At 38.4% G+C, this 144179-nt stretch overlaps 1 protein-coding gene and 1 non-coding gene across 2 annotated transcripts; both read right to left on the bottom strand.

The window, feature by feature from the left end:
- Positions 1–11762: 11762 nt before the first annotated feature.
- scn2b (sodium channel, voltage-gated, type II, beta) lies at positions 11763–91079 on the bottom strand. The gene is made up of 5 exons (XM_053320150.1): positions 90983–91079; positions 14486–14559; positions 12932–13111; positions 12632–12848; positions 11763–11959 (listed from the first exon to the last, which is right to left on the bottom strand). The coding sequence occupies exons 1-5, from the start codon at positions 91077–91079 to the stop codon at positions 11763–11765; spliced, it is 765 nt and encodes a 254-aa protein (XP_053176125.1).
- On the bottom strand, positions 21418–21491 carry trnat-agu (transfer RNA threonine (anticodon AGU)). The gene has a single exon. It is a non-coding gene; the product is annotated as a tRNA-Thr (tRNA).
- Positions 91080–144179: the final 53100 nt, after the last annotated feature.

Here is a 144179-nt window from a genome sequence, read left to right on the forward strand (position 1 = left end):
TTTCTAGGACGGCCAAGGTAGTGAAATGCTGCAGTGAAGCCACACAGCTGAGCCGGTCCGAACACAGCTACTGAAAGAAACTGAGCTCGTAACCCATTCCATCTCTCTCCATACCTTCCATCTTCTCCCACCCACTACTTTCACCTCCCAGTCTGATTAACCTTCCTCTCACCCCACACTCCGACCTGCTCTACACTCCCCCCCCCCCCTCCCCCTTCCCCCACCCAACCTCCTCTCCTTCCCTTCCTCCCTCTCCCTCCTCTCTCTCCCTCTCTCTCTCTCTTTGCACCAGCCGGTGAGTGAGCAGATTTCAGAAAGCATCCTGAGTGGAGGAGTACAAGTGGGGTGGGCCTCTCTCTACCTTTTCTTTTCATCTGTCCTTTCTTTTTTATTTCATTTGAGCAGGTCAATCTGTCTTTAATTGTATCTCTTTCACCATTCTTTTTTTTAACCTTCTTTTTGGTGCTTTTTAAGTGTTGTGCGCTTATGACTTTGTTTCTACATCTGTTCTTGTCTTTGTGCCCCTTCTTCTTTTTGTTCCTTTCTCTTTTGTCCTGCGGTTTGTGCTCCTGTTGTTTTTATGTCTGTCCGTCCATCCGTCTGTCAGTGGGGAACAGGGATCATCACAAGGTGAGTTCTGTCTAAAGTTAAGAGTCGTCTGCGGTACATGCGCATTCACACACACACAGCTTCTTTGGAAGTAAGAGTCACTTCAGCACTGATATGTAATGAAACCGGTGTAAAACATGCAGCTGGATTCTTGGTGGAAATTTTGTGTGTTGTGCAGCCTCAGGGTATAAAAGTTTAGAGGGCATTTTGAAACTGGCATGATGTTGGCTTGGTGTGGAAAAGGTTTAATTAGGAAAATATTACTGCAAGGTCTGTGGGCTGTCTGTGTAGCGGAACTGCAACAAGAATGTTAAAATAAACTTGTTTGCTCTCTTAAGTCTTCATCTTTCACCATTGCAATGGCCTAAGACACACACAAGAAAGTTGCACATAATCATAGATATATTATATAGTAAATTTAAATTATAGTCAATGTATATAATATACAGTATAGTATACTGTACACATTAAGAGTGCATATATATAATGTATTTTGAATTGTGTCTTACTAATGCATATCAGGGCTATTTTTGACCTTACCCTTTGCAGTGGATACTTGTAATGATTGATTGATCATTTTCTCACCCTGTACCATAACCTGACCTTGTGTACACCTATGTGGTGTGAGACATACTGTTAGAAATCTGGCACGTTTCTTAGTCATTGTTAAAAACCCACATTAATCCTGTTTGGCTGCAAAACCTGCTGAAAATAAATACGCTACATCAACAAAGTCACCTCTGAATGATTCTCAGTAGAGCAACTCCAGGTTGTCTTCCCTGATGAGATCTTTTTTGGATTGAAACTGTTCATATGCAGTACATTAACTGTCTTAACATGAAAAACAAAATGCATGCTGTTTTTTTTCTTCCAGAAATGAACGAAGGCAGACTTTTTATGCATTGGTATGTGGGTATGAAATGCAAATTGTTCTTGCATAAGTTGGGTACTCTAGCTGTAGAGAATCAGCAATTGGGCTTGAGGTAGATATTTAATGCATAAGGGTGAGCCATAATACATCAGAGGACATTTTGTTAAACTTTTTGTTTAAGTTTATTATAATGAGACATTGTGGGATGCCATAGACATGAAGAGGTTATTAAAATAGGGGAGCACTATGGTACCACCTTGGCTTGAGCCTTTATGTGTGGAATTGGCATGTATATGTCTGTGTAGGTTTCCTGAGGACTGTAATTGCTCATACTTGTGAATAGTTATCTATCTATATGTGTCAGCTCTTGAATCTGAACAAGATAAGGTGGTACACATGATGGCTTGATTGATATAATAAAGTACAAAATACTTTGATATTTTCCTAAATCACCTTTATTTAAAATACATAAGGTAATGCTGGCTGCTTGTGCATATGCAGCACAATGCACACACTGATTTGGTGTTCACTAACATTTAAAGTGATACAAGAGCAACTGTTGAGGGCAAATTCATAGCTAGAAGTGGCAAACACATTGATGCACAATGATAAATCTGTCTGTTAGAAGATATGGCTGTTATTATTTGTTTGCTTGTTTCTGACTGAGAAATATATATATACAACATATAGAGTAGTGTATATGATGTAATGTTGCCTACAAACTTTCCTGTTTAAAATTGGACAACATTTGCACATGTTAACCCTGCAACTTCAACATGCATGATCACACACAGACAGCATGTGTCTCAGGACATGTGACAAGATTATGGCTTTCCCCAACCAAAACAACAATACAACGGCATTTTGTCAACAATTTTAATGTATTAATAAATCACCACTTTATGTTTATGACACTGTTGTTAAATGAGTGTGTTAAATTACCATTTTAGCTTTATTCACCACAGAACAACACACAATCATAAGTATATTATTGTGATGTAAAACATGTGCTTGTAATATGTCAGGAAATCCCACAATACATCACCTAAAATGTTGGCAAACAAACTATAAAAATCAAAAATGATAAAAAGTGATTAAGAACCAAATTATTGAAAAAAAATAACACAAACCTTTACATTTTTTTTAACAACCACCAGATCTGGCAAACTAACGACAATCTAGTTGCTAGATGACACAGTTAACCAGCTAGAGACATTACAGGCATCTTAGAGACATCACTTTGTGACACAGCTGGCTTGTCATCACAACAGTTAAATTATAATTGGATATTCAGAAATGAACAAAGCTCACATGCTATTACATGTAAAATGGACAATTAATAGTGATCAAGTTATTTATTAGGAAAATTCCTTTTAACATTCAAGGTGCTCAAACCTAATAGATGCACAATTGATGCCTTTTCCATTTAACCATACAATCACCATGCCATGTTTCTATTACAACAGCCCCACATTCCAATATACCACCTTGTTAACTTGTGAACTTTATATCATTTCCTCATTCCCATTATATGCATATTCTCCCCACTATGATTTTATTAGAATATGCTTGTCAATGTGTTAATGTGCAAAACAATACCTAACAATTGAGGTCAAGGCATTACTTTGGAGACAGAGAAAGGATATACATGTTAAATCTTTAAACCTTGTATTTATCAGTACACACTAAAAAGGTGTTTGTATTGAGGTGCAATGGCTCCAGGTCTTTTTAAAATCTCTATAAAAACAGGGTTCCAGTTGGAAACACAATTAAAAGATATAGATTACAAGAGTCTGTACGGAAGCTTTTTTTTTTAAGAATATGAAATATTTAAAGTTTAAATTGTTAAAGTTATTTCTTGATATTTTACAGGAGAGAGTTGAGACTCAAGTGCAACCAAATACCCCTGACACTTAAATGTGCAAGCAAAAATATATATATCCATGTCTTAAGATAAATCTAAACAAAATACAGGTACCATAATATATGACAAATGGTGCCAGTTGCTACATAGAGTGAAAGCTTAAACATGCTCTGACTGACTCACATCGCTGTGGTTTTTGTTCTTCACGGAACAGAATTAAGTTTCTTACTTAATTAAATAACATTTAACTTTTTGATATGCACTTTTTAACATGCATTCAGGGTAGTATGTATGGAACACTGTACATGCTTAAATTTCCAAAATAACAAATTCTACCCGTTTTGGTGGAGAATTAAAATCTGTAGTTAGACACTAACCACACCATATATTTGTCAGGAAGCTCTTCTTTGTCAGTGATGGATATAAACATCACATACTGTAATTTGGATCATTTGGTATTATCTTCTATATTACTGAGTTTAAGTGTGACTCTGTGTCTTGTAGTTTTTCATTTAATTTCTGCAAATATTCTCTGAGTATTAATAAAGGTTTTCAGCTATAGAACTCATGTGATTGTGGGTGCAGTATTCAAAACAATATTACACTGTAATGCAGTTGCAAATATTTCAAATGCTGTGTGGTCTAAAACCAAGACAAATTTTGACTCTAACAATACCAGAAGCTGAAATCAAATCTGTGCCTCTGTATTCATGCACACAAACATGCCATTTCTCAAGCAGCAAAATAGGATTGGACGGTATAACCAGTAATGGCATACAGTACAAATGTATTAATGTTGCTATGCTGTCCGATTTAGTGAAGAATAAAATTTGGTTGCAGAATCATACAAAGTGCTCTGAGAGCAACAGGACAACTCACTGCATGGTAACCAGTGCTGCTATTAACTTTACCAATGTCACTGACGGGTTAATAAAGATATTAATGTACCATTTCCCTTTAAAACTATAAACACTTTTTCATAAGACAAAAACTGGACAATGATATGGAGATATGGAGGATATGGAGCCAGAAAACAGTTGCAGGACTAAAGGGCAAAGAGATTGATGAGAAACAAGTTCCTTCACCTGGACTTTGAGCACAGGGCACATAGACTACTGTATGTAGGACAATAGTTTTGGCAAAAAACCGCCACAGGCATAAGAAATATTTGAGTTTCCTAAGACACAAGTACACATATTTGAAAGATGCAGACATAATTCAGTTAAGTCAATGGGCCAGATGCAAGAAACACTCGTACGCACAGATTTGTTCGTAAATCATGCATACGAGTGATTTATGAGGATTTGCCGCATTCACCAATTTTCTTGTATGTAGGATTTTCTCTTAGGTATGAACAAAATTTACGAGTACAACAACATGTACAACCAACCTGCCGACCAAAGCAATAAAACTTGACTTGTAGCTGTCTAACTGTAACCCCCATCTCCAGCTTCTTCTGCCGGCTCGTCCTGCGTTGTCATCCCGGGTGATAGCAGGTCTGTGCTGACAGCAGTCCTGGCAGCAGATGTAACATCAGTGGTTGTCACTAATATTTGCGGCAGAAGACACCACTGGCTTTGGTCCAAAAAATTTTACAAATCAGGGTAGTTCATGTCTTATTCAGGGGAGCCAAGCTCACAGGCTGCCCTGTAGTTCACATCCTGACTAATGAATTATGTCCCGTTCCCGCTGTAATATATAAATTGCACTTCTGAATCCATCCATCCAATCCATCATGATGACATTACTCTGTTTGCAAAAGTATTAGGCTACTTTAGTATCAATGTAGTAGGCTATTCAACAACTTAGCCAGATATATCAGTCATTTAAATTGGCAGTTGAAACTATAATATAATGCAAGTTTACAATATAAATATTAGTGGCTGAAACTGGTCCACATTACAAACTGACTATTTTTAATTACTTTTATTAATTTAATTGAAATATTGGTGATCGAGGTAATAGTTTGGCTCCCTGAACCCCCTAGCGAGATGTTTTTGGCATCAATTCATGTCAAATCATTTATTTTTATTTCTGTGACAGTGTGAGCAAACAGTCATTTTTTCTCATTACTTAGTTTGGACCTTTAATTCCACCACTTACACACTAAATAATAATATGTGTTTCTGTTGATCTAATTCTGAGAGTAGGACCCCTGAGAGCTTGTAAAGTTCTTCTTTAGTCTTGAGTTCTATTTTCATGAATGGAGCTTCTCTATAACCTGCCGAATGCCTGACTTAATATGGCATTTTGATGACATCATTCATGTTAATTTACTATTCTCAGGAACGCGTGTGGTGGTGGGATTCATAATGTTTACGCAGCTCATTTACAACCGTTTCCAGGTGATATGAGTATTTGGTGAATCCAACGTGGCACACTTATAAAGGTCCATCTCATGAAAAAAGAAAAATTTAAGAAAAAAATACGTATTCTTGCATCTGGCCCAATGTCTTTACAATAACAAAGTCTTACCTTGCGAGGCAGCTGGATTTGTGAAATCATGCAACAATCCATCTTCGCTGGCTTCAAGTTTTGTACTTGTGTGTGAACCACCAGTGGTTCGGACCAAACAGTGTCCTATGAGGATTTCGTGTGATCGCTAAAATCCTGCTGTCTTGCAAGGTAAGACGGTGATAGATGGTGATAGACAGGCACATAAGTTAATTGATAATAGCTTTAACTTCAGGCAATGAATAGTTTTTGTACTGCATTTAAAATAACATTCTATTGAAAACATGAGAACAACCATTAGATACTCTAATGCTGTGATATTGATACCATTCCATATTCAAAATATATTGTAGTAAACATTTTAGGTCATACCGCCCAGCCCTAGCCTGTTGTACAGTGTGCTACGGAAATAGTGTTCCTTATCATGAGAAATACTTTAAATGCAATTAATATTTACTTGTAGCTATGAACAAAGTAATATGTGTTTAGTGGTTAAGTTGCAGATGTGTTCCCTGGCTTATTTCAAGGAGAAAAAAACATGTCTCACACAGACCTATAGAAATACACAAGCACACACAGACACATTCAGTACACACACACATAAAAGCACACTTGTGTCCACTGACACGCACACATACACATGCAGAAGGGGATGGATAGAATCAGTGGATGTTGGGTCAAGCAGTGGTTACTATAGATCTTCAGGTAGGGGGGATCACATGTCTGAAAGAAAAGAGAGAAGAAAATGACCATTTTGACCTAAACTAGTAATATGCTTGGTAGATGCCCCAGTAAATAAACCTCCCTTGAGATAAAGCCTGCAGGTAGAGAGATCTGGGACACAACACATACAAAGAAATGTACACGACACTAAGTTGGATTTCATATTTTGCTGTATAATGTACATATAAAATTAAACTCTCTAGTAGACATGATGTTTATGGCGGAGGACGACAACAATTCAGGCTGGCTGACATAAACATGAATTTACCAGAGGGGGTGTTGGGGTTGAAAGCTCCACAGGCCACTGGTTCAATTTGATGACCCAGCTATGGCTGTCTGTAAATTAAAGAGAGGAGATGCCAAAAACAGGTTAGCTGTCTGGTTGTCAAAATGCCAAGATACTTCACCCCAAATTGCTTCTGATGTCTGGGCCAGTAGCGTGTGAATGGTTAGTTTCTCCTTAGGCACCCTGCATGGCAGCCTCTGCCATCACTGTGTGTGTGTGTGTGTGAATGGGTGAATGTGACATGTAGTGTAAATGCATATTGAGTGGTTGGATGACTAAAAAGTGCAGTCCATTTAGGGAAGCTGTTGTGACCTTAGACAAAACCAATGCCATGACCCTGTACTATACACTACACCATATTTCAGGGTTAGTATTAGGAATCTGTGCGTTTTCATTACACTGAAACCTGTGTGCAACGATGATGGGAAAATGAGTAGATGTTAATTTGACGAGGTCTGTACATAAAGATACTATTGGCTAGACCATACAGAAGATATAACAATACAAAATGAAGCCCTGTGACTCTTGGTCTGAGCTATAGAATGTAGGATTTAAGGACTGAGGAATGTGGTTGGAAATGTGTTCTTAAGTTTAATTAGTGCTACTAATCATAGTCCTATTCACCAGTAAAACACAGAGAGAGGTTGGATATGTATATGATTATAGGTATGTAAAGGGCCGTCCACAATAAGAACGATACAAAAACTATAACTTTAAACATGATGTGAGCGTCCACACTCATGAACCATAACGTGTCATAAACAGTAGTGTCAAGCACATGCTGCTTGCTCCAGCTGTTGCGGCAGCTAATGAAAATATAGATCGACAATTGATGACCTGTAATGCTGTATGCTCTATGGAAAAAATTATTGTGTGTTGATCAGAAGTATTTCAGACACTAGTTGCTGTGATGTTTCAGTATTTACAGACGACACTGGTTTTGAAGCGTGTTGTGCAAAAGTGCAACTTGGGTACAGTAGTCTATTTGCGCATATTGACAGCTGTGATGAAGACTTTTTGGGACTTGAGTAAGCACACAGATACACATTATATTAAATATGTAAAGTTACCTTGTTCTTTTAAAAGGTTTAATTGAAACTCAGCCTAACCCGAACCCAGTTTGAGTTAATATACTGGTCCAGTTCAGTTAAGCAAATCATTACCGGACCATTAACCATTAACCCGACACACTGTTTCAGATGTGTGTAATATGTGTGTTTTGAATGTGTTTCAAATGAGAGTAAATTGAGAAAGTTTTGGTGTATAAATGAATAACTACTGCATTTAAATAGTGTTTTTCTTAGCATGAAACCCCCCCACACCAGTGCGACTTATAGACTGGTTTTTATGGTACCACTACCATATACAAATTATTTCTGCCATACTCCAATGCTGACTCTTGGTAGGCAGCTGCTGTCAGTGTCAGTTGTCACCATGATGCTCATACCACTGGGATATGTACAGCAAGCATAGCAACCTTAGTTCTGAATTATACCGTATGATACATGTAATTGTTATTGATTATCTCACAGGAAAAAGGTGTCTGCATATGGCGAAGTATGACTGGACGAGACATGTACGTGACCGATGAATCACTTGTGTTAATGGTTCTGTTAAGTGCAGGCTGAATGTATAAAGTGTTGGTGTGAGTTGTTCAGTCTGCCTCTCTTGCTGCAGAGCTCAGGAAGCCTGTATGTCTTCGCCTCAGTGATTCATTAAAGGCAGCTTAACTGCAGAATACAGTGTCTCTGGTATTTAATGGCCTTTCTCACCTAACTAGATAAGCTGATATTTCAGCTGTAACGACAAAATACAATTGTTATTTTTGAATTTTACATTTGATTATATTTACAATTGATAGTTGGCAAGTAGTAGTAACTAGCAGCTGTGTTAAATGTGAGACATGCTACTAATTTGACGCCAAATGAACACTAGCTAGATTAAGTTAAACCACATTAGTATACTGTAGTGTTATGGCGGTAAGATATATCGCATTAACAGACAGCATACTATAGCTGTATGACTACACTTAAATTTTGCACCATTAAGAATTGGGGCACCACCTTCAACTGAAGGAAAATGAATAAACCAGATTAACTAATCCCATTATGAGTTATGAATTCTCCACTCTCTACTGATCTTTAGTCTCTGCTTTGAAGAATATAAACAGACAACACTAGCTGATAAATGAGGAAATTTATTTAGAATTAAATTTCCATCCACTGAATAAAGACGTTTTGATAATAATAATGGCAGATCAGTCTCAAACATACATGAGATGGATCTTTTAAATGGCAAAATAAAACTGATCAGTTGGTTTAGCGATAAGGAAAAGGGAGTATGTGAATTCAGGGTTATATACCAATAAATGCTAGGGAATTAATCACAGTTCTCAAATGCATACATTTAAGAATTTAGAGCACTTTCCAACACCAACTCTTATCACAGCATGACATGGAAAATTTGCCCACCTTTGTGGCATTGTAGCAGAGCTGAAAGTCTTCCAGTTGAACCTGAAACTGTTGTTTCAATGCTGGCTGTACTCAGAGTTTTCCAGTGATGTAAAGCTCACTTGAGGCAGAAGCACTGAGTGGGTCAGAATGAGAGGGTCAGACAGTAGTGGGGTTTCTAAACTGATCCTTGGCAACTCACTGCCATAGGGATAAAGAGGATCTTGTGGCAGATACCATCATGGTTGTTCTTGAAAGAAGACCAATGTTGGTCATCAATACAGTCTCTGCTGAGTCTTGATATGTTGTAGTTGAATGTCAAATAGACCGCTTTCACTTTACCTAACTACTTGTGTGAAATGATCTTGAAAATAATTTCACTGGCTGATTGACAAAACTTTTTTTCCACCAAATCGTGTTAGGCCACTTAATTAATATTAATTTCTTTGTCTTTGGTGAAATGTGGGTCTCCCTATTCTTTAGGGAATTAATGAATTGAGATTATACGCGCAAAAATCACAACAGAAATTTAAGAATATAATTTTCAATAGGAAAAGTTTAAACAACATCTAGTTTTATCACAATATAATAAAATGCAGTCTTACACAAACCATAATTGTATACTTTGGGATGAATTTACAAAAGGATTGTGTGGGTAAACTTGTGCAGATGAGAAAAAGATTGTATAATTCACAAAGTATCTGCAAAGGCTGAAATACAGGCACTGAGAATGATGAAGGGCTGTCTTGGCAGGCGTGCCTCCTCAATATTGCATGGAGGTCACTACCTATGGACAGGCAGACCGGGATGGTGGTTCCCATTTTCAAAAAAGGGGACTGGAGGATGTGCTCCAACTACTGGGGGATCACACTACTCACCCTCCCAGGAAAACCTTAGAAAAAATATTCAGATTCAGGGGGAACAATACAGATTCCATCTTGGCTGTGGAAAAGTGGAACATCTCTTAACCTCATAACCCTTGCAAGGATACCTGAAGGGTCATGGGGGTTTACACATCCAGTCTACATGTGATTTGTGGACTTGGAGAGGGCTTATGATCGTGTCCCTCAGGGCAACTTGTGGATAGTGCTACAGGAGTATGGGGTACTCGTTCTCAGTGGGTGTTGGGCTCCTAGGGCTGTCTCTTGTCACCAATTATGTTTGTGATTTTCATGTACAGAATCTCAAGACACAGCTTGGGGAAGGAGAGTTTTGGAATCTAAGGATTGCTTCTCTGCTTTTTACAGATGTTGTGGTTCTGTTGGCTTCAACAAACCATGACTTACAGCAGGCACTAGGACAGTTTGCAGCTGAATGTGAAGCAGCCAAGATGAAGGTCAGCACCTTCAAATCTGAGGCCATGGTCCTCTGCTAAAAAAAGGTGGACTTGCTGCCCCAAATGAAGGAGTTCAAGTATTTTGGGATCTTGTGAAGGTAAGATGGAGCTTGAGGTTGACAGGCAGATTGGTGCAGCCTCAGCAGTAATGCAGGCATTGTACCAGACAGTTGTGGTGGCTGTTGTGGTTTGGGTAGTGACTGAAAGAATTAGATTTTGGACAAAAGTGGCTGAAATTAGTTTTCTCCAAGGAGTATCTGGATCAGCAGAGGTGGTTTGGGCATCTGGGTAGGATGACATGTATTCAGTCTCAAATAAAGCATCCGTCTCTTTTTCATGGGAAAGTAATCTTTTTAGCTTGTTTGGTTCAGACCCTTCTCCCATCATCCACATCCAAATGACTACTTCAAATGGGGTAGAGAGCAGAGGTGCATTGTCAGGCCAGTGTCAATTTTGACACCTTTACTATTGAGAGGTGCAAAGCCAGTTTACAGATCTGGAGGGGTCTGCAATCCACCCCGTTTTAATTAAAGGAACAATGGTAAAAGAGTCCTCACAGCAATACAATCATTACCAATGGCATATGCCAGTAAGAATCAGAATCAGTATATTATTGAAGGCAATGGTATCTGCCAGAACATGGGTGACTGTGAAAAGGTTTCTTCTCTCCCTTCTCACGTAGTCCTGGTTCCCAACATCACTGGTGTTTTTGTGTTGGATAACTAATTTCAGTCTGTTTCTGTTCATTTCAGTCATATTGCATAAATGTAATACAGGTTTCAGTAGAATATTTTATGTTTCCAAGTGTTATGTTTTGTTTTGTTGAAGGGCTTTAGTCTTACTAAATCAGTGGTACTGGCAACATGTGTGCATCATTAGCTGCACTCAGTAGTGAGTCACTGCACTGTCAAGTTGAGGTAGGAAGGATAAAATTGTTGCGCAGTAAATTACATTCTGTATAATTTGGTGCATTCGCAGCTGTATGTTCCATAGTAAATTGTGATTGTCAGCAGTAACAGTGCCCAAATACCATCCTCTCCCCTTTATGTGGGGTGGTTGCACTACAGTGACATATTTGTTTATATGTGCCAGTAAAACTTGTTTAAATTTTAAATATGGTGCTGCTGGGAGTTTCTGATTGAGAATTAAAAGTGTTACGGTGAAATTTCTTACTTTGTTCCCTCCTCTGCAACACCTTCAGCCTCCAGTTTTCCCTCCTCCTCCATCTTCTCCTCTGAAATCAGTTCCTGTTTCCGGTGTCGACGGAGGCATTTAACTATCACCATGGAAAGAATCAGTAGAGCTAATGCTCCGCCCACTGATGCCCCAATGGCAACTGCAATGGTTGAGTCCCTTGGAGGGGGAACTGAGGAGAAGACAGGAGAGGACAGGGTTAAGTATTTTGTAGACAAAGGATGCAGACAAGTGCAATACTGGCTAAAATCTTTACTGGGCTGATTAAACAGAGTGGAAAGAACTAAAGTGCTGCTGAGTTAGCCTGTGTTGTGTATGTGCATAAGTGTGAGTGTGAGAGAGATGCTGAGGGACAGTTTCAACGTCTTACTGGTCATCAATGATTTAAAAGCTGACTCATCACCAGTAGGTTTTCATGCTCTAGGTCTAGGAAACTCACACACAGTATGTTATACACAATTATTGTATGGCATTTATTCTTAAGATAAGGTGACTGAGAGAGTGCACTGCAAAATAAGGAAATGAGACTAAATACATTTCGTTCATTTCCTGCTTGTGCAATTATCCACAGCAGCATAAACAGCTAACTGTGCAAACCAACAAATGGAGCGTTTTTAGCCATATTTTTTTGCCGCCAACTACAAACTACCAACACAAGAACATGCACCCTTATGAATACACTTCCTGATTTTAGTTTAGCACTTGATAGCAGTTAGAAGAGCAAGCAAGAAATTTAGGGGTTGCAGGGATGCTATTGTGAGATATCAGGGAGTGTATTTTAAAGGCAAAGGTTGGAATGTATAGACAGTTGCAATTTTGTATTTTCAAAGGTGGAGTATCTTACGTTCAGTAACCACGTTGAACTTTATGACACCGTGTCCCTGGATGCGATCTGGAGGGTTTCTCACATAACAGTTGTAAATCCCCTCATCCTCCAGCTGAACATCTGATAGGGTGATTGACATGTCATTCTTATCCAGGTTCCCAACAAATGTGACCCTGTCTCCAAACTGCTCTGTACGCTGAGATACCATTCCTTTTTTCCTTTGGTAAGTCATAAACTAGGGGAAAGAGAGAAAACTGGACATCAATAACATAGCCCCCCTTAGTATTGTGTGTTCAGTATATGAACTAGCCATCTTACCATCTCCTCTGTATCATTGAGTGATTCTTGGTAGGTCCAATTCATGGCAAACTTGGTGACATCCATCTTATAGCAGGAGGTGAATGTGCAGCCGATTTTAACAGTTGTTCCATTCAGTGCATTTATTTTACTTGCCACAATAACATCCATGCTTGAACAACCTGTAAATAAAAACAACAACTGTATAAATATTGAAATATTTAAAATATAATATATAAATTGTAATAATTTAAAGAGTTATAGCATGTGTCAACTATAATTGATTCATTTTTCATCATCAAATGTACTAAATTATATATACTGACAGCATTACATCAATACATTGTGAGTACAAAGTCCTTTCTGTTCTTTTCCAATTGTGTCTAAAAATATCAGATTTCTGACTCAGGTTTGAGTCTAATCCAAGTCATGTAAATCGAGACAGAGTATGTGCTCATTTGACTGTGAGCAACTAAAAGAGTGTTATTCCATTCTTCAGCAGTTTCGCCTAGCCAATATGCTGTATAGTGAGGATGTGTTTTTTCCATGAAACTGCTGACTCTTTGCACTCCATCTGTAGTATGCTGTTTTTCAAGCTGACAGGTATTTGATGTGAATCCCTCCCTGTGTTTAACTAACAGAAAAGATTTCTAGATGTGGGGAACTTCCATAAAGTGATTGTAGATCAAGCAATATGACGTACTGTATGTACTTAAACAATTCCAATGAAGTCTATTTTAAAATAGATAACAAACAGAAGTGCAGAATGTTTGTATTTTAGTCCATCTAAGTCTACAACATAAGTCTGCAATATCACACCTTTATAATTTGATTTGCATTTTTTAAAGCACTGACTGGGCTCAGTCCTTTGAGGAAAAAATTATATTTTGATTGCAAAATTGTAATGCATGTATCACTTTATGTGTATTTGTGATGGGTTGTCAGATATGACTGGTCACATTTGGATTGAACTTGTGGATGAAACATTTTGGCACCAAGCTCTGTCATTTACAAATCTATCTTAATGGAAACAATGGAATGAAGTGAAATGAGTCAATCATACTTATGTGCTGTGGACATCTGGTTCTAAAATGTCCTTCATTAATTATGTAAAGTGTGTTTAAAGTAATTACAATCTTTCCACTTGATTAAGTTAGCAGGGCAGCATCTTCTCTAATTTGGCCATAAATTCTGAGTAAGAAAAAAAACCTTTAAAATAAGAACAATTTAAACAAAAACAAAACAAAAAACAACAAAATAAAATTGAATAATCATAGTTTTTGTCTACAAAAGCCCCCTCTACAGGAAACTATGTTTGATACGTATATACACTGTTTAACTTTAGGAGGTATCTTAGATTTAACATCCTAAAATTGAAGTCAAAATGGCACATAATGTTACTTGAAATTAAATGAAAGTAAGTATCATTTAGTTTCCTCACATTTCCTCCTCTCTTCTAACATTAATGTCACAGCATGGGCTTCCACTCCCCAGACAGAATCTGTGCTCTCTCTCAGTGTATGTGTGCGTGTGTGTGTGTGTGTGTGTGTGTGTGTGTGTGATGGGACTCTGCACCATTCTCTCCTCTGCAGTCGGGTGTTTCTGGCTCCCTTCCCACTGCTGCTGCACCACTCCACAGGCCTGCCTCTCTGCACCACACAAACACACCCATGCACTTTCTACATCTCCACCCACCGTCGATATGTATAATTTACACCCACACACACACAGACACATACACACGCAATTTTCTATGCACACCATCCACCAGAGTCAGGTGTTTTGTGTTTTGCAGTGCAGAACATGCTTCTTGCTCTCTCTCTCCACACAAATGCACACACTCCATCACAAAAGGTGTGCATTGTCAGCAATGAGCTAAGCATGCTAGCTGTGCTCTGTCAATGTCATCCCTGTATACTGGTCTGTCTGGATACACAGCCAACCCCAACACATTCAAATATGCACTGCTGTCACTCTCTCTCTCTCTCTCTCACACACACACACACACACACACACACACACACACACACATATGGTCAGCACTGTATAAAGATGTCCCATTGCTACAATAAGTCATACACCGATATACATTTAGAGAATCAGTGCGATACAGGCTCCTGCTGACTCAGCAGTACTGTGGATGGTGAAAAAGAGAGGCAGATGCAGAAAGGGAGAGAGACACAGACATGCTAACAAATGAAATACTGCAGTAAAGTGGGCCTCATGTGACTCCTCCCTCTCTCTGCCCCTCCCTCTTTCCTCTCCCATCTTTGTCCACCTCATTTTACCTCCTGTCACGCCTCTTTAGAAGCCCCTGTTCGCACCAACTCCTCTCCTACCCTCAAATTTGCACTTTCTCTGTCTGCACCATATCTTCCCTTCCCAAAACTCGCAGACATTTCTCTCTCTTACTGCCTTCCGTTTTCCTCCATTGTTCCCTGTGCTTGCAAGGTCAATGCAGAAAAAAAGAGGTAAACCGAAGGTAGTGTTGTTATGTCATCTTTCCGTTGCAGTCACCATCTCTCTTATCCCACTCTATGTGTTTTTCATCAGGTTTTATGTATGCATAGGTTTGTGCTTGCATAGGTGGCAATATCAGTTTGTATTTAATGTCTCTAATTAAGGGGTACAATAATGCAAGGACACAAAGGCATGGAATAAAGAAAGAGACTGCAGTAAGAACAGTATGAAAAAGAGAAAATGTATGATTGACTTTGAACAATGAATAATAATGTGATCGTCCAACTAGTTTCATAAGAGTTCACTAACCGGCTGGCATTTTGAAAAACATGACACATGGAACTGCCATTTGTAATTGTAGAGTTCATTGCAACCATTCAGTGTTCTTAATTAAAGACAAACAAGTGATGAAAACACTGACAGCTGAGTCTTATTTCATATTTATCACATCATTGTCAAGCAGCATTATTGATCAGGTGCATCTTTCCATGGCTGGAGAGGAAAGTTTCAATAAGTATGTCAGTGAATAAAAGTTTTTATAGTAGCATGGCTCCCCCTCTGCCAGATCCAATTACACATCATGGCATTCAAACTATTCAAAGTAAGGACCCTGTGAAAACCAACTTGACTGTGTGGACAGCATCCTTTGAAGGCTTCTTCTGAATTTAAAGCTGCTTTCAGGGTTGAACAGGATACAGCCAAGTATTCACATGATGATCTGAAATATTTACACTCCAGGTTCTTTTTTGATGATGATGATCATTTAGTAGTACTGTGTGATACAAATCCTTATATCATCTGCTCTCAAGGGGCTGGCCTTGGATGGTTTATTGGAGAGGATGCTGGTGTTGAGTTGGTTGACGTTTCACTGGGGTATCAAATGTGCACCCTCCTTCTTTTTAGGGGCCAATTATCTGAACTACTGAAGAAGGAAAACTACATTATGTCCCAGATTTTGTTTTTAGTTAAAGCTATTGGTTGCCACTTTAACAGCTTAATAGAGAAACATCATGTCTTTTTTGGGGGTCTGGGCTTTGACTCCCACCTCCTCCGAGCATGGCCATTGAGTTCACCATAAATTCTCTACAACACACTTCAACTGGAAGCACTTGTTAATAACATATATGTCCCCTGGGCAATATTAGCTTAATGGTGATGCATCACAAGTAGCTAGACGACAACACCAGATCTGAGGCCTGTACTACGAAGCTGGATTAACATACCCTGGATATCTCTCTGTTACCTGGGTTGATTTACCCAGATATTTGCAATCATGATAAATGGTACTACGAAGCTGGTTATCAACTTAGTAATTGAACCCAGGGTTTTCCAATCTTGATCACTGTGCGCTCACATAAAGGGGAGGTGTTTGCAGCGTCTGACCAATCACAAACATGGAGAAACTCTGCAGAGCAGCCTACTTTACCATGGAGGAGCAGACAATTATTCTTCAAAAAAATTAAGAATTCAAACGTCATCAGGCCAAAAGCAACACTGTTGCAGCAGCAAAAGCCAGGAAGGAATGCTGGTAGAAAATTGCTGACACTGTTAATGTGTAAATTCATGAGATCATTACAATATTAATTAATCGGACAATTTTAACGGACAGCACTCTGATCATTCAATGTCACTTTATTACAGCACAGACGTTTGGGCCAGATCGCTTCCTCAGTGCCCTTCCTTTCATAAGAGACATTAACTTAGTTTAATATTCAACATTCAAAATACAAACCTATTATGCGCTTCAACCATTTGAGTGAATGATGTCAAACCAGCTGTATTACAGACTAATATTCCTCGTGTGCCACAAGGCTTACTTTACAAATATATCTTTTTGTCATTTTTTTTACAATTACAATAAATACATAAAGTTATTATGCTCTCTGACCCTTTGATCTCAGGATGTCAAACCAACTGTATACCATACAGAATAATATCCCAGAATATATCATGTGCCTCAAGGATTTTTTTTAAAATATATATTTTGGTCAATTAAAAAATTGCATCTACCCCTAAAAACTCTTTCTCTCCAAAGCGCTCCTCTCACGATCCCTGCACCAATGTTCTTCTAAGAATGGGCAGGTCATTTTCCACTGATTGGTCAGGAGGTGGTGCTTTTATACTCGTTGATCTCTTATCCAGAACATAACCTGCTCCGGAGCAGGTTAGCCATTCAGCATAAGTTACCATGGTGATTTACCCCGGTAAGAAGTGAACCAGCGTCGTAGGACGGAAAACCCAGGGTTAACCCTGAAGTTACCTCGATAAGAGAAAATCCAGCTTCGTAGTACAGGCCTCAGGACTCTGATTGTTTGCTGCAATCATGAGCTGATTGTTTGTTCCTCTATGCAAAACATGTTGTGCATTGGAGTCTTGTTAGTTTAGGGTGGGACAGTACATTATTAGTCATTTGCTTGACTCCCACCTACAGTATATTACTGCTTGGCATTTTAACACTTGATTGTGCCACCAAGTCTATCTTCCTTGTGCTAGACAAGTGCTGTTACGGGAGGGTAATGTATACATGTGTGCTGACAAAATGGCATTAAGGGTTTTTGAAGCATTTGAGTTCATTTGGTAGTTTGGTCCTGTTGCTTTTTCTTTTGGTGAAAAGGTGAATCATGAGTTATTTGTGCAGCTACACCAAGCAAAGCCTGTAAAACATACAAGCATTTAGTGTATGATATGTTGACCCAGCATGCTGCCTTTACATATTTATAAACTGTGATTCAGCTCAGTTCTATACTGTGGGCTCTATAGCCCTTTGTTTGGGAGAATTCCATACTTGATGCTGCAACACTCAGGTGCTATTGTAGATGTGGGGGCAGTCAGCAGTCAATACAGCTCACTGCAGAAATATGACTTGTCAGAAATTTGTGGAGGAGTTGAAAGAATCCTGTGGGGAGGAAATTATGTCATGACTAGACTGGGATACTAAACAGTCTCAGAAACTTATAAAGTAATACAGTACTGTGTGATAATATGAAAATGTTGCTGCACTGCATTAACCGACACAACATGTAGATATGATAGATATGTATCTGTAATATTATCACAAGTTGAACATCACTACCCATGGGAAACACAGTAGCACAGACAGGGTCACATTAGCCTTTGTATCGACCTTTTACTGCATTGTATTCAGGCATAATCATTGCACAAGCCCATACTCATTTTAGATCTCATTTATGATCACTATTGAATACCAAACAACATGGAAAGTGTTGACTAATGGATTGAGCAAGAGTTGAAAGGTACTTTCCATCCCTTGTCCTTGTCACCCTTCCACTCTTTCACAGTTATGCAAGCTATGCATTATTAAAAGTCATGTCTACTTCTAGTAGAGTCACAACTTTCAGAACACATTTACAGGGTTTGAGTGGAACCTACAGCTACTATATACATGTATATTCAGATAAAAACAAAAACAAACAAACAAAAAGAGAACATATCACATGATCATATTTCTAGTAAAACCACTTTTTTCTTCTGTTTTTCCTTTTTTTAAAACAATATGTATTGCCAGTGGCTCCACTGCTGCAGAGGATGAACATTTTACTACCTAATGTTTAATAGTAGACTAGGATTAATCTGACTTTTGATAACAAACTAATCACACTTAAACTGATGTTGTGATCAATGAGTTTGCTGAACTGCTGTCAGTTATCTGCACTGACTATTACTTTTTTATCATAACAGGGGATTTTTACATTCACGTAGACAATTACATGGACAGTAATGCCAAAGAAATCTCTGCTCTACTTGACGCTTTTGGCCTCTTGCAACATGTGAAAGGGTGTGGGCCCTTTCACATGTTGCAAGAGGCCACTTGAGGCCACACTCTGGATCATGTCAAAGGTGTTGACATTTCTTCTGTTGATGTTAAGGACTTGGCTCTTTCTGATCATTTCTGTGTGTTCTTTGACCTACAGATCATTCCAAATGTTCAGTTAACCTCTGTGTCTGTTAGGAGAAGGTACATAAATGAGGATACCAGTGCAAAGTTTATGGAGGCGTGCGGGGGAAGGCCAGTGCCAACCCCCCCACCCTCCCTCCACCCCAGTATGTGGTGGACAAAAACACTGGCAGTGGGTGTGGGGGTTCTTCCCCAGAAAGTTTTGGTTTTGTTAGATATGATTTCCTGCATTCTGGTGGATTTTGAGGTGGCCTTTTGGAGATGGCCAATACCTAAATTAATTCAGATTCATAGCCTACATCTGGCATTGGCCTTCACAAGTAAACCTTGGCTAAGTGACCAATCATCATTCAAGTTTCAGTTTTAAGGTCCCCCAAACCATAAACTAGGCTAAAGTAGGGCATAAATAATAACTTTCTATGTCCCTATAAGACGTATTTTTGGATTTAAAATGAAGTTCATGGTTACAAATATTTGATTATTATCCAACTCTAAAAGTGAATAAAACTTAATAGCAGAGTAGCAGAGCCCCTATGTATTTGGGGGCCCCAAGGCGATTGGCAACCTATGCCTGTTGCCCATGTTGACGCTCATCAGCTGATGAAACACACAACATGCGCAGGTTAGGCGGTGCGTTGTCAAATCAGAGCCCACAGCCTACAGGGCTGTCAGAGCAGCAGTGAAAACGCCAGTCAAAGCACGCGCTGGCCTGACGAAAAGAGTTTAGGGGAGTGGAGAAATTATTTACAATGTATCCCAATACATACTGTGCGCCACGGCGGCAATAATAAAGCAGTGGCGGGCCACCTTGACAAAATGTATAGTGGAAACCATGAGGCTATAGCTATGTCACCAACTATGAGTGCAGAGTCAGTTGATGAACTCCTGGATAAATTTAACTGGAAAATGTCATGGATGCTGTTGCACCTATTAAAACTAAGATGACCTTGAGCAGAAAGAAAACACCATGGAGGAACACTATGATGATAAAGGCTTTAAAAACAGAATGCAGGAAAGCAGAGCGTAAGTGGAGAAAAAGTAAACTTCAAATTCACCTTGACCTCTACAAACAAAGTCTTTGTAATTTTAACTATGAGTTACTCAAAGCTAGACAGCAACACTTTTTTTGAAATTATTAAAAAAAAACCCATCAACAACACTCGTACTCTGTTTGCTACGGTTGATAAGCTTACAACCCCCCTAAACAGATCGCTCCAGAACTCCTTCCCACAGAAAAAGGCAAATTTGCTTTTTCAGTGAAAAAATCCAGTCCATAAGGTTAAATATCAATACAAATCAACAAAACAATAAAATGATACATAACCACCCAGGAATAACTCGAAAGGCAGTTCTGAGATCTACTGACTCAGGTCAGATAGTTGAGCCCAGAGCTCTGAGATCTACTGACTCAGGTCAGATAGTTGAGCCCAGAGTTCAAACTAAACATGGTGAAGCAGCTTTTAGCTGTTATGCTGCACACAACTGGAACAAACTACCAGCAGAACTGACATCAGCCCCAACTGTGAACACTTTTAAATCCAGGTTAAAACACTTCTCTTCTCCTGTGCTTATGATTGAGCTCTTTTAACACACTTTAAATGGTAATGTTTCATTTGCACTGGATGTCCTTTTAATGATTTTAATGTAAATCATTATTTTATGCTGCACTCTCATATTTTATGCTCTATTTTAGTCTAGATTTTTATTTTCTTTCTCTCTTTCTATTTTTCTGTACTTTGTTTGAATTGGGTTCTTTTTTATTGCTTGTTTTTTTTATCATTCTTGCTGTCAAATGTTTGTTTTTATATAAAGCACATTGAGTTGCCCTTGGGTATGAAATGCACTTTTGTAAATAAAGCTGCCTTGCCTTGCTTTGAAACATTGCCATACAATGCCTCCTGTATGTTGATAGGTTTCATACAAAAATAGTATTCAACACCAAAACAAAGATACAAGTAATCTTTAGCAAAAACACATTTTATGTAGATTATGTCAGAAACATAATGATTATACTACAAGCACTGCATGAGTGGGCACAGTAACATTTTGCAATACATTTCTATACTAAGTACTGATGAACAAAGTCTTCAATATTTTATTTCCTGCTTTAAAAAAATAAAAAATAAAGAAAAGGTACTGCTGGGATTTGAACCCAGGATCTCCTGTTTACTAGACAGGCACTTTAACCAACTAAGCCACAGCGCCTAGGGCTACTCTCACCCATTACAGAAATACGTTGCTACTGGCTGGTGTGTGGCATACAAGTATACTGCATCTAGACTACTGTTACATTAGAATTTTGACTGAACATGTTGCCATGTGATTGTTCTTTGCTTACTAATGTCAGACATGGGTTATACATTGGCCTGTACATTTCCATGCCAGTACATTTGCAGTATACAAATTCTCTTCATGGTGTGCTGCTGCCCTCTAGTGCCTCTGAGTGGTAACTGCGCTTTTTAAGCTGCTGTGAAAAAGTTAAAACTCTGATGGGCATAGAAAAATAATCAATGGGAAATTATAGCAGTAATTAAAGTCCAAAGAAATACTATGTTGACAAACTTTTTATTGGAATATTCTACAGTTGCTGTATTTCCAAAATAATATAAAACAGTTTTTCAGCAAACTGCATTCTGAGTGCTTTTGCAGCTGACAAATTAACACTTATGAAAGAGTTGCAGTATGTGTTTATGGGGCTGGAGTCAACATAATGTTACCTGATCAATTGCTTTTATAATGCATGCAGCAGTAGCTTTTGTGACTTTATTTGTTTTCATGAGCCAGCTCAGGGTGTGGCACCACATCTGTAATTCAGGCATGAGGCATGTATTACTGTGTTATATGTCTAAATTAAGGATAATATAAATATCTGTACATTTAAAGTTCTCTCAGTGATATACTTAAGGTGTGTTTTTATATATAACCGATATACCACGCACACTATGTATGATTAAAGATTGAATAGCAATGCTGCAATCTTTCAGTTGTCTTTACCAAAGGCTACATCCTGTTGATAGAAAAAGAAGGAAGCATCTATATCTTAGCATCTCCATGCAACAAGCTCCCCAGCAACAGTAAACTTTTGGGTATCTGTTTTCAGTTGGCATACAGTAGGTGCGACAGCAACACTAACTAAAAATACACTGGCATGAGTTCCCATATGTAATTTCCCAATCACTATTAGGCTACATTTGATGACACAAGAAGACAACGCCATTGTCCTTCTTGGCTCACATAGTGTCAAACTAGGCAAAATGTCTCACTCAAACTACAGTTTAGCTTGTCACAGTAGTTTTAAAGTGACTATGAATTGGGATTGAAAATGGGCTTTTTCTTTTTATTGATTTCTTTTTTTTAATAGGTAGTTATGCATTTTTTTCTCTATTGCTTTCACTCTCTGGGAAACATAATTTTCTGTGTCTCATTATCTATATTTAACCAATAAAATTACAAACTATTTATGAAATGATCACATCCAAAACACTGCCTTCTTTCCCTGACATCTTATTGATTTACAACATCTTGTTTCCTGCTTGGGCTGGATGCAAAGGCCCAGTGATTAGGGCCGGGCAATATATCGATTATATTGATATTGTGATATGAGACTAGATATCGTCTTAGATTTAGGATATCGTAATATCGTGATATGTCATCAGTGCTGTCTTTTCCTGCGTTTAAATGTTACATTGCTGTAAAAATGTGTAATTTTCTGAACTTACCAGACTGTTCTAGCTGTTCTGTTATTTACCTTTTACCTACTTTGTCATTATATCCATATTACCGATGATTATTTATCAAACATTCCATTGTGTAAATATTTTGTGAAAGCATCAAGAGTCATCTCTACATTGTTGTTGCAATATCGATATGGAGGTATTTGGTCAAATATATTGTGATACTTGATTTTGTTCATATCGCCCAGCCCTAGATGAGGGCCAAAGACCACAAAACAAGAACATGCTCCACATAGATACCAATAATGTAGTTTAATTCTGTTTTTGCTCTTTCAAAATGTATAGTAATAAAATAAAAATCAATGATGAGAGCTACACATCAAAACCATGATCATTTATGGATTTCCTTTATTAAATTGATACCTAATCTAATGTCAGAACAAGGAAGATTTCACTTGGTGAAGTGTTACTAGTACAGTAACCTACATGTTGCATTTTGTCACTAATGAGAAGTGGCTTTATTAGGGACCGAAAGGCAAGGCAAGAGGGCAAAGACTCCAGAGGAGTCCTGCTGTTGCCTGGAGGCAAGGACCCATTGTTATTTTGGCATTAAAATGACATCTAAGCAGCAGCAGCAGTTTGTCATGCTAACTCAGTGATATGCTTCACCACAATGCTGGATTGCATAAAACAGGATTTTTTTGTTAATCATCTTAACAGCACTGGAAATTTAGTCAAGCACCTAAAGATCAATTTGAATCTCAATTTAAATAATGATCAGATGTGGGCGATATTGTGTAACAGTGTGTTTTGATCAGATGGCTCTCACAAGGCAGATAAGAGTTGAGGTAGGATATCATCCTGTTGACATTTGCTCTATATGCATTCATGTGCCAATGGATTAATAAACCATCCATCCATCTCATACCCCTAATATTATGTTATACAACTGCAACTGACCTATAAATATCAATAACACACTGTTAGCACCTGGTTATAGGCCTATTTCTATCTAGCACTCACAGCAGCACTGAGTCACAGGGACCTGCTGTAGCTACACTATCATTTTGCAGACTAAGCCAATATTTATTTTTACAGAGTGCATCATAATCCTACTTAAAGGTTGTGATACACCCGGCCACTGATTTAACCGTCACCAGGGGGTATATAGAGACGTAGAAGGCAATAAGCCCTCACGCAAAACTAACACGGCTGATCAGAAACCAGTCAAAGTGTGCGGAGAAAAGCCAAGAAAATATTGATATATTCGATGACCTAATCAAATTGGTAAAATGCAGGAATAACAATTAAACGAGATTATCACACAGTACACCCTTCATCACACACACACACACTCCCTCTCCTCCTCCTCTGTGTCACACACTGACACACACACACGCACAGCCAGATATGAGGGAAAAGGCCGAAAGATGGAGCCGTTTGCAGGAGCTATCATTGTATCGAACTGTCGATCCGCGTATCAATGTATCAAAGCATTGATCGGTTTGGCTGTTTTTGTTTCTTACCGGAGAGCGAGAGCAGCAGCAGCACTGCGCTCACCAGCTGGACGACAGACCTGCTTTCCTGCGCGCGGGAAGACATTTTCTCTCCTTTTTTATAAAAAAAGAAAAGAAAAAAAACAAAAAAACGACCTTTTAAATTTTAGAAAAATTTCATGAATAGAAAACGAGCAGCAAGTCTGCTCTTAGTATATGCGTTAAAATGCTTTTAAAAAATCCCAGTATATGCTATTTTTTAGAGGCAGGACATGGCTGGCAGTGTCTGTAGCCTTATGATGGTTGATCTCATGGTTGTCGGTTTGTTTGCGGTGGAGGCGAGAGGGCGGGAAGAGAGGAAGCACAGTATAATTAATTCATCGTCATATCTCTCAGGTTTTACAGTAATTATTTATAACACGAAGAATAAAGCAAAAAAAGACAAATAATACATAAATAGGAGGAAAAAATTAAACATGCTGAGATGTGTGACAATGAGAAAACCAGAATTGGCATATGCATCCATATAAGACACAAAAAGTCCCTGAAATCATAATATACGTAATTATAATATGATAGATATAGCCATCACTGAATCCTTACCTAATTGAACGTCTATGTGAGGTTGCTTAGCAACCACCATCATCAAAACACAAAATGAGGAAATATAATGTGTCATCCACTCATCAATGCTATCAAGAATTGAAGCTTTCTTAGAAGCTTGTGGTGGCCCAACTAAATCACTTTGTTAATTTGTTTTCATTAATCTATATGTACATGAATATTAAAAAAAAATGTTTGTATCATTTTACAATCAGGTGTTGTGTATTGGATTTTTATTAAAGCAAAACTGTAAATGTTTGCCATCTCAGATTAACACATTAACGATGACAAAATTCAGCATAGTTTTACCACAGTTGTGTTCAACTAAATAATGTTTACATGGGGTCAGAAGGATGAGGATGCCGTGCAGACAAACGAAAAAATAATCAGAGACCATCCCAACCTCCCTCCTTCCCTCTTTAAATCCATTCTCCTATCCATCTTTCCAAGGTGGGCGGCAGCAGGAGAAGATACAGGGAAATAAAAGAGGCATACACTGACTGGAAGTCTCATGTACCACCAGTCTGTCCATCTTTTCACTTGTTACTTACAATGCTAATAAACAACACTGGTGTGCGCCTGTTGAAGAAATTGGCCTTCAGGAGATAGAGGCTAAAGAGAAGCAGACTGATAATCACAGTTTTCAGATAATCAGGGTGATGTCAGGAAAGAGAAATAGAAAGAGCAGAATTAAAAGAGTGAGGAGGTGGTGTGTGTAGACAGGAAGAGAGGGATGGTAAGAAGCAAGAGGATGTCAAAAGAGTGGTTTGAAACCATTAAGCCATTAGGAGTAATAAAGACAGTGAAGCAGGCGGTGGGGTGGATGCCAGTTAGCATGACATAACTCGTGACGACATGGGAAAGAGCATCTAAATTTATTGTTACCAGCCTTTAGACCATCATAGGCAGGCCTACAGGCTAATATTACGAATCACTATCATGGACCATCGACCATGGACCACAACATTTAGTTTTATTATATAATTAGATAATGCATAAGACAGCTAATTATATTATTGTATATTTCAACCTTAGTGTCTGAAAGCATTGCCTTATTCATTCATAATGTTTACCATTAGTTGACAAACTGTTTACAATTCTGCTGTATAAGTTGTTGCACCAACATACAAGGAGATTCGTACTGCATGGGGGAAAGTGCATCTCTGTCCTCTTGCAATACCAGAATGAGGCTGACATGGGACTGCATCACAGGGGCTAAAACTGAGGAATCAACCTAGACTCTTGGTAATAAACTAATCACATACACACACACACATAATGGTATGTGCTTTGTTTTGTGTATAATACAATCAGTATCCCTGTATTCATTGGTTTAGCATCAGCTGCAAACGTTTTAACCAAACTGTGTATGTGGGTGTGTGTGTTCCACATTTATGTAAAGGGCACAATAATGTGCAGAAATAACATTTCATTATATTGATATATTATTATGCTTTATTTACTATTTAGATAATTATACAAGCACATCAGTAGAACATGCACACTGTATTTTGTATTGCCAACTGAGTGACTGTGAAATCCATTACTAACCGAATTCAGTTTACAAACTGAATTCGGTTTCATGGCATGCTTGACATGAAATTTACTGTTCACTTTCATGCTCACCAGTGAGTAAATCCTTTTTATTTTAGACACTCTACAGACATTATATTTATAGTCTCATTGCTGGTAAAGCTAACTGTCAATATATTTTAAGTTCCTTGTAACATCTTTACAGTATATGATAGAGTCAAACTATCCTAACCACAGTATGTTGATACATTTGACCATAGGCCATGTAGACAAACCGAAAAATAAAGGAGGAGAGAACAGGGAATTAAAAGAGGCATATGCTGACTGGAAGTCTCATGTACCACCAGTCCATCCATCTTTTTATTTGTTACTTACATGAGGCAGAGAGAGATAATGCTAATAAACAACAGTGGTGAGCACCTTGTGAAGAAATTGGCTGTCAGGAGACAGAGGCTAAAGAGAAGATGTACAATTTCCTTTCAGCAGACTGATAATCTCAGCTTTCAGAAAAATGGGTAATGTCAGTAAAGAGGAATAGAAAACGAATTAGAAGAGTGAGGAGGTGGTGTGTGTAGACAGGAAGAGAGGGATGGTAAGAGGCAAGAGGACATTAGAAGAGTGGTTTGAAACCATTAAGCCATTAGGAGTAATAAAGACAGTGAAAAAGAGGGTGGGGTGGTTGCCAGTTAACATGACATAATTTATGACTGCATGGGAAAGAGCATCCAAATTTACTGTCACCAGCTATTAGACCATTTATCGCCAGGCCTACAGGCTAAAATTGTAAACAAAAGACACAACAATAGAAACACACTTAATTTAATCTAATATAAATATGAAGAAGAAATATGCCCTATCATGAAACTACAACATTCAGTTTTTGAAGTAACTAATTAGATAATGCCTAAAACAGCTAATTATATTGTTGTATATGTTAACCTTAGTGTCTGAAAGTGATGTCTGAATGTATACTGTTAGTTGACAATCTGTTTATAATTCTGCTGTATATATGTAAATTGTTGTATCAACATACAATGAGACTCATATTGCCAAGTGCAACAGAAGCTTATACACAATAGAAAAAGTGTAGGCCTGTAGCATCTCTATCCTCTTGTAGTACCATAATGCTGATGGCTGATGTGGGGCTTTATCATAGGGTCTAAAAAACTGAGGAATCAACCTAGACTCTTTGTGTCACAGTGCCAAAAAAAGCATGAGGGAACCTAATAGCATGACTTAGGATGCAGACACAAAGTTTAACAGTCTTTACTTTCAAAATAAATAACATAACTAATTCAAACATGGCTACACTAAAATCCAAACAGTACAGGCTGGGTCAAAACACAAGATCAGAACTAAACTTAGAATCAAACAATAAGCTGGAAAGCTGCGGCACATAGCACAAATACAGTCTGGCAGAAACTAAAGCGGCGTTCACACCAAGCGCGATAAACGTGAATTACTCGCGTGAGTAGCGAGCCCGCCCATTTTCACTAGATAACAACAACATTGCTTCTTCAATCATCAACCATGGCTGAGATCACATACTCTTTTCTCTCATATATATGTCCCTGAGGCTCTTCCATTTCCTGCAATGCACATCAACTGACAAAAACACACGTAAATTAACTTTTGAATCTAGTAAACCAGTAACTTTATGCCGGGGAAGCTAGCTATTTATTTTTTCTTCAAAACTTTATAAGGGAAAGCCAGCTATGCTAACTTGGGCTATACGTCAGTGACGTCGGGAGAATCTCAACACTGATAGGCTGTGGTGGCACTGTGCAAAAGTTCAACATTTTCAACTCGCGCGTTGATGCAATGGATGCGAATTTGGCAGCATTGCAGCCATCTCGTCACATGTGATGCATGTATCGCATCGCCCGGCGCAAATTTGCGTCTAATCACATCTTTGCTTTGATTATATATGTAATCTTGACGCGCGGTTGGGTGACATCGTGTTTGGTGTGAACGCACCTTAAGAGCATATTCACACTAGACGATCTGTACCCTGCCCAAGCACGTTGGACCCCTGTAGTCCGGTTCGTTTGACTAGTGTGATTGCTCTGTACTGTGCCCAGGCATGGTACGCTGAACTGTGCCCAGGCAGGCTTGAATAGGTGGGCTCGGATACGGTTCAGTTGGACTCAGGCAGTGTGTTCACATTAACCATGACGTCAATGATGCAACTGTCCCATTAAATTGCTGTGTTACATAATTGATAAGGCTTTATGAGGCATGTATCATTGCCCCCAAAACGACTCCAAATAAGCCACAAAGTAAGTAAAATTATGAACCCCATTGTGCGGTGTAAGAGTGCTTTCTTCAAGATAAAAACATTTACTGTGAAGACATAGGCGTGCTCAGGGCCGGATCATTATATGCAATATGAGTGCAGGCCGGGAGAGGGGAGGGGGGACAATTGACCTATGGGTAAGCCCTCAGACGTGATGGGCCAATCACAGTGCGTATATGCATTCCCATACACTCGGACATTCTCTGCACGGATGTCCATTGAAATGCATTGCAGAAAGTCAGTTTTCATTCGTTTTTTCTGAGATTTGAAGTTTAAAAATGGTCAAATGGTGTTCATGGGGTACATGCAACTCCAACACAAGGTATCCTGATAGGCTGGGCGACGGAGTGTATTTTTTACCCTTTCCTAAGCCACTTCTCAACCAAGAAAAGTGTCTTCTTTGGATAAAGTTGTGCGGTAAACCACAACATCAACTCAACGTGAATAAAATTAAGAAGGATGTCTACATCTGCTCTAAGGTAAGTTAACATCGTATTTGAGGCAACATATTGTCACTTTGCCGGAAAAAAATATAAAGTTATCTTTAACATCTCTAACGTTGCCTGACTTGTACAAGACAGCAGATCTCTCCCCTGCAGCAGGTCCACATAGTAGAATAGGCCAATAATATGGGAGCAGGTTCCCTAAGGATTCAATCCCAATGATGTGTCAGATCAATGGCATGGAACTTGTTAGTGTATATTAACACATCTTTAGCAAAGCCTAGTATATTACAAATACAGAGCTTTAAGCTTTAAGCTTAGATTAGTTTAGATTTTAAAAAAGCTAGTAGCAATTAGCTTAGCCTATTTTACAAGTATTCTACAAGGTTAATTTAAGTTAAATTACACCTCTTACCCTGCAGTGCATGAACAATGCTGATCCTCTATCTTGTTGTCTGAGATGGTGATGGCAACTAGATGTGGTTTATCATGTTTGCACTGGGACCTGTACATTTTGGCTTGTAACTGAAGCTTTTTATCAACCATCTCAACAATAAAATGATATCCCTCCAATGCATAGTTTAGACCCTTTTGGTGACTTATAGATGATATCTGATCTTTCTGTCTCCAAAAATCATCAATGCCCTCCTGCGAAATGTCTCCTACTGTGACACTTGCCATAGCGCCTGTCACTGAATGTTGATCGTTTGTCTGAGTGAGTGGAGGGGGGCGTTGCTTAGCCACAACTCATTTGTGCTTGGGCAAGGTATAAGGCAACCGGTCCAAGTATGAATACACCCTAAGGGGAACTGGAGCAGTAGACTAGGGGGCTAAGGAGGCAATGGGGAAAAGGTGAGTGAAGATAGAGAGCAGGTAGGTATGCCCAATAGGGGGCTGGCAGGTGGGAGTGGCAGTGCCTGGAATGACAGCAGAGTTAGATCATGAATAAAGAAACCATCAACCAAAATGAATGAATTAGGGTTAGGGTTATGACTAAAATACAAAACTAGGACTCTTGGTAACAAACTACCGCATACATGCACTGGTATGTGCTTTGTTTTGTGTATAATAAAATCACTTACTCCTTGATCATTGGGTTAGCACTGTATTGATTCAAACTTGTGATGTGTTGCTGTTGTTGTTGTCATACTAACCTTCATGCAAAGGGCACAATGATGTGCAGGAATTATATATTATTGTGTTTTATCTAATATTTAGAACATGCCCAGCTGTGTACAGTGACTCTGAAATCTATTACTCACTATTATTTTAGACACTCTACAGACATCATATTTATAGTCTCATTGCTGGTAAAGCCAACTGTCAATATATTTTAAGTTCCTTCTAACACCTTTATATGATAGAGTCAAACAATCCTAACCACAGTATGTTGATACATTTGAAAACTCTACATGTACAAGCATTCAGCAGTCAATATCGATTACAAACATTTATTTACTGTTAAAAGAAGAACTTTTGAAAGTAAACCAACTCCACCGAACACTCATTAGAGTAAAGAAAATCAATAGAATAACATAAGAACTGATCTCTTTCTCTCTGTGTCTCTCTGCCCTGTGTCTTTGAAGATGGAAGACATGTTGCCATAGAGAGTGTGCCTTGGTTGCTAGGCAGCAGGGATACTGTACAAGAGTGTATCACTGATGTACTGAATGTAGCTTTTTAAAAGACAATGAGAGGTAAGAGGTCTACTAAGGTAATTTCATAAGGTCTTTAAGAACCTTTATTGAAAAACACTTAGCTAACATTTGCTAATTATCACCAAGCACATCTAACTCTAAGCCCTAACCTTACAACAGAAGAAGCATTTGACAAATCAAATTTCACTTGACCACAGTTATTGCAATTACAATTTTAGATGTCTGTATTAAATACTGTACCCCATGGCTATCCTTCCATAGTGATTTTCATGTGACTCTCGTGCAGTTTGTGAGGAAAAGTCATGGGAGCCCCAAAGTTATTATGAGTCATCATGGGAAAAATGGATATCTGTAAAAAGTGTGCACCAACCCATGTCAGTAGGCTTCATCCGACTCTTACTAAATGCTATGACATAGTTGTTTAGATATTTCAGTCTGGACCAAAGTAATGGACCAGCTGACTGACAGACCAACATGACATGACCATCCATGAAACCACACTGCTAGTTAGGCTACAAAGTTAATGTGCACAGAAACACATATGCCAAAAATGTATTATAAGAACCGTTGACATTGACATTGAGGTAATGGGGTTATAGTGTCTGTGACATTTGCCCTCAACAGCATATTTCCCATCCCCACGATCACTCACAGTGTGCTATTACAATGGGACTGTACAAAAGTCATGAGTGAGCAGATGAAATCAACTGGTCTGATTGAACTTTTTTTTGCTCTAATTGAGAAGAAAGATTTACTGGAAACAGAATAAAAGATCATTGTCTTCACGGCATGTCAAGCTATGAATATTCTGACTACCATCCCCCATTATGTCAGGTAAGTCTGCTGATTATAAAATCTTAACCAGACTAAATTATTTTGATTTGTTAGAGACACTCTACAAAAGCTTTTTGTCCACCCAAGTCACTAAAGGTTCAACATTGATCAGCTAACAGCAGGCAGGAAAATGGAGCCTGATGTTTAATTCTTCAGACTCACAGATAAGCATCTAAATACAAAATTAGTTTTGATCTCTGTTAGTTTAGACTTTATTCTTTTTTGGGATAATCTCCGTTGAGATTTTTTTTTTTAGCAGACCCAGTGAACACAGTAAGTATATGATATAAGTATGTTCTATGTTACTGTATGCTCATGCTTAAAGCTCACTCCCATGCGAAGGCACTTAACTCCAATCACAACAGTCACTGTCAATTTATGGTGTCTCAACTCATACTTGACTTTGATAATGGACTTTGATAAGTGTTCATATAAAGACATTACCCTGTTGAATTTGTTCATTGTTCCAAATGGCTGTCACTTATTTTGCTCTTCACTCATGGACTACATACAGTTTGTGGTATAACCAATAATAAAGTATTGATAAGCATTGTTGTGTTATTGTTTTTCTGTCCATGTAGGAATTTTAAAAGCAAGGACAAAGAACATTTTGAAATTAACACAGATCATCTGCTCAACCTAAACCAGGACGGGTAAATGGTAGACAGGTCAATCACAGACATTGGGATTTAATCACTATGACTGCCTATACTGACTGTGGCTGATAAAGGGTATAGAGAGGTAGGTTTGATTGATTGATTTGTTTATTTAAATACTGCACCTTTCTGTTGCTCAGTCCATATAGGCTGACAAGACACTAAACAATAACAACCAGGAATGGCCATATAACAAATTGTGATGTACAGTTCCACCGATTCCAAAGGAGAACATTTCAGAACATTTCATTTACATGGAAAAATATCCTGTTATGTTGGATACAGTGTCCTCTGCCTTAGCAGCCAAACATCTTCTATAAATCTCTATATATATATAAACAAATAAGTCCTCAAGTCACTTTAAAAAGAGCAATGAAAATCAACCTCCGACACACCAAGATTGCTCCTCAGCAGTAAAGGGACTTTCTCTGTAAATTTAATTTTATGAAAATATTTATAATATAATATAAATTATACATTTAAAACATTCAAGTCAATTAAATTAAAATGCCTTTGTTGTCATGGCATAATCATATTACACTTTTAAACAAAACTCCGACATGTTTCAGCGGCATTATTTTGGCCTAGAGATAGTATAGACGTACACAAACTCAGCAGCAGATGATGCCATTTTGGCCCACAGTATTCACAGTATCCTCAAACAAACTCTGTTTTGAGACCAAGAAGTGCTCCTACAGAAACATTATTTCTATGTATTGTATCCACACAAATACAAAAAAAATACAGCTTTAACTGCAAAATGTATCTGGATCCAGAAGAGGGTGCTGTGACTCTATGATTCACTCTATAAGTTTTCTTGAGCTTATTAAACATCTATATCAGCATTCAAGCCAAATATAAAATGCCCTTTTAGAAATTATATATATATATATATGTGTGTGTGTGTGTGTGTGTATTGTTTTTTTACAGCATGAAATTTGTTTGAGCTAGTTTTCTTAATGAATGAGTGCACCATGATGGTATTTTTTAATCAACATTTCACTTCAAACTCCCATTCGAGTAAGCTTAAAGGCATTTTTATTCAAATGACAACTAGATATGGCATGTTAACACTTTCTGAAGTGTAATCTTTCAGGACAAAGCATGACCAGGCTGACATCTTCCATCATTCATGATTTTTTTCATATTCTTTATCAGAAAGTTCCCTGAATGTAGACATAAAGAATCCCTGGAATGATAACAAAGCAGGAGGTATGATCGTACACTGATAGTACTTGGTCCTCCAGGCAAGCTCAGAAGTCCACTGGCATGCCACTGGGATATAAGGACCGTTGAGCTAGAATGTTAGAATTTTTGATTGACAGCTCTGTTCTTCTGCCTTGCTTTCTCATCTTGTCTTCCCCACACGTCCTTCTTGTCACTTGCTTCTGACATCCCAGATTCTTTGATCACTTTTCATGTTTGTACTGCACTGCAGAGAACTACTGAAGACTACAGCAAGAGGAGAAAAAGAGAAGGAAAGGAGAATAGAGAGAAAACATTCTATCTCTTTGTTTTTGTCTCTGTGGCATCTTGCCTTCTGGGAGAAAAGATCTTTGAGGAGAATCTGAGAGCTTAACAGTAGTGTGTGTGTTTGTGTGTCTGTGTTTGTGTGCAGGAACCCAAGAGACCATGACAGTCTCTTTATCTTATTAGGTGTTTTCGGACTAAACAGTGGGGCGCCTAGATAGGAACTGCCCACTGGGGAGCTCCCCAGAGAACTATATAGCTTCAAGGGCTTTTTTTTGGTTTGCATTCACATTGGCATGCTGAAATGACCTGGCCTGATATGGCTCTGACCTTCTTACCTTTGACACATGTAAACATGGAGGTGACCAAGTTGAAATGGCAATGGGAGTCACGCAAGATGGTGACCTGCGCAGATGCTTTTTAAAAAAGTTCTTAGACATTTACCGAGTACCAGGTTAATTAGGATTTATTCAAATATTAGGATTTATTCAAAAATAACTGCATCTTATGTATCAAAAGTCTGTTTCCTTAGTAAATGAAAATGAATACTTTGCAACAGAACATGTAGGGATCAGAAATTCAGTGGAAATGATCAGATGACAGAGGGAAGAAGTTGAACAACTAGATTATTACCCTGCTGGAGAGACAAGAAGAGACAAAAACGTACAGCAGGCGGTAGAATCTCCATCTTTTGAATTTCCCAGAGAGCAACAATGAGGATGTGAGAATCAATGTGAGTTTTTCTGCATACTATAATGTTAACTGATTCATAAAGTGTATGAACTATTTCAGGTTTACTATTTATCGTCATGACTACATTTTTTATTAAGCCATATATCTCTACTTAAAAATATCTAATTTCTCTGATTATTTGGAGAGCACAATGGGAAGACCAGTGTTATTTTTGTCATACCCTTCAGCAATCAGCAGGTGTCACCATCCTCCTTAACAAGTTTAAAATTGCCATTACAGAGTCCTTCACTTCAGGTAAGGATAATCCTGTTTTCCAAATTAGATAACACTTTTTAATAGTGTGTTATATATAACCTTAGTAATGCAACTCAGGCAAAAATAATGTGTCGACAACTATGATTGAAACCAGAATTATTTAAAAAAAATACAAGTAAGTGCACATGATCAGTGGAGATGATTATAATATTGCTCCAGATGATATTTAGAGTGCCTGCAAGAAAAGTCCACCAATCAAGATTCAAAAGTACTGCATTTATTTGTGAGCAACTTTCAGTTATAGATGTTTGGAAGTTCTTAATTCTGATAAGAAAGAGTTTACTCGGAGCAACGCCAATAGATCTTTACAAAAGGGTTTACAGATGGTTAATTTCCTTATCTACAACTTGTTTCAGAATCTTCATATAAGTAAACTCCACTGTCTAATTACAAATGAATTACAATCCATTTTGCAGGTACTAAAAAACAGAAAAGTAATGTAATGGTCTACAGAAAATACATTAATTAATTAATTAATTAATAATAAATATAGCTAAAGAAATCAGTATAACTGACAAATTAAACACATTAATTATTAAAGGTAATCTTTTAGAGGAAAAAGGTATACATATTTAAAAAATTGAAGGAGTACAGATAATATACTGAAATGGATAACTCTCGAAGATCCTCATTTTGCTCTGTTTGGCAGCACCATGTGGCGTTAAGTGATAATTGCAGGTGTTTTTTTAACCTCACTCGGCCTCACTCACTCACTCACTCAGAGATCCAAACAGTGTCACTATGTAACTTCAAGCTAGCACAAGCTAACTGAAGAGCAAGTCTGTTGTGTTAGGTCTGCCTACCCTCTCTGGCAGATCAACTACTAGGTGAAAGCATTAACTGAAAGCATGACAGGAAAGTTGCCACTGACACCCAGTTTGTAATAATCATAATACTGCAAATGCAAGTGAGCAATCACCATTGTGTGACCTCATTCAGCGATAGATGGTGACTTAACAGGCATGTGTTTACATTAAAACCTTCAAGATTACAGATTTAAAGAATATATTGTTGAAAATAACTCAAATCCCCAAACCTGATAAAGATCATTTATTGATAGCAAATAATGGCGCTTTTCCACTACACAGTTCCAGCACTACTCGGCTCGACTCAACATGGTTCCAGGAACGACCTTTTCCATTACAAAGAAGTACCTACTCAACGTGGGCGGGGTCGTCATAGCACGGCTCCGCGATACTGCTGTGACTTCGTTTTACAAGCGACACAAACACATAAACAATGGAGGACATGGAGGCAGTGGTGTACTTGCTGCTGTATGAGGCTTTCTGTCACACACAAAGCAAGACAATTGAGCCATATGATTGTAACGCTGTTGCCGGTATTTAAAAATGGCGGGTTTGATTCTTGTGTGGGACGGCTCATGACTCTTCCAGCGACAACTCTTCTGACCAATCAGTGGCCGGCAGTCTGTTGACGTCACATTTAGTATCGGCTCGGCTCGCTTGGAACCTCAGCAGAGCAGGTACTAAAAAAGTACCAGGTACCAGGTACTATTCCTAGTGGAAACGCAAGATAAAAACAAGTTGAGCTGAGCCGAGTCGAGTCGAGTCGAGCTTGAACTGTGCAGTGGAAAAGCACCATAAGAGGCCTGTAATGCTTAGTTCCTCTAACTAGTTTTAGAACTCTGAAAAAATTACTTTGGTTCAAAAACACCTATTTGCTTTTAAAAGTCCTCCACTGCCTGAGAGATAACTGTATACCAGTTAGTTAAAGAAAGACAAGACAGTTTAGGAAGAAAAACTGTTAGCTAACAACTATAAGAAGAACAAATTCATTAGAGCTGGATGAAGAGTAAAGTCAGACACACTGCAAGAGAGAAATAAAGACAAATGAGAACAGAGGTAAGGAGGGAATAACGCAGAGGTAGGCAAAGGATAAAAGTATAGATGTTCAATGCAATAACAAGAAGAGGTGTCATTCATCTGTCAAGGTGATAAGAAGTACAGCTTCCAGTCTCCTTCACAGAAAATGCTGCTGCTCATGTATTGACTTTGTATCTTCTTGAGTTCAGACTGTGTTTAACTGCTGAGCTTGAAGTGGCACACTCCTACTTGGATGAAGCTCTTGAGGCTTTTTATGAAAATTACATTTGCACCACTACAAATTCCAACTTTTAATTTCATACCTGTCTATGTATGTTGTGTCTGTGCAAATGTCATGCAATAACACAGCAACCACTTAGGCCTGACAATAGTATAATGCACAAACAGCTAAATCCATTTAGCCATCAGTAAAGAGTGGGCTAAGAATGAGAAGAGAGAGGGAGGGGAGTTTGACTCATGCAATTGAAGAGAATGATTACCCTATCCATCAGTTGCAAATTACAATGTCATATGATTTCCCATTGCCCTAATGCTAATTTCTGCTTTGTTTTTCCACAAAACTCCAGATCTCCACCCTCATCACCAAAAACTAACAAAATAACTGTAAGTGTTATCTTTATCTTTACAATGGGTGAGACAAAAGTTCAATTCCTTCTTATTTGCATGATTTGTTTTATGTTGTTGTGGCTGCCATTCCATTGGGTCTGTGTTAACTTGTGTCTCATCAACCTTATTAAAGTACTTGACATCCTTAGACCTCAAATGCCATCACTGTAACACTACTTATAATTTCTGCACCCTACTGTATGTTTTTACAGTAAGCCTTAGTAATCCTGGCTGTTTAGTCACAATAAGGCTATGTTACGTGTCATCCCATCAAGGTTTAAATGCTTGTGACTTTGTTTCAGTGACAGATGTACAGACCTAAACCACATTAAAAAAAGAAGCTGGATTTTTGAAAGAAAAGCTAAACTTGCTCTAAATTCATGTGAGTTTGAAGATTTTTAATTGGCATAACACAAGGCTAGTTTAGAACACTTCCATTGTGTGTGTGTGTGTGTGTGTGTGTGTGTGTGTGTGTGTGTGTGTGTGTGCGTGCATAAAACTTTAAGTTTGCCCTCTCAGCAATAATGTAATAATGTAAGATCTTTTTCTCCAGCTAGGCTCAGGTGGTCTGCCTCAGTTTAAAATACTGTTTCATTAACAAATGTGTGAAAATAATTAAGTAACAGCAAAATATGCAAAGACAGCACTTCTGGTCCCATGCTGATGTGGAAACAAAGCAGAGGGATTGTGAGAGTTGCCTACTCAATACACAATATGGAACCATGCTAATACTTTATCCTTACACCAAACCATATCTGAAGTCAGATATGACAGAAAGGAGTAAAACCCCAGTCGCTTCTTTCACTTTGCTTGCTTCCAACTTTATTGCCATTTCTTTTCACAACATGCATATTTCATACATGCTGTATTTCTTTCCTTAATTAACAGTTGTGTTTCTCTTTTCTTTTCTTTTTTTCATTTCTTCTCTTCTCTTCTCCTCTCCCTTCTCCTCTCTGTGATGCTGGGTTGAGCAGGGGTTAGAGGGTGTAATCAAAAATGCAGCTCACCGTGTTTATGTTCCATTCTTTCAAATCTGTACCCAAAGTGAGGGGATCTAATTACTTCTCTCATGCAAGTGAGGGTAAAACCAGGACTCCCCAGCTTTGGCAGTTTAGCAGAGGACCTACACAGTTTCACATTTTCTGTACTTTTTTGACGGTGAAAAGGATAGCTTAATCTTATTAGTTGTTGGATTCCAGTAAGCCTAATTTGCTGTATTGTAAAAACATCAAGGTAATCTAATGGCTCTTTAAAGGATACAAGACAGATTATACAATAAGGACTCCAGTATTCAGATAATGAGGACTACCCAAAATAAGCAAATGAAAAAAGAGCACAGCAGAGCTTTTATCGCTGAGAAAGGTTCATACAGGATACAAAGACAGCTCTGCACTGCTCTATGTATGTACTGTATGCATACAGTACAAACACAATGACTGAAAAAATGGACTCATACACATACAGTCACATACACACACACACAAAAATGCCCATAGCCCATGTGGAGAGTTTTGCAAATAAACTCCCTCTTCGAAAAAACTCTGCATCTATCAAAGAGGTCTCAGCAGGAGTTGGCCAGCACTCGTCTCTTCATCTCTTTCTTTGCCTCCGTCGTCCTTCTTTATTCTTCTCTAGGGATTTTTTTCCCCACAAAATTCAAAGTGAAAGGATTTTAGAAGCTAACATTCACAGCTTTGTTTGGAGATTAGTCAAGGAGAAGAAAGACGATGAGTGTGTGTGTGCATGTGTGTGAACAACATTTTGCATATACTGTGGCCCTTTGTTGACAGCTGATGCAGAGTTAATGTGATAATGACAAGCAGAGATGCAATTTGTTTCCTATGGAGCCACGTCATTCAGTCATTGTGGGGGGTTAGAGGGTCCAAAGCAACATCAGCAAATTGTTGATTTTACAGCCAATCACACTGACATGACTGTGGAGTTTAGACTCAAGCAATATCATTTATCTAAGGATGTCAGCCTTAACTCCTAATGTCCAGTTTAACCTGTTCATCATTCAGACATGTTATTGAATGTTTAAATCTGGCTTTTCCTTCAGGAATTCTCAACCAAAAATCTGTCATTTAAATATCAAATACACACCGCCTGTAGGCTTGAATAGGGGCCGTGAAAATAGATTTGAAAATAGATGCTATTTTGCAGTGAACAGCAGCTACAGTCTGTTTGGATCCACAGCAGCTACAATCGATTCAAATGATGGCCCAGAGTTGTAGAGAAAAAAAAGACCTGTCAAAACATATTCAAGTGTCCATAAAGACTTCTCCAATTACTCCTGCTGCATCTTGTTTTGTTCAGTATGTTCAAAACAATCATCACTCAATAAACAGATAAGGCTACCTCCAGTGGAGCATTGAAACCTTGTATTCTAAGTTTTCAGTAAATAAGTATACCCTGGAATAACAACATTTGCAACAATGTACTATTTACACCAAGCTTTTTTTTCTTATTGATATACTTTCATTGTTTTTCTGCCCCAACATGAAAGTAGAGGTAGCATGCTCAGTCATCTGGATAATGGTGACCTTTAGTTTACTTTGTGTAGATGACCTTGGTAATTGCAACATAAAGTCAGATCCAAACAATATTCAAAATAGTGTGTTTTAGTGTAGTTAGAGTGCATGCCATGTACGCATATACGCAGCCGACCCTGGTTTGAATCCCGGCTGGAGGTCCTTTGCTGCATGTCACTAACCCCCCCCCCCCCCCCCCCCCATGTTTTCTGTCTGTCTACTACTAAATAAAGGCATCTATGCCAGAAAAAACCCATCTATTAAAGATGTACAAATTTGCAAACAGATGTGCACATTCAAAGAACCTGGGAGGTATAGACATGAACACACAAATCCTGTACACACACACACACACACACACACACACACACACACACACACACGTACACAACATGCTGGCTTGGATCAGACAGTAATTAAAAAGGTGCTCTGTTCTTAGAGTCCCAAGGTTGCAGTTGTCTGCAACCCTGAGAAATATAATGAGAGGCATAGATAGTCAAGGAACAGCAGTCTAACCTTCACTTGCCTTCTGCATTTTAACATTCTGTAAAACACCTCATCACCCTCCATGCTTCCAAATTGCACCTAAAATGCCTCTCGTCTGTGCTCATTGTTCCACATTCTTCTTTCCATTTTCTACCCTTTTATCACCAAGTGGAGCAGTGAAAGCTTGCTTTTGTCATTCTTACCATTCATTTTACTTTTGAATAATGTTCAAATATTGCATCAGGACTCTTAAGTACTTTACTCCAACACAAACACCATGTCAGCTGTGATATCATAATACTTACAATGATAAGAGACGGAGAGGAAGAGCAGACTACAAAACACACGCATATTAGGTTGCATGGAAACCCCAAGACAGATCATATTCCTCATTCAGTACCTCTGGAACAATTCCAACCAGATCAAAAATCCATTTAGCTTTTGCTTTACATGAAACGGTTGTGTTCTCTACTGCTCACACTGTGGTATTGATCACCTGTATAGACCAGAATATTAATTCTGTGGCCAGTTGTCCACACTATAGGAAATGCTTCACCAGAGACCATGCAGATGCTCTTCAACTGATGCTGCCATGTTTTACACATGTTCAAATGTTGATCTCTTGCCATTATCCTGTTACTATTGTGCATGATGTTCATTATAGCTTCTTACATTTTCTTCTATTTTTCTTTCTGTAATGAGTAGCTTTGGATATCATGTCTGCATGTTGTATAAGGTCCACATAGATGTTTGTCTTTTTCCTATGTGTCCACCTTTTTGTATTTGTGAACATTAACATTTTAGCCTAACTAGCACTGTGGTTTCATGGATGGTCATGTCATGTTGGTCTGTCAGTCAGTGTGAATGCAGACACTCACTTACAAGAAAGTGTATTGACCCTCCCCAAACAGACCTGAGAAGCACTGACCTATAACTAAAGTATGGCCTGAACTAAGCACTAGTATCTATAACTTAACACACATGGACAGAAAACCCCTTTTCTTTTCTCCCCAGACCAGAGTCATAAAACGGTCACATTCCTGGAGGACATCCACTGAGTCTCTGGAAATCTGAGCCAAATATGAATTTGCATGTATTAAATGTCTAATAATTATATAAATCATGTAATGTTGTTTGTCATAGTGATGTTTTAATGTTTTAATGTTAAGAGTTAATGTTTGTTTGTTTTTAATGGTCACTATACAATGGTATTTTAAAATGACCCAAGATTTAACATATTTATATTATAAAGTAAGAGTTATGGAACCACTAGCATCCCACATAGCACTTCTGTAGCCATAACTGACATTTTCAATAATGATTGGTCGGGGTCATACTTGTAGTGTTGCCAGACTCCCTACCAAGACATGCCAAGAATTTATGGCACTATGATTTCCTAATGTGACATTGTGACCGTCATGAAAGACAAAAATATTGTGCACTAATCCAAAGTAAAAGTAATGTAGGATTACTGGTATACACTACTTTCTTTTTACTGAAACATCAAGTTAAAAAAGCTATTACAATGTGATATTGTTACTCATGTTGCTATAACGTCTATTACTTTCAGTGCCACTTCTCTGGAACCTTATAGTTGAGCTACTCATTTTCACAAGCTATCAACTTTTTTCTTTTTTCCTCAGCAAGTTAACAAGAGTGTAGCTTGTGACTGAGTCCTTGGCTGCAGATCTGATAAACAGAGATCTTCCAGCGTGTTTGTATCCCCGCCTTTTTGATAACATGGTCTAAGATGGATGGCAAGCGGAAGGGGACACACTGCAACACTCCTGGGAACTGTGCTGGGCAAGTGTGCTCCACTTAGTGTTCTGCCAGAACAACTCTGACGGCATGTTAATGCTAGTGAGGCGATGGGTGCCAATACTACCCGTATTAAGGTTTTCCACTAGAGCAGATGCCATATGTTCTTTTCTGCATCAGCCACATGTCCCCTTCCCTTTCAACTTTGCCTTGAAGGGACCAAGTGTATATGAGAGGAAAATCAACAGATTTTTCCTCAGTTTTCTGTTGCTAATGTGTTTCTGTGTTCAAAAGCCAGCACAGTTAGAAAAGAACAGTCTTGACAGAAATAAATAAATAAGAAGAAAAATCACCATTCTCTTTTTCTCCTTCATTGTGAAACACCCTATTTTTACATTTGTTTCCTAACTTCACATTTTTCTTAAGTAATGGATTTCCATATGTTAGATGATCTTTGGCATGAATCACAATCCTTACTCATACTGGAGGGATGGCACTTTTTTCTGTTGCACTGTTTATATAGCCTCGCTGATCAAGTGCTGGTGTGAAGAGAGATGCTATAAAATGGAGAGAGAAAAGTCAGCCATGAAATGATTGTTTGCTGTGAAACAAGTTTGAAAAATGCAAACATTAAACCAACGCCTTCCTTCCTCTTTCACCTGTCTTGTCTTTATTGATAAAGGTGACAGAGAAAGTTAATTTAATTTCCTGACACAAAGCTATACATTGTAGCAATTCTGTCTTTCTTTCTTTCTTTTTAAAGGCAAACTTTATCACACATCATCAACCTGTCAGTGACAGATAGTGATTGTGTGTTTTCATGCTCCACAGTCAGACAGTTATTATATTCAGAGCAGAAATGCAGTACATCATAAAACACACACAAACCAAAACATCCACTGAATTACCAGATAGGATATTTATTATGTGACAAAATGTTAGGATACTGAGAGGAATTTGAAAACATACCATACATTCTTAACATGCCCACATACACCGTACCCATACTGTCCTCTGACTCTCTATTTCTTTCTTTTACATACATTATCTAATGTGAAAGACTTCAGGCTTGTTTTTTGTCACCACCTCATGTCTACAAGTCTGTCAAACTGAGTTGGGATCATCATCTTTTGAGGAGAGTTCTTGTTGCTCTAGTCTTTTTTTTTTCTCTTTCTGTCCTCGCTCTCTCTCTCTGAGGCCTGTATTTATTGAACATTATCCCTGTCTGAACCAAACTGACTTGTTTTGGATTCCATTTGTATGACAAGATATTTCCCGGCACCTCATAATGAAGAGAAGGATGAGTTTGTTTACTCAATTTACCAACTTATCCATCAGACTCAGTTTGAATTAGTCTTTATTTTGGGCTGTCACATACTCATACACAGTGTTCAGTGTTAATGTTTTCATTTGGAAGACTGGTTGTAAACAATTCTAACAAAGCATAGAGATAAATGTGACCTTTGATTGATTTAATGTATTTAATGTTTACATCCCCTAATCTTTCCCTGTGTATCAGTGACATTATGTCCAGTATGTATGTATAAATGTGTGCTTAACTATAATAGTATGATTAGAACTGAAGTCTGTCCCCATTTCAAGACATAGACTTTGTTGGCAAACCTGGGAACCATTTACTTTGTGACTTCTGGCCAAAATACAGTTAGTTTAGACTTGGCTTGAAGATTCAGCCTGAAAAATGTGAATCAAATTAACTGTTTTATGGCAGCAAAGTAGTTTAAGGATAATAGTTTTTTTAAACTTTGGCAAACCTGGTATGGTAAATACAGTATATTATTGGAATAATATCAAAGCCTGTTTTTTTAATAGAGGGCTTTTCAAGTAACAGGCAGAGTGGCTGACTGTGTGTATGTGTATGTGTGTGCACTGCCAGTAGGCAAAAAAAAATACATAAAAATGATTCACTATGCCATAGATAAGGATTGAAATTCAGCTTTGATCAAAACATAGCAATCCCTGGTCTTACTTTGTTGTATATTACACTAGTTTTAATCAGTTCATAAAATATTCATGTAGGTGGATATTTTTTTGCTTAAGTTCTTTTTATTTTTTTTATTTTGTATTAATTGTTTTGGAAGAGGTTTTAAGAACAGCCCCCGATCCAGTTGTCTCTCTCACTTGCAATTCAGTCTCACCCTCTCCAACTGTATCATTATATTAACTTTGCCTCCTACATCATCCGGTGGGTATTATCATGTATATATTTATGACTGTTTATTTTTGTTGTCTCCTTCTCTGCCTGGGCAAGCCCAGACTGTAAACCTTATCAAACATTCTGTCTGATCAAAACCTATGAATTATGAATAGAGCTACAAATAAATGTGTGCATGTGTGTGTGTGTGTGTGTGTGTGTGTGTGTGTGTGTGTGTGTGTGTGTGTGTGAGAGAGAGAGAGAGAGAGAGAGAGAGAGAGAGAGAGAGAGAGAGAGAGAGAGAGAGAGAGAGAGAGAGAGAGAGAGAGAGAGAGAGAGAGAGAGAGAGAGAGAGAGAGAGAGAGAGAGAGAGAGGAAGAGAGAGAGGAAGAAAAAATAGACAGTGAAAAAGATAGTGGGATTGAGTCTGATCAAGATTAATGAGTTATGATAATGAGAACAAACAATTGTTTGATAGTGGAAGGGAAGCCCTGCAGATATTTTCAGTACAGTGCATGAAAGAGAGAGAAACAGAGGGAAAGTGCTCGTGTGTACTTTCTTTGCTCTGAGCAAGTTGTATGATTCTACTATGCTGCATTTGTGTGTGCTTTATGTACATTTGTCTTAAAAACAATACTGTATGTGCATATTTACGAGTGGTGAAATCTTTTGAACATTTTTTTAATTTTCAAATTATGTTTGTATATCATGTCATCAGATCAAATGAAAAATGTTTGTAAGTGTGCCACTGTACAGCTCAAAATAAATCATTGTATCTTTATGTATCTATGTCTGATTATGAACTGTGTGATTATGGAAAAGTAATTAAATCTTTTTTATCATGGGTCTCTTTAATGTTAAGCCTCATCTCATCATCTCACACATGTATTTCTCTCTGTAAATGAACATCTCCATGTACAATTAAAATGAAAGGGACCATTCTCCAACTCTTCTTAAACAAATCAAGTCAGCTTACATGCTCAATAAGACCAAGTGGTTGAAATCAATATCCCAATATTAATATTTGTCCAATGTTGATAAGTAACACACTGTATTAACATGTTTTATTCATGGCATAAACATTTAAGTATTACAATCTATGTTTAGTGTCCCATAGTGTTATAATACACCAGATAAATGTTTCTTTCATGTAAAATTAAAGTTTTCTTTTTTTTAGTTTTGCAAGTTTTAAATCTAAAACACGATATTATAAAGTAACAATGTAATAGGACCTACTTTGGGAATGTAGGGGTTTCGAAACCTTGGGGTATTCTATATTTCAGTTGTGGCTGTGTAGTCTTCTGTAGTAAAATAAAAAAGCAGCCATAATGCACAACAGAGCATGCACAATATCATAGATGTATCTAATTATGTACAATCAGAATGCACATCCACATCGCTGTAAACAGACTAGACAGCATCCGCTACTCAGGCGCTGAGTGACACTGTAGGGAGAGGAGGACCTGCTGTTGAGCACTTATAGAGATGTGCTGGAGAGGCCCTGCTCACTAAATCCTGTTGAGAGGAAGAGTGGAATTCCCAAATTGGTCAGGTTTTGTTTAAGTCAATGGCAAACCAACCCAGTTTCTAGATCCCTGGATTGAAAGAATTGAAAAACCCAGAGCCATGAACAGTCAACTTTCCACTCTTCCTGCCATGATTGTAGGATAAAAACAGCCATTTCTACCTGTTTAAGTCTACTGTCTTCTCCAGGTAATCAAAGTGAAGTGAAGAAGTAAGAGAACCAAGCACTACACAGGATAACAAAGCAAACAACAAAAAACAAACAAACAAAAAGAACCATAGCAAGTCATTTTTCAGCTTTCAGTCCAGCAAAATGCTTTTTCTACTAAATAAAGTGCATGTGCAGAATACTCACTGACAACAAGAGTTTATACAAAGATGGCAGGCCCACTGAGATTTGACTCTGTGTGGTTATATATCATCTCCTTTTCCTCTTCAAAAGGTTCTCCAGGTTTTTGTTTTTTTGGTCACACAAGTGTCATGAATGTCCCTTTGAAAGCTCATATACAGCTCTGATAAACTGGTTAGAGAGCTTGAACTCCTCATCAGCAATCGACTGCGATAGTGTGCACATGTAAGTGTGTTTGTGTATCTGTGTGTCCTCTTTGAAGACAGCACCCATCGTATCTGTCTGCCAAGGCTTACTTCCTCCCACACACCTGGATGGCCACCTGGTCCATCCTCCATTTCAGACACACTCACTAGCTCAAAACTCTCCTTGACGGTTTGATGTGTGTGTAACATCATGAGCGGTGCTGTTCACTTAGAAGAAGAACAGGCCTTCTGTTGTGCCTCCAGGTTAAGTATTGATTCCTTTTCCTCTGTCTCTCTTTCTACACATCACTCTTGGCCTCCAAAAATGTAATGTGTAATAATAATATTGATAATAATAATAATAATGATAATAATAATACATCCCAGAGAGCAGTAATGAGATCAACGTTAACAAGACAAAAGTAGAAGACAATGAAACACAATAAGTCAATAAATAAAACAAGTTTTAAGAAGTGATAAAAAATGAGTTTTAAGAAGTGATTTAACCTTCAGATTTCAGCCTCGACAGCCAGAAGGGCCCCACCTGAGGATCTAAGTAATGTTGGCTCATACAGTGTCAACATTTCTGCAATATTTCATGTATAGAATGGTATCCGCCCCAAACTGGGACTAAGACAACTAATAACATGCTGTGGGTTTTTGATAATTAACACAGTAGAAGGTGAGATGAAGGGTTGTAGTAACTGATGCATAGTTTTAAATCTTTGAGTCTAATGCATGTTTTTACTTCTCATGGTAAATGTGTCTACAGTTTTCATCTTTTTATATTGACCATCAATGTGTATCCAATGTTAGGATGTTAGCATGTGTCTTTCAGGTTTGGGCAAAAGTAGATTTCATGCACACTGACCAGCAGGCTTCAGACTAGAAATGCAGGGACTGAAGAAGTTCTATATCCAGAAACAAGAAGCTGGTCTCTGAAAGTGAATCCCTGGAGGGGGGCGGGATCTTAATAGGGAGGATGAAAAAAAAAATAAACTAGAAGATTGAAAATAGGAGTCCACAGAGAACATTGGCTAAACAAAATGTCAAAAACTTGGAGAAGGCTTTGGAGAACAAATAATGCAAACCAGACTAATTTGACATCAAACACAAGTAGAGGGAAGAGATAAATCAAGACAAATAAAAGGAAATCTCCTCCCTTTGTAAAACTCTTCTTGCTCAGAGTGAGATAAACAGTCGTGCCTGGAGAGAGGACATCAATGAGATCAGAGCTGCATCTGAAAACAACCTTGTAGCAATCAAAAAAAGAACGCAAGAGTTACAGTAGTGGAGAGAGTTATGTGAGAGGAGAAGAGAGGAGCCACAATACCAAAGGGGATAGAAGACAATGGCACGAGAAGGTGAGATGAATAGAAGTACTGGTAAAAGAGAAGGATAACCTATATATTGTGCTCTGGATGAACCCAAGCAAGACAAACTTCTGACTTAAAACCAGTTTGCTCTGGGTCACTGGTGTCCTCCCAGATGCCTGCTTAACATCAGACATGTGGAAAGACTGAAATAAAGGCAGCCTATTTAGACAATTGTTCATGCAAATATACGATTTTGGCACATACTTAGCATTTGGATGAACAGTGGAGAAGCCTTCCAGTCTTTGGGAGTGGTTTTTAAAACTCAAATGAACCTTGATGCTTATGGGACATGTTGATTTTCCGCAGATCAAAGCATATCAAGCATTACTGACTAAACAGAGCAGTTCAATATTCTTTTAGTTGAATTATGTGAAATGCAAGCACAGTAAATACTTTCTGAGGTCAATAAATTTTGCTCTCTTTTTACCAGCTTGTGTCCACTAATTATAAAAGGAAAAATGTGTATCTTTACCTTATAGATTAACCATTTTGTCGCCATGGAAACCTGTTGGTTACAAAATCAACAGGCGGCGACTCTGCTGACAGATAACAGCCATATCAATACTGCACTTCCAAACTGGGTTGTGGGCTATGCTGTATTGCATAGTGATCTATAATGCATGCTGCTGGCACAGACAGAGAGCAAAATTGGATTCCCCAGGAAGAGGGATGACGGTAGAATTGGCAAGCCCAGGCACCCCGATCCCACCTGTTTTGCATAATACAGCATCAGTCGCTGATTGAAAACATACGTGATCATGCTAAATGATTGAGAAAAGTATAAGTGCTGCTGCTGTGGCGGGACCACTGAAGGTGTGGTTGTAGTCTTGCTGATGCACATAAATGAAATATGTGTTTGCCTACACAAACATGTCTACATGTATATTGTCCAGAGACAATTGCACAGACATATTGCTATTGAATATTCAGTAAGTAGAGACTTTACCCATTAAGTACTGTCTATCTGGTGACTCTGTCTGTTTGTTTTTATGTATTAAGGTTAATCTGGTGGATGTATGACAGTCTAAAACATTTGTATCCTCAGGACGGTGTTAATGAGATTCAGCCAAACTTATTTTTCTACCCTGAAGATTTTATTGTCACTGCTACCAACAAAATTATACAAAGCAAAAGACAAAGGGGAACACAAGTTTTAAATTTGGCTTGGGCAATGACAACACTATTCAGCATTACGTTAACTTGACCACTCTGATTATCTGTCTTGAATGAAAATTTTTACTGTGCTCCAGACAAGACTTTGGGGACTGCTTTGTACTGTGACTTTGTTTTACGGGACTTGAATAAACAAGAGAATACACAGTTCAGAATTCATTCAGCAACAGTCTACTCAATTAACTCTTACAATGAGGCCTATAGGCTGGTGATGGCAAAGAAGCCAGTGTTCATAGTTCAGCAAGGTCTCACAGCCAATCACTGTGAAAGTAACAGTCCCAAGGAGAGGGTACAATGACTGAATAAGATATTCCTTGTGTCACAGTTGGTGATTCAAGATAGGTTCATAATTCTTCAAGTCAGGAGCCCATATAAACTCTGAGAGAGGTTTTCCTCTGTGTAATCATTCCTACTGTTCATACTGATTATTAAAAGATCCCTGTCAAATGAGAATGATGGGGGTCAAAATCCACATTGTGTCCACACAGTCATTTAGTGCAAAAATGCATTTAAAGCTTATCTATAACTTATATGAGGTTTTAGTCATATCAAGTGTTTATCTGCCACTTACAAATTCCCCGGTGTTGAGCTGCAGTGGAGGTATAATAACAAATAGAGGGATTTTGGCACTAAAAATATTGTAATGTTGAAAGATACTTTATTTGACTAATTTGGTTGATTAAAGCTTTTTATTAGCTTAAAATAAACTTTAATTTTCTGGATGCTGTGCCTTACTTGCCTCAGTGACTGTTTGGATCTTTTATCTCAATCCTGATGCAATGTTTCTCATTGCTGAAGAAGCTGTTGTGGTATCCTCCTCATGAACTCAGACTCTCCTATTTTTGCCTGCCAGAGAGGGTGCTCCCTCTTGCTCCTGTGCAGCAGGAAGACTGGCTGTATTTTCTTTTTTGGGCTCATCCACAGTTATGTGCATCTGTGACTCATTTTACAAGAAAATTGTTGAACTCACATGTTCCAAAAATGTAACACAAATTACATGTTAATTACAAGTTTGTCTTTTGTTGCTTGTCTCTGTAACATTTGACAAATGTAAATACTCTTCATCAGCATTTTTATTATAAATACACTTATCACACAAATCATAAATATAATCATAAAGACAGCAACCATTCTGTTAACTTTGCCAAAAAAAACCCCCAAAAAACGTGAAGCACTAAAGCAGAACAATATCTGTCTGATACACTAATCACAGCAGTGCTCTGAGGGTAAGTCACATTTTATGAATCTCATCTTTAACTTGTGTGTCTGTTTTAACAGAAATACCGAGCTCAGGAATTATGATGTATTAAGTGGGTTTATTAAAATAAATAAATAGTAATGAAAGAACAGTGAAGCAAGCAAGTTTTAAGAGGACTGAAGGTGAAACACGAGGGATTGAAAGAGACGAGAAAAAAATCAAAACAAAAAAAACCTACAAGATAAAATGCGAACTACACAAGCTAAGAGAAAGATACTTTTAAGGCAGGAAAAATATAGAAGTGAGAGTCAAATTCAAGTGGTCTGTTTTGTAGTACTGCAAAGGCATAAAAACTGATGCAAGACCTTGTAATGTGTGCATGTACACACACACACACACACACACACACACACACACACACAAAGCTACACACAAACTTAAATTATTTATTTAGTTTTTACCTTCACCAAAACATCAAGCTTAAAGATTGCACATAGGGAATGTGTACAGAACTCAGCAGCTTTGCGCTGGCAAATGGCACATGTGTCAATCTATGTTCAATACATCAACCACTGTACTGACACCATCTCAGGAGTTCAACCACCAGTCCTTTCCCCATTTTACACAGATGTCGATAATAATTGATGACAAACAGAGGGTTTGCATGTGCTCAGGTCTTTGTCAGCAGACGTGTCCTCTGGAGGCTCCCGGTTACTTTGCAAGGAATGTGGTTTGAGCTTTTAAATTATAGGGGAGAACAGGGGTTGGTTATCACACAGGTTGGTTGTCATATTCATTAGATCTTGGTCCCTATAGGGCACTGTTAAAAAGTGTTGGTACTGAATGTTTCAGAATTTAGGTAAGACGTTTAGTGTTTTTCATGTGAAAATGTAAATATCCAACTCTTCAGTGTTTCTCTTCTACGCTTTACACAATGAGTTTATAATGAAACAATCAGAACCATTAAAAAAGTATGAAGAGAGAGCGATAGTTACGTAGGTTTTTTTCTTAGCTACACCAAAATATGTGGTTGTTAGCTTTGGTGGTAGCAAAAAATTCCAATTGGGGATGTTTGTCACATTCTCCTCAGGGTTAGTTGTCACATGTTGGTATATACATACACGTTGTGATATATCTAGTTCTTTCTTTCTTTTAAAATAGCAAAATGAGCAGGTACTTTGTCAGGAAGACACACAAGATCCACGCTCCTCCAGATGTGATGCTCAGAACAGTCAGAGAGATGAAAAAACACAATATTGTCATATAAGTACAGAAAATGCACTTACAGGAATGATGTTTATGTTCTCTTGGTGCAGGAGATGTGTCAGGTTGTTGTATTTCAATGGAAGTAAACATTTTAAATAACTTTTTAAGACTGTCTACATTTTTTATTTTTCTCCATTACAATAACACAGGGACAACCAACCCCATAGTGTGTGACTACCACCCCCACCATTGGTGTGGTTGTCACAAGTGACATATTTGATGGCCCATATCTTTTGAACAGAATCACCTGAAGAAAAGTAAGACCACTCTATTCCTAGCTGGCACTTTAGGCTTCTATTAAAAATTAAAAGGAAATCTATTTAGTGTATGGTTCATGAGGAATTCAAAGGAAAGTAAAATGTGTGACTATCAACCCCGTTCTCCCCTACTTCAGGGCCCCAAACATGAATCCTCCCCCCGATCCACTTCCTCCTTTGTCTTGAAGGGTGAAGGAGAAGCCCCTCTGAGGCAACACATTCCCTAAACTGTAAACATCTTGAACCCTTCCACAAACAAGCACTGGAAGAGGTTTTCAGTAGCAACTGAATGTAAAATGTGTGACATGATATTGTTGTTATATGCTATTATCATTATATTGTTATATTGTTACATTATATATTGTTGTCATTATTATTGTTATTATTATTATCATCATCTGTATATTCTTTTTACTGTGTACAACAATACTAGTGCACAATGATGTTATTTAAGAATGTGTCATGCACTTTAATTATGCGTTTCAAATGTTGAACAGAGTGCTATTCAACAGAATATCTCCATTATCGATAATGTTCCAACATGTCAACATTTCGCCAAGTATAACTTTGTAATAGCCCTACTACACAGATGCATTGTGGGAAAAAGGGCTAACAACAGTAACAAATATGAATAAATATGTTTAGAAGCAATATGGGTAATATGGGCTAAATAACCCATCTATGTACAATATTCTGGTGAGAGGAGAAATGAGTCAAGTATAATAGTGAAATAAGCTCAGATACAGGTTGATTTCTAGGGCCAGTGGCAACAGCAACGTTCTGTTGCTATGCCAACCAGTGCGTTGCTAGATTTTGAGAAATCACAAGGCTGCTCTGCAAAATAGTGAAAATGATAGTCCATATTATCAACAGCACATTTTGTAAAAAAAGAAAAAAGAAAAAAGAAAAAAGAAAGTAATGCCTTATTACATTTATGTAAAATAAGTTATGCAAGTCATATAGTGTGTTTTAAATAATTGATATATTTCAATTCTAAAGCACAAAACTAAACTAAGGGAGAAAAAGTCAGACTGTGGGTGTTGTCTGTTTACTAAAAGCTCCAATCAAGATACCTCTTCTTGAGGCAGAGATCAAAACAGGAGAAAGAGTCATGAAGGCAAATGTCATGCACAGTCTAGGGAAATCTACTCAAGCTAATAAACTCAACAAACATATCCAAATACCATACTCTAATTATGTTATCAATATACACCTCTAACATCATAGTGAACTTTTCATTAAACAAGAAAGCACAATCATGCCCTTTTCCTTCTCTTTTATTCAACTGCAATCTAATCAAACACCTCTCCAAGTAAGCTATGGTGAAAAGTGATGGTAAGCCTTCATCCCACAATATCAAAGTGTTTAATAGAACTAACAAAATAAAGGCAATTTAACTGTTCAATAAAGGGACTAAAAGTGTAAGTATTGTTCTGAGAGTGGTGTTAGGAAGAAAGAAAGAAAGAAAGAAAGAAAGAAAGAAAGAAAGAAAGAAAGAAAGAAAGAAAAACATTCAGGGTTCAACCCTACTGAACACTTTCTGTCTTATTTTTCAAATGTATTTGGTTTGTACTTGTGTATGAAGGGTTTACCACTGGCTAATAGGACAGGCTCTTTCCAGGAAGTAATATTTTGTGCCTTAATAGAATTCTATTTCTGCACCCAAGCACTTTCACAATGATGGCAGAGAGAGAGAAAACATATCAGACAGTATTCAGTTTAAAGTCTTAAGACACAGTCCCATATTTTACTCTGATATATACTTATAAATAGTGCCTCTTTAGCTTCACCATAATTTGTCAAAGCCCACAGAGTTTAGATGGGCTAACGGCATCCCTTACTGCACTGGCTCCCAACTTTTCTTCTTTGTGACACCTTGAAACAAAGAAAAGTGTACTTGTGTCTTCTTGTCACTGGTTCAGTGTGAGCGGCTCAGCCAAAGAATGATTTTCCTTCACACATGGCTGCATCTGAATAATGTTAAGAGATAAATTATCCTGTAATTCACACACACAAAAAATAATTATAATAATTATAATTCTCTACAGACAAAATATGTTTTTCTCCTTCCTGCTCCATTAATCATTTTGCAACCCCTCAAATTTATCTTGCAACTCCTGGGAGTGTCCTTACTCCTGGGTTGTTCCAACTGCTTTGTTAAACTGAAAGCACATATAGGTGACAAATCAACTGACAGATGAAAAATTGTCAGTTATCAACATAACTGCCATTGATCATCATGTGGCCCTGGTTTTCAAGTACTTTGACTTTAGCGTATGAGTATGTCTGTACTGTTTCAGATTAATAGGTCATTGATTGATCTTGGATGCAACAACTGAACTCACTAACTGTATAGAAACAGACAACCCTGAATTGATTTCCTCCCTCTACAAGGTTAGACTTTTAACATTTAATGTGGTGACTTTTGTCTGACCACCACTAATGCATGCATATGTACAAGCAAAAGTGAATTCTATGTGTGCTTGTGTGTTTCTGCTTGTTTGTGTGTTTGTTTGTTAATTTGTGAATGTGAGTGTATGCTTGCAAGTGACCATAAGACAAACAGTAAAAGGCTACCTGACAGACAGAGAAAGACTGTGACATTGACTGAGTGGGATACTTTTAAGCTTTCAGTCTAATGTCAGTGCTGGATGAAAGGATGTGTTCTACATGTGGCCTGTAGAGGTCCCTGTTGTACTATGACAGTGATCAGATGTGTGAGACTGGTGGGTGCAGGGTTCAGCTAGTCTCTGTGTGTGTCTGACTTCTAGCTTATCTGGCTAAAGGTCACGTGACACTAATTTTTAAATGTTGAGCAGTTAAGTTAAGTTTTTTATCTTATTATTAATTTATGCAAAACAGAGAGAAGTAACTAGTTACATGTAACTGTGTGACATAATTTAATTTCCATTATAAATACTCAGAAAAAATGGTTATTAAATTACAGTTTCTTAAGAAAATGCTGATGTTTACAAACAAACTAAATATTATCTGTAAAAAGCTTAGGCTATGTGTTGAATAATATTCATTTTGTTGTACACAGTGCCTTATTTTGCCATTTCCAGGCCATTTAGTAAAGCTGTTTGATGCTATTCTGATTCTGCTTTTGATTGGTTCTCTTGTTTGAGTTTTTTATTTGGAACACATATGGGCTAAAATGGTGTGATAGTACCAATTAAGCCCATGCTAGTGGTTAATGCTACTGATTTTGGCACAGGAGAGGGTTTCATTCTCGATCGGGGCAAGGTAACACAGCACTCCTGACCTACCTCAGGATGAGTGAAACTACAATTTTAGAAACCATATCAGCTAGGATGTTGCCCGGGTCAACAAGGTCCACATCAGGTGTTGAGGAACCAGGGCAACCTGATGAGAAGTGAGCTACTGGAACACGACTTCGGTGGAGTAGGGCAGAGAATATGGAAGTGTTGGAATGCTACTATACAAGTAACCCTAGCAAGAGAGGTTACATGCAGAGGATGTGGGATATATGAATATTTTAAAACCCAACATCTAGGCTAACAAAGAAACAACTACTAGCCCAGTGTTCAAACATTCGCAAATGGCAAATGCTATCACAACTAGAGATTTATGAGGTACAATAAATATGCTATTGCAAGGGGGATCCAGGACAACAGGTCAGAGGGGGGGATAACATCATCATCCCCACACTCCAAGACTGGGTACCAAGCCCCAAGGAACTACGGCTCAGATACACTTAACACAAGGGTGGTACCCTCTGAAGATCTGTTGGGGATGTGAATGCAGCGCTACGTACTATCATTACTAGGATCATAACTGTGACCAGTCAGCTGATATATAGCACAGCAACAGTGATCCTGAGACTAAGCAGTACTGGAAGAGCATATGAGAGAAGGTGGCGTCACATTACACCAATGCTCAGTGGCTAGTGGATCTAAGAGCAGACCACAGCAATCTCCCGGAACAAGAGCCAGTAACCATCACAATGGCAGACATCCAAGAAAGAGTGTCAGGTATGAAAAGCTGCAGTCAGCCACAGCTAAATACCTACACAGGGTAAGGCAGGTACTGTAGAGTCGCCTGAATGGGAAGAACACATACACAACACAACACCCTGCCAGTCATCAGATACCCCGCTGGTATAATAAGCTGGCCAAAGGAGGAGCTAGAGGCTATTGATATCAAGACAAGGAAGCTTCTCACAATGCATTGAGGGTTCCATCCCAAGTCCCAAAGTGGTGGTGATAGATGTAGTGATCCCGAGCGACAGCAACATCAGGAAGAAGGAACACAAGAAGCTCGAAAAGTGCTGAAAGAGTAGCAGTAGTGCCAGTGGTAATCTGAGCACTGGGAGCTGTGACCCACAAACTGGAAGAGCGGCTCCAAACAGATTTCAGGTACAACATCTGAGGTCTCTGTCCAGAAGAGTGCAGTCTGAGGAACAGCTAAGATACTGCGCAGAACCCTCAACCTCCGAGGCCCCTGGTAGAGGACTCGAGCTTGAGAAAGACATTCCACCCCCCCATGGAGGGGGAGTTTTTAAAATACTATATGCTGAGGGAAAAAAACAGTGTGTGCTGTTTTTGTGTAAATCTGTAGTTTTACTATTTTATACAATGCCTGGTCAAAAAAAAGTCGCCACCAAAAGAAAAAGGTCATACACTCTGCAATGTCACAAGATTTATTTCAATTTTTCACCAAGATCTTGTTTTGATGAGGAGAGTCGAACTACTGCGCAAAGCCTTCTCCAACACATCCCAAAGATTCTCAATGGGGTTAAGGTCTGGACTCTTAACTTGCAATTAATCAAAAAGGATAAAAACTATTTTTCAAACCATTCAAACTCGTATTTGAGACTTTTCTTTTAAAGATTTTGTTGGCATAGACGCCTTTATTCATCAGTAGACCGACAGGAAACATGGGAGAGAGAGGGGGGTGACATGCAGCAAAGGACCTCCGATCGGGATTCGAACTGGGGTCAGCTGCGTATATGGCATGCGCTCTAACCACTTGACCACCTGCGCGCCCACGTATTTGAGACTTGATGTACTCAACAATGTATGCAAATAACTTTGGTCTTGTGGGCAGAACATCTAGCAGGGCTTTGAAGCTGAATTTGCCATTCATCAGACCCTTTTCTTTATCCATTTTCTGCTGGTTTCCCAAAACGTTACTGCTGCATTGCTTCCTTGTCTCCCAACCTACATGCCACGACAAGGGTCAAACAGAATGTGCGTTTACCATACGTTAAAATAAATAAATAAATAACAGATTCTTATGTGAATATGGAATGTGTGTACTGCTTTGAGGTTTGGCGTCTAGGCCCTAACCTTGTTACTCGACACAGCAGGGAGTATGAAGTGATGATAATAACTTCTCCCCTTAGAAGAACATAGGCTCAGAACCTACAGGTGGCTGTTTAGGCAGAAATTGAGCTTTTGAAATACTATATGAACAGCAGGAGTGGCAGCAGTAGTAGCAACAGGTGACAGTAGAGCATTTAGGTAAGTGGCATGGCAGCTGGCACTACAGCAAAAGATCACTGAACATTCGCTTTGTATGTCAATGGTGTACTGCACAACTATTCATTATGAATCTAAATCTTTGAATAGGCTGGTATCTCACAACTGTTCTTCCAAATTCAGTTCAATTGAATTTGGGGTTATTGTTAAAAGTGGAACTGAGATTAGACTTAAGTGTGGGTAAGACACAATATGAATGTGAGGTAGTGCTGGGCTGTGAGGCAGTTTTGCCATAGTGGCTACACTATGTTTTTGCAATGTCACATGACTAAAAAGCTCATTTCTATGGTGGCCACAAGTGACAAAACACATCCAAGAATGAAGGCAGAAACATTAAGGGAAATGTGCTTTCTCACTTTGTGTGCTTTGCCTTTACCACCATACATTCTCACTTTCTTATAAATAATAAGGTGTAGTTGTAAAATGTTGAAAATGCTTGTATAACATTGACAAAGTATGACACAAAGCCAAGCATCTGATGTATGTTCTTGTGTGTGTGCATATGTATGTGAACATGGTTTATGAACAGTGACACTATGAGACCCTTTAAATGTACTCCCTCAGAGTGCAGTGGTTTAATTAATAAATTAATGTAAAACAACAGCTCTTCTCCTTCTGGTGAATACTGTTAGTTTGTCTCAGTCTACCGATGAGTGGAAACTGTGTGTCTTTTGTGTGTGACAGTGGAAAAATGTACACCCTGTGCTGAACTGAGTCACAGTTCAACTTAAGCAGCTTGAAAGAGAGACAGGGAGTGAGACGGCAGAGAAGCGAGAGGACAGTTGGTGACAGAGAGATGGAGTTAGATTAGAGCGGAGAATAGATAAGTGTGTTAGAAGCAGCTGAAGAAGGAAAGAGAGAGAGATGGGGGACATGGTGACAGAGAGATGGAAATGAGAGAGGAGCGCCGAGAGTGGATGCTTGGGACGGTCAAGGTGGAAATGTCTATCTGGTGACATGTGCATTAGCATCTCGTCAGTGGGAGAAGGCCATGACATTGAGTGGAGGTGACACAGTGAGGTGTGTAGTAGCCAAGTAAACCACTATCAGTTTGTCTCCAGTCTCACTCCCTCTTCTATCTCCCTCATATAGCCTGTCACTCTTCCTCTCTCTACGACCCCTCATTCCACCTCTCTTCTTTTCCTCTCTGTGTCTGTCATCACTGTATTTTATTTCTCTCTCAGAGGAATAAGCACCAGTCTATTAGCCCACAGCCATGTGCTCTTGTAAAGATTATCCTCAATGCAGTCTGCAAGAAACAAACCCTAACTTTTAGCATTTTTCTTAAATTCAAACTCTCTTCGTTTTTTTAATACGCTGTTTGTGTGTTCAATACAACCTTATCCTTCTTCATGTAAGTGTGTAACCCTGAATGTCCGTTACATCCACTTCATCAATATTCCACTAGATATGTGTGTGTGCTATTTTAACTCAGTGCTTCAGCATCCACTGGCGTTGTGGAGCTCACTTAGCTTTTACTCGAGTATCTTCACTATTTTGGTCAATTGTACAGTATGTGGAACGGATTGCATGAGTGAAACATATAGTACAATTATTTGATTTGTGGGTATTGTATAAATGTAATGTATTTGTTCAATTAAGGAGGATTGTGTAAGAATGCATTATTGTCTGTAAAGCAGCTACTATACATCAATTTTACGTTTGCAAAACTGTAGAAATATTATGTATACTGTAATTTCTCCTTGCAATTAAAGATAGAATGTCATGATTTCTCCTTGGACAGGGTGCTTAGATAATGTATAGTGTAGTGGTACAGCAGCTATGTGTTCCATTAGAATATTTCCAACTATTGCACTGCCGGTAGTATCAAATACGACACTACAGTGGGCAACAATTCACTAATCCCCTAATGGGTTTAACTGAATAAAGGGCTAAAAGCAACACATACTGTAGACTGCACATTAGTCAGTGGATCTGCTTCATTTTTCTGCTAATTTATGCTATCAAGACAAGTTAAAAGATGCCATATAAAAAGTCTTTAAAGAATAATTCTGTTCCATGTCCCTTGAGGCTGGTTCAATGTGTTTTTCTTGACAGTGGTGAGTCTTAAAAAGCACCAGTGAGTTTGTCTATTTAATGCTGATTGAATCTGTCCATACAAATAAAGTTAAAAAGAGGAACTGTTTGTTCACAGCACACAGCCGACTGCAGTAAAACCACTATTTCACTGTATGTAATCACACAACAATCATCCTCATTGATTTCTCCTCTCCTGCAACAGCAAAATAATCATAAAAAAAGAAAAACTTCCTAAAATCTATCCACGTTCAACAACAACAACAACAAAAAAAACAACAAAAAATGAAAAATCTCCAAACCCCTGAAAGCTGAAAATCTCACCGATGCTAAAGATGGACAGTGGACAGATGAGAGCTGCCACATCTCTGAGCCACCTTCAGTAGGGTTTATGAGTATGAGTGTTTGTGTGTGACCGAATGTGTGTCTCAAATGTTATTTGCAAGATGGAGAATGCTCCAGCACAGAGCAACAGATGCCTGGGCAGACTTGCTTGGCCTCTCCGCTCGCCCACAAACAGGCACCATATTGACAGTCTAAATTAAGCAAGACAATAGTCATGAAAGATTGGTTTACAAAATGCAGCATATGAGAAAGAGAAAAAGAGAAATAATGCCCTAAAACAATGAACTTCAAATCACTACTGCTAAGCATTTTTACATAGACTAAACATGAAAGGTCATTTAGTGCTCAGAGAGAAATCACACAGACAGAGAGAGAGAGAGAGAGAGAGAGAGAGAGAGAGAGATAGAGAGAGAGAGAGAGAGAGAGAGAGAGAGAGAGAGAGAGAGAGAGAGAGAGAGAGAGAGAGTTGGTGTGGGGATCATGAATTGCATTCATTTCTTTTCCTCTCATTTCCCTTATTCCCTCCACCACAGCTGGAGAAGCAAATGTCAGTGAGGTGTTAATTGCTACCGCCTCGTCTCTCAAGCCCCGATGCACTAAAAGCATTGGAGCATGTCAATGTGTGCATGTATGTAGTGTGTATCTGTGGGTGTGTAACAGAGTAAGAGATGAGTAACTGAGTCTTCAGAAATGTGTATAAAGGCTATATGATTCAGTTGCATAATAACACTTGAATATATATTAAAAAAAAAGTTTTATCAGTCGCATTCACCCCCATCTCCTTTGCTCTTTTCCTAGTTTCTTTCCCTTTCCTCTCCTCTCATTTAACTTGTACTTTCTGTGTCTGTATCTGTCTCCACTACAGAGACAAACAGCTCTTTCCATCTGACCCTGTGCGACATCAGCATAACACTGTTAGGTGATTACTCGCTGAGGGAGAGAGATATAACCGGCTACAGAATATCATGCAGCACCGCCTGATTAACAATCTGTCTGGGACGTGTTGTGCAGCGGCTGCTTTCCTCCAGTGGTTTTGGCTGCTGCCTCAGAGGACAGTGAAGGGACAATGACTGGGGTCCAAGAGCACTAATGGAATCAGGCACAGTTGCTAGTGTGTGTGCGTGTGCAGGAGAGACAGAAAGAAAGAAGGAAAGAGGCAAAGTAGTGGAAGAGGCACATCACTCTTCGATGAGAATGCTCAGCCTAAGGACTGACACTGAATGAGGAAGAGGCTGGAAAATTCAAGTCAATAAACAGGACACTCAAACAGATATACACACATTTTTGTTCTTTTCTCCTCCACCTCGCTCTCTCTTCAAGATCGACATTCTACCAACTCAAACACTCATTTCCTCTCTTTGTGGTTTGCTCTCCAACTCCTTCACGGTTCATCTTCATGTGCAGTCAGGATATGAGTGATGGTGAGTTGAGCCTTGATGTGCTTCAGTCTCACCTACACTAAAAGGCAAACAGTGACAAGATCCAGTATGAAATGTAACACACGCACTCTCACAAACACACACAAAGAAAACTTTTCAAAGGTTCATGACTCTTAGGGAGGAAAGCATACTGTAGGAAAAAGAAAGATGTGTTTCAGGGATATATAGAGGCAAATATAGAGATACAATAGAGGCAGAGAAAGAACATGACAGAGTATATACATATACTCCCACAAGTGAGAGAAATAACTAAAGACACTGAGATGCAGAAAAGGAAACAGAAAGGCCATTCTTCTTCCACTTGGCACACTTTATCTGTGGTGGTTACTTTTCAATGCCTAGATCCTCGATCTCTCAGTCTGCTGGGGGTGATTTTTACAAACTTGTCCCAATGACTGGGTGAAACAGATGAAACCGATCCCATTTGTTGTCGGAGTACTATTTTCATGTCAGCGCCTCTTGTTCTGTTTTCTCGGGGTCTGTGTTGTTTTTGTTTTCCAATACTAAAGATGGGGAACTTTGCCCCCTCAGGAACTGTTCCAATTCCAGGGTCCCAGTTTGCTCATAAGCACTGTGTGTGTCTGTGGGATTGTGTGTTTACGTGTTTGTTTGTGGGTGTGTGTCTAGATTTGTGTAATGCTTTTTAAAATGGACAGTAACATACAGAAAAAGAAGGAGAAACGGAAAACAGAGAAACAACAGCAAGCGATCTTCAAAGCGAGTTCAAGAGTCCTGAGGCCTGTACTACGAAGCTGGATTTTCTCTTATCGAGGTAACTTCAGGGTTAACCCTGGGTTTTCCGTCCTACGATGCTGGTTCACTTCTTACCGGGGTAAATCACCATGGTAACTTATGCTGAACGGCTAACCTTCTCCGCAGCAGGTTATGTTCTGGATAAGAGATCAACGAGTATAAAAGCACCACCTCCTGACCAATCAGTGGAAAATGACCTGCCCATTCTTAGAAGATCCTATCGACATTGGTGCGCGGACCGTGAGAGGAGCGCTTAGGAGAGCAATGGTTTTTTGGGATAGATGCAATTTTTAAAAATATATATTTAAAATATATTTAAAAAATAATCCTTGAGGCACATGAGGGATATTATTCTGTATGTTATACAGTTGGTTTGACATCCTGAGATCAAAAGGTCAGGGAGCATAATAACTGTAGGTTATTTATTTATTGTAATTGTAAAAAATTGACGAAAAGATATATTTGTAAATTAAGCCTTGTGGCACATGAGGGATATTAGTCTGTAATACAGTTGGTTTGACATCATTCACTCAAATGGTTGAAGCACATAATAGGTTTGTATTTTGAATGTTGAATATTAAACTAAGTTAATGTCACTACGAAAGGAAGGGCACTGAGGAAGCGCCGTAATCTGTGTCGTGCCATTAATGATCAGAGTGCTGTCCGTTTATATTGTCCGATTAATTAATATTGTATAATCTCACAAATGTACGCATTAACTGAGTCAGAAATTTTCTGCCAGCATTCCTTCCTGGCTTTTGCTGCTGCATCAGTGTTGCTTTTGGCCTGATGATGTGTTTGAATTCTTCATATTGTTGAAGAATAATTGTCTGCTCCTCCATGGTAAAATAGGCTGCTCTGCAGGGTTTCTGCATGTTTGTTTGATTGTGTGTGATTGGTCAGACGCTGCAAACACCTCCCCTTTATGTGAGCGAGCAGTGATCAAGATTGGAAAACCCTGGGTTCAATTTCTAAGTTGATAACCAGCTCCGGAGTACCGCTTATCAGGATTGCGAATGTCTGGGTAAATCAACCCGGGTAACGGAGAGATATCCCAGGTATGTTAATCCAGTTTCGAATTACAGGCCTCAGGAGCAGTGCCATGCCATTGGTCTGATGGCCCATTATTCTGAAACCTCAATAATCTGAAAAATTTGCCATTGGACCAAAAGCTCATAGTCCAAACATGGGCCAAGTGGTCCTTGTGCTGAAACCTAACTAGACCATGTCAAATCATAAAACACATGTATTTATTTTAATAAGCACGTCAAAATACATTAAGATACTAAAGGCAAAAGGTAACAGAGGTAGCCTAATCAGAATGCCTAACTATACATAATGGCAGTGCATCAAAATGTAACTATTCCATATTCAAATGTATTAAAAATGCTATACAAATAAAGTTTGATTGGTAAAAGGACAGGACTTAAAATGCCCTATATGGTACCATCAATTTTCAGACCCAGAGAAATCTGTAATTCTAATCAGGTAATCAGCTAATGGTCCATTGTATTTGCTCGCCTGTCAGTGGCATCATACCACCTTTAACATAAAGTATACATACAACATGATAATTATTTTATTTGCATGCATCAGTGTTACATTGGCGTCTACCAAAGAGTATATTCATACAAGATATTATGTCAGCACTGTGTTTGTTCAGTTTCAAGCCACATTTTTTGGATAACAATGACCAAGGTGTAAGAAGTTTAAGTACATATTTTAACAGGATAAAGGATTTTAGTCATTGGATAGTCAGGAGAGGAAAATACCTCTGCAAATCATTCAGCTCACTATGAAAACCTGCTGAACATTTGGTTCTTAAGTTGTCAGAAGCTGAACAAAAGTTAGGAGCAGCTACAAGATGTATAATTTACCTTGCCTCTTTAATAAATCAGACTTGTTGCTCCGCCTGAACAGTCATAGTGCTTCAACAATTAAGGGTGTTATTTCCACCCCAACTCACTGTGATTTTCAAATTATGATTGAACACCAGTTGCAAATGCATAATTCAAAAATTGAATACAATTGACCTCCAACAGGTATGACAAACACAAGGAATACTTTACAAAAGAGGAGACAAAACATCACAATTTTATACTGAATCTGATCAAAACTACCACACTTTGCTTCCAAAATTCAATCAATAAATTATTTATGTTGTTTGGCCATGTACAGTCATTGTGTCTTTCTTAGATAATCAAAATGATTTTTGCTGCTTAGAAATACAAGTATCATAGGAGGGTCAGAATGTTTTTAAAAAAAGACAAACAAAAAAACCCCAAACATTTCCTCAGCTCAGACATCTCAATAAGCTTTAATTGATTTGCACATCCACAGCCTCCTCACAATGCAGTTGTCACCTAGATACCTGCAGTGACCCAGTCATGTATGCCCGTAAGTGTTTGAGTGGGTGTGCATGTTCACTTGTTTGTGTTTATGTGAATGTGTTTCTTATTTATTTCTGTGTGACAATATGTGTAGGAAGCTTGTCTGTGCAATATAAGGGTACATGTCTCCATTGACCCTGAGGGTGAAGTTGATCTGAATGTGTAAGCTACTGAGTTGACAGTTCAAGTGTTCTGTTCTTGACACACAGGGCTAATTTACACTTTTGTTTGTGTGGGGGTGGAGAGTGTGTATGTTTTCAGGGTGAGACCACCCATTAAATAAACCAAGTCAATCACTTCAGGTTGGCACAATAACTTGGTGTTACAAATCTTCTCTGTTGCAAAAATATATGATTTTAAGCAACTTTACTCATTCCATGTTTGACAAAACTCAAGGCTACGCAGTAGTTTCCTATGCATTTGACAACTAGAATGTGAATGGCAGATAGAGACTGTGGCGGAATCTGATTTGATAACTAAGAAGAGTAACACTCCCAATCAGCTGATACAAGAATGGGACACAGGACAGAGAAATGAATGCTTGCATGACAATTTCCCTAGTCCCTTAAACACAATTATCTCTCCAGCACAGGTCATCATTTCTAAAAAAAACAACAAAAAAAACAAACAAAATAAACAAACAAACAAAAACAACTGGACCTGGTAGAAAACACGCTGTTCCACCCACGGGACGGGTCGGAGGTTGAGAGTTAGCGACAAGTTCTTCTGAATGTTTTAAACATCAGCCCTTAAACATGTATATTCATGCCGTACATTGTTAGAAAGCTTAGATTGCCCTGATTCATGCAAGACCACTCACAAATTATATGGTTGCTCACAGCCATAATAGTATTAGCGATTAGCTCGGCTAGCCACTCAGCTAAAGTAAGAACAGCTATAATGCCTACATACCTTCAAAGTCTTCCCTTTATCCACAACGATCATCTTATGACACAGGACTTTTTGTACAGCTCGTCAAGTATCCATTCTTATGAAATATGAAATCTGTTTCCTTCTAACCACAATACTTTCCTCAATATGTCCATGTATTTAGTCCAACACTTAATGTAACACAGTCCTCTGAAATGAGCCCAACGCGGAAGTAACTTAGAACTGCATTCTAGCAAAAGGCCACCAGGGGGCAGCCGTTTTGGTGTCAAAAGGACTTCCGTCTCTATACAAGTCAAAGGAGAATTCACCAACTTCTCACTTGATTTCTAACCTCAGTAAACGTTTTCAAAATGTGTTTATGATCTCAATCACTAGTTTAAAGCCTTCTTCAATGCAGTATGATGTTCATTTGTGAAATTTTGGCCTCCCTGATTTTATATTTGACGATAAAGCAGGGTATGCATTAGGGTATGGCTACGTCCTGATTGACAGGTTGATTGCCCAATGTCCTTGAGATCCAGCCCTCGCAACCTCCCCGCTCCGCCCATGGTCCCGTCTCATGCCCATATAAGTAGAATCTGTGTTTTTATTTTTCCCAGCATGCACCTGAAATTTTCAAGATGGCACTGCCTAGATTCGAAACTATTGGCTTCCAAGCAGCAGTCCACAAACCAATGGGTGACGTCACGGAAGTTACATCCATTTCTTTTATAGTCTATGGTTTTATACAACACCACACACCAGCCAATCAGTGCTTAGGATGAGGCAGTACATGCCTTCAAAGCCAATGAGGACATGTGACCGACAACGTGGGTTTGATTGACAGCTGTTCCAGCCAATGGAAATCTTCAGTGAAATGAAGTTGATAACCTTTTAGCCAATAGTCTGAGGTTTTCAACAGTGTATGAGACTACGCTATCATGTTTGGTTGTCCATGAACAAATGCCATTATTCCCATAGACTGTACGCTCTGCTTTTCCGCTCCCACACACAGGCACGTAGGCTTTTTTCAGTGGAGCAAACATTTTCATGGACATACCTGTTGAAAAATAACTCAATTTTTGGTCTTTTGACTCCAAATTTGGACTGCATGAAGTCAAACCTGTGGCTGTGGCCTTATTGTGTCTATATCCTGCTGAGAGGTCCCTGAATGTCTGTACCCATGTCATTGTATAGGCAAACCTATGGACGAGTAAACAACCCCATCATTTTAACCTCTGCCACTCTTTGTCAGTAAGTCACATAATCACACAGACACTTTTACAAGAATCCTGAGAGTGTTTCCTTTCCAATGATACCAGACACATCTCTGAGTCTCAAACTATGTGGGATCTGTGCTGTTCACAACTTGGGCATGTTGTTTTGGCAAAAAACATAAAAAGAGGTTAAGCCTGGGCACTGAAGGAGTATGCACAGGACATTTCTGTTGTCATTGCACATTTGATAGATATTTTCTTGTTGAAACTGGAAAGTGTGCATCACATACCAAAAGTTTCAAATTCTGGCTGAGAGAGTGAATGGTGATCCATCTCTCTAACTACTTGTTTGGGGAAACTTTTAGAGAGATTTATAGTGACAAGGCTCATTCCCAGTGTCCACACTCAGTGTAAAAATCTGTATGCCTGTTTACCTTGGCATAGCATGACAGCAGCACTGATCAAGGCAATCCATACCTGGCTTACTGAAACTCAATCTAAGCCAACAGTGTTTTTTTGGCTGACATGTCCAAGGCTTTTCATTGAGTAGATCATGCTAAATGACTGTAGTATATCCTGGATAGTAAACTGCTCCCTATGTTGACTGGCTAGCTTCATCACAGGGCAAATACAACAGCTGATGACAAAAAGTGTATGCAGCTCTTGGATTGATGCTGCATCAGGATTTCCCCAAGGACATGTGATTTCTTTCTTTTTGCTTTTTCTGCACATGGCCACCTGAAGCACTATGTTCAAGGATATGGTGGATGATATAGGACTGGCATTTACAATCCTTCTTTTGAATATTTTGGAGGACACATTGTTGCATCAGGAGTCAAACAGACAGAATATATGGCCAACAACCAAGTCTGAGAATGTGTTTTGCACAGAAGAAAACCACTCTGAACAGTTCTCTCTAGCCACTGTGTTACTCAGATATACCTCACAGGTTTTGGTGAGATGAGCCAAAAGACAAGTTAGAGTCTGGGTGCAACTTTGAAAGTAAAAAAAAAAAAAAAAATGATCAGAAGACTTAGTATTCCCTCACAAGACCTGCACATCTACTGCATTACCTCCTAAGTCCACTGTGTGGTGGCTGTATGATCAAGTCATTGATAGGCTGCAACAAGTAGCTGGAGAAACTATTATGCACACATAAAGGTTTATTTTTTAAGCCAGGTGTAATGTGTGATACTGTATTAATTTGCATGCATTTTGGTATTTATATGAGGGCACTGACTGCTTTTGAATTGCTTTTGCAAGGTTCTTGATGTAAAATTTCTACTTCAATCCATGTTAAATACAAGCTGGAGTCAACAGGCTACATGCATGAGCAAATGACCATGAACAAACAAAAAGGAGCAGCCTATATAGTATCCCCAGCATGCCAGCCATTTTCCATTACTCATGAGGTAACCTAAACAAAATTTGATCATACCATGTATGGAAGATAAGATTATATATAATATAAAGAACCTCTGTGTGAACATATGTGTGCCATTTATGTATGAATGTATTCAATCCGTACAATGAATCTTTTTAAATGACAAAGTTAATCCACAGAGAATTCATAATACATTTATTAAATAATACTAATAATATATAAATTAACCATGTATTATTTGAACATAGATAATTAAGTACCAGTACAATGAATGCATGTCATAAAATGTATGCATTAATGAGGTTTACTTCAGAAGGTGAAGGCACACACTATGCTCTTTAACTGTAAATTGTTAATATCAGTTGATGTTTTTACTGAATATGTATGCAGTATATGAAGGTTTTCTTTTCTATGTTTGTATTTTTTCCCTGGCAAATATGTATTCACACATTTAACATATATTTCTTATTTCCGACATGTCAACTTGACCACAGCTTACTCCATATAGTCTACCTACCTGCCCCTAAAGAAAATTACATCACAGTGGTTTCATATATTGTATATATTTCAGTGGTGGCTACACATTCTTTCATAAATAATATTATAATGTTATATATACCTGTACTTTAAGACATAGAACACCACAATATGTACACTATGTGCGTGCAAGCACGTGTGTGTGTGTGTGTGTGTGTGCATGTCAAAGTGCGTAAGAATGGAATATGACATAAATTCTCATTTATCATCTTCAGGCATGAACTGGCCATTGGTCTTGTGAGGGCTGGTCTTTTTTCAGTCCTGGCATTATATAATCTATATACAGATATTCAATAGGTCATCTTTGCTGCAGTGACATGGCTGGTGCAATCTGTAGTAGGAGGTAACAGTTGTTATCACAACAAGCTCTAGGGATGTTATCATATAGCACTTGTTGCCAAAACATGGATAGAAAGAGGACACCCGCAGCTGACGGTGCACAGAAGGTGCTCCAAAAAAAGAAAAAAAAAGCTTGCTGGCTGATGCCATAAAGATAACAGATTTATTTAGCAGCCTGCAGGTGATGGTGAGGACAATGGTGAAGAAGCAGAGACATCAAAGAGGAGTGAGCAGGGGGCAGATGTTTTGTTATGCTTACATGCTATGTACTATGAACTAGCTAAAATAACTAACTAAAGAACAAAATGTTTTTGTTAACCTTGGGGTTTACAATGCTAGACTTCCATTGCAAGTTTGATCATTTCCAAAGTTTATCTAGTCAGACTTAGTGCACAAATGTTTAGAGAACGCTACATTTCTGTGTGTTTGAAAATAGTCATCAACTTTGACTGTAAATAGATCAAATAAACATATGGATTTGATCATTTTCTTCAAGGCTTCTCATCAATTATTTTTCACATTAAAGCCTATAAGACTGTTGGCCAACCCAGCAATAAAAAGACATTTGTTAAATACTTACTCTACAATCCAACCAAACAGGTGAACATGGCTATAACCAAGGAAGTGAAAGGATGGAGGAGGAGGGAGCAGAGATCAGCACAGATTAGAGGTGCGTGCACTATTGGATATTATTGTGTGACTGTGAAGTAAATTAGAGCATAATACATCATTCATATGATCAAGCTGGGCGAATTCAGTCAAGTAATTTAATGTTACATGACAAGAAATAAAATGAGTTGCAAGTACAGTATGTTGCATAATACAGAACATACATATTTACCTATGTCAAGGTTGAATTGAATGTACTGATAACATACAACACTTGATGCTCATGTCTTACAGTCTGCATTTTTAACAACCATATGAACCTATATCAGACTGTTTTGAGGTATTGTTTTGATTTACACATTGAAATCTCAAAGATTCAGTTTGAACATATTACTTCAGCTGTAGCTCAAATATGTGTTTGTGAGCTTGCTAGTATACATTTGTAAAGAACATGAGCATTATCTCAGCAGTTTCTCTAAATATAGATCAGTGAGTTAAAGAGTGAAAACAGTGGTTGTATTCCACCTCATACATTGCAACACAATCTCAATTACCTGCACTAGTGAGCATAATATGAATGGAGAATTTATGCAAAAATGTGTAATGCACTATTATTATTAACTATCATCGCTTGCTGCCTCTTTTTATGCACTAGGTCTGTCTGTGTGTGCATGAGTTTATGTGTGGGTGTTTATAGTTAAAAGTTTGTGGAAAATTCTTCCTTTCTTGCAACAAGGTTGAATTACAATGAGATCTGCTGTGAGGGGAAACGTTTTGTAACGTATCCAGTCTCCCTTGATGTGCAGCTGAGCAGACCACTGAATCTTCTGAGGAGAAATTCAATGTCACAACAAAACAAAAGACAACAATTTTTTTGCGTCAGTAAATAAGAACCAAAAAGGAAAGAAAATAGAAGGGAAAACAAGAAATAATAAAAACTCTGAAAAAGAGTGAGAATAAATGCAAAAGAAGAGGATGGACATGCATCCTCTTGAGTCATTTAGTCCTTCTGGTTCTCTGTAGAACAAAAGAGAAACCGGGTGAAAAGTTTGCCTAAACTGCTTCTCTGAAGATTAGTCAATCTAAGACGCAAAATATGGGGGAAAAACAGACAGTTGGAGACAGCCTCTTGAATGATGACCCTCTTATGTCTGCTCTTCAAATGTGGAAGCTGTTGTCTGTCATTCTGGTAGCCTGACACAACCTCAGTTCAGTCAAAAGATGGCACTAGCACCACACCTCTACACCTTGGCCTTTTGTATAACAGCCACATAGATAAAGTGGGAAACAAAGGCAAGGGAACACACCAAGAGGAGGTATAAGGGAGAGTAAGAAAGATGAAAAGACTGTGAGAAAGCCAGAGAAATAGACAAAAAAACATTTGTTGTTGCGTAACAGCCAGATTAAGCAGGTAGTATAATTGATTTAGAAGAGCGAAGTGAGCTAGGGCCCATTTCTCAGGTGGGGGATAGGAACTAATCTTCCACTGCCGGTGGGGAGAAAGGGACCATCCTAAATATTCCTAAATATCTTAAGTTACTCAAACTCCTCATCTACAATATAGTCAAATCAGCAGAGTGAGGAAGCACACTCCTATTGCCCACAAGTGCTGTCATAGTTTCCTAAGAGTTCCTAATTATTTTCCTAAGTCAGTTTTCCTGTTTTGTATAAATGTGCTGCTGTGCATTTCAGAAGCATCCCAGAAACAGCTCTCTGCTCTGCTCCTCTAAAAATATGTGCCTAGTCTATTTTTGATGGAAGCCACCAAAGCTGTGTCAAGCTCCACAGAGCAGATGGAGCTGGTTAAGGAAGTCAGGCACAGAAATGTCATAGAGCATCTGATCAATTTTCAAAATAAAATAACCCATACAGACTCCCGATCGTATTTCACCAAAAAACATGAATAAAACAGACAAATAAAGAACACATTTAATAATGTAGCCTACTGACCCACAGAAGAAGCACAGCAATCAAAGAAATTTACAAAATCAACTCAATTTGAGCAAGTCAACAAAATCTGTCCGTTTAGTTGTGCTACTACTGCAGAAATTATGGTAGCCTAAAGGCACTCATCTGGGTTTCATCGGGATAATGTAATTACCGTATTAACAATGCAACTTCATTTAAATAGTGGATGGCTTGCCCAGACAATATGCTGCACTTCTGAAATGGTCTCAGTGGGGTAGTATGCTGTGCAGAGGACAGAGAAAAACTGTGGCACAGCCAGAATGCAGCACATATGCATCCGGTGGCATCCCCAGGTTAGCCTGACAAACATATATTAAAGTGCCTATATGTCATACCCTGATCTTAATTTGTGACCACATTTCTCCGATTGACTCAGTACAATCTGGCAACCATGGATCTAGTAGACATGTCACAGGAGTTCTCCTGGGACCAGAGGACCCTAGGTTATTCATACAGAAGAGACAGTTGTCTGCCCAAGTGAATTTCTCTCCTGTCTGCATGAGCATGTTTGTCTCAGCTCTCCAACCAAGCCTGTTACTCTCAGTTCAGTGCTTGGGCAGACAACTTTCTCAGGCCAAGAGCTGCTTCCCCAAGGTTGTTTTTTTTAACTTGTCTGCCCTGAGCCCTGTAATTCTTCCTCTGAAACAATCTATTCTTCTAAATCACTGTCCAGTTGGTCTGGTATTTCCCCATTTAGAGTTCTGCTTTCTGTAGTTTTCCTGGTTGCTCAGTGTTGATGTGGCTGATGTGCCAATGTTGCCATACTCATACACCCCTCAATAAGCCACTTAACTGTCTTGTGATCCTTTCTGCCCGGTTTTGTTGTCTGCTTCTGGGTCCATCTTCTGCAAGTGATACAGTGTGTCACATTATCACAAGTCATTCTAGTGTCTACTGATGAGAAGGCAACAAATAGAAGATCTTCCATTAATAAATTCAAAGCTTCAGGGACTTTAGCTTCCAGGTCATTTAATTGGGTTCCTTACATAAATAACACGGCCAGGACACAATGTAGTAGAAAGGCAAGGAGAGGGAGACAAATCAAGTGGCATCTGTGTTTGTGATGCTAATAATGACAGTTTAATGAGTGTGATAATGATAATCTAATTTGACAACACATTCATTTGTGACTGCAGGGACATGTTCTCTTTCTTTCTTTTCTCCTTAGCATTTCATTCCCCTGGATTTTCAGATGCTGTTTCTCACATCTGCAACTATTCCCTGTTTTGTTTCATCTCATAGCACATTCTCCTTTAAAACACCCAGCTTGACTTTCCTTCATCGAGTTTACCTCTTTGCATTTACGATCAAATTGTTCTCTTTCACTGTTTGATTCATTCTCCCAACTATTGGCAAATGAACCCTGTGAACCCACTTGAATTTTTTCTTTCACTTCACTCATTTCCTTTGACTCCCCCTTCTTTACAAAGTCTCTCTGCTTATTCCCATTTTCTCTTTGCTCACTGACCACCACAAAGTCCAATTTATGTGTCTCAAAAGTTTAACAAATGGGTCTTAGTACACTCCATGTCTGGAAACTAGCAGCCGCCTAGAATCTAGCAACTGTTTCAACACCATTTACTCAGATGGCAGCTCAGCTGTCCCCAAACGTTAGTTTTGAGAACACCTACAGTATTCTTGGCAATGCCATGTGTTGTCACAGTGTGTTCATTTTCCCCTTTGCCTTGAGGTTAAATACTGTGGTTCCAGAAAACAAATCCAATGAACTCAAGTGATTTTTTCACTAATTTCTTTTCCATTTTCTTCTTATTATCATTGTTCTTTTCTCATGGTAACGATGTAATGTTTTTTTTTTCTTTTCTATTCATCCTCCCTAGTTCTGTCACTTATTCTGGTCTCTCCAAAATATTGCTTTTTGTGCCTGCCTCCCCACCCACATCCTCTCATTTATCCCCACTGAGTACTTTTGATTAAATACTCAATCATGCCATGATGACAGACAGGCAAGGATTATTGTGCAATGTTGTCAGTGCTACAGTATGCCTTATAAAATTACACATGTAATCAGTCATGCAAAGCTTAATTTTATAGTTAAATGCTACAAGAAAGTTTCCATGTTTTAAATACAATGTTGAAACAGTCATTATTTAAGCTGCTGGAGCTAATGTTTCCATTATTTACTTGTGTAGTTTTATTTATATTTAGGGTCTTTGAAAATGTGTCTTCTGATCATATAGTAGATCAGACATATAGTTGTTTGTGAACCATTCCTGTCCTCCATTTCTTATTCTCCTCTCCTCTTCTTCCCGTCCTCATTGTCTTTATGGGGGACAGTGATCGATGTGCTGTTCTAGCAGACTGTGACTAGGTTAGGAACTCTGGCCTCTGGGGGTGTATGTGTGTATGTGATGAACTGAACAGTTGATTGCATGGGTGTGCACTTATTTCTGTGTCTCCCTCTGTGTGTGTACGATGTTTATGACATATATACTCTGCAGGAAGGTATTCATCCAGTGACAACTTGACTGTGAGGAATGCACGAGGCATGCTATCCTGAAGAGCGTTGTATGTTATATTCTGTGTGTATATTTTGTGATTTGTGCTTGTGTTTGTGTGTGTGACTGTGTGATTCTGTGTGTGAGTTTGTTGGTAGAGTGTTTGTAACTGTCAAAATAATGATTCCACTATTCAGTTTCTTGCTGCTCTTGCAGTGAACTGAGTCAATAAGTATGACAAATTCAGAGTCCAGTTGTGTCTCACTGCGTGCATGCGCACAGGCACGCCAGCACACACACACACAAACATATAAACTGTCACACTTCTGCTCTCTCTGTTTGAACCAGCCATATTGATTGCTCTGCTATCGAAACTCCTGTTAGGAGTTTGTCATGGTTTTTAGTTCATTGCTTGCACTCCTGACAGCTCAAAAAGGAGTTTAGCTTTTGTTTCTCTGGGCGAGGATGAACATATACATTAACAAACACAGACATACACAATCACACACACTGACATTTTTTGCTTGATGTAAAATGTTACATTGACCCCTTTGCTACACATTCTGCACATGAACAGGGCACATAAATATATATAAATCGGTCTGTGGACACACACTAGTGTAGCAGTTGTAGGTTACTTATTATACTTATCTTTACATACCCAACTTATATGAATCACACTTTCATTATAGGTACTTGACTGTAAAACAGCATGTTTATAATTGTTCTATCCCTTTCACAATAGTTATCCTCATAACAAGAAAAATACAAAGTCTACAACCAAGCAGGAATGGTGGTGATGAAGTATGGGAGTATTGGCTTCCATACTGAATGCTATAGTCACTGTTATTTCTATCATTTCTATGCCAACTCAGTTTCTTCAGCAGTTGAGGATGAACCCACTTTCCTGGCTGCTTGAACTCTGCTGCAGTTACCACTCTGCTTGATTTGGTTTCTTCATCTTAATACCAATAATGGAAGATGAGAGTGGGCAAGCAATAAAATTGATCCTTTGAATTGCCAGAGTCACACTTCAAGTATGCAGATCATCATTAAATGGTTTATCACAATTTTTTTAACAGATGTAAATTCAGTTGTGGGGCACCTTCACACATGGCAGACACTAAGCAGAAACCTGGATTTTTTCAAGCCATATTACCATGATGTCTATGGTACCAACCCAGCTAGCAAAGCTTATTTATGTTTTAAAAAACAGCAATCAAACATAACATCAAGAAAGTATTAGTTTAGAGTATTCAACACATATTTCAAAGTGTTTATGGGTATGGGTATGAATGTGTATGTGGTCATGGGTATGGATGAGGTGTGTTTGGGCTCATGTGTGTGCACTAGTGTTGTGTATATATTTTATGTTTTTTTATCTATCTATCTATCTATCTGTCTATCTATCTGTCTATCTGTCTATCTGTCTATCTGTCTATCTATCTATCTATCTATCTATCTATCTATATGCCGCACATGGTATTGCTCCCAGGTACTAAGCTGCTTAACATTGTTCATGTTGTGTGATAGAGACATCAAAATTGATTGGAGAAAAAAAACAAACCCTCATGATATTTGAAACCATACATCTCTGCATCTTGGCAACTAGTAGTTACCATGGTGACAGAGTTGGCAACGGTGGTCATTATTTCATCAGCTGATTATACTGCTGATGATAACGATGTGGATAAAAATAGAAAGAATGGAGATAGTAATTACATTATGCTGATAATATATCCTTAATGTTGATAGGTAAGCCATTTAATTGATCTCTGACTTTTTGCTCACCCCAATTTACGGTGACTTCAGTGTCTAGTGCCAAATAGAGAACACAGGCTCCTAGTTAGTAGCTATTCAGTTCAATGTTCAAAGGCACTTGAGCAGGGGAGATGCTTGTTGACACAGCCTGAACAGAAGTGTTGCAGTTAAAGGATTTTATTTTTAAGCACTGGTCTGTTGACCAGCCCCACAAACAAAGTAGCTATACAGGAAGAATAACCTTTAGCACTGTAAACTCACTTCACTGATTGGTTGAAGCCTAACAGGTGGTTGACATACAGGAATATTTAGGAATGTTTCTTCATCCAAGGCTATAGACATGAATAAAATAGACCAAAAAAAAATGCAAATGAGTTTATGAGTTTTTTAAGTGTGAGACAATGTGAGATATCCTCCTGGAGCTATGTGAAATTATGTGCTATGATTCCTTTGTGTGTGTGTGTGTGTGTGTGAGAGCGTTTAGCCAACACTTAATGTGCCTGATCTTATTGTACGACATATTGCATTAAGACATGTAGCTATAAAACACAAACGGTCACACAGACACACGCACGCATACAGTACCAGTCAAAAGTTTCTACGCATTCTTTGACGGTTCAGAATGGAAAAACAAAAAAAAAGATGTGGCCTTCTTAAATCATATGATATTAATGACAATTACATTTATTTTCTCCTTGAGTGCCATCAAAGTCAAAATTAAATTGCACTGTCAAAACCTCTGGCAAAAAAAAAAAAAAAAAAATCCTCTTTGTTTTTCTCATTTCCTCATGCGTTCTCTGACCTAGAACTCTCTTTTTATGGCGAAAGTATTCTTTTCTGGCAGACTGTAGAGTGAATGGCACACAAGAAATAATGAATAATCTTTGAGTGGGGAATGGTTTTTCTTTCTTTCTTAAATGGAGTGTTGGCGTTCACTGTCCTTGTATAATTCCATTAGTTCTTTGATACAGACTATTGAGTGAATATGAACAGGAGTGTGTGTGGAGAGATGACTTTGACAGAATGTTATGAGCTGATATTCATATTAGAGGACAAAGGGACCCACACAATGCTGGAGAAAAGTCTGTGAAGAGGCGTTTGAGGCAGAAGAAGTATGAAACTCATAGCATGTTTGCTAATACATGATGTAGATGGTGGCATTTTATGTAAATTCACGTGGCATGTGTGGAGGATTGCATCACAGCAGGAACAGCCTTGATTTCTCTTTGTGTGGATGACATGTATTCCTACCAGTTATACCGACACACATGTGCATGCAAGCGAGCACACACACTCTCTCTCTCTCTCTCACACACACACACACACACACACACACAAAAGGACAGAAGATCAAATAGTTGTTAGTAAGGTGAGATCAAAGTGCAGTGGATAAGGCATGAAATTATTTTTTTTGACAAACAATGAGCTCTGTGATGTGTGCCCATGTGTGCATGGTGCAGATGACACAGAGTGCAGGTTTGCGGGTTGCTGTGCAGCCAACATTTCATTAAAGCATTCGACTTGACCCAATTTAACTATTTTTACTTTTGAAATTACATTATGTTCTCATCTACTAAACTGGCAGATTACGAGAAAGATGAGTGGAAGGATTATTATTTCTGGCACAATTTCACCTACTTCCAAGGTGCACAGAGAACGGATAAAAGTCTAAAGAGGTCAAAACTCCAGCAACACTTTAGGCATGCAGAACTACTTTATTGTAAATGGACTGACCTTATATAGTGCTTCTCTGGTCTGATGACTTTTATAACTTCTCTTTATAACACATGGCAACAGTGAAGCAGTATAGTTTGCCTCTATGCAACAAGAGAGCACTTTTCAATAAGATCACATCATTTTAGTAATGACTAAACTAACAACATTTTGCTTTACTAATAGGTAAAAAAACAACCTGTTATATGCAAACAAGTGGGCCATGTATCATCAGTACAAAAAGAGTCAACTTCAAATAATAATTATAATAACATTTAATTATTAATTTGTTTCATCTCATTCTTTAAATTATTAATAATAATCATTTCAAATAATTAAAGATCCCCCCAGAGATATATAAAGATATAACGTTTAAGGTTATTTTAAGTTTTTAAAGTTCTAAATGGTTTGGGACCGGACCACCTCACAGACACTCTGTCATTCTAAAATGCCTCACGAGATCTGAGGTCATCCACAGCTGGGTTTTTAAATATACACAATTTCACCCATAAGAAAATATGAAGCACAGCATTCTTAAATGATGCTGAAAACATATTGATTTAATCTGGCGTTTAATTGATGTAATTTTAACGTTCAGTATTTTTACTGAATGTATTTATTTTATTTTATTATTATTTTTATTATTACTATTTTTTAATTGTTTAATTTTCACTAACCTTCTCTCTTTTTTTATTCTGTTTTATTTGCTGTTGTTTTATTGTATTTTTCTGTAAAGCACTTTGAGCTACATGCCTTATATGAAAAGTGCTCTATAAATAAAGTTTATTATTATTATTGTTATATGTATAAGTTCTATTAAAGTTCAAGTTCTGTTAAAAATGGAATTGATCCCACACGCCCAACTGTGTGTGTCAAGTTAGAAAATATAGTGCTTCTTTCAGTATTATTACTTGTTATGACAGACTGACACATCCCTCCACTCTCTCCCCTCTGCTGTGAGATCTCCCTCACTCCTCTCTATTCTCTACTTTGCTTCTGTGGAGCCTTAATTGTTGTAGCAGCGCAACTTGGATGGAGAGATAACTCCCCGATTGATAAAAGAGTGGAGCTTTGGTGGGAACCTGTGGGCTTCTGAAAGAGAAGAAAGGTTGGATTTTGCTCTGGCTACTCTCTACTTTTCTCTCACTTTAGCCCTGATTCTCCTTTACATTTGCATGTGCCTGTGTGTGCTTTCAAACACAATACATAATCTTTATACACAAACCTACAAATAGCATATTATAACAGACTTGCAGAAGACAAGAATCAGAAAAGACAGGAATGACTAAATAGATAAATAGCAGATAGTATATCTCAAACTCTCCATAGCCTACATCTAAATGAAATGGCATTATTCAAAACTATCATTGTACTTCTGATTGTTATCAACTGTGTAAGCAGAATCTCACATTTTAAATGCAAGAAAGACTGCAGTCACAAAATAGTCGGAAGAAAGGATAGGGGTAGAAACTGAAACATTGCCCAGAGAGTAGTATACATTACTTATAAGCAAGGATTAATATATCATATGATATTTGAAATGAGCTCAACTTCCCACTGCATACTCTCTCCGCTGTTGTGTATCCTGCTGACTTGGCTGTAGAAAGTGAGCAGCAGTGGACCGCTCACAGTGAAGCACTGGGTGTGAGGGAAGCCAAGTGGCAGGAGGCTAACAAGGTCCTGTTAGAAACAAGAGGGCTGTCTGTTGAACTCTGATAGACCTGACCTTTTATTTTATACTGTAAAAGACTTTCATGAGTGTGGAGTGAGATGTGAGTTTATGGCGTGTGTGCGTTCTCATGCGTCAGTGTGTCTCATTGGATTGTGCTATAAAAGATGGTGTTGCTGTTTCTGTGGTATGATTGACAGGGAAGCAGGGTGCAATTTGGCACCTGATTCCAGAGCAGCTCATACATCATTTGTGTGTGTGTGTATGTGTGTGTGTGCGTGCATGCACGTGCGAGTGAATGCCTCATTAATGATTGAGTCTGAGTCTGAAGTGAGAGTTCTTCGGATCAAACATTTAGCTGAATCAACAACTGCTGAGCTCATCATGCACACACGCGCGCGCACACACACGCGCAGCAAGAATATTATAGCTATCTTCAATGTCTTGATCCCTAAATCCAGGAGGCTTGTCAATGCCAAACAGAGCTTATGAAAAAAAACCTTTTAAGTTGTTGAAAGAAGTGCTGAAGAAGTGTATTAGCTGCCTACTGAATGCAATTTGTGTGTATACACATGACGTTTGTGTCCATTGTTTCTCCAAATTGCAGAAAATTGTGTTGAAACGTCTTCACGTTGACATTGGTGAGTCCCATGAGCCTGGAATCATGCCTGTCATACAAAAGACAAAATTCCAATTTGACCTGTTCACACAGGCAATTGGTCAGTTTGTGACTAGTAATCTCATTTTGCGTTTTTGGTTGGATTAGATTATATGGACGTAAAACATATGACTGAACTGAAATCTGAAATCAGCCCCAACTGTGAACTCTTTTAAATCCAGGTTAAAAACATTTCTCTTCTCCTGTGCTTATGATTGAGCTCTTCTAAAACACTTTACATTTTAATCTTTCATTTGCACTCTATGTCCCTTTAATGATTTTAAAGCTAATTTATTATTTTATGCTGCAATCATTCTATTTATGTCTTGCTATTTTTCTGTACTTTGTTTTTATTCAGGGGGGGTGGGGTGGGGGTTAATTGTATGTTTTAAGTTTCTCAAATTACATGTTTTTCTGTTTTATGTAAATCACATTGAATTGCCATTGTGTATGAAATGCGCTATACAAATAAAACTGCCTTGCCTTGCCTTGACTGCAGATCTGCTGCATGCACCCAGTCTATAGAGATAATAATTAGAACAGTCTTTTCTTCAAGTTAATACACATCAAAACCCTCAACATCCACACATTTATTGAAACTTGGTGTAAGAAATGTGGCCAAATCTGAAAACTTTGAAGAAAGGGGCAAAATGTAAAGCAGTGAAATAACAGAAACGTGTATGTTGTCCTCACTACAACTGGAACTGAAGGAACTGCAGCTATACAACTAGCTAAACTCTTCCATGCAAATGATGACTTGAGTCGTAGTGAGCTTTAGTTGCTGTTTCTTGTGGCTCTTTTACATCATCTTACACGGAAAGTGAAAACTGTAACAAGACAATACAAAATACATCAAATGCCTTTTCATGTAAATCATATATTTTTTAATTAACTTATGCACTATGAAATGATTTTCTTATGACATTGCCTGTGTGGCCTTTACAGTGAGGCAACAGAACATGTTATTTGCTGTATTTAAAATGACATTTTTGAAATGGCTTATATTGTACATGATCATTTCTCCTATTTTAGAAATTCATGGTTTAAAAATAAAAAAAAAGTACTTATATACTGAAGATATAATCATCATCTAAAGTGATATTTTGGGCATCTAGTGTTTATGTTTCACAAAAGGAACCCTACTGGTTTTTGTGTCATTGTACAAATGATGTTGTCCAGCCAGTTACTGCTGATAGAGGCGCCTGATTAGAAAACTCATTCTGGATTGCAAGGTCAAACTACTTATGTGGTCATTTGATATGGAGGACTTGATGGTCCTAGATGTTGTGTTGAGGCAGCGTTCATTTCTGCTTCACTCTGTTTTTGCCCCAAGCACACACACACACACACACGCACGGAAATACACTGAGTAGCTTTTGTGTTTGTTTTAAAAGGCTGTCTCAAAGGCTTGTATCTGTCACATATCTGTTCTGTGCTTTGTTACCACACTGGACAGTAAACACAATGTCAAAGCTTTAATAGCCTTTGTAACTTAGGGATTCCGCTACAAGGAGCAACTTTACAAAATGTGTGGTAAACGTTGAGCAACACAATATTCAATACAGTAGATAATTCATGTAATGTGCAAACTGTATGTGTTCATATTAATAGACAGGATGTATGGGTATGTATGGGATCTTTTCTCTGTGTATATTGATCTGCTGAGATGTTTGATGGAAGTGCACTCACAGATAACTTGGTCACACTCTACAAACTGTGTCACAAACTGGGAGATTCATCCCGTGGTCTCCATGGAAACAGCTCTGACTGATAGTGAAGGTGAGAGTGAGCAGATATAAAGATAAGACCACTGCTTGACCATTTTGTGTTTTTATTCTACTGTCTTTATGCCTCTCTGTCCTTTTTTTCTTGTTGTTCCTTAGTTATACCTCTGTATATGTCTTTAAACCTTCCATTCATATTTCACTGGGATCATATGAGGCAGTTTTTAAAAAAAAGACAATAAACCTTTGCGATACAGGATTTTGTTATAGGTCTGTAAAGGGCCATAACTATCACAATAACTATAACAACAATGTGAGCATCCACATTTATGAACTATTGTATAACATGCTGTAAACAGTAGTATAAAGCATGTGCTGCATGTTCCAGCTGTGTCGGCAGCTAATCAAAATAGAAATGCTATTGATGACCCGTTACTGCTGTTTCAGTGTGTTGATCAGAAGTATTTTGGGACACTAGTTGCTGTGATGTTTCAGTATTTACAGACTAAACTGATGTTGAAGTGGCATGTGCCAGACTACCAGCTTTTATTGCACACCGGCAGGGACCACAGATCTGAAGCCTAAAAGATTCACAAATGTTGTTTTTCCACTGGATGGATCAGAGGATGATGGTTTGTTTGACTCTGGGACTGACACAGAGTCCGACAGCGTACCTGGTCGGCCTTTCAGTCACTTGGGTCTTTGCACACAGTGACAGCTCTGATGAAGAGTTTTTGGAATTCAAGTGAGCACCATAAATTATGTAAAGTTACTATGTTCTTTTAAAAGGTTTAACTGAAACTCACCTAATCTGAACCCGGTCTGAGTTAATATACCAGTCCCGTTCAGTTAAGCAAATCACTACCAGAACATGAACCATTAACCCGACACACTGTTTCAGGTATAATATGTGTGTTTTAATTGTGTTTCAAATAAAAATAGATTGAAAAAGTTTTGGAATAACTTCTACAAACATACAGTATGATAGTCTTATACACTGATGTGACTTATTTACTGGTTCTTACTGTGATACAAAAAATGAATTACGCATTAACTCACCATTACATCTCTCTGATGTATCTTTTTTTAAAACTTCCGTCTAGCTTTCTAATCGTTTCCTTTTTCCTTCCTCACACTCCATCATCCTCTCTTACTCACTGTCTCCCCCACCTCTGTCCTATCCCCCTCTTCCATCTACCTTACTCTCTCTCGCTGTTAGGGATTCTGTTTCTGTGACGCTGTCCATATACATATAGACATATCTAAATAAATCTGTAACGCATCTTATCGTTCTTACACTTGTTCATCCTCACTTTTATGGTGCAAAAAGGAGGATGGAAGAAGAGTAACCATGACTTATTCACAAGAAGCTAAAGATACAGGATGAAGTTTGATATTGGAGCAAAAGTCCTCTAGCAGAAACTAATGAGCTTTTAACATAAACAAAACAGACACAAAAAAACAACAAAAACTACTGACTTAGGCAGTTTTACTTCATTAAGTCAACTTTTTAAATGGAGCAATTTTCAGAGTCCATCAGTAGGAATTTCAATCCATCAAATGTAGGTCCAATGAAGCTCCGTCTTCACGCTTTCTGTGCTGTGAATTGTTGGCTGTACCCACTCGTCAGGCCTGTTTGTCTCCTCCATTCATCTTGCCTACTGATTATTCACTTTAGAATGCTAGCGCCTCCACGCCTAATTAATTCGTACACCATATTCTGCTGCCAATTTCAGATTTGTGTTAGCTGTGCACAAAAAGAAACACAAACACACACACACACACACAAACACACAATGAAAACAGACTGAGCACATCTGCTTTGAACACATAGATAAATCTGAATGGCACATATACTGAACATACACACACACACACACACAATCTATTTCTATCTTGTTCATGATAGGCAAACTATTAAACTGAAACTATTACTTGTGCAAAGATTATGCACAGAGTGAACATTTGAGCATACCTTTCTAGTATGAGTCGGGTGTTTGACTAATTATTTAAACCAGGAGTGCTGAGGGTCACTTACTATCATCTTCAACCCTCTGCTGCTATATTAATTCCTAATAAGAAGTCATTTTTTCCATTGTGCCTTTCAACACTCCCCTACTGAGCAGACAGATGAGATGTTTGACATTTTTTCAGCCTTTGCAAGAATAATTTGAGGAAAATCTTATTTTTGCCATTTTAGAATATCCGCGGGGGTACTACTGCCAATTAATTTAGATCATCAGCTGTCTTCGGCCACCCAGTTCCTGTCTTTTGTGTCTCATTACCTCTTGCTTGCTTCTTTTATATTCTCAATGTGTCTTCTTCACTAGAAAATGTTGTGCCTTCCCTCTGTCAGCTCTAGCATTATAGTTTACGTTTATCCTTGGTTCATCTATTTCTCTCTGTCCCTTTCAACATATTAACTGGTCCATCTCATTCGGAGGGGGGAAGGATGGGAGAGAGACAATAAAAGGAGGAGAAGGAAGAAAGAAAGGAAAAGAAAAAACATGGTGAGCCAGATAAGAGTAGGACAGTAATCCAATAATGAGGATGCAGTAATTAAACAGTTCATGTTGCGTCTCTCTCTCTCTCTCTCTCTCTCTCTCTCTCTCTCTCTTACTTACTTACTTCCCTCCCTCCAATCAGGCTCTCTTCATAATTTGGTGTAATGATTCTCTGCAATCTATGCTCTGATCCCATGACAGGTAATGAGATTAACCTTGAGACATACTTGAGACATATATATATATATATATATATATATATATATATATATATATATATATATAATTATCATTATTTATTTATATATAGATATAGATACGGGTTCCTTACGAAAAAGTCACCAGCTATTGCCTCACTGAAAATAAAAATCAACCTGCATCTGCGTAATACCTGCTGCAAGAACATAAAGGGGACATATTCCCTGATGGTGTAGGCTTAAATGCGCTTATCCCAGGTCACATGTAACTTGTTGACATTCAATTATTATAACACAAGGAGCAGGGCAGGGTGTGGAGGGAAGAGCAAGATAGGGAAAACAAAATAGAACATTAAAGGTAAAAGCTGATCTGGTCTGAGGACAAATCAAAAACAACTTCATCCATGAGTAAAATAAAAGTCTACAATATAATCATACACAATCCTCTTACTACATAAACAGTCATAAATCAAACTGTACAAGAATTACATTAATATAACTTAAAGTGCAGAAGTCATGCTGAGCAAACACTGCAAATAAACTTCAGCGCTACATTGCCAACCGAGGAACCCTCTAGCATAAAGACTAAAAACATAAATTATTGTTGACATAAACATGTACCGCTAAATCTGTCAAGCTGATTGGTCTGTATATTAGGGCTGCCTGTAACAACATAAAGAAAGGCAACTATTTCTACAAGAGTCAATGGAGCAAGTAACAGAAACTCAAGTGGTCCTTAAATATAACTTGCAACCTCCTGATCTATCAAGGATATGTTCATGTTTCTGTGTTGATAATGATAAATATATCATTCAAAGAAAACCTCAAACGGCAGAAAGGTGACAACATTTGGGCGGTGAGTCTCACTGGAATTCAAAATTAAAATACATGAATAAAAACAAGAATAAAATCTCATTAAATGTTGAGTCATAATTTTGTCACTATCACACCATCTGCTGTGACACTGTGTTGGTCCAGACTTTGTAGACACTCATGTGGTCTCTAGTCTGTCTGTCATGTGTTGTCTGTGAAAACAAAGATGAAGGGGATGAAGGTAAGTGGGGTTTCCTTATGGGAACACATGATGTCACTCGGGATTCCCCCGGTCGTCCCGTTTTTTTTCTTTATTCCTCTCAACAATGACAACTGATCAAACATGAGATATCAGTGAAGTTATCAGACACACAGGAATTATAAATGAATCTATTCATTAAAATGAGCATATCCAGTGAAAACACACACAGATCATTTGTTGTCAGAGATCTCAAATCACTTGTTAAATGTAACCTCATCGGCCTGTCACCAATTATTGCTCTTCTAAATCTCTTCTCATCTCAGAATATTCACAGAAAAATATTAAGGACAAGGCGTGTGGCTGAGCAAAACGTTGTATTCCTACAATTTTGTGACGCACTTAAAAACTACTTGGTAATAAGTGAGGAACTAGACATCATATACATTCACTGAACAGAGACTGTGAAAACAAAATGCATATGTATCGCTAGAAATGTCATCAAAATACATTTTAATGCAGAAACTATCTTTTATCATTTTATTTGTTTTCGCAGACGTGACGTGACATGAACGCATTCCTATAGAAAAGAATAGAGCAGAAGAAACGTTGCCATCTCACTATTTATGAGCCCAAATTGTGAGATGGCTACGCTTTGCACTGTGGACCAACGTAGCTGTGATACGTTTTGATGTGAGACTGGGTTGGATGAAAGATAGAGTAGACTATTTGGGTCAAGCATCTATGGAGGATTCTCAACTTCATGTAATCTCCACAGAGCTTAAGAAGGAGCCTTATTGCACTTTCTTTTCAGAGTGAAAAAAATGTGTCAATGGAGGGCAGGAAGACAGCAGCTTGGAATTTAATCAATCCAAGGACACTTTGCTGATTGCCTCTTCAAAAACAAGAGGGAGAAAATTGGTTTGGTTTGTTTCTGTCATGAAGGCAAGAGACAATTGATACTAAAAATGGTTAAAATGTTGCTGGGGAGAAATGAAAGGAGCTTAAAGTGAAATAACTAAATTACTTGTTCATAGAACACATTGGGGGAAACCGCGAATGGGTAATCTGTGGCGTCAATCCCATTCTCTTCTCTCGCCTCTTCCTCCAGTCCATTCCTCCCGCCAACAATTACAGAGCTTTTCTAAATCCATCCCTTTGCCTTCAACTCTTTCTGTCACTTCCTTATTCATGCAAAGATGCTAAGGCCCAGAAACGGGAAAGCCACCACATAATGGGTTTGCTTCCAAGACACATTGACCAGTGATGTAGGGATATGCTATGCTATAAATCCATTTGACACACCACATACACTAAATAACCCTTTGTGGGTTTATTATATAAAAAAATCTAATGTAATTGTTATTAAAACATAACAAAATCATGTTAGTCAGGTCAGGTCCACCCCGCATTTGCTTCATATGCCAGTGTAGAAAACTTACAAAGCTTTTAACACATACTGAACTTGGCCAGCCCTTCAAAAGTCAGCCTATAGTGCATGACTGAGTGGACTGGAGGTTTGAGAGTCAACAGTGAGGCAATGAAGAAGAGATTGATGGCCTCTTGAGTATGCCATGCTCAGCCAAGTGCAACAATCCAGCAAACAACATTAACTGTATTAGCAATGGCAACAACTACCAATACCAGCTACTAGGACATTGTCTGTGATGCAAAATGTGGCACCAGCTAATTAAAACATACGAAAATCAGAGCTTAATGAGTTGTAATTGTAGATAATTGCAGAGATGTTGATGTATCAAGTCTAATTGGCTTGCATTGCTGAGATAATGAGAAAAGTTTGATTACTTTATGCTAAACGTGTTAGCGAGGTAGCAGGTGTTGTTTCGAGGAGGTGTCACAAGCAATCCCATATCTCACATCTCAATCTCATCATTCAACCTCTACAGAAAAAGAGAAGGGATGGTCTCTTCCTCCCCCTGTGCGTCTACCAAGTCTTTAATTATACACATGAGCTGATAGGACTGGCTTTGTTTCTCTTTTACTATATTATTTGGATTATGTTAGGAGTTTCAACTAAGCACTGCTCTGTGCCAAAGTGCTTTGAGAGTATTTATGACTTATGTTGATGATGTTTCTACAAATTTTCTTTAAAAAAAGATTTTAGTGAAATGTTCTACAACAGTGCCAGGCAAATGAGCTTTTACTTTACAGCCAAACAAAATCCAGCTCACTGTATGTTTCATCTTCCTTGCAGCTTTGGTTCATTTTGAGCTCTTTCCCAGGATTTAATTATAAAGTTGACAATTTCTTTCTCTCTCTTTTGATCTCCTCTCATCCCTGCTGTTGTCTCTGAGAAAAAGAAGATCTCTATTAATTAATCTATATGCTTGACTATGATGCTTGGAATGAGTGATATTCTTATTCTGTCATCTTACACCAAGTCTAACTTATGTTACTTAAAAAAGCCATTGTCCTTAAGTCCTCTGATTTAATTCCCACTTTATCTGTTCATCACGTCCCGGCTAGCCATCAAAAGTAGTTAGAAGACATTCAAGCTTCAATATTCACATTGATCAGCATAAAGTGCAGGACAAAAAGAAAAACACAGAAAAAGAGAAAAAATAAGTCACAATGGAAAAAGCTATATTAAAGTTATAATGGGAAATGAAAACAGAAAAAAACCCCACAAAATCTTAATGGTATTAATTGATCCTATGGATATGTGTGCCTGTGTGTGTGTGTGTGTGTGTGTGTGTGTGTGTGTGTGTGTGTGTGTGTGTGTGTGTGTGTGTGCTTTTGTGTCCTGAAGGGAACTAGTTAATGTGACTAGTCATGCAAATGATTGAAATTAAAGTCAGATTATGTCCTCAGGATACAAAACCTGTCTAGGTTTCATGACCTGTATCTGCTTCTGTGCATGTGTGTGCACATAAATATATGCTGGTATACTGATAATGGTAGCCCTGTCTAAATAGATTGATAGATTCTGACAACACTGACAGGCAGGCAGCAACACGATGGATTAGTTTACAAGAAGAATTTACTTATTGAGAAGAATTTGCCTGAAAAAGAGAAAAGGTAAACATGTTTAGAGTGTTTGGCTTTAATCACTGTAATTTTGCTTTGCATAATTGTGGGATTGTGCATAGGTTCGGAAGAGCTTTGAACACACCTAAACCTTCACTATCTATATTTTCAATGCCAATGTCACACTCAGAGCGTGAGAAGGAAATGCTTCTGTTCATCTAATCACTGTTACTTCTTTTTGTTGAAAGAATGTGTGATTGGTGTTAAATGTGAAGTCCGTGGCAAGGTTGAGTTTGTTCAAGTAAACACAGTTTGATATGGATAGTACATTAAACAATGTGACGTTGAGTTAAAGGTTTCTGAACTTTTATCTTGCTGATATGCTTTCCTCTCGTAATGCCTTTTTTTTCTTTAACATGTCACAAAGCGACAGATAAACAAATATTGCTTTAAAAATCCCATGCCATCACACACACACACACACACACACACACGCATTCATGCTCACGTACATGCACATATGTACACACACAGCAATAACGAGATGATGGTGTAGAACACGTCAGAATGACTCTGGCTCCTAATCCTTTTTTGTTTTTACCACAGTTAAAAAATAATTGCCAGATTGATTTTTAATTGCTTGAATATGAATGTGTTTGTAGATAAATAGATTGATAGTTTCTCACTGTCTTGAAGAGTCAAACTGGGAGAAAACCCCCTCTGCTCTTCTGTTCTTTTGTTCTCCTCCTCCCATCTGTGTCTCTTAGCCTGAGGAATAGTACCATGAGTTTGTGCACACCCAACTATATGTACGCTATCAGTGAAGTGCATGGCCCATTCATTTGCTGCCTACCCCAATATCCAGATTTGCTAACTTGCTAAGCTGCTGCATATGAATTTAAAAGTAGAACCAGTAGATCCCTCATCAGCATTAACAGGATTGGAGGTGATATTGTATCCCAGGCGGACTGATCTTACTGCTGATAATGCTGGTTATCAGGCTTCTCTGGGGCCTTTGGGAGGAATATGTGGGCCCTAGCGTCAAGGCTTATATCAAAGTCTCTCTGCACACCTTTGATAAAACCTACCTGAACTCTGATTCATTGATCGATACAGATGTGCAAAGATAAGATAAATAAAAGATTTTTGTAACCTTCAGAGGGCTGATTTTAGAGATTGAAGAAGCAATCATGATACTCATGAATATGCAATAGAAAGTTTTTAAGGCTTACACAAACTTGGACAAACACTGTTTTCTCCCCTTCATGTTTGGTGCAAGACATTAGCAACTGGAGATTACCTAAAAACTTCCAGTGGCTTGCATCTTATTATATAAAGCTGATCAGCTTGCTCTGCTGTGTTTGCTGCACATCTTTTTTCTCCTCCATGTCTTGTCCTTTACTGTAGGCATCGTGAAACAAATGGAGTCTGACAAAAATAGCATGTAAATGATGGCAAAGGAAACAAAGCAGCACAGCAAATGGGACTAAAGGGCAAGGTGAAGAGGGATACAAATGGAAAGTGCTTGATGGAGAGAACCACAGCATGGCAAACTTTCAGTTAAAATGTTCCTCTCTGCCCAATCTCCCTTGCTGCTACCCCCTCCATCTCCTCTCTCTTGCCTCCCTGCTTTGTTGGGTAATTGGATTTCAGTGGTGAACCAGGGGTCTGCTCTCAGAACTTTCTGGAAGGTCAGAGGTGGCAGGGCAACACTGTGTCACAGCTAATCTGTCCCTGGACAGCCCTGGGTAAGTCAGGAGAAACAGCAGTGTGTGTGTGTCAGAGAGAGTATCTATAAAATTTTGTGTGAACGTGTGTGGCAGGTAAGGGTCATCCTCCTTGTGCAGTCCCAGTACTTGTAGATGGCAGGAAGAAGGAAGCGAAGGAGGAGAGAAAGAAACAGACAGTCATTTATTAGGAGGTGACCCTGACGAAGCGTCTCTCCATAGACGTATGAGGCACTGAAGAGAAAATTCAACCACACCAACAAGCATTACCTAAGATATTCTCAGATATCAGGCAATACTCACTCACTTAGAGGGTCTATATCACCATATCACCCTACATTATATAATTTGCCCTTCAGAATTCTAGATAGATACAGTGTGGAGAACAAGTACCGGCAGTGTATTTGATACACTGCCGATTTTTGCAATTTTTCAGTTTTCTTAGAAAGCATGTAGAAGTCTGTAATTTTAATCATAGGTACTCTTCAACTGTGAGTGACGGAATCTAAAACAAAAATCCAGAAAAATCACATTGTATGATTTTAAGTAATTAATTTGCATGGCATAAGTATTTGATACATAAGAACATACAGAACTTAATATTTGGTACAGAAACCTTTGTTTGCAATTACAGAGATCAGACGTTTCCTGTAGTTCTTGACCAGGTTTGCACACACTGCAGCAGGGATTTTGGCCCACTCCTCCATACAGATCTTCTCCAGATCCTTCAGGTTTCAGGGCTGTCACTGGGCAATATGGACTTTCAGCTCCCTCCAAAGATTTTCTATTGGGTTCAGGTCTGGAGACTGGCTAGGCCACTCCAGGAACTTGAGATGCTTCTTACGGAGCCACTCCTTAGTTGCCCTGGCTGTGTGTTTCAGGTTGTTATCATGCTGGAAGACCCAGCCACGACCCATCTTCAATGCTCTTACTGAGGGAAGGAGGTTGTTAGCCAAGATCTCACGATACATGGCCCCATCCATCCTCCCCTCCATACGGTGCAGTTGTCCTGTCCCCTTTGCAGAAAAGCATCCCCAAAGAATGATGTTTCCACCTCCATGCTTCACGGTTGGGATGGTGTTCTTGGGGTTGTACTCATCCTTCTTCTTCTTCCAAACACGGCGAGTGGAGTTAGACCAAAAGGCTCTATTTTTGTCTCATCAGACCACATGACATTCTCCCATTCCTCCTCCAGATCATCCAGATGGTGATTGGCAAACTTCAGACAGGCCTGGACATGCACTGGCTTGAGCAGGGGGACCTTGCGTGCGCTGCATGATTTTAATCCATAGTGTGTAGTGTGTTATAAATGGTTTTCTTTGAGACTGTGGTCCCAGCTCTCTTCAGGACATTGACCAGGTCCTACCATGTAGTTCTGGGTTGATCCCTCACCTTCCTCATGATCATTGATGCCCCACGAGGTGAGATCTTGCATGGAGCCCCAGACCGAGGGAGATTGACGTCATCTTGAACTTCTTCCACTTTCTAATAATAGCACCAACAGTTGTTGCCTTCTCACCAAGCTGCTTGCCTATTGTCCTGTAGCCCATCCCAGCCTTGTGCAGGTCTACAATTTTATCCCTGATATCCTTACACAACTCTCTGGTCTTGGACATTGTGGAGAGGTTGGAGTCTGTTTGATTGAGTGTGTGGACAGGTGACTTTTATACAAGTAACATGTTCAAACAGGTGCAGTTAATATAGGTAATGAGTGGAGAACAGGAGGGCTTCTTAAAGAAAAACTAACAGGTCTGTGAGAGGGAATTCATACTGGTTGGTAGGTGATCAAATACTTATGTCATGCAATAGAATGCAAATTAATTATTTAAAAATCATACAATGTGATTTTCTGGAATTTTGATTTTTTGATTCCGTCACTCACAGTTGAAGAGTACCTATGATAAAAATTACAGACCTCTACATGCTTTGTAAGTGGGAAAACCTGCAAAATCGGCAGTGTATCAAATACTTGTTCTCCCCACGATATATACATATATATATATATATATATATATATAGATAGATAGATAGATTTATTTTAATGAAAGTTGGACTGACTTTCATGTAATGGGGACACACCAGGTATTGTACATCACAGAGGGGAATTGGCTATGACAGGGTGACAAAACCTGCACGACTCCCCAGTATGAGCTTTTCGCAATGCGGGTGCTGTGGGAGAATATGTGTTGGAGACATATGGTCTGACAGCAACTAATCTATTAAAGGGACACATAGGGGAGATGCTACTGTAGCCTGTGTGAAAAGCATCTTAGCGCCATGCAGGGGAGCAGGAATTCAACGTGAGAGTGATGGGACAAAGAGTACTCTGTGAAACATGGAGACATGCTGCAAGTTTGTATAGTTCCAGATCCAGAAGTGGATGTGAGAAATCTGCTGTGTGTTATGTTAAAGGATTGCAAGGGAGTTATTTCTGCTGTAGTTTAAAAAATGTGATTTTGTGTACAAAATCTGCAAGGCTCTGCTTTATGGTAACTTTGAAAGAATGCATTATCTACCAGATCACCCCCAGAATTTGTTTTGGTGTGTGTATATGTGTGTGTCTCTCAATAGAAACTGAGTGGAATATTTAGGTGGGCCCAAGAGATTTATCATACTAATGAACCTATCTAGAGGGGAAGAGACTACATTTTGGGCTAGCAATGGGGATAGTAAGAATGCTGTGTTAGAGAAGTGAGGACAACTTGCAGAATAGCAGAGGGAAGGAACACTAGTGGAAGAAAGAAGCCTTAAGTGTTTACATTGTGCCGAGTTAAACCAGAATAAAACTCAAGAGTAAGAGCCATTGACCACACTGACATTGTTCATTAATCCATTTATGTTATACTTATATTTCAAACATCCGCTCTACTTGTCATAACTCCCATTGTTTCACCTCATGCTAACTTGCATGAATTTGGCCAAACACACGAAGAAAAGAAGAGATAAAAATACAAAAATCTATACCATGATGGTGCATGATGTTCTTATTCACAACACAGCTGAACGGATGGATCGCCGAGCCATGGACTTACTAGACACAAACAAAATGTGAATATTAAAGCAAGGCGTGGATAAAATAAAGATGACAAAGTTGTTGAGGGGAGCAGTCACTGAGGCTGCTTTATTCTGACTGATCGCTTCATGGCTGCAATTGCTCATAGATGCAGGAGCTTTTGTGCACTGTGAAATAATACGAAGAATTGTCCATGCCTCAGTGAGAGAGCATGGACATGTGTTCAGTCAGAATATGCTACATACAGTACAGGAAGGCATACTCTCATTGTTTGTCACGCTGAAGGGCTTTGGCGCTCATTACAAAATTACTTAAACAGAAGAGAGAGTAAAGAAAGAAGAGAAAAATGACTGCCTCTGAAAAAGGGACTAAAGCAGGCACAGAGCATCTAGGGACAAGGAGCTGAGATATGAGACAACTTATTGCTGGCCTTGCTTCAACTCTAGCTTCTCTTTTCACTGCAGTGATGTTGGACTCTACCAGTGAGTCATTATATCCAAACAGCGTATCAGGAGAGTTTTATCATAAGAAGTGGCCATAAGCAATACAGGCCATATTTGGAATGAAATATAAGCATACTGCTATATACAACATGTGCCATGGAGTTGCAAATGGCGTGTGCCTACTGTGTAGTGTGAGAAGCAAATCTCATATGGATCAATAAAGCATTACACATTAAAAAATGATAAGTGAATTGTCTTCAATAAGGGATGAAACATAGAGAACCACTTGAATCTTCTCTGTAAAGACTTAAGGGAAGACCATGATGGCTGAATATAACATATCTTTCCTGATCTGATCAATATATTAAAACAAAATCACAACTTTAATGCCAACAAAACACACTGACTGTAGCATTGTATGGTGTCATGATAATGATGTATGCACAACTGAGTGTGAGCTCTCCTCTCACTCTGGTTCTCCCCAAGGTTGTTTGGCTTTCATACTACACTGTGCACATGTTGTATGGACATGTTGAGGTGGTAGTTTTTATTATTTATTTGTTTATTTTTATTATATGTATGATTTAGACATATTAGAATTTGTCAAACATTTGCTTAAAGCCCCTAAAAGAAAACCCTCACAAGTGCCATTACATTTTGATTAAAAATGTGAATTATGACCTGGCATTGCAGCTCCTCTGAGTCATGTGGAACATTTTAGCATCTTTCACCTCACTGTTTTGGTATTACACCCCAACACTCTCACCCCTCTTATTGCATCATTTTCAACACACAGCTGTTTTAGGTAAGTAAATCCCTGAAACTGCACATTACCGTACCAAATGACAGACAAAGGTGGCAACTAGCTGGTGAATATAGTGGAGCATTAACTGAAAAGTCAGATATTTCCCTTAGATATTTGTGAAGACTAAACTCCAGGGCCAAGTGGCCAGCTGTTCAGTAGCATTTGGTTGTATTGCATGAGCTTCATCTGCACATATTAAAACAGAATTACTGTAAAAGAAAACAGACATTAATTAAGATTAGACAGAGTGTGTTGAACCCCACAGATTTACATGAAATTATAGAAAAAGTAGAAAATGTAAAGGCTACAAACTGTTGCTGGGAGAACAACAGAGACTTTTCTATTTTATGGTTTTCAAGTTCCAACCAATGATTGTAGATTTAGTAACACAAACAGATATTTTGAATTTATCTTAAAAACAAGCTTCAAGCTAAAGGTGAGCTTACAGTTTGTACTGGACTGTACTTATATACTGTAGCTCTTTTCTAGTCGTTATGACCACGCAAAGCATTTTTACATCACGTCTCATTCATACACTGCTGGCAGGGACTACCACACCTGCTCATGAGAGAGAAACTAATCGTTCATACACCCTTGGCACAGCGATGGGAGCAATTTTAGGGTTAAGTGTCTTGCCCAAGGACACATCGACATGTAGACTGGAGGAGCCAGGAATTGAACCACCAATCTTCCTCTACCTCCTGAGCCACAGCCACCACTGTATGCATGATAGTGCTCAATGTTTCTTCTCCATCTTTACCTCCGCCCATCTTTCACCTTAACATTCCCACAGCCGTCAACCCAGTCATCGCTCTATCTATCTTTGACCTCAATATTCCTTCAGCCATCCATCCTGCCAGAACCTATGCTTTCATAACCCTGTTTTTCCCCTCCATTCCTCCTCATCTCATTCTTTATCTAGTGTTACTTGTCAAAATCATCCACCCTATCATCCATCATATTAATTAGGTTCTGTCATTGTTCTCATCATCATTCACATGTCTATCATAGATCTCTCTCTGTTACAGTCAAGGATGTTTAATTGTCTCCATCCATTATTAGTATTAAATGAATACACATCAAATACATTTACTGCTCATTACACATTCTCGTGTAACAGTGTGGCAGTATTGACAGCATTGTAAAACATGGTTTGTATATAAATTATTTGATTATTAAGGTTTAAAAGCATTAATAAATGTATGCATGAATACATTTTATTTGTATTTTACTTTACATTTCATCAATCTTTGAAAAGAACAAACAAAGTCAAAGAAAGACAACATATGTATATTTTACCTGTTCCCTGGAATAACTGCATGTTAAGAACCTTTTTTACATTTTGTGCCTTCTTTTTATCTATCTCTGCTATGTGAATGGTTCCATTAACGCATACACTTTTTCTACCATCTAAAAGTTAAGATACATGCTGTTACTTGCTGTATAGTAGGTGTGTAACAGTATTTGTATTCGTCCCGAACCGTCACGGTTCAGTGCACGCAGTCATACGACGAATACATCTGAGTGAGTTTTTTAAAAAGTCGAGTCCTCACTTTAATCCGGTAATGAGCCTAAAAGCTGCCAGAAACAGTCATTGCAGAAGAAGAAGAAGTAGTTACAAAAAAGGACGAAGAAGAAAAGTGATGGAAAGTGTGGAGTTGGAGGAGCCGCCGGCTTCATTTAAATCAGTAATTCCCAAAGGGGGGGGGGGTGACCCACTCAGTGGGTCGCCAAAGATCCACTGGGGGTCGCAAAGCCCTTTTGCTTTTAAGGGTGTAATAATGGACTGTTTTAATGTGTTAAATATATCGCGAGGATAAGGGCGTGCGTAACGTGAACATCCCTCCTGCAGTATACAAAGAGGTTAGCTAGCAATGTAAACAGGGAGCTGATGGAGAAATGAGAAGCGTCAGGGAGAAGAGACTGCAGGCCTGCACAGTCCTCCTTGTGTGTGCAGCGCAGCAGAGAGACAAACAGCGGTGGAGAATTGACACAACAAATAAACTTGTTACATTGCTGTAAGTGCAATAAGAGCTTTGTGAGTAAAAAGCCAAGAAGAGTCATTTATTAATTAACAGTGCAATCCATGCAAAATATGGGCAGACTCAAAATGATGAAAATTATTGTGGTAAAGAGTGTGATTTGTGCAACAACAAAATGAATGATAGATCATTACAGGAAACAGAAAAATGAGAATGGCCACTGATCTCAGCACTGCTGTTGAAACACAAGTGCCAGTAACTGAGAAAACTGCCACTCCTAAGTTCACTAAGTAGGCTTCCAATGCTGTTCCTTTGATGTCTAATTGTGTCGCAGATTTCACATAATATATAGCCTCCTCAACTCAACTAAAATGTATTTATAAACTACATTTAAAATGGGATTTAAAAATAGGCAGTTTATCCAACATGTTTTGCCACATATTTAATGTCTCTAAGCATTTCATTACCATGTAAGCTGAGAAAATAATCATGTCAATCCTTTTCAGCATCATAGAACACACACACACACACACACACATACATATATATGACAGTGGAATAAAAAGGAAAAGGAAATCATAAAACAGAAACTGTGTTAATAATAATAAGAAAATAATCAGTTCGTAAGTTTATATATTACTAATTTTACACAGGTATCCTGCAGATATTAGGAGGTTAGGTTCATTACTTAATTGGTCCATGCCGCTGCTGGGGGGGGGGCACTGACTTAAATCAGGGGAGCACTTTGGCTTCCCAGTACAATATGGTGATGGCATGGCATGCGAGTGGTAGATTGGACAAAGTCTCTCTGCTGGCGATGTTTCACGGAGGTGCGGTATGTCACTGGCAACACCTCAAACATGCTTACCCACATAAGACGGCATCACCCTGACATATCTGTCACTGGTGCGGGGAAAAAAACGTCTTTGGTGCAACAACTTATCCCCGCTGCTTTTAAGCCACCTCTTGACATTAACACTGACAGGGCCAAAAATATCACAGAATCAGAATACATGTCAACATCTATGCGCCCATATGCCATAGTAGAGCAGTCCGGGTTAGTATTTTTTGATGGTGCTTGAACCATGCTACAGTGTCCCATCCCACGCGCACATCAGCCAGTCTGTGGTCCCTGCCATTTATAAGCGTGCACAAGCAGTACTGCTTTTCCCTTTTTCTGAATGAAAATTAGAATATGTCCTGCCACCTTTTGAACAACACTTTTCTCAGTTTCTCAAACTGGAAACAGTCATTCACTGCTGCTCTAAGTCTCTACTTCCTCCACCTTGATTCAAAAGTTTCCTGTATGAGAGGCTGAAAATTAGACAAACTTTACTTTTCTTTGAAATATTTTCGAAGAGTTTATTAAAACGTTTTACCATATATGTCTCCTTGTTTATTGCTAGAACATTAGGTTGTGTTTACTTCCTATTTCAGACACACAAGAAACTGCACACAATCGTGTACACGCAAATACTCAGACACATCCCCTTGCCCCTGGAGCAGCAGGAGTGGTAATCTGGGTGGATAATGCAGCTTTCTGATGCGTTCTCAGATTAATCCCTGTCCTCATCATCACTGCAGGTCCCTCTTTGAAGCTTGAAGGGGAAATCAAATGCAAGTGTGCATGTGCATTTGTCTTTGACAGATACAGAGAAACAGAGGCAGAAAGAAAGAGAATGATAAGTGTAAGTTTCCTGTGTGTGTGTGTGTGTGTGTGTGTGTGTGTGTGTGTGTATGCAGACATCCCAACTATCCCAGAAGTTCCGAGAGTGTCCCGCATATTGATAGTGGCTCCCCGACGCCTGCAAATTAGATACAATCTCCCGGAATCTGGAGCGAGCAAGCAAGAGTGCGCGCAGTAACTGTGCGTATGTGCGCGTGTGAGAGCAAAGTGTCCTGATACCTCGGTGTTGCTGCTTAGTAGACCAGTCGCACCCCCCACCCCCACCCCCCATCCCCGGAACGAACCTCTCAGAAATTACTTTTTGCAGGTTGCAGGTTGGGATGTCTGGTGTATGCCTTAAGGGCTGTTGGTAGATATGCATTATCTATCAATCTACTTGATCCACACAGGCAGTAACAGTTCATAGAGGGCTTTGATCTGAATGTGCCCTTTCTATGACTATGGGCAGTGGCGGCTGGTGACAAAAATGTTTGGAGGGGCACAGTTTGATGGTTGGTGGTCCTAGGGTTAGTGTCAAACAAACCATAGCACCACTTCATACCGCAGCAAAAAAAAAAACAAATTCAAAAAAAGGAAAACCAATCTAAAAACAACACAACACACTATAATGTTCCCTGGTTTGTCCCAGTATGGTATCTCAGACCCACAGAGAGAGCAATAAAAAATTATAATTCGATATGATAAAATTCCCATTTCACTCATGTCACCTAACTTTACCAATAGTTAAAGCAGAGGTACCAATAAAGTAATATGCTTAAAAAGAGACACCACCATGTATATTTTAGTTATTGTGTCTTCAGTCCTGATTTCACTGTAATCTGTTAGTTTCTGCAATACCTAAACATGACAGTAAATGACGCATTAACCACTTAACGCACGCTGTTCCGTCTACGGAACGGGACGGATGTTAGGAGGTAGCCACAAGTTCTTCTGGATGTTTTAAACACCAACCCTTAAACATATATATTCATGCCGTACATCGTTGGAAAGCTTAGATTGTCCTGATTCATTCAAGACCACTCACTTATATGGTTGCTCACATCCGTAATAGTATTAGCGATTAGCTCGGCTAGCCCCTGAGCTAAGTGAGAAAAGCTATAATGCCTACATACCTTCAAAGTCTTCCCTTTATCCACAACGATCATCTTATGACTCAGGACTTTCTGTACAGCTACTTTCCTCAATATGTCCATGTATTTAGTCCAACACGTAACGTAATAACACAAATAACAAACCATATACGGTCCGTTTACGTCATTTCCTGACCTGCAGGCAGTACATGTCTCCAAAGCCAATGAGGACATGTGACCGACAACAATGACGACATGGCTTTGATTGACTGCTGTTCTAACCTATGGAAATATTCGGTGAAATGAAGTTGATAACCTTTTAGCCAATAGTCAGAGGTTTCCAACGGTGTATGACACTAAGCTATTAAGTTTGGCTGTCCATAAACAAACTCCAAGCGTAACCGGCGTGCGCCCTGTGCGTAAAAGAGTTGAACCATATATCATCTGGCTGTGGCCTCATTGTGTCTATATCCTGCTGAGAGGTCCCTGAATGTCTGTACACATGTCATTGTATAGGCAAACCTATGGGCGAGTAAACAACCCCATCATTGTAACCTCTGCCACTCTTTGTCAGTAAGTCACAGAATCACACAGACACTTTTACAAGAATCCTGAGAGTGTTTCCTTTCCAATGATACCAGACACATCTCTGAGTCTCAAACTATGTGGGATCTGTGCTGCTCACAACTTGGGCATGTCGTTTAGGCTAACAGCATAAAAAACGGGCGTGTGTTAAGTGGTTAAGCTCTATACACTGCTGTGATGAAGCATAACTTATTTAACTTCTTATTTTAATAATGAAATGTACCCCAAATTAACTGTAATAGTAAAAATTACTTTCATAATTTCTTATCTGGCATTTATGCATTTTAATCTTTTACACTTTATTAATTTATGTCTTTTATAAAGTATGTTTAATCATCTACAATATTAATAACATGAATGCAGCTACTACCTGATCTTTAGTATGTCGTGTTGGAGCTGCTGGATGCACCCACTGACTGAATCTATGTTCCTCTTCTGGAGCTTGGCATAGAGGTGGGCTACATGTGGTGAAACAGCTGCAGAAAGAGCCCAGCACTGCTAAGTCTGCTAAAAAACGTATCTTCTTTAAAATGAAGTTGCACTGTTAATACAGTAATTACAGCAGCCCAATCAAATCCGAACGAGTGCCTTTAGTCTACCGTAATTACTGTAGTAGCAGCACAACTAAACGGCCTGATTTTGTTAACTTGCTCAAATTTAGTTGATTTGGTAATTTTCTTTGTTTTTGTGCTTATCTCATGTGTCAGTAGGCTACGTATCTAGATGGAGTCTTTATCTGTCTGTTTTATTCGTGTTTGTTGCTGAAATACGATCGGGAGGCTGCACGGTTTGTTTTATTTTGAAAGACGGAAGTTTAATTATGCCGATTCTGTGTCTGACTTCCTGTCTGGTGCAACCTGCTCTGTTGACCTTGTCACGAGTTAGAAACAGCTCCGTCAAAAATAGAAATGCTGCGGATTGATAGCGCTGCGGCGCGGAGAGCCACTGCTGGGACACTGCTGAGACGCTGCTAAGATGTTCCCGGTGGAAAACACTCTCATTGATTATAGTGGTACCTATCAGCTCTGGTGACCGCGGCGTAGCCGTAACGCAACGCTGACATACCCGGTGGAAATTGGGCTTTACATTGACTCCCATTAGGCCGGTGCCTGCACACAGGAAGTACTTTATTGTGATTTGACAATATCACATAACATGTTGAGGTAATAAGGATGAACCACTGCCATCAGCACAGATGGGCGTTGCTAAACGGGGGATAAGTGGGGATATTATATTAGGCTGGGGAAGTTCTTGTCCATTTGCAATGCTTGTCTTGGCCCTTTTCCCGAGACAATTCTTCTCGCTCCTCCTGGGGGATCCGCCAAATCCATCGAAAACTCTTTGTGTTTTTTTGTACTGTAGTTTCACTCTTTAACATCTTATCCAAAGCTTGTGATCATATGTGTTTGAATTATGAATCAAAATTGAACAGGACATTAAGAGTACTGTTTTATAGCTCAGCTATCTCTTTACCACCTAAGTCTGATACAACACCAACATTACTGAAGCAATGATCCTAAAATGTGTTAAATCCCACAGTTCTGTTTATGGACTGAGACTCCAAGATGCCTGAACTCATTCACTGCCTCCCTCTCACCTAGATTGAGGGCTATAGTCTCATCCAATTGCATCAGTCAGCTGCAAACCTCTCTAGTGCACACTAGAAATCACATGTGACCTCCTGACTCCACTTCATGTGATGACACACATGGATGAGTGGAGTTAAACACATTTATAGCTGACTGCATTTCATAGTGATGCTTCCTCTGGGCTTGGTTTTTGGCCTCCTCCTGTTCACATCTCAAAACAAGTCCATTGGCTCTGTCATCAGTTGGTTGACTGAATGTTTTGTTTAACCTCATGAGGACACATTTGGGATAAAAACAGAAGAAGTAAATAGTGTTTGGACTCAGTATGAAGATATTACTCTTTTCAATTGTGTCCTATCTCATATATTCTCTGTACCAGACAAACTCAGCTATACCTCAACATCTTCTCCTCTGATGCAAATAAGTTTAAGGAGAATGGTTCTTAACACACCTGGATGGCATCCCGATGTGGACATCTGCTCCGCTTCAGTCTGTACAACAAAGAAACCTTGGCTCTTTTGCATCATCATTAAGTGAAACAAAATAACCCCTACACAATCTGCCAAAACCTTTGTTGTAAACGTTGACAACCACCTCATCCTATGATCCTCACACAGAAGTCATTGACTGACTAGTTGCTTCATCAAATCAGATCCTGCTCCACCAAAGAGACTGCACAGTCCAGGATCACACTCACACTTTGATTCTAGGGCAGTTTAGAAAGTCTCTTTAACCTCTGTATATTCATAAACACAACCCCCCCCCCCCTTCCTGACTGCACTCGTGGCTCCCACAGGCTATTGTAATCTGATTAACAACACTGAAACATACCTTCAAACCATGATTTCCAGTTCTACAGTCCAGTCCATACCTCTGGACTCTGTCTTGGACTCCATGACCTTCCTTTCTGAGACTGAGTTGTCTTTTCATTGCAATGTCACATTACTAACATATGGTGCTTTTGTTTCAATTGCCCTAATAAAGTAAGTGGCACTTATTGTTCACATGACACATTGAATTATGTGTCTGACTGTGATGATGCTTTAGAAATGTTCCATTACTTTACTCTGGCGGCCACTGTTAGTCACTGTGGATAAGTGTGTCTTTTAAATGCAAAACTGTGATTGTTCCTAAAAGGTATAGAGAGGCAGCCTCTCAGAGGCTTAATGCACAAACATTTTTATTAGACACATCAGGGTGCAAAGCATCAGTCAGCAAAATAAAGTATTCTATCTTTACTTTAAGCAATTCAGAGATTGGCTCCACTGTAGGTGTTTTTTTAAAATTTAGCTTCAAAATGCAGTATGATTCAAAACATGTTTTATTTTCCACTGAGTTAGCAGTTCATTACATGTAAATAGGGAGCAGATTGCAATATGACAACATTGTATTTTTTTTAGTAAGGATGTTTTTGGCAATCAATCAATTTTGGCTTTCTGATCATTGAAAACAATCATTAACTGTTGTTTTATCTAGAGGATATGTGTGGTGTGTATTTAAAGTAGAGTTAACCAAGGTTCGCTCTTATAAGTTTAAAGACATCAGAGTTTATCCTTGTACTGTGTAATTGAACAGACAGTATATCAAACATGATATACACATTAATAGATGCAAAAAGTGAGCAATGTTTTGAAATAAAAAGCATACATCAATTAATACCTTACTTTTTGTTTTACTCCTCTCCAACAAATACACTGATACGGATACATATTCCAGTAACAGCATTGAATAAGCTGCTGCCAGTAGTCATAATAATGAGATGATCTTTCATCCTTGGCATTTGGTGGAAAAAACAAAACAAAAACAACAAAAAAACCCTGGCAGTACAGTGCTAAACCAGGCACACAAACACACACCAAACCACAAGGATGCAAATGTGCATGTATGCTGATGCACATAAGAGCTTTAGAGCTATTTCTGTTTTCTCTCTGTCTCATTTTTTTCTTTGTCTGTCTCTTCTGTCTTCCGGTGTCTGAGATAGATGAAAAGTGACTGTGGTGTTTCCAGGTGTCATAAATGGAAACAGGGCGATGACTCTCCTAAATGGGCAGCCTGCAGCAACCGTCAACCAGACGCTCATCTGCATTGAAATTCAGGACTTGTTTGTCTAAGTGTGCTTGCAATTGTGCTTGACCATGTGTGTGTCTCAGCATGTGTTTCTATACATACTGTGTATATGTGTGGGATCCATATGTTTCGTTGAATTGGTATATGTGTGCGCACATGTGGGAACAAATGTGTATACGTAGGATACGACAGGGGGGGTGCTAACAGGTGAGAAGTTGTGGGCACGGTTGTGCATTTGTCATGCACGCACGCACGCACTCAGACGTCACAAGGTGTCAGCTTGCAAATTGGTTTCTCTCCTCTGGGCTGACAGAGTTGACAAGCCCTTTATGAGAGGCATAAACAAGGCTGCTTTACCCCCTCCCAACTCTCTCGCCATGCTTTCAACCTAAAGCTTCAAATCTCCTTTTAAACTGATGAACTTAATACTACTCCGAGTGCCCACTTATCTGTGAGGCTCCTACTTCAAATTGTTCATTTACACTATTACCTTGTCTACAGGCATTATTATTCTAAAACCTAAAGTCAGGGTGATTCCATGCAGTACTTTAAATAATGTGGTGATTGAGTACTTGATAATCTTGAATGCTGATTCCAATGTTGTAAAAGAAAAAAGTGGGTTGTAGGGTTGAAAAGAAAAAAAGCAAGGGATGACTTTGTGAAAAATGCAAAAATAGTCTGGCCTAGCACAAAGTAATAACATCAAGAAAAAAAAGCTACTCCAACAACTCCTAACATTGAATCTTTATCTCATTTAATTTAGTTTTAATTACATAACCTTAAAGGAAAACTCCTCAGTATGTTTCATTCTGGAGTATTTCCCATGAACATAGCAATTTTAATTCTAAGGGTCATGCTAACTTTTCAATAAACCACTTCCTTTGCAGAACTACTCGACTAGACTTATATGAATCATTTCATATGTTTGCCTCTTAGTCTAAATGAAAATAAACACAGTGGGTAACTAACAGAGTATAGGATCTACATCCAGGTCACGTTGCCGGTTGCCATATTCATCCACACACGTCAGTTTATTTACATATGTGAGTCTGACATTAACTGTAGTCATGCTGTCTTCCAAGGAAACATAAAAAGCTAAGTGTCCTTAATAATTATCCTATTCTGGGGGCTTCTTTCTGTACTGTCAGTTCAACTCAAAGTCAAGCATTTGAAATGATTTATGTAAAAATCATGTTTTAAGGAAAGCTGTGGCTCATGCAGCTTGCCCCTATAGCCTATACATGTTTTTTTAGCCCTTGTTTTCCTGAATCTCTACAAAGAAAGTGGTGACTGCTAAGTTAGCATGACCTATAGAGTCACAATGGTCCCATTTATGGGAAGTACACCAGGTTTAAATATACCATAATTATCCTTTATCTTTGACCTTAAAGGATATTTATCTTAATTAGTGGAGGAAGAGAATGGCATATTCTTCATATTTTTCATGTCTACAACACTTAATCAGCATTCCAGACATAGCATTTTGTGAGGCTGATTTAATAGTTGAGAATGCATGTATATCTGCATAAGTGTGTGTGTCTGCACTTATGAGTGTGCATGCTTGCATGTGCCTATGTGTGTGCGTGCCCATCCCTCTATCCATCAGTAATGAACAGCCAGTTAATGAAGGAGCCCTTGCTCCTTCCATTCTACCAGCCTGAAAATAATTACCTTGTGTCTGAAGCCATTCTCCATCTGTACCAAACTCCATGGCTTCATTTAGCTGCCGTGTCTCTAAAAATCCAATTCTCTTGTTCTTTCTCTCCCTCCTCTTCCCACTTTGCTGCACCTTCATACCTGCACCTGTCTGAAGACAGATAAAGCCCCCTCACTGACCACCCCTGCCTTTCTCTTACTTTAAATATGATGAATTAATTTACTCCAATAAGTGGCAGATGAGCGTGAGTATAATCTGATTTTTGATAGTTTAATAAAGCCTTTTAATAAAGTTTTATACCTGCAGGCCCAAATATGTGTGTTTTTGTTTGCTCTCACATGGACATATCCATTATAGAAGACATCCCCTATACCCCAGAGGCTCAACATGACTCTGTAGTCACTCTCCTTCTGTCTTTTATCACTTTCTCCACTCATTAAATGTACCGCTTCAATCTAATCATTTGACCTCCTCTAACCTTTTGTGCCTATTTTTATGTGCTCCTCACTGTCAAACCAGTCTCTTTGTTCCAAACCATTACCCGACTGTGTTGTGGCAGCATATTCATTGGTTTTCATCTTGTTTACTTTAATTTACGACTCAATTTAATGAAATGTGGGTATGTTTCATATTTTAAAAAGTAGCAGATGTGCGTGTAATTAGACAAAAGTATTTGGATATAGATATTTACACACAAACATTTTCTTCTCTCTAAGGTTATCACACGTATGTGTTAAATCATGTAACCACATTTTAAAATCTATATGTATCTATAGAAAAAATGTTGATCTATTTACAATTCAAAGCTGCATTTTACCAGTAAATCAAAATAAGGGTCATTAAACAAAGAGCATATTCCTGCTGAAGACATGCTCAAACTAATTACACTCACACATCTGGAGAAATGGATTCTGTGGAGAGGCTTGGAGTTTGTGTTTATACTCAGCTGGGAGGAAACAGAAAGAGAGAATGAGACTGAAAAGGGGGAAGTAATAGAGATTAAAGATAAAGAGTGTGTGTTTGTGTGTATGTGTGTGTGTACATGATGTACCCCTCCCTTATTCTATCAGCCAGGATGAAGAAGGATCAAACTAATGCCAAAAATGGAAAATGAGAGGCAAACAGAAGGTGGCACTGGTGCAATGCTAATAGAAATGTAAAGTGAAGCATGTGGGAGAAGCAAAGTCAGGAAGAAGATCTGGCTTCTCAGCACCCCCCCCAACTCCAAACCAACACCACCAGCACATACACACACAACATGTAGATACTAATAACTAACATAATGCCAAAAGCTGGACTACATTCAATAGTTAGTGGTCAGTGTCTGTTTTTGTTAAAGTAATAGTAAAACAATACCTGAGAAATGATGCACGGAACACCTAAAATAATAACCAGTATGTGTTTGGTTAAGTTCATATGTCTTTTGTTTCAAACTGGGGTTATGATTGTGTATTTATACTCTATTATAAACAAGAAATATGACACACATGAGAATAAGTTGATGTATGTGCATGTAATGGATTTTACGTCAAACTAATGGCTAAGCTTTGCTAATTATGCACTATAAACAGTGATAGATTGTGCGTTTGCAAGTTAATGTATCGGTAGTGAAGTTGTAAGAGGCTTTATGAATGCCTTTGTTTTGGATCGCTTAAACACTTTCTGGCTCTAGTTACCTTCTCAGCCCTGCTTTGCCTCCCAAAGTTTTAATGACGTTTGTGTTTGTGTTTGACAGTGTCAATATTGGCACTATATATACACACTTAGTTTCAGTTTTGCTATTTAAGAGAGAATAGATTCATGCAGCAATAGCACTGTCAATTACCAAGGCAGAAAATGCAAAGATATATAGAGGCTTTTGTTAATACACACAAAGTGGTTGCAAAGATGTACGACCACACTGTACAAAATGGCTGACAGCTGTCCACGTCTGCTTTCCATTCAATATGTATGAGTCATGAACATGCTACATTTGTATTGAGATATTTATCTCAGAGACTATAGGATTTTCTTCCACATTTCCATATTCTCCTGACTCCAGTCACTACTTGGCTATTTTCATTGCATAATATACAAGAAAACAAGAAAGCTAAGTGTAGCAGAAGACCAAAATGGAGGATTAAACTCCACCTTAAAGAATCACATGATTTTGATATGATGTTTAATTTAAAATACAGCACACCTCTGTGTACACTGATGATTCTGTCTGTAAGAACAGCCTTTAATGTGATTGATGTGTTCTTTTCAATACTTTTTAAATTAAAAACATGGATGACCAAGCAGCTGCATCAAGCTGCTCAGTTCTGCTAACTGCAGAAGAAACTTTTGCATTCTGGGAGAATTAACAATAGCAGAAGATGAAAGAAGAAGAATAAATAAAAATCCAAACAGACAAACAAAGCCCAGGCATTACTCACACAGTCAATGGGAATCTTAAAAACAGCAATGCCGAAAAAAAGGATAAAATATGGGTGTGCCCATCTGCTCCCAATTATTGTCTTTGTGAGAGTGAGAGCTGTTGTAGCTCAGGCTCACTTTCATTGTGTGGAGACAAGATTGATAATAAGAATATGTCAGAACCTGTTCTGCATCCTTCTTCTGTGCCGCTTAAAGTACAAAAGTACTGATTTCAAAGTTTTAGAAGTGTAGTATGGCAAGTGCAATAAGTTAAATACATAATACATAGATATGAATATGTAATTTGTTTAATGTATGCTTTTTATACTTATTTTCATTATAACATGTAACATGACTTACACACAGAAAGTCATGTCAAGTCCTCATTATTTTCAGTACCTTGGAGAGCAACTGTAAAAAGCTCTTAGTAGCTGAACATCCATAAAACTTGTGTAAACACTCTCATCTTAGCCCAGAACCACCACTGGTGACTCAAAGTAAGATCAAAGTCAAAGAGTTCATTATCTAATAAACTGATTTTTCTTTTGTGTCACTGTCATAGCAACAGAGGTTTAATGAAACATTAGCAAATGCCGAATGAATGTTATGTGTTGCAACCTCACATCAGTGGCTGCAAAATATTTAGAGATGTTGAACAGATATAGAGATGTTGTTTTTCTCATTCAAATACAGTCAGATTAACTAGTCTAAGCTGAGTCAGGGTCTTGTTAAACACTCTGTTATCTTAATGATTATGATCTCTTCATCAGTTTTAAATGATAGAGATGATTGTTCATTCCCAAAAATCCCTGAATGCTTGATGTCAAGCACTACAACTCAAATTACAAATTGTGAGTGTGGAAAACCTTAATTCTCTCCAAAAACCATTTTCTTACCAATTATTGGGATATGATTGTTAATTTATTGAAAAGAATGAGCTTTTCATAAAGTCACATCAGCTCATTATTAATCTACATTAAATCAATGTTCGTCTATGGGCTAATGAACAGATTAAAATAGTAAATAACTGTCTCCGTAAAAGATAAAACATTTTCCTGGGAATGAATTATTATTATGATATCTGCTGGCTATCTTTGCTTTTCACATTATTTGTTTTATGTTTGACTTTGAGCCATTTGTGCATTTGGCTTTTGAGCATATTGGCCATTGAGTGACCATGTCGTTAAAAAACAATGCTGAAAATGTGGTTGTCGGGTGCGCAGGTGGTCGAGTGGTTAGAGTGCATGCCATATACGCAGCCGACCCCGGTTCGAATCTCGATCAGAGGTCCTTTGCTGCATGTCACACCCCCCTCTCTCCCATCTTTCCTGTCTGTCTACTGTTGAGTAAAGGCGTCTATGCCAACGAAATCTTTAAAAAAAGAAAAAGAAAATGTGGTTGTCAAGTTTCAATTAAAGTGAAAGTTACCTGCAAATGAAAGAAAATAAGAATTCAGCAGCACAGTTCATTTACATATGCAAGTGGGATTTCCTGTAAAATGCGGCAACATACAGATTCTGAAGTTCAGCTTAACCTTCCCGTATCCCTCCAATTCATCAGTTCATTCTTCTTTCCTTCTTTTGTTCCCTTACTTCATTATTTATTTCTGACCTTGGCCCTGCAATGCAGAGGCTGCAAAAATCTCCTCAACCTCTCCTCCACCCCCACATCTCTTCCTCTCTTCCCCACTTTCTCCATCTCACCTTATATCTCTCTCTCTCTCGCTCCTTTGCTCCTGCCGTGCTCTGCTTCTCACCAGCACAGGCCAACATTTACCACATCACGTTCGCTCCATCTCATTCACCCTCTGCTTCCCTGTCCCTGTTCCCCTTTATTTTATGCACTCTAATCTTTCCATCAAAATTCATCTTTTTTTCCTTCTCTTCTGGATTCTGCTCTTCTCAACTGCTGCTTCAGTGCCACCTACAGTGCAGATCCCTCCACAAATGTCCGCAAAACCTCCCACCAAAATTAAACTCAGGGGACATTTGCGGAGGAGGTCTGTGTGTTTGATGTATGTGAGTGTGTGTCTCTGTGTGTGTGTGTGCATGTAGGTGTTTGGGGGTTGTTCATGCTTCTATTTCAGCACATGATTTATAGTGTGTGCCTCCTTGGAACTCTTTCTGAGCAAGCTTGTGTCTAAAGTCACTGAGCTCTGCATCAGTGAATATATCGTTATGTACTGAAAACTAAAATACATTTTAAAAGTAAGAAATATCATTTTATACATTTTGATACAATGATTAATGCTGGTTAGAAGGGATTATAATATGAATCATATGGTTATTTGAAGTAATCAGTGTTTTAAGAAACAGATTGGTCTTTTCATGTAAAACACAGATAACAGTGGTTTATTGCTCCTAACATTAATTCTGAATACTAAAAAGGTTTATAGTATTTTTTTTTACACAACATTGTAATTTCCGTCCATCCTGTTAACAGCAGAAATGCAATTTGTGAGCGATCAATTCTCTGTTCCAAGTGACATGTGATGAGATCAATGAAAGGTCAAAATGTCAACGTCTGTATGATTCCCTTTTTGTTTTCTTGGACTTAGGGTCAGCAGGTACAGCCCCCTCTCAAGACTGACTCAGGTCACTTCACCTCCAAATCAGACTGTTTCAGTTCAGGCTGACAGCTCTGCAACTCAGCACTAAAGAAATAGTCTCTCATCAGCCGGAGGCTAGAGGATAATAAACTTCATTTATGTATGGCATTAAAATCATAAAATTGATAAAGGATATGCAGGCTGAAAATGCACCAATGAAGAGACAGACGATTTTCCTAGATCCTTATTTTTAATTTTAATTTTTTATTTTAATCATTACTGAAAATCAAGCACATTTTTCTTCACAATGACTTGTATTTTGGTCTCATTTCATCCACGCTGTTTAATTAATATTTTATGTACTCTAAATCTATTTCAATTACACCGTACTGCATTCTCTCTAATTACCATTTTTCAAACCAAATTAAAGATTGATAACTGAAAAAATCCTGTCTTTAATGCATCACTAAAGAGGGTCCCCTCTGTTACTATGCCAACAAGAGACAGTAACATAACAGGTAAGAGCAGGTCAGTCAGAAAGAAGAGAGTAAATATGGTTTAAAAGTTGTATATGCTCGGGGAAGTAATTCTTAAATTAAGTGATATACAGTGACAGGTGTTTGTGTTGTGGAAGAAGCTTTACTACTGAACTCAGCCACTGTTTATGTCAAAATAACAAAACTATTTCAATATTTCCTGACAAAATCACATAATCCAAATGCAATACATCAATCACTTGAATAAATGAATTAAAATGAAAGGGTATAATGTATTTGTTTCATTATATTATATCACTTAGTCAACTAGAAAATATTACAGGGGGCGGCTAATAATATATATCATATCAAATGCATTTATGTAAAAATTGATTGATTGACTACTTACCTAACTAATTACTACTACCATTACTCATTACTAACTGGGGATCGTTCCAGTGCATAATGCATAATGACAATGACTAATTAAAGTCATTCACCCGAGTATTTTTCACATGAACTTTTATACAAACCTTGAGTATTTTATTTAGTATAGTATGCTATATTGTTTTAAAAAATGTTTTCACACAAACCATTCTGTCTGTCTCAAACTATTTGTGATCCTGTAAAGAAAGCACAGTACATTATCTTAAGGCTGAAACATGACAAAGACAACAGGATCCACCAGAACAAATCTTTATCTTTTACTTTGTAAGGCCTCTTTGTCAATCAAATCAGAATTAAAAACAACAACAGCAACAACAACAAAAAAAACAACAACAACAAATTAACAAAAAAGATACTCCTAATTCTGAATTTGTTTTAAATGTATCTGTTATCTTTTTAGGCCTCTTTGCTAGACGTAAGTTAGAAAGAATAGTAAATATTTTAGAGCTTCATCCAGTAGCTCTGTTTTTACTCTGGCTTGTGTTTTACTCCTGATGATTTATATCCTTGGCAACACATGTTGTTGGTTTGGACATGTTTTTTACTGCTGACCATCAGCTGTCTTTCAAATGAATGGGCAGAGTTATGTAGCCTGTGAAATTCACTGTTCGGTGGACATTCACAGTAAAGGTCAGTCAACAGGTTTTTTCGGGATGCCGGGAGACAACATCTCAACAGGTTGAGATGACATCATTTCCTCTGCTTGGCTGCAGGCACAACGATGACCTGAAAACCCATCTGGCTATGTGTGTAGAGGGCATTTAACCAGAGATAATTTTAGAGGAAACATTTCCTGTCTGAGTGTGAGTGTGTGTGCCCTTTGTATGAGTAGGTATGTTTCTGTGTTTCTGTGTGTGTTCACATATCCATTTATCTGTCAATTTGCATGCAGGAAAATATACACAACTTTGTTACAGTCAAATACATACTGTGCCTCATGTGAAATGCTGTAGTCTCAATGCTATACTCTAGATTAGATCTTTTTGAGAACTGACAAGACCAGACCATTATTCTTACTATCTGTAATGGGGACGGTGTTATAGACCTAAGGGGAAGACTATATAGGTAGGACAGAGGTGAGTCCTGTCTGTCATTACCCGATGTGAGTCGCTACCCAATGTGAGTCGTACATGTGCGGTCTTGGGCAGTTGCGTACGGCAACTCCACTAGGACAAACTACTGTTACTATAGGTTGGATATATGGATTTTATTGATGTTTCAGTTGTTGGATGTGAGTCCGCACAAAGTGAAGAAGTAATAGACGTTCAACAGCAGGTTTTTTTTGTCTATATGTAGAATAACTAATACTGTACATGATTTGAGAGCTGCGTAATGTTGCTACCTGATCTCAGTCAGCCACGCATGTGCCCTGTCACTTCCAGATCTGAGTCAGTGCACAATGTTTTGTTGTTTTTTTTGTTTTTTTGTTTCAGGCATCCACGGACAAAAACGTTCCACTGGTTGCATCTGCAATGACTGAGGGGAAAAAGCTCAACAGCTTCAGCTGCAGTAACTACAGCAACACTTACTACTGCTGGACTGCTGCACCTGATACTGCTTAGATTAACATTGTGAACATAAAACTTGAGGAAACACAGAACAGTCTTCTTTTCAGGTATAGAAAGCAAGCACTCATATTTTGTGTTGGATTTTGTTGTGATTTGCAATTGAGTTGGGCGAGTAATGTGTTTTTTCCAAATGGTGTTGCCGTATTTAGCTGTCCAATATGGCAGACCCGATTGCGCATGTGCAACTCACAATAGGCAACTCACATTGGATAATGACTCTCTCTCTCTCTCGGTCTGTACAACATGGAAGTGGTTGCCGTATATGCACACTGTGATTAAATTTCCAGCGAACTGCTGGAAGACTTCAGTATTGGTCATTGTGGCATTAAGCATGCTGCTGGTATGGGTACTAGTTATATGATGTAAAGGACCATCTTCATATACAATATTGTCTGTTACAGTTTTTCCCCACATTAAGTTTAATTAGAATATGGGGTTCTTTGTTTCAAATTGTTTGTGTTTTGTTGTTATAAATGAATTAAGTTTTGTTTCATTAAGTTTCATTAAGTTACTGCTACTAAGTGGTTACTGTGTAGTATTGTGCTCACTTAGCTACTACTCTTAAACTCCCTTGTGTATGGTCTAGAGTTGTAAATTAAATCTTTCTATTTTTGAGTTGCCAGCCTCTCGTCCTGTTTATTTGGGACACTTAGCTGTGTCTGATATTTAACTGCTACATTAGTTCTCACCAGACCATTTTTATCACTACATATCCATGGGTAAATGTCATAACATTCTATTTTATCTGTGACATTATTTTTCAGTGACATTCTTTAATTTATGTTTTTGTATTACAAAATGACAAATGGCCACATAACACACTAGGGAAATAGTGAAGCAAGTAAACCTCAAAGACAATTATCAGACAAGCTAAGTCACGGTGTTTGGAAAATTGAAAACAAATGATGGCATATTTTATAAATGACACAGAGGTTCACTACATGTTGTCTTTTGTGGAGAAATACAAATTCTGAATACATGCAATGTGGCAATAGTGGATCGGGTGTAATTTAATACTCTTGGTTTAACTTACTCATACCAACTGAGTTGAAAGAAAGTGGGGAAACTAATAGGACTTAATAAACTTGTTCAAGTTAGATCATAGTGAGACAAATTATGTTATACAGAAGAACAACAGCTAGCAAAAGGGCCTTTCATACTGTTTTTGCATCATACATTGTATTAAAGAACACTTCATGCTGTATTGATTTGCAGTATTTCTTTTCATTGGTTTAAAGTCTGTGTAAAGCAATATTAAATGTGTTCTGAGTTTGTCACACCACATAAAAGTATGTAAATAACCAAGCAGCCAAATTTGAATGAAAAAACAAAAAAATCCAAGTATATTAAAACATTTCAATTAAATTCAAAATCATGGAAAAATGAGCAGCATTATCTGCTTAGAAACAACGCTAATGTTTGTATAGTGGGGGGAAGGGGTCACGCTAGTAAACCTTCTACATCATAAATCCACCATTAAAGGCCACCCAAAAAAATAGTTATAAAAAACAAAATAAAACAAAAAAACAGTTTAACGCCCCAAACCCACTATTCAATACTACATAAACCAGTCTTTTCATGTTTTCAGCAATTGTTTTCTAATATGTATAATGTGTTAAAAAGGATTTTCCTTTACCATTCACATAGGCACACAAGCAAGCTCACATGTCTACACATGCATGTGCAGACATAGGCACAATCAAATTATAATGCTAGATGAGAAGCAAACCTCCAGTGTGAATTTTGTGCAATTAGAATTATTCAGGACATGAAAGTGTTTCATTTGTGGCACATTTGACACTTGTGACAAAAAATAGCTAAAGGAAGACTCATCTTGTTTACAAGGTGCATCACAAAATAATGAAGCCTAAAAGTTCAGGCATAAAAAGTTAAGCATCATTTACTGAAATATAAAAATTTATTGAACCTATAAAGAAGACACATGACTGCAGCAGAAAACTAATTTTGTTTCAAATAATGACAAAGTGGGTCACTAAATATGTGGAAACCCCCAGGGCTAGCCAAGGTTTATCAATATTTCAATATTTCTAATAGTGTAGTAAATTATATCCAATGGAATCGAACAACACATAAATGCACATCAATTACCTGGCATTCTTCATTATGCCCAAGGGTTTGGGCACACACACTGAACAGCAAGCATATGTGTGTGTAAACAATTTCATCCTTAATAAGAATAAATTGATTTCAGTTACACTGCAAAGTGAGCAAGCATTGATTTGGATTATATTACACTGAAAATACAGTAGCCAGTATGTTTATGTGTGGTGGGACACAGATGCATTTAACTCAACCTTCCCTTCTATTAAATATAATTTCACAAGCTTCAGTCACAAGTTTATTCTGCTAATAAAGTTATTTCTACTGAGACTGAAGATGTCTGTGATAAACATTAATTATGAAACCCACAGGAGTTGTTAGCAGTCTTAATGAAACGTAATCATATTTTAATTGAAGGAAAGTTCTTATTAAAAAGTGTCTCATTTAAAGATAACTGGACACAGTGACACAACTTTTAATTATTAATTGCTTACTAATTTAAGCTTAACAGAAATATTTTGTACAGTAGATATGTCAGTTTTTACTGTGAAATCTGTTTCACATCATTACAATCTTCTACTCATAATAAAGGCCACCCAATGTAATACATTTACATATTGGTGCAATACTCCATAAGTATGAACATTTGTCCACTAATCCTTTGGTTGTCAACATCAGCTATCTTTCTGTCCTCCAGTAACTCTGTCCTTCAAGGTTCAGATAAGCAAATTTGAAAGATTTTACATTAAGGTTGCCATTGGAAACATTTTTACCACTGCATTTACTGTGAGACAGATATAATAAATTGTATGCACAATGCCTGTCAACTAGGGATGTCAGCCAATCTTTGTTAATCTGTTTAACTTGACTGGTAATGCATGTCTGTCTATAGATTGATTTGCATACTAGGTTTGGGTACCAAACTTCACTCACATTAGTTCAGTCAGTGCCAATGTTTGTGTGCTCTGAAAGTACACATATATAAAGTCACACAGCTGATCAACTGTTAGCCTAGCATGCTAATTCTATGGTCTACGTCTTATAACAGTGTAGGTGTCATTTGTTATAAGGCCATCACCCATTTGGTGTGCCACATGACTGAGAACGATACGCTGACAATCAGTGTGGTACAGGGTGAGGGATTGAAAGAGCTAGTTTGAGTACGTTCTGCCACCGAAAGCAACTGTAACAAAACACTTTGGGGTGAGGAAAATCATGAGCTAAAAGCCAAGCTAACTAGGGCAGACAAGCTAGGTCTTCTTGACTGCTTTCACAAACAAAGTTACATCACAAGTTTTCTTAAAAAATACATTTTTAGTTATCAGTTAATGGCTGTCAGTTTATTGTAAGCAAAATTATGTTATTTTGTTATTTATCAACCTATCCTCTCATCACATTCACAATAATTAGACTGCAGGAGCTATTTAATGTGTAGTCTAACATGGCTTGATCTTTTGACATTGTACACTGACAATATGACATTTTTCATCATTTCTCATAAACTTCCTCTCCCTGCAAAGAAAATAAACACAAAACTATAGATACTGGTATTTCATTTGAAGTAAAGCAACTTTGCAAAGCTGCTGAGCTAAAGCAGCAGCCTCTGTTACACTCTGAGAATCGATTGATGGCTTAGCATGTATGCACACACACGCGCACACACATGCACTCATATTAAACAGAAGTGGTTCAGCCAGGGGACAGCCAAGTTGTGAAGAAAGATGGGGAGAGAGAAATGGAGAACAGAAAGAACAACTTTAGCCCAACTTTACACTGACATGACAGACTTGGAAGGTACAATGACTGAGGTACACACAGTGGATGCCAGAAAAGAAAAAGACTTCTCAGTATTGCACTTGAAATGTCCTTGTTGACTCAAAGGCAGTGTTGTTTGAATCCTACTGTGAAGAGCAGCAACACCTGTTTATTAATTGATGCATTTATTCTGCAGTTTCCTTAAGTCAAGCGTTTTCCTTACACAAGTAGCCAGTTTGCACTTCACATGAACATTGTTGTCAAGTGGCACTTGTGAGGTTTGTTGGGTGGTGTTTATTTCCAACCTGTTCTCATACATAGGCCATCAAATACCAATGCTTTGTCACATCCCTCTGCATCTGATACTGATGTACAAGGTACCTTTAGACACCACCACACATACAATTAAATCCAATGTAAACCCATTCGCTCAATGTAATAATAGCATACTCCGATATCTGATTGCAGCGCTATTAGACAATGTGAGCATCGGTTTTACTGGACAGGCCAGAAGACCAGCTGACCAGAGGTATTTTCCTCACTGTCGATTCCCACGTTAATGTTTTTTTTTTTTTCCTAACGTACTGTTCAGGGTTAAATTTGACTCATTTTTACATTTGAGAGCCACTGAAGAGAGGAGTTGTATTTTGCCAACCAGGGGGCACTTTAGCACTCATTTTGCCTCCCAAGAGGGCAGTTTAGTGTGTTTTGCCAACAAGGAGGGCACCTTAGCACTCATTTTGCCTCCCAAGAGGGCAGTTTAGTGTGTTTTGCCAACAAGGAGGGCACCTTAGCACGTGTTTTGCCTCCCAAGAGGGCAGTTTAGTGTGTTTTGCCAACCAGGAGGGCACCTTACCACGCATTTTGGCTCCCAAGACAACAGTTTAGTGGGTTTTTCCAACCAGGAGGGCACCTTAGCACACGTTTTGGCTCCGAAGAGTGCACTTTAGCACGAGTTTTGCCTCCCAAAAGGGCACTTTAGCGTTTTTTTTCAACAATTGGGCCACGAGAGGGGGGCGTCTGTTCTTGTGCAGCTTATACATATATTTGTATATGTAAATGTCCAAATTTGACCTGTGTTTATAAAAAAAAAAGTAAATATCAAGATTCAAACATGTTGTTGTATCCTTCATATTCTATAAAATGTTCTCCAGGACCATAATATAGTGATTGCGAATGCCCTTTTTTCATAGATAAACACTCTCTTTGCTCTCTGACAGGTTCATTAAGAATTAATCAAACATGTATTAATAACTAATGGTGAATGTATGAATGTTGGTGTAGAGACTAATTATGAATCAGAATATGAGCAGTATGTGAGGGTTAATATCTTGAACATTTCTCAACGTAAAACATGAAAGTCTCCTTGATAACTCAACAAAACAAAATGTTATATTATGTAAATATTTCTCCTTAATTTCTGAGAAATACATATTTTTTCAGCTGTGGATTACCCATTATCCTTAACCACTGTTGCTATGAAGATGAAGGCTGTTTGTCACCTGTTACAAAACTGTAATTTAATATTTCAAACTGATTAAAATTCTGTGTGTTCCCCTCCTACACACACACACACACACACACACACACACATCCAAGCACACACACACACACATCCAAGCAACCTAGCAACTGGGAACAAAAGTGTGCAAGTGTATTAAAAACATAACTGTCTTGCATTAGTTTTACTCTACAAAGATTCTAGATCAGTTTCTGACAGCTCAGACAGCAAAGTGCAGAATGACCACACCAGTCATTTATGTAACTCATACTTCAAACATTACTGCACAACTGTCTACTCTTCATCAGACAAAGCCTGGTGCAGATTTCTTTATCTGAATCAGTTTATCTGACTACACCAGAGACAATAATGTTACAGTGCTTTACTGTCAGTCACAAATGCAAGAGCGAGAGCAGTCTGGTCATTTGTTGTTGTTCATTGTTGTTAATAACATTTAATATCATCACTGTTATTGAATGGAGATATTATCATTGATGTTACATTAAAAAAATCTGAGATAAAACTAAATATTGTCTCATACTGGTAATCTAGTTACAAAGCAGCTGAATAAATGTCAGGGACAAACTTAATAAAGGCCAGCACAGAAGAATAAAAATAGAAAAAAGTAAGGTAATAATAATAATAATGATGATAATGATGAAATTAACAAATTCAAATTAAAAAAAAATTAATATTATTAGCTTTTTGAAATGGGACATGAAACTTGAAATGAAAATGAACTGTGCTATGATTAAGATATTAAGGAAACAAGAGTGGAGATTAAATGTGACACGTTGATAAATAATTAAATTATGTGACAGTGAAGGTTGAATGCAGTTAACAATGTAAAGTTCAGCTAGGTGATATACATGGAAGTGAAAAGTGCAGGGATTAAACAAGACAACTGAAATGTAAAGTCCAGTTTGATAACCCTGTCTTCATCCTGTTTATATGGCACAAGATTGAAGAAAAGGTTAGGGTTAGGGAAGAGCATTGTGTCATGGGTGGACTTGACACATTCAACAACTGTTTTTGATTGTCTGCCATCGGTGGCTTCGTTCCATTTCAAAGTGCTGCCAGTCGGCTGCAACCCAAATCCAAACACCACTATCTGTGTTAAGAAAAGGTGTTTTATAGCCTGTGACAGTAAAATGTGAAGTTGATCATTTTTGGATTTTATATTTCCAAGAAAATGTGGCTGGAAATATTTAATATGAAATAATCTTTGTTAAATCACACTTTAGAGTCATCCTCAATCAATTCTGAGCCATGTCATCCAATAAAGCATTTGTGTCTATTATTATTAGTAATCCTTCCACTATACAAAACTGACAAGAAAAAAAAATATCAGAAAAAAATGAGAAGAGTGAATAATTAAAACTAATTGCCTTGGAGCGCCTTGGTGTTTGAGTGGTTAGAGCGCATGCCATGTAATCACAGCGTCCCTGGTTTGAATCCGGCCAGGGACATATGCTGCAGGTCATTTCCTGTTTCCTGTCAGCCTCTCTGCCAACTAAATAAAGGCAAAAAAGTCCCCCAAAAAACCTGATTGCCGTAGCATTAACCCACAGTATTGTTGAGTTATCAAGGAGACGTTGGTGTTTTTGTGTTGAGAAAATGTTAAAGATAAAGAAAACATTCACATGGGAATTGGAGTATTGGAGTGAGTTGAAAGCCATGTGCATCTAATAGAGATGCTAAAGGGTGCCTTCTACATCAGTGTCAGACACCAAGGTATGTGACAAATCATTGGTATTTGATGACCTGGGAATGAGAATGGTTACTTCCTGATTAAGTGCTCACCATTTCAAACTGGATCAGTTTGAAGTACTGCCCATTTACCTCTACATGAGGTAATTGCCTCTTGAGAAGAGAACAGAGTGCTGTTTACCTGTGGAGCTGCATGTTTGACCAGAATCACAGGCTCAAATCATCCTGGACCTTTCTCCCCTGTGTCCCCTTACTTTAAGGGCTGGGATTGTGGAAAACCACAATAAGAAAAAATAGCTTTGAGATGGATTAGGGTGATGAGAGTGCCCTCCTGTGCTGTAAAATGACTCAGTGGTATCTCCTCTGTCTTTTTAAGTTATTTGAAATTTGACATTTGCAGCTCAAGAGCTAAAGGCGTTGGGGCAGATCCTATTATTAGGTCACACCAGAGTCAGTCATGTAATAACATCAAATATGCAGCAAGCTTTAGCACAAGCCCACAATCACTGTAACTTCTTTAGTCAGAGTTTGCATTTCAATCGGATGACAAGCAAAGCAGGACACTAAAAGTTTTTACTGGTTGTTCAGCAGCTAAAAAGTCTTTACAATAGCCTTTCAGAGGATGGACATTTTCATCAGGAATAGCTGATATTCATTTTTGGAAATAATATTCCCTCTGCTATCAGCAAGTGGTTGTTTATGTGTTCAATCTATTTGTTTTCAAGTTTTGTTAACATTGTTTCTTTCTTTTACTCAGCTAAACGAATACATTGATGCTAGATCGAACTTAGCAATCTCCAATGAATTGCTTTGTTAAAAAAACGTAGACACAGTCTTACTGCTCTAAAACATCCTGTTGAAATTGTAACTGCCCAACAGCAGGTTCTTCCCCTTCCAATTCATGGTTCATAGATCGCTATATACTGTATAACCTCTTCATTTGTAGCCATTATTTATGGTAAAGATGTGGTTTAAGGGAACTTTCATTATTACGATTGACCGGGGATAATAGTGTGGGCCACACCTCAAACCAGTCGGAATAGGTGGTCATTAATAATGCCAATTTTATGTAAACAGACCATCATACCAGAGGAGCAGTCTTCTCACTTTCTAAAAATCAGGTACTATAAATATAAAATGAAAGATGTATCTCCAACTGTTTCTGATTTTTTATTGAGTTCACAGTTTGGCAAAGACAAATTTGAAATCAAATCAAACACGTTGTTTTGGAGGAGATGCATGCTTAAACAGGAACAACAAATACTCATAGGGTAATGTTCATTGATTAACTTTGATGTTGGTCTATTTGTGGTTGCATGGGGATGTTCGATACTAGTCCAGTCAGACAGGTTTATGTCCCTGTTTGAGTGAAGGAAAGACCTGTCAGTGATCAATGTTGCAGCCAATTTTAAATGGTGTCTGTCTTGACCACATTCTTCCATTAGTTTCACAGAGCTTGATTTCTCTTTATAGTATGAAGTTGACCCTCCGCAGAAAAGAGAAAAAAACATGTTTCCATGTATTTGAAGAGCAAAGTTACCCTTAAAGACCATGCAGTGGATGACAAAAGTACTTACCATGGTATTTATGTTATGTCATTAATAGAAGTAAAATGTGATTTTTTAAAATCTTGAGCCAAACTTCAAGTTTAAGCCTCTTCTCTTTAGACTGCTCTCACTGTCCCATTCTTGCACTTCTTTCGTCTCCCAGCAGTCCCATTGTGTCACAGAAGAAACAAAGGAGCAATCGTTGGAAGAGGAAATGACAAGGAGAAAAGCAGAGTGGAACCAAACAAGGAGAAAGGGAAGGGTGGGGGGAGTTGCAGACATCTAACAAGTTCTGCTCAAAATTCAGAAGCGGATCAAGTGGATATGAAGTTTGCTTCAAACAAAAGCCCCCCACCCCCACCCCAAAGCTTTCTTATGCCTCAATTCTCCTTACCCCTGGGGCTCTTATCATCTTTCCTTGTTCCTCATGCCAGCATCTTCTTTTCACACCTCCTCCAACCCCGGCCCCATCTCTTTATTTCCCTTAAGGCCACACATAACTCTCTACACTGCAAAAACAGATGTGTCAAAAAACAACACACACATTTTGACACATGTTGTATAAATTTTAACACAGAATATGTCATTTTTTTAAAAAAAGCCTCTGTATAGATTGACACAGCACTTGTATTATCATCTGGGTGGAGGGCAATTTGATATTATAACAAAACAAGAACATATTTTATATGGTAGGACATAAAAAGTTTTAAATAAAATAGAATAATAATTAACCAACTCAGCCTAACCTGGCTCTAAATCACTTGCAGACGACCTGATTCTGGGTCAGAGTGTCGTAGGTAGCAGAGCTCCTAGAGGTCCCTCACTGCGATGTGTTACTGTACCAGTGGACAAAAATACATGATAGGTTATCAGGACCATGATGTTAGTGTACCAGATGCATGAAGCACAAGCTGAAAAATTTACAAGTGTTTTATTTCTGTAGTGGCATATAGCAGGCCCTCTGGCTCGAAAGCGATTTTGGTATCACTCTTAGAAACTCCAAGCTATCTTCATCACAATTTCAGAAACCCAGTTTTCAGAAACGTAGGGCTCGTCACATGGTAAAATTCTACATGCCATTTTTAACATATCTCTTTTTGCAGTGTACTTTACCCTGTTTGCTTCTTACCCCCACCTTTCCCTCTCTGCATTTACTTGCCTCTTTCACTCACCCCCTCCACCTTCCCTTAGGCCCTTTGCTTCTTCTCTCTCCCCGCAACTGATGAAAGGCGGAATAAATGAGGGAGTGCATGTTAATTTGTGGTGGCCACTACTGACAAGCTTTAATCAGAGTGGGGAATCATGAGCCAAATCATCCAGAATACAGAGACAGATAGCAGGGAGAGAAAGCATTTAGTCAAGGTCAGAGGTTTTAGGAGACTGTACTGTTGTAAAAATCATTTTATCTATCTATCTATAAGAAGAGAAAAAGTTAGTTTTGAGAGAACTGTCATTTTGTATGTGTGCTTGACCTAAAAGAAACTAGCCACACTGATTTGTTTTCAGTTCATTTGAATGCTATCTGCCCTCTTTCCAGGTTAGGATCCAGGTTTCTAAGTGGTCATGTGTCTCAGATTCTACCTTTTTATTGGCACCTCAAAGTTGTTTGACATCTTCCCACATCCATGTTCATATGTTTGCAATCCCTTCACCCAACATGTTTTTCCTGTAAATTATTATTGTTTCTGCCTGAACCGAGGTTCTAAGTATAGAGGGTTTGTAAGATTATCAGATTATGAAACGCTTTGAGGCAAATGTGTGATTTTGGGCTGTATACATATAATTTACTTGACTCTATCAGTCCTAAACAGGAGCAATGAACTGTTATATAACATAAAGTATTACCAGTCTCACCCTTTAACTGGTTATTGCCCATACTCTTTTATGTAGTGTGCAGCTTTTCTTAGCCACTTCATTATGCAGTTTGTATTTTGTCACAACAATATATTCATGCAGTTAAAAAGTCTTTTGTCAGGTTAAATAATGGAAAAACAAATGCATGGAAAGGTATAAGTTTACGAAAACAGAAGTGATGATTTGTTTCATTGATCATGGATTGTGTATCATAGTAAAAATGATACTCTATACATTATTTATGCTGTCTCCACAATCCATAAAGGAAGGAGCTTAGACTGAAATTTGTGATATTCTTCTCTGTATGGTACCATAGCACAGTGAGACTATGCATCACTTTCTTTTACCAGTGGACAGGTGTTTGGGTTCCTGTATAATTAGCTGAACTCACATCTGTTACAAAGGAATTTTTTATCACACAGAAGATCAGCAATCTTACTTTATCCTGAAGACTTGATAAGCAACAAGCCACCAGCATGAAAGTCATTCTACTTCTGAAAGTCGACTAGCTGTGGCACTGAGTTGGGTTTTTAGAAGCACTTCAGTCTTCCTAATTGGATCGCTCTTTCCTCCTTGTCTGTCTCTCATCAGGTAATCAGTCTACAGTCTCCAAGAAAACCTGCTCAATGTGAATGGATGGATTTCTGTAACAAGCCTTAAAAAGTGTAATGCTTAAGGGAGTCTCACTTTACCTCATCTGTTCTTTCTTCTCACTCACTCTCTCTACCTCGGTACCTCACGCTCTTGTCAAGGCCATGATCATGAGCAGTTCAACAGAGTTACAGTCCCAAAGAGGAGGATAAATAAAGAGATAGCTATTTTCTTCCTTCACTTCCTTTTTCTCAAATCCTGCTTTGATGTGCTCTATTTTCTGTCCCTTATCCAACATCCTGCAGAACAAAAATAAAGCCAGCTATGAAAGACAAGATGCAGGTGAAGAACAGTTGGAGAGAAATAGCTAAAACATATGAGGACTTTTGGAATGGCCAAGTCAAAGCAACTTCTTCTTCTGTTTCTCTCTTTGTCACTAAAAATGATACCTAAGGATTTATGATAATTCACTGCACACTATCTCTTCCAAAGTGGTCTTTCTTTAGCTCAGATTTGGCAGCTGTACAAGGGACATTGAATATTTCATGTCATCTCTGACATCATTTGACAGTGTTATCAAAACATGGCAGCAGTCTTGCATGCACCAAAGTAAACTTTAATGGACCAGAAAGGGCTAATTGTACATATCCTAATTCCATGATTAAAGCAGAGTGACAAGGCTATGCTAGGACAGGCTTCACTTAAACTGTGAAGTAACAGACCATGCAGTCTTGTAGCTCAGTTGAGATTAAGCCAAAAACAAGCAGTTGGTGCCAAGTGAAGTACACCTAAAAGTAATTGCCTGTGGCATTGTGTATATTCAAATAAATGTCTGTTTTACCACCCTTTATCACAAGTTAAAATACAATGAATCTCTATTCATAAAAGCATTTGCTGCTGTAAACATTTAGATGTGTTATGTGTTTATGCACCATTGCTGTGTTCAGAATAAATAAAATGTGGTAAGTATATTGAGCAGTGATGGCATTCACAGTTGAACAGATAGAGAAAATACACTAAAGAAACTTAAACAGCATCATTACACAGTAAAATTAAATGGACATGAATCTGTGAGTAGATGAGATGCATGCTAAACAGGCAAAGGATCACCCAAAAGAGAATGCTGCTGCCTTGTTAAGAAGAAAAGAAAAGAAAAACAAAAAGGCTCATAAGAGAGTTCTGGTAGAAAATGCTGATGTAGCTCTGAGATTGCTCTATGAAAGAAACAAAAGCACCAATCTGTGAACCATGACATTTATTTGATTTGCTTTAATTTTGACTCAACTTTGTTTGCTCCAGTCATACTGTGTTTGATTCTAAAATGTATCAAGACACAATTAACCTACTGTAGGCCCACTGTGCAGTACAAGGATAAGTAGGTTAGATAAATACAGGCTAAACTTTGCTAAATATTTAAAATGTCTTTCACAATATGGGCATAATATGCAAGAGTCACAGCATAGTTTCACACCACAGAGATTATAAATAATGGAAAAAGACATTCTGTAATTTGAATTGTTTGGTTTCTCTTTAGAATAAATTAAATTTAAAAAGATGATGACGGTGCTATACCATCAGCTGCTCTAAACCCTCAAGTGTGTGTGTACAGTTTGGGATGAATTGTAGTGAGTTAATTAGGTCACACTCAGGCATTAGCTCTGAGTAGAGATTTAATTTATTTGAATGGGGGCAAAACAACACATGGTAAACTAGCATAAAAGTTGAACCTGGGCCAAGTTTTGCTGCAATGCATGGTGACATCACCAGGAAAACACTGCACTGGCCAATCACAAAGGGCACATTCCTGGTAAATTACTTTGTAATTGGAATGTCATAGTTGTGTTTTTCTTGTGATGTTGTGACAAAAGATAACATAATAAATAAATATTCGATTCAAAATTCAATTGGACTTTTTTGATCATATTTCATTGCCTGACAAATTTCTTCAACATAAGTTTTCATATTTGAATCCCTGTTTACTAGGGGTGTAACAAATAACCAATTTGAATGGGGAAATCAGTTTTGATTTAAAAGATGTGAGTGCATTGGTACATGGACCCCTGGATCAGTCCAAATGTAGCATGAACAGGCAGATGGCCCGATTACAAAGTTATGAATAAGTTTAATGTTGCTGCCATAGACTGTATAAAAGAAATGGACGTAACATCCGTGACATCACCCATTGGTTTGTGGACTGCTGCTCGGAAGCCAATAGTTTCGAATCTAGGCAGCGCCATCTTGAAAATTTCAGGTGCATGCTGGGAAAAAAAGAACACGGATTCTACTTATATGGGCATGAGGCGGAGCCAACAGCGGAGCGGGGAGGTTGCGATTGGTTGCGAGGGCTGGATCTCGAGGACTTTGGTTAATCAACCTGTCAATCACGATGTAGCCACGCCCCAATGCATACCCTGCTTTATCATCAAATATAAAATCAGGGAGGCCAAAATTGCACAAATGAACATCATACTGCATTGAAGAAGACTTTAAACTAGCGATTGAGACCAAAAACACATTTTGAAAACATTGAGAAATTGGTAAATTCTCCATTGACTGTCGCCCCCTGGTGGCCTTTTGATAGAATGCAGCTCTAAGTTACTTCCGCATTGGCCACCTGCTGAAAGCTCCAGCTACCTCATGTCTGCATAACTCTGTCTCTCACTTTCCCATAATACTCTTGCAAGACTCATCAAAGTAATGTTAAGATAGCTTTCTGCTGACAACACCGGGGCACATTTTATAATGCAGCTTCCAGTCTGAAATCCAAAGTTTGGAAGAGATTTGGAATTTACAAGAGTAACGGAACACTAGATAAAACCGCTGTAACATGTAAGGATGATGTGAGCATCCACACTATGAACTATAACTTCAACAGGCGGGTGCTGATTCAGTGTGTTGATCACAAGTATTTCAGACACTAGCTTCTGTGATATTTCAGTTAACAAACTGATCTGCAGCATGTTGAAGCACAATGTGTAAAAGTGCACCACTGCAGCACGAACAGACAGTATGAGCACATATCTGAAGTCTTAAAGATCCACTCACTTTGTTGTTTTCTACATTATAAGAAACAACAAAGTTCCACCATCCTTGTATAATGAAGAGAGACAAACCTATCTAAATAAATCACGTCTGTGTGTCATTCTGCTCCAATTTACAGCGCATCAGTCTGTAGTGAGAGAAAACAAAGCTGCATTAAAATGAAGTCATCAGTCAGTTTCCAAAATTAAAATGATGTTTGCAGGTTTTGAGGTTTTACTGGATGTCAGTCAGATACAGATTTTGCCTTAACTCTCTTGTGATAGCTCAGCACATTACAAAATGAGACAAGGGGTGTCTTTTTAAATTGTGTTATTATATTAATAATAATTAAGATTGAATGTGGAGTTTGTTTTCATTGTCAGAGGGGCTTTGCCAAGCTCTCAGTGCAATGTATTACAGTAATAAACACAATGACAAAACTAACAAAAATATCAAAAATACTTGTTCCATGGTCTTTTATAAAATATATCTATTTGAAGGTCAGCAGTGCCACATTTATAGGATTGATTTGTGTTAATTTATTAGGAAAAATTAAAGCTACTTTAATACTCCTGTTGTCCTCAGGTCAAGGAAGGACAGGAGGAAGGAAGGAAGGAAGGAAGGAAGGATAAGGAGAGAAGGAAGGAAGGAAGGGAGGAAGGGAATGAGGAAAGAAAGAGGGAAGGAGGGGAAGAACCAAGGAAAAATTAAATAAAGAGGGAGGAACGAAGGAACAGTCAAAAAGAGAGATGGGGTCAATTTGACCCAGGAGGACGACAGGAGGGTTAAACAAAGAACTGTATCAGATTGTATCATATCCCATCAAACCATACCAAACCGCATTGTTCCATTTTAAAATGTATCGTTCCAGAATCTGATCGTACCCCATGTATCTAGATACGTATCAGATCGTCTTATATTGGAGAGATGCACACCCCTACCGTTTACAATGTATTCAATCTTTGGTTTGCTTTTAACTCTCCCTAACACACCTATCAGCCCTTGCCATCGCCACATTAAGCCACATTAGTGTCATTGCTTTATTAAAGGTTAGGGTTAGATATAGTGGGTGTGTGAGATACAGTGCTTTTTAGTACTGCAGATGTTTCTAAAACTGAATTTTCTGTTGTTGTGACCTTATTGCTTTTGCTTTGCTTTAAAATTGTACCTATTCAGGTCAATCTTGGTAAAAGAAGCAATCTGTTATTTTTACCCAAAGTTAAACACAACAAGCTTAAGCTAAAAACATTCAAACATTTTCTGTCCAGTGATTTTTAGCGTGTAGTATGCACAGTGGAGAATTTGGAGGAAAGAGACCAGCAGGAACTTTTAAATGAGGACAGAGATATTGTAATACATCAGTGTAGAGATGGGGGACAAAGGGGTAAAAGAAAGAAGAAGAGGATATAGTGGTAACTGGAAAAGTAGAAATAAGGTAATGGGGAAGTCAGGAAAGTTGGAAGAAGTATGTCTTCAATTCAACAAAGTGTAGTTGCTTTTTCTGTATGTCTGACATTTTCTCCTTTTCATTCACTCTTGTTCTCAGTGTGTTATCTTCTGTCTGACTATCTTCACTGTTGTGTAGGTAAGCGCAGTAATGGTCCTCCTTGTTGATTTTGTGTGTGTAGGTGAATGTTTTTATTTTGGGACCATGTGTGTGTGTGTGTGTGAGTGTGTTCATAGAAGTGTTTGCAGAGAGGATCAGGTGGTAGGCTACCTGTTCAGAGAGTTACAACCCTGCTGTAGAGTTCACCTGCAGAGCACAGAAGGTAATAATCCTCCTGAAACACTGATGACATCTGCTATCTCACTATTTCTGCACTGCCTGGGTATGTAACACTAAAAGATCACTTCCAAAGCTAACTCAAATTAATATTCACTCATACACAATTTCCCTTGAACACAGATAAACTGTTGTTTTCTGAAGTGAGTGTCTTTGTTTTTTTAGTGTAAATCATACCTTATAGACCTTACAATAATCAAAATACTTTCAATTCCAACTGGTATCACAGCACAATTACAGTGGTCTTTGGTACATCAACACTCAATTTCAAACTTTGCAGTCTAACATCTAATATCTAGTAGCAAGCTACATTTTCCCCTGAAAATTGTATCAGAATGGCTGCATTTATCTAGACCAATTGAGAGACTCAAACAGATGAACTGTAAACAGCTTTTCAGGAAATCTTGCGCTTGAGACGCATCACAGAAAGTCATATTCTTAAATGGGCTTTTATCTCACAGTGTGGGTGGCACATTGGTCAATTGAACAACACTCAGGAGTTTTTAGAGGGCAAAACAACAATAGCACTCACACTCAAAGCCATCTGTCTCTCCTGTATACACCATTACAGTTTATTTCAGGTTGTACAAATACCTTCCCACTCCATTCTATTAACCCCAGACTAAGCAATGATTAAGTTTAGTTTATCATTCACACAAATGAGCAAACTGCAAGGAATTTTATGGTTAATAGTTAAATACAATTGCACATAGAGTAGAGTGTATGAGACCTACACAGAAATTCACAATTTTAAATACTTCATTTCATGATAAGCACTTGACAATTTAGATGCTGACATTCTTTAAAGGTAAGTGAACATAATCATAAAGACACAGCCCTCTCTTCCATAAGTAGTTAAAATATTTTTGATGATTCATCTTTAACCTGGGGGCGTACACAGGAATGGATTGAATCAGATGTGATTTAGGGTGACTAGTTTTAACCCTGCCCGTTATGTAAAACTGCACTTTACCATTAGCTTGTGAATCATAGCAGAGCTGTACTGGAGCTGTGTCTTTGGACCTCAGTTGGAAAAATGTATTCACATTTCCAAAGAATGAGGTTGAGGTCTCATTTATTCATTTAAAAAATATGGGTAGGAGTGGGTAGAGGCCAACTATCTTGTGCAGCTCTGTATCCCTCTGTAGCACTGAATCGTATTCATCCATATTCGCTAAACAATGCCCACTTTTGCCTGATCTGATTGTGGCGGGTTATGCTCCCTTAGCTCAGTAGGCCTTGAATGCAGCCCAAGGCCTGGCCCCTCTTCGAACCATCCCCTAATCTGGGCTAGATTATTTAAAACACCTGTTTCCCCTTGTTCTTCCTCTCTTGCTGTCATGTGCTTTAGACAGAGGAAGGTAAGCTGACATTTAACTGCAAGTTATAGTTTCTGATGGTTACCTTTGGTCGTTATATTTAGCTTCCTTGTAGGTGCTTTCTGCTCCTCCTGTATATAGACCCCTTCCCCTACTATGGTGGTAAGTGCGGCCTAGACAATTATATTATTTTGTGTATGCAGGTGGCAAACTAACCCAATATCTCTTTTTGTAGGTTGCCACCTTAGTCTTAACTGTATGTCTGTTGTTAACCCTGTTGTAATTATGTTTTAAGGTGCACTCACACTAGATGATCTGTAACGCTGAACTGTGCCCAGGCCCAGATGAAGAGGTGGGCTCGGTTCAGTTGGACTCGGACACAGAAAGTCAAACATGTCAATTATGTGACAATTGCTGTAGCAACAAACAGATGAATGTGAATTGTAGTCAGCGAGTAAAGCTGCAACTTTGTCCGTCAACATCTGCTGCCTCCAGAAATCTTATATGCCCAAAATCACTTAAATTAAGCCACAATGTTAGTAAAACGGTTAACTCCATTGTATTGTGTGATAGCTGTTTCACCAACACAAAAACAAATCGCACTGTGACGAAAGCGTGCCAGGGCCCAGATTGTTATAGTGAGCGCAGGCCAGCGGGGGAGTGGGGAAGGGGGCAATCGTGCTTCTGCAGTTTTTTTGTTTTTTTATCGTCTACAACAACCACTTGGTGGCGCTGGTTAGACTGCGGGCAGTAATGTGGAGTTGAGGAGAGGGGGGAAAAGAGACTAAAGAGAAACCGAATGGCTGCCTGTTAATACGATGTTGAGACGGCACTAAGTTATGAACAAAATCCAGAACGTTGTTGGACTCCTTTTATTCCCTCACACACCCGTCGCTTACAGTAATATCGTAACTTGCCTTTTTATAGAGCCAGTTAAGAATGTAAATTGGCTTGTAAATGAGTCCAAGCATGTTGACTTCCTTGTATTAAATTTACTGTGTAGTCTCTATTAGTTATGGTACTCACTGAAGCAGACTTGGTGTGAATTGAACATCTTATATAGTTGTTAGGCTTTTGGTTCCTGGGGAGGAGAGGTGACGCTGTGCTGTCACAAACATGCCTTTTGTTTGTACTGTAAGTTAATTTCCCTTTTTGTGTTATTTTCCCTTGATTTACTAATGTAATGGAGACCACACTGAATAAATCACATTTGCAAAATCAAGATGTCTACCTACAGCAATCATTTTTGCTATACTACTTTACAGAGTGCACTCCAAGACAAGCTTGCCAGTTGTCAGATCAATGCATGTTAACATCAGCTCAGAGCTATAACTATTTAGTTATGAATCAAGAAAAGAGTTGTCATGATTGTGATTCCTTTGCTTACAATGTTGGAACATTTTTCTATTGAAAGTACTCTTTCAAAGTTCAGGACTGTATGGTTGATACCTACTCCATGAGGGAACAATAAAGCTGATTATTGCTCTAACTTAAAATTACATTCAGGCAAAAACAGATGTTGCATGTGATATCAACCCTGAGTGGCTTTATTTGGTTTGTTTAGAAAGTTGTAGCCCTTGTACTATTTAGTATTTCAAAGTGACACACACTCCTCCCCTCTTTCTCTCACTTGCATGTTTCCCCAATTTCCCCCTACTTCATCTTGACAGTTGCGACTTCAAAAGTATTTTTTTCTCTTGTTGTTGGTCCTCTACTATGGGATCACAGACAGCAATAAAGTTTGGTCCAAATTAGTACAAGATATTAAAAGCAGCCCCAATCATGCCTGGAAGCAGTTTGATCAGTGACAATATCTCTAAACTGCTCATATCACCAGATATTCTATCCTGAACAGCAATATCTGTGGACCAGAATGTTTGCCTGGTTCTCTTGAGGGGTAAATCAACCAGAATAACTTGTAATCTGAGCCCAGCATAAGGGAAACACACATATATGCACAGAAAGCACACATACAGTACAACTGTTGAAATCGAGCTATTTGCTGTGATAGGCTTTTGCAAGTGGTTACCATGGTGAAAATTAGCAAGCCAAACCTCCTGCGTTGATTACCCTTTCAGAGATATGGGGATACAAATAGCAGTAGTTAATCTTGTTTAGGGCACACAAATTCATTGTGACAGCTCGGCTGCTTCAACCCTGCAGACTGTCGCAGTGTAAATTGAACGGACTGATTGTAAGAGAGAGAGAAAAGAAGAGAAGGCAACTACTAAACCAAAAGGGGGAAAAAAAGAAAAGAAAAGCAAAAAATAGTTTGAGGTAGTTTAGACTGAATTTAAATGTGTTCCTATACCCTGAAAGTCATTTTTCAGACTTAACTTTTAAACTAGGAAATAGAACTGTGGTATTTGTATGCTTATATATGACTTGGCCGGCACTGTGACAGTGCAGGGGTGGCTTTGGGTGAATTACAGTCTCCCCATTTTTCATAATTAGCCAATAAACATGCAGGGAGATATTGGCCCCATTAAAAAAAGTCACAGTGCAAGCAGGGAGGAAGGCACACACACACACACACACACAAATGTGCATACAGTTGGACAGTAACTTAAATGCATACACAGCCGGTACAGGTATATTTGTACATCTGGGGAATTATTAGAACAATCTCTACAGGGTTAATAACATCGACAAATATCACAATGGAAGAGAACATGCATTGGCTGACTTATAGCTGTAATGATTACATAGGTCATAGAGGGTCATACATCTCTCCCTGGGGGTACAAGCAGTATATAGAACACTATAAGTTAGATTAAGGGAAACATAGCAGCAGTGTTGTTGGCAGTAAAGTGGATACTTAATCATAAATGTTGTGAGGAAGGGTGCCTTTTGAGAGTGCATATATGAACCACAAAGGCAGAGAAGCTCTCTGAGGGGAGAAATAAAAAGATGGTGTACTGTATAGAACACACATGCATACATCAACACACATGCAAACAAAAGATTTTTAAAAAGAGCCATAGAGTGGAGTCACAATTCCAGTCTGTTCATTTTCTGTGTAGAGTAAAATAAATTAGTCAACTTGTCATTAGGTAAGCCCATTCTACACAGAAGTTAAGATCAACACATTGACTGTTTTTTGTGGGGGTTTTTTGGTGATGGTTCCGGATGGGTTAGCCTGTTTTCGCTGTAAACACACAATAGAGAAGGTCTTCTTTTCCAGGGTGTTTACTGAAGAAAATTCCAACAGCCATTATAGTCTTGCAGCTCTAATTATGTTGTCTGTCTAAAACATGTTTTCTTCAGAAGCTTGCCATTGTATCTCAGCTGTTGTTTAGATTGTGTTGCTTTTGTATATGATTCTTCCCATTTGGCCTCTAACACAAATTGATTTTTGAACACTTCCTGTAATTTTCTGTCATTTCGCATTCGATCGTTTACTCCCTTAATGCAAATATGTGGTTATGCTCCAGGTTTTTTTCAAGGGATGGAGTGTTACTGTGCTACATGCGCGCGCACACACACACACACACACACACACACACACACACACACACACACACACACAGACTTAAACACATACATACAGACCACAAAGATAGACTCTGTTGAGACATGATAGAAATGATTTGCCTGTCAAGACAAAGATTAAGTGGGAGGTGGAGGGTGGAGTAAGAGGAGGAGGAGTAAACAGATGGGACAGGTAAATGAAAGTGTTCCATTAAAAAGACAAAGTGCTTTAATCTACATTTAATCCCCTGTACAGCTGCTGTGATCATCATCATCTGGTGAGCCATGCAGTGACCTATGACCCACAAACGTCAATACAGCACTGCAATAAAAAACACTTTCCAGCTGATTTTACTTTTTTCAATAGACATCTTGCTTTGTTTCAATTATTTTCTTGACATGAGTAAATCCATACAGAAGCCATTAAAAGGTTCCCCTGAAATGCAACCGAGAATACAACATAAAAGCAATTGATTTCGCTTTTTACCAAGTTTGAGAATTAATCATTTCAATGTTTCAAACTGATTTTCTAAAAAAAAAAGAAATGTTGTTTCCCCCTGTAGGAAGACAACATTAGCTGTGATTTAATGCTGATATTGGGCCAGGGACAAGTGATACAGTACAAATAATAGCAAAATAGGGACAAAAATCATGTCAGTTGGATTTCCAAGAAATGTTTCTTTGTTTTTATGACACACTCTTTTTGTCATGATGTTGAGTATGCACTTACCAACTCTCAAGTGTGAGAGTTTTGGTCATGTTTTGTTGTTCAAAGTTTATTTTGAGATTCCTCTTCAGGGTGACATATTCCTTGATTGTGTAGTTTATTTATGAGAGTAGCTTGGTTCTGTGTTCACATTATTTCCCTGCTGAGTGAAGAAGAATATTCAGTGTTGCAATTTTAATGGGTTACTATATAGTTTAACAGCAGTTTAGAAGCAACATTAAAAGCAACAGAGAACAATAATACAACAGAGTCACTCTATTTCACCCCACAAAAATGTAAATGTGCTACCACAAATGTAAGAAACAATGAGCCCAAAGTTTGGTTTGATTATATATTACATCTGTTAAGGGTCCTGTGTGTAATGCCCCCCAAAAATGATGTCAATAATTCACTGCACATTCCTTTATGTTATCAGAACAGCCTCATCTCATTCTCTTACTTCCTGACATTATCTATTAGAGACTCTAAATATTTTAGCACTTAAAAGACAAGTTTATTCTTCCAGCTAGCTATTTCTTGTCTTTATTTACAACTTCATTCTGACCCTAATGGCTTCCGAGTTCCCTGTTGCACTGGATGGCCATTCAACCAATCACCTATATTTGTGGGTGTTGGACAACCTGCTGTTTTATCTTTACAATAATATCAGCTTTATAAGTTCTGATATAAAACAATTAGTCAACTAGTTTAATACTGGGAATGATCTGAATGTTTTGTTTTTTTCTTCTCTACTAATCCAAACCATTGTGCGATACATTATGAATACAGTAAACAGTAAATACATACAATCAAAACAAAAACTAATTCTATATATAATTCTAATAATTCCCAGATTTAAAACATGAAAAGCAAATAAAACATAAATAAATAACAGATTCATATTTCAATAACACCAATTATGTCTTTGTATCATATGATATGATTTAGATGGACAAGACAGGAGAGAGTTTATCCAAAAATATTTTAAAAGTGTGATTTCTGAGAGTGTTAATGGGTCTTTATGTTAGTTTGTATACATGTGTCTTTGTGGGTTCTCTGGTCACCGAAAAGAAACTCTACTGGTTCTACAGGTTCTACTGGGTACATATCATCTTTCATCTGTGCCCTTTTTCCACTAACTTTATATTAGACCCTCATCCCTCGCCCAGATGGGGAAGGGATCTCTGCTGATTCCAACTCAGTGGACCAACAGACATGATGCAGATGAAGTTCCAAACCAACAGTGACCAAGTGTTCAGTGCTGCATTTCAGTGTAGCAGTGTACTCCTACAAACTGCATTCCTATGCAGCTATTTTGAGTTGGAAAAAGTATGTTATGGAGGTTTTTTGTTTTTTTTCCTGCATTGTTTCAGACAGAACATCTGTACTGAATCATAGACGTGTTTACTGTCACAGTTTTTGATCAGATTCTACTTCAGTATTCGCTCTTGGCACTGATAACTGCCACTCACTGAAATCAATAGCACATGAACATAATTTGTAGGAGACAATGTTTGTAAAGGACAGATTGCTCCATTTCTGGTTGGTTGTGAAATGTCTTGCATTCACCACATATTGTGAAATGTAACCTTTTGTTTAAACCTCAAACCTCAGGTCTACTCTGTTTCAAGCTTATTGAGATAAAATATTTTCAAAACACAGTCTTGATAAATTGTTGAAATATGAACAAATGTTTGATTTTGTAAAATTAAAAAAAAACATTTTTTTAAACTAGCATTTCACAGTTATCTTAACAATGTGCCTGACATCATTAAGTCTTACAACCAGCAACTGTATGCAGTTTGAAAAAGAAAAAAAAAACTTCCTAAATGACTTTTGACTTTGGAAATCTTGTGTTGAAGAATATCATATAAATGCAAGCAATTATGGTAAAAATCCAAATCAGATCAGACATGAAAGCATGTAGCATCCTATTAACCTAGCAAAAACATGCATGCATGCATCCACATTATGCACACAAGCACAACACACATATGTTACCCTTCATTAAATGTGGCTGATGTTTGGAGAGTCTGATGCAAAGAACTGATAGAATGAGAGAGGCCAGGAGACATATTAATCACTGTTTTAATTAGGTCCATGATCAAAATGACTCTTAGCTCACACATATTTTTTGACCACATTTTCATCTCTAAGGACATCAATTAAAATGGTTAAGTTTAGATGTGCTAGGTCAGTGTGTCATGATAGAGGCCGTCAGTGTCTTTAACATATTTCCTACTTTATCAAATAAGATGGATAGCACTCAGTCTAGTCTTGAAAATGTGTTTTTCTTTTGAAAAATTAGAAGAAAATGATGTCATGTGGAAAATCAGTTTTTATATCTTGATAATTACAGATCAGGTACTGAAATCTGGAGATAATAGTAATGTTTACACTGATAACTTAGTTAATTTATTATTTCTGTTTGTTTGTTTTTTTTCTGAAGCTACAAGATCCGCTTAACAGAGTGACTATAATGAGAGATGTGAGCAGATCTTCCCTCTGTGAAGCAGCTTTGTCCTGTCTTTACCCTCAAACCTCAGGTGGCCCAATCAAGCACTGGGCCTTTGAAGTGTAACTGACTGGAGGCCTTCACACTCGGCCCTGTGTGTGTGTGTGTGTGTGTGTGTATGTGTGTGTGTGTGTGTGTGTGTGTGTGTAAATAGTTTGGGTACTAGTACATAATTGTGTTCATATCTGCAAATGTCTAATTGTGTGTGTGTGTGTGTGTGTGTGCTGTGGTGTGTCTACGAGTACTCTCCCCCTATGGGAGAAGCATGAAGGAATGGATACAGTCGTCTTTCTAATCTCTTTCCCATGACAATAGAGATCAAAAAAGGAATCAGGTGTCTGAGTCTGTTCTCCCTGACAGAGCAGCTAAGCTCTCCATGATTCTGTGTCTGTGATGATTACTGGAAAACTTCTACAACAAACAGATTTGCACATTTGGGTGGTACATTTGGAATATGTACTATCCGTTGATTGCAAGGGACTTTCTTGTAATAGCTTTCCCATATGTTATTGCTCTCTTGTTTTTTCACACAATAGCAAAGTACTGATGCAACTACCAACTACTGCTGTTGGGCCTTGAGTTTACTGTGGAAATTAACTCAGTACTCGGCTCCTGTTGTTTCCTTCCCCAGGCCAGGGGAAAATCACCCAAAGTTCAAATTTAACCTGTCCATCACCCTGAAACTCCAAACCCAGGTAACCCCTTGGATTCGTGTCCCTCATTGACTGAGAGACACCTGACATTACTTCCAGCTGATGATGTCACCAGAGCTTTAAAAGAGTCGCGCAATGCTTCTTCTCTCTCTCTCTATTGTTTGTTCTCCTTTGCTCTTTTCACAGGCTACACATAGGCGGGGCATAAGCTGTCTCTCCGAACCGTCAATGACCAAGTGAAGATGGCGACGCATGTGTGCTACCCCTTCCCTCTCGTTTTACTTTCTTTTAGAAACTTCAACTTATCGGCTATATATATATATACACACACACACACACAGGGGACTAATCACAATCAAGGCATAGCTAGGATGAACAGGGACCGGAGGAACATGATGATTGGGTAACAAGTGATAGGAGTGTGTGGAAGGTGTGAAGGGAAAAGAAGGCTGGGGACTTAGGAGGAAAGACACAGAGCAAACCAAAGACCTGGAAACCAAATCCTGTCAGACGGAGCACAAACCCAGATCAGAGAGGAAAGGAGAAATGTCATCAATTTAGGAGAGATTACTTCACCTTTAGTTTTTCTGGTCTGCTTTCCTTTTTGTGCATATGGCTGATCTTACTGCTGTGACCATACACACCTGAACCCACAGCTTGTGTGCTAAAATATAGTTTTTTATAGCCACCATTACTCATCAAAAGACCACTGAGTGACTAGCAACAGGTAAAGGTCTCGCCTCGGCAGCAGTGACATCTCAAGCCACACTAACAGGCAGTTAGTGAACACTCGATGCTCCGGTCGATGGTGGCTGTTGCATTCCCTCAGACATGCTTGTTGTGGTTCTTTTTCTTCCTGTCTTTTTATTTTATTTTTTTATGGTGGCTATCAAACTAATACATTACATATGACTGATACTCACTGCTATGGATTGCATCTTTCTTTCAGAATCTTTGTTTACACTTTGCTGCTTGAGAACACAGATGTCAGAGACCTTTTAGCCAGCACATCTGGAAAGTGGTTGTACCTACCTAGAAAAAATAGCCTGTTGAGGCCAAATGTTAGAGTGGGTGTGGATCAGCAATTTATTGCATAGAAATAATGTAATTTTTGCATACCCAAGTTATCACAGAACCAGGTTTAACTGGCAATAAACACTGGCCTTATAATGAAATGCACAAAGCAAACCAAGGAGAGAGATTACATTAAATCATTATATTACTCATGAGCTGCACTGAAATGCCCTGAGGGCTTGTATCATCAGAACCTTTTATTTCACCACTCTGACGTCAGTTCCCAGGTCAGATCTTTACTTGGCAGATAAAAAAAGGACAAGTGTGCAGTGAAAAAAATAACTCTTCACACACTTGATCCTCCTGAAACCACCCACACCAGGAATGGGATGTGTGAGACTCAGGACCAAAGTGGTTTTCTCCTGAGCAGAACCCTCTAGAGCCAGTAACCAATCACAAAGAGTCATGTCTGTTCCCCAAGAGATTTGATCCTTTTAGACAGAGGAGAAGACCATGTAGCACTATCCCTGGCAGACTCTAGACTTTACTGTGAATGGTCACATGTAGGCACACACGATGCTCTTCACAAGGAGGCGGATAACAGACTGATGGTACGTCCTCACTATCTTTTGTTCAAGGCTCCAGTTCTCTGCATGGGAGCAAAAGCAAATAGGGGAAACAAACCACAAAAGAACCAATAACAATTTAACCACAGTTCTAGGTGCAAAAGGGCATTGTTTTTTCACACAATACCGTAGTACTGATGCCTCTTCCAACTACTACTGTTGGGCCTTGACTTTACTGTGGCAATGAACTCAGCACATGGCTCCTGTTATGTCCTTCCCCAGGCCAGGGGAAAATCACCCAAAGCTCAAATTTAACCTTTTCAGGCCCCCTCCCCCATTTTTCTTTTGGTTGAAGGACAATTAGCAGCATTTGTCAGTAATGAAAAAGGTCCTGATCAACAGTTAGACAACGGTGTGTCTCCACAGCAAAAAGATGATGAGCAAAGACTCACCTCTGGCCAAATTTAACAAGCATTGATGACAAATTGAAATAAATGATGTAGACCTAACAGAACTATCTATATATTTACCATATTTGTTTATTTCATTATATTTGCCAGAATATTTTCAGAGCTCTATGGAATTATTGGATTAATGACAGTATCATCAGTAACTTCAATTTACAGTAAAATCATGTATCATGTAATAAAGTATTGCAAAGCAGTCATCAGATAACACACGTGTTATCAGAATGACTTTTTTTGTATATGGACAGATGAAAAATGAAGAAAAAGGGAGGTATTTCAGACTTTTTTAAAAGGTGCATAGATTACACATAAGTGAAGCCCAGAGAGACGCCATTCCTGATACCAGCAGCTGGCCAGTGTGGTCAGAGACAAGGAGCTTCTCTATCACCACCAGGTCAGAGTACACAGGGGCAGTAAATTTCATGAAATTGTAACAATGGATATTTTGACAGATTAAGCATTATTTTGAATTTCAATTCAGTTTGTAACAATAGATGATTTTGTGTGTGGTGTTAATTTATGGCTTATTTTTACAATACAGTTTCACCAAGGGATGAGAGTGACACAGATACCGTTGCCTCCAAGAAACCCCCCCCCCCCCCCCCCCACATCTACATCAAGCCCCATCTATTGTCTACCAAAAGGACCAAGTGGTAAGCTCATACATTACTGGCCTTACATAAACATTTTAAACATCAGCTATTCTGACTTGATATGCTACACAGCTGATAACAATGGCATTAATTAGCCCAAAGCCCAGATTCAGCCTCACTTAAATTGATCTGAAGCCTATGTTATAATTACTGTCTTGTACTTAAGTAACACAATAATAATTTGTATTAGTAAGGACACCCTCATAAATTCTTGCCCACCCCCTGGCCACCCCTTGAAAAAATGTCTAGTTCCAGCCCTGGACAGGGATCTGTGCTGCTCACAACTTGGGCATGTCGGTTAGGCAAAAAACATAGGGGCGTGTTTTAAGAGGTTAATGAGTGCTGCATTAGAGCAAGTTATTTGAATTGCATTGAAATTGAACATTGATATGAGTTTGTGATCTTGAGAATGCTTCATCTTTGTAAGCAAGCAAACAGTCAACAACAAGAACCGTATGATAAAGCTCAGGTTAATGAGTCCTAGGAATATCAATAATCATTACTGACTCAAAGTCAACGGCCAGACTCCTCTTGGGAATTGCGTCATTGTTTATTCCTGCAGTGTCCATCTACTAATGCCCAGGAAAAAGCCCAGAGAGGACAGTCTTGTCTAGATTGCTGATTGATTAAGTGCTCTAGATGACAAGGTCATGGCCAGGACACCAAAGCTAAATAAAGATGGGACCACAATGTCCCTTTTAAATTCTTCATTTCTATAACTGTCTGATTTATGAATATAGATAAGGAGTGGGCTGGGATTTTTCTCCAACTCTAGCCTTCATTAATTCTTCAAAATCCCCAAGTCATCTCTTGTTTCTCTTTCACCTCTTTTCCTGCTCGTGAATATAATGCCCTGTCATTATTTTCAATGTCAACACAGTGGTCATCACCAGCAAGGATGAAACTATCATCCAACTCAAGTGATTCTTTTTCCCACAGTCCAGTGGCACAGTCAGAATTGTGTCCTTTTTTTGGGACGGCACTCTACCGTAACTGTTGTTTTTGCTGACGAGGCTTTATTTCGAGGTGATTAAATATGTAAACAGATTAGAAATATTAATCCTTTATTGCCTGTGGTGATGGACAGTCCCAAGGTGATGGATTCCGTTTGTTAATTTTGTTGTCGTTAATGTTATTATTAATTTTCTTTCTCTCTGGCAATGAATGTGTTTGTACACAAGTGTGCTTACAGTATGTGTGTGGCAAAGACCTATCTCTCCTGAGTTGGTTGGAGATGGAAGTACTTTGTTTGTTTTTATTCTCTATCCCCCCTTTTTTCTCCTCTTCCCTTCCTCTTGGAGAAGGCGACCGTGTACTGTACCACCCGTTAATCAGTAGAACTGAGATTAACTCCATGGAAAAACCAAACAAACAAAGAAAGGAAGAGATTTTTCTTCTCCGCCTGGACTTGGCAAACACTCCTCCCTTCCCTGGATCCCTCATTCCTTGTCCGAACGGAGACGAGAGGGAGAGTAGAACAAAGGAGTAAGCATCCCTTTGTTGGGATTAGGTGAAAAGAGAAAGGCTCTTGTCTTTGAGGCACTGGGCGCATGTTTCCCCATCTAATTTAATAACGTGCCTTTGTGCCTTTGAGATATCTTCTGTGTTCCTTTTTCTTTTTTTTTGTTTTGGGTTGTGCCTGTGTGTGTGTGTGTGTGTGTGTGTGTGTGTATTCGTTTTTGAAGTGCAAACCTCACACTTATGAAATATCCCGGTCGTGCTAATATGTAGCTATCTCACACCATGACGAGAGACAAAGTGATTGTAAATAATCCACTCTGACCTGTGAAATGGCGGGAAAAGCTTTGAAGACACACGTTTGCATGTGGATCCCTGCGTTGTTAGATGCATGTGTGTTTGTTTGTGATAACGGAGGCTGCAAAAAATGATAACTGCAATCTGCTGTGGTGTGGCACATCCCTATGTGGTTTGATTGGATTTGGAATGCCTTTGTTAATGTTTTTTGTTAATTTACAGTTCAGGCATTTTCACAAAAATCAGCATGACATGAGGGCTGTCTTTATTTCTCTAGCGTTGTGAGATTAATTGACTTTGCTGCAGCAAGTCACACAGTTACATCTCACTGACAGTGTCATATTCTATCTACAGTATGTGTGTCTGGTAATTTATAGTGTGTGTGTGCATGTTTGTGTATGATGTGAACAAGTATGTAACTTCCCTTAATGGATTCAGCTCCTGAGAAAATCATTATGACGGTGCATGTCTAGCATAGCCACAGCCAGTGTCACATCTAATTCCTTCCTCTACACACACTCTTCATCTAAGAGCCTTCTTGTCTTTCATGAAGTTGCCTCTAACCTGATACAACATGATAGTCGTGATTAAAATAATATCATTCCATCCCCTCTGTCTCAGGGTCAGTGGTCCTTCAGGAAGTGGGAGGGTTTGACGACATTCATCACGTCTCAAGCACTGTATTCTGAACATATTTAGTTCCAGGGAGAGATTTGCGGATGTAGGAACGATTTGATAGGTATAATCAATTTAGCTCCTAATCCAAATGGCCTTAAAGGTGACATGTTGGGATATTGAACTTGTGTCAAGCTGAAAACCACTTAAAAATGAAAGATCTCTGGGTCTTCAAAGTCTTATCACAGAGATGAGAGCCCTTTGTTTGTGTCTGTTTGCCATACCTTAGAATGAATTTTGCAGTTTTACAGCCATCGTTTACAGCACAGGAAATCAATTGAAACCCTAAATACAATGCTCATTACTGTTGGCTGCCTGTAACTCACCAATTGCCTTTGCTCTGAATGTTATTGGCTAATGGTCACCTCTGCCTGTTTGCATATCCCCTCACTGGAACCAAGAGGTTCATGAATGGTGTATTTAATTAATTACATTTCAATATGATTTTGGATCTGCTCTGCAAATACAGTGTGTGCTCTTGAGACTCAAGAGCATGGTCTAACTAATCCATTCTTCTGTGCATTGACTGAGAGAAATATGTATTTTGAAAAGAACCATGCTCAAGATGAAGTGAATAACAATGAAAGAAGGAAGGATGAGGAGTGAGAAGAGAACAAGAAGATGAGAGGGGTAATAATAACTGACCTTGAGTCAAACTGCCCTTCCCCAAATACCCAGTGACATGTCAAGGTCAATAGTCATACCTTTTTTTCCTCTTTGTACATATGTTAACACACACACACACACACACACACACACACACACACACACACACAAGCACAGAGTAAATACACTGTGACACCTCTAAACCCTCTGCAAGAGTAAATTAGTTATTTCCTTCAGGGTAAAACTCCAGATTGAAAAAGTGTTAAGAAGTGAGTGTGTGCCGTTTGCAAATGTGTATCTTGCATGTGCTTGTGTGTGTGTGAGTCCAACCATGCTTCTACAGATGTGCGTATTGCAGTGGCTCTCGGGCCAGGCAAACTCAGGTCTCGACCCCTGTCATTGTGTGGGAATAGGGAATAGCGGGGGGCAATAGAACTAGAGACACAGAAAATCAGAGCAAGACCTAGTAACGGCCCCTGTGGACTTTTTACAGCAAGTGAGAGAACAGGCCAGCGGCACAACAAAGTATGACACAAACACACATCACTACCAACATAGGACAGTCAAAGGGGCAGACAGAAGGGAAGAGAACAGAAGTTCATTGTTTTTGTATTTTCAATGTGTCTGGGTGACACTAAGAGCAAATTGCTGTCAGAAAAAGGGAGAGCAAAATGGCAGATGTAGGGAGTGGCGAACAAAACATGTTAATCATCATCTGGCAGTCCTTTAGAGTAGACTGTCCTCATTCTGTCCTATCTTGTGTGTGTGTGTGTGTGTGTGTGTGTGTGTGTGTGTGTGTGTGTGTGTGTGTGTGTGTGTGTGTGTGTGTGTGTGTGTGTGTGTGCACAGAGATGGCCATGTCACATGGAACAGCTAATGAATTAAACAAAACCTATGTGGGAGTGCTTAAGTGATGTGCTAAGTGCATACAGCATGCATTTTAGTGTTTTACTCTGTTTTGTCCCTGAGTGTGTGTGGTTTATGACCTGAAGTCTGTGTATGTGCGTGTGTGCGTGCGTGTGTGTGTGTGTGTGTGTGTCTCCCATGCACAGGAAAGACAATCTTATCTTTATCTTTGCTGAACAGTCTGACACACAGAGACACTCACAGACATGATCTGAATGCCTTGAGTTGAGACTATTCATCGGCATCTGGCTTTTCTGTTGCTGAGACCACTTGAAATTTAAATCACTACAAATCAGTAAAAAGGAAGGGAGTAAAGAAGCATGCAATGGTTCCTGCAAAAGTTGTAAAACATTAAAGAATTCAGATTATTCCTCATTAAATAAATACATAAATACAGTAATTTAAGATTTGTGATTCCTAAAAAATAATGCAAGTAGCTGGTAGTTAAAAATACAAATAATATAGAGTAGATGACCACAATACACTAAACTGTTACATGTTCTTTTCCATTTAGTCCAAAAGAGTGATTTTTACAAAACTGTAATTAAATCACTACATTATTTGTATTTATTGATTACTTTAATTGTAAATAAATATACAGTAATTGCTCTCTTGTTTCATACAAGGTCAAACTAAAGATCCAATTTGCTCCAATGATTGCTTACATGTTGCAATTCATGCCAACTTTTAGCAGTTTACCAATAAGTCAATAAGACATCTCATTTAAGTGCCTAATAAGTTGTCATAGTTAAGTTTCTGTATGATCGAAAATGAGAAAAGCACCTGTCTGTTATGTGTTTTGTGTTCTGTAGTGGGGGTTGGCCTTTGGTTGGCCTTTAGACTATGGATTGGACCTTTAAATGTTTTGGGTCTTGTTTGGTTACTCTATTATCACTGAGACTATGTATAGATGAGCTGTTAATTAAGGTTAAGTGGCCTGCTCAGCCTTGCGATACAGTACAAATGATGCTGGCCAATATAACAATGGGCTTTATGAGGAGAGGCACAAATGTTTGCACATGAATGAGCACAAGGAGGTATACGTATGAACAAGTAAGCAAATGTGTATTGTATGCATGCAAGCTAATACTACCCACATAATGCATGCATATAGAACAACCATGCATGAATTCACAAATGCACAGGCAGACACACAGAAGTAGTTCTCCTCTCTAGCCTGACCCTGTGAGCTTGTTGAGCTGTGTGATGTGAATGTGTTATGACACTCTCTGCAGGCATGCAAAATTAAACAG

Source organism: Scomber japonicus, chromosome 6 (genome assembly GCF_027409825.1).
Source record: "Scomber japonicus isolate fScoJap1 chromosome 6, fScoJap1.pri, whole genome shotgun sequence".
NCBI classification, from domain to species: domain Eukaryota; kingdom Metazoa; phylum Chordata; class Actinopteri; order Scombriformes; family Scombridae; genus Scomber; species Scomber japonicus.

Bases quoted from the DNA above. Each gene is read 5' to 3' on its own strand.
- scn2b (XM_053320150.1), bottom strand. From the start codon at position 91,079: ATGTCCAAGACCAGAGAGTTGTGTAAGGATATCAGGGATAAAATTGTA. The intron at 13,112-14,485 runs GTGCAGAGTCCC...ATATTTATACAG, and splicing joins CGACTGCAGAGGAGAGAATG to TTGTTGTTTTTATTTACAGG. The intron at 12,849-12,931 runs GTAAGATGGCTA...TCTTTCCCCTAG, and splicing joins TCAATGATACAGAGGAGATG to TTTATGACTTACCAAAGGAA.